Source organism: Pararge aegeria, chromosome 26 (assembly GCF_905163445.1).
Source record: "Pararge aegeria chromosome 26, ilParAegt1.1, whole genome shotgun sequence".
NCBI classification, from domain to species: domain Eukaryota; kingdom Metazoa; phylum Arthropoda; class Insecta; order Lepidoptera; family Nymphalidae; genus Pararge; species Pararge aegeria.
Window position 1 is genome coordinate 7,418,658 of NC_053205.1, and position 112,129 is coordinate 7,530,786.

General features: G+C 38.1%; 2 protein-coding genes across 2 annotated transcripts; one reads left to right on the forward strand and one right to left on the reverse strand.

Annotated features, from left to right (window-relative positions):
• Window positions 1-2,445: 2,445 nt before the first annotated feature.
• LOC120635303 (Kv channel-interacting protein 1) lies at window positions 2,446-35,610 on the reverse strand. Its single transcript, XM_039906273.1, has 6 exons — window positions 35,200-35,610; window positions 18,357-18,426; window positions 17,281-17,351; window positions 7,860-8,069; window positions 6,019-6,170; window positions 2,446-2,641 (listed from the first exon to the last, which is right to left on the reverse strand). Exons 1-5 carry the CDS (start codon window positions 35,353-35,355, stop codon window positions 6,042-6,044), a joined length of 636 nt encoding a protein of 211 aa, XP_039762207.1. The 5' UTR covers window positions 35,356-35,610; the 3' UTR covers window positions 2,446-2,641; window positions 6,019-6,041.
• A 14,496-nt stretch (window positions 35,611-50,106) lies between these two features.
• Window positions 50,107-68,164, forward strand: LOC120635165 (myrosinase 1-like). Its single transcript, XM_039906100.1, has 8 exons — window positions 50,107-50,126; window positions 50,380-50,507; window positions 52,195-52,342; window positions 55,121-55,643; window positions 57,735-57,934; window positions 64,628-64,733; window positions 66,238-66,476; window positions 68,002-68,164. Exons 1-8 carry the CDS (start codon window positions 50,107-50,109, stop codon window positions 68,162-68,164), a joined length of 1,527 nt encoding a protein of 508 aa, XP_039762034.1.
• The last annotated feature ends 43,965 nt before the right edge of the window (window positions 68,165-112,129 follow it).

Sequence of the window (112,129 nt, forward strand, 5' to 3'; positions counted from 1 at the left end):
AAGATGTGCTTACATTAACAACAGTTTGTATTATTGCCCATTTTTTCTAACCTGTCTTAAAATTTAAACTACCTTGTCAGTTGGTAATCTTTTAAAAATGTTCGAAAATTTAAAAAAAGAATTGTCAACAGAACTTACATAAAAAATTGACAAATACATACTTCCATAAAAAAATCTGTTAAAAAAAAAACTCTATTTTTAAAACATTGTCAACAAAAAGTATCGAAATGTGTACTGACATACAGGTGAGAAGAAATGAATCAATAAACATTATTTAAATCTAATTAATGAATAAGTTGTTGACACTGTACTGGTGATCAATCATTATTTGCTAAATAAAATTAACTTTTATAAGTTAAGCTGTATATTTTGGCCGTTGGTAGCGCAGCTGTTTAGTCTCCAAACATAAGCGGAGGCGGGCGCGGTCGCGTTTGCGGGGAACTATACATAGATTCAAAAATGCACGATCAAGCCTACTGGCGGGCGTTCGCGACCTCAAATCATTCGCTCGAATTAAGATCTTTTCTTCGCTTCGCGGGTCTGTAGACTCGACACTATTATACCACCGTTTCAACGCCGGTTCCACTGCAATTTACGATTCACTGCCAACGAGTCTACTAGACGGTTGATCTTCGATTTAGCACTCACTCATTACGCAAATTATGACACCAACTATCCTGTCCGTGCACCACTCCCGTTTTTAAGTTCAACTACTTTAAAGCACACTACATGGAATGGGTCTCCACGCTGAACAAGTGAAGATTGGTAGACGTGCGAACGTTTTTAGTAACAATATCCCAGCCAGATTTCCTTACAATGTTCTTCATTCCATTGAGGTAGATGATATTTAATTATTGTAAACGCACATAGCTCTGAAGAATTTGAGCTGAATACGCGTATCAACCTCGCTTTGCCTGAAATAGAGCACTAAGCACACTAGACTAGATAAAAACAGGGCATAAAAAATTTAAAAAACCATATCCCCCCCACCGTTAGTGAGAACGAACACACTGGACTAGATAAACACAGGGCAAAAAAAAACGTATTCCTCACGCTACCGCCGTTAGTGTGAACGCATACATCCGAGCTTGCAGACCACCACTGCGGCCGCTACCGCTTCTGTTTGGCAAACGCTTTATATTGAACATTATGAGCTATGAACCTGATTATTATTTCGCCGATTTTGCTATTAGCGTCTCAACGGATTCGCATCGCAATTATTATAATTATTATACTTTCGAAACGCCTAAAAATGACACGTCAAATATAGAGTGCAGGAAGACGTAATAACCATTAAGTATGTTTTTAAGGCGAAACTTTAGGTGCATTAAAAAAAAGGAAGCGAGCGGGTCCTTTACGCTCAAAATTGTATAAAACTAATCCAAAATATCCAGATAGCAGATTGAATTTAGCCGTGCTATCCTCTTTGTGATAGCACTAGAAACAAAGAAATAAATAATTTATTTCACACAAATATCAAACGATACATAAAATAAAGAATAAGCAAAAGAACAAGAATTGTAGGCATGCAAAGGCGACTTTATTGCTGCAAGCAATCTCTTACAGGCAACCTCTGGTAGAGGGAAAAGCTACAAGAGAGCGGGATAGTGCAATTATATATACATATATATTCGAAAATAAATATACATATATATATATATATATATACACTTTTGCACACTAGGTGCAAAATTCATTCTGGTATCTGTAGATTTTGTATAAGATTAATGAACTGCGGGTGTTAGCGAGAGACAGAGAGAACCAATCCAGTATTCTCGCAGAAAAACATAACAAAAGGAAACGATTTTTTTTATCAATCGCAGGACAATTGAGTAAGTTGGCTGTACATTTTTTGTATGCCGTCACCGTGGCTAGTTACCACGCTACCGACAAAGACGAGCGGGTAAGCGATTTAGTTTTCCGCGTGCTATGTCGCGCAGAAACCGAATAGGGGTTTGGCTACAATACACCGTAACAGCATAACCCGCTACTACGAGTATCTCAAACTGCAACTTACCCGGTGAGATTTCAGTCAAAAGCTAACGTGTAGTGGAATGAAAAAAAACATACTTAAAGTTCATTACAAAATTTAACTTCTGCACTCGTATTTATCTAGAACTTCCCTAAAATGGCCTCAAAAATTAACTAGCCGTATTGGAAATATATAAATCGTCAAATAGAATTCCAGCATAATTGTTATGTCATTAAAAACAATTCAAGTGCCATTTAAAAAATAGTGCTTTCAATCATGCAAAAATAAAAATCAATTCTAAAATGCAATAAATAATAATAAAAAAAAATAATGCGACGACCTTCAAATGAAGCAAAAAGAAAATTGAATTAAGAATAAATCAATCAGTACTAAAAAGGTTTGCTAAACAAAAAAAAAACGTCAACAAAACCAAATAAAAAATATTTATTTAACATTTCCAATCAGGCTTTAAGTACAACACGCTAACAATAAAAAGTTTAGAAATGGAAAAACAGTACGCTCCTTATCCTCGGTTTCAGAACGCGCCGGTAGAAGTTGTCTATGGTCGCCGCGTAACGCACGCAGTTCGCGCGGGAAAACCACGCAGCCGCCATATTGTAAAGGCCGTGGCAGTGGCACGCGTGGTGGTATGTACGCTTTACTACGACCCTGGAAATATACAGTTTTACTTATAAAAGTCTATAAGCTCCATCTAGGCAGATATAAGAGATACAACTAACTACTAGCTTTATTACACACATGTTTGGGTTACTTATTTTAATAAATATAAAGTATCATAACGGGTTCCGATTTGTGCGTTTTTACGAACATTTCGTCTTATATTCTAGGGTAAGCGGGTTTAAATTGCTGTAATGCGCGACAATCAGTAATGGTTCAGCATCAGAGTAGTATCCGTCTAGTGCTTCAACGGAACAGCAACTTACAGAAGTGGGATCAAAATGGCGGCCTTATCGCTTAGTAGCGATCTCCGCCAAGCAACCATGACGAAAATTTTTACCGTTAAGCTTATTCCGGTTGTCGTACATTATAGCAAATAAGCATAAAGTTCATTTTTTATCACGAACTTTCGCCAAGTACCGCCAGCTTCTATATAATTATTTAAGAACAGAATTAAGATCATGCAGAGGCCTCATTCAGCTATTTTTGCATGCAGTGCATAATGCATTGTGTACAAAAACGGTGAAAACGACCCGCGGAATGTTGCTAGCTAACAAACTTTTCCCATTTCCCCAATTTATGGCAAACGTAATACGTCTGTATGTTCTTAATTCTGTAGCTGTATGTAGCTAACAGCTGTAGTTGTAGTTAACGTAATATTATACAATTATGTAATAGGTTTACTTTATTGCACTTTTCAAGTCTATTTTTTGCGACTACCGGTTTTCAATGCTGATTATACTGAGAAGAAGATACTCAATATTGGACAGCATACAGCATTCAATATTGGACGGTAGAATAATGCGTCATCATAGACATATTATTTGCTTATCGAAACCGTAAAATCACTATAAGAAGTGGGATAATCTTAAAGAGGAAATTATACCAACAAGGAAACTTTTTTTGGGGTTTAGGTACAGCAAAAATAAAAATCTAAAGAAATATCTATAATTTTATAATTAACTTAAAAAGCTTTGAAACGTCGACTGAAACTGTAATATTTACTACTAGATGGCGCTAGCAGTCGCTAATGGCTGATAAAAAAAGAACAATAATTACAGCATCGGTAACACGAGAACCGTGGCCTGGATTAATTTCCCATAGTTTAGACTTTATGCCACATTTATTAGCATAGCCCTAAATGGTATATCCTGATCTAGGTTGAATTCTTTTCGTTTAACAACGACCAATAGTCGGTCGGGTAACACTCAGGTCACGATTGCAAGAGAGTAGCGGATTCATATGCCGCACGTTCTTAAAATGTATATGCAGATATATATGGTTCTTTTTTATTAACCTTTCCCGCCTTGTCCAGATATGAATCAATTGCCAGATCCAGTATCTAGTGAAACGAAACGTCCAGAAACATCTGTTACCCTTTCAATACATCATATGCAAAAAATTACACACAATTCAATAGTGATTGAATTACGTGTTACCTTTATTTTGTTTTGGGTAGTATATATCCGTATTATGATCTGAAGTGTGGGTGATGCTGATGATACGCTGTCATGATACGCATTCTCAATACGCCGCGCGGTTCTGTCAGTCGTCGTATTGAGAATGAGTCGGATTTGTCCTATAATCAAAGGACAGCTGCCACAAAACTGGATAATATGATGATAAGGAGTAAACTGAAGGGAATGTAACGTATTCGGCGGTAATACGCTGATGCTGATACATATCTGGATAGGTTACGTCCTTGTCGCTAATGTGATAAACTGATTCAGCAAATAGGAAGCCAAACCCGGTTAGTTTGAGCTGTCACAGTGCTGGACAGTTTGATGATAAGGACTAAACTAAAAGGCATGTTACGTGTAACACAGCTGCCAAAACACGCTCACACATTTCTGGATAGACTACTTGTCGTATTGTGATCAACCGATGCAGAAAAACGCAGGCCAACTCCGGTCAAGTTTGGGCTTTCACAGGACTGGACAATTTGATGATTACGAGTTAATTGAAGAGCAAATTACTTATTCGAATACGCTGCTAGAATACGCTGATACATTTCTGGATAGACTTTTTTTCGCTACGATTATATACCGATTCAGCAAAGCGGAGAAATAATCAGGTCAAGTTTAAACTGTCACAGAACTGGACAACATGATGATAAGGAAGGAGTAAACTGATAGGCATGTAATGTAAATCACAGCTGCGCTATACGCTGTCACATTTCTGGATAGACTACTTGTTTCTATTGTGAACAACCGATTCAGCAAAGCGGAGGTGAAATACGGTCAACTTTGCATCCTTTTTGCGACCAATCTTAAAGACGTAGCTTTAGCAAAAGCCTTCTGATTGAGTACATGTTTCACACAGATTTTCCTTCATACAAAGCGCATAATTAGATATTAAAGGTGTATTTTATGTCGTAGGACAGCAAGGAAAAATAAGCTTGCAAAGTAGCTAAGATATTTGGAAACTAAGCCAGCATTTCGCAATGCAGCAAAATCTAACTAAACGGTTTATATTTATGCTCTAACTTAACCTATAGATTTTAAGTTAAGACAAGAGAAAGGAAGTATAAATTTTTGTAAAGGGAACGATGGGGCTGACATTCTTATTGTTAAGAAAAGTCCCGAATAAATAAAGAATTAAAAAAAAAACTTAACCTATCTATATCTTTTAAAAACAATAAAAAATAAGTTTCATTAGCTACAAACCGTGAACTCCCTGTTATGCTTCGCCCTCAGAACGGTACGTGCAAGAGCACATATTGAAAGATCAGTTTGTTGTCAGAGTATATAGAGTGAAGTTATTATAAATTGTATTGTACATTTTCCCCAGAATTAAAAACATAGATTCATTCTGCAAATTATTGTATGCAGTGCATTGTATTCAAAAAACAGAGAAGGTGCCCCACACCCGTGGAATGTTGCTAGCTTACAAACTTTTCCCATTTTCCCCATTTCTTGGTAAACGTGTAGGAACATCGGAAGTAAAATAATTACTGTCAACTGCTTAATGATTGAAGTGACTGTTCGAGAAACACTACTAGTAGTAGGTGGAGTGGTTTTGGAAGCTTCATTTATAGTCCTGTACACGGATTCTGTATGTTCTCAAATTCTGTGAGATTTCTTCCTGTTTTCGCAGATTTCATCAAATTTATTTGTTTTTAGGAATTCCGCAAAGTAACGTCTGCTTCTGTCCAATAACCTTACTTTTGATTTTGATTATTAACGTACAAACTTATGAAATAATGCTTCATCTTCAGGCGTTGCAAAAATCTTAGGTTTTTATCGGAATTTGTCAAACTACCCTACCACATATTTGTTAACTTTATATGGAGATGACACTGTAGCCACTGGCAGAAACTGTCAGATAAGCTAGTGGTAGTTTAAGTCCAGGTTCCGGTCAATGTATACCTGGAGTCCACGTCGATCTGCCGTCATAGCACTGTGTCAAACATCTGCAGCGAGCGCGTAATCACGTCGTCTTTTAGGCACGACTCTAGGAACTCCTCGATCGTTATCACACCGTCTTGATTCAGGTCCAGCTTCCTGAATACGCGGTCCACCTGTAACATGGATTGTACCTGCATTAGCATTGAAATGAGAAACTCATATAGTGACAGTGATAGTTGACGTTATAGAAAAAAATTTCTGATAATATAAAAGGATTAACTGTAACTAAATTTAAGAAAAAACTGTTTGACTACCTATTAGACCAATGTTATTACAATGTCAATGAATTTTTAGAAAAAAGTAAGATCTGACTTTCGAATTCATTATTTTAGTTCTATTTTTTTTTATAAAATAGTACACAATTTTAATGAAATAATTAGTAATAAATAATATCCAGTAATTTTAATTAATAATTATAAATTTCAATAAATCCCTACTAATATTATAAATGTGAATGTAAGTTTGTTTGTTACGCTTTCACGCAAAAACTACTTAACCGATCCTCATGAAACTTTGTACACATATTCTTGGAAGTGTTAGAATTAATAAAGGATACTTTTTATCCCAACATTAAGCTCGGTTCCTTTGGGAGAGGGGATGAGTGTTTCACGATTTTACACCATAACTCCGACAAATTATAACCGATTTAAATAATTATTTTTTACTATAGAGGTTATAACGTGTTTAATTTTGCCCAAACTGTGGTTGGAGATAGAGAACAGAACTCCTCAGCGAACAGCAGCAAACCCCTCATTTAAGGCTTAGCGATACTGAATACTTTAATTTTTTTTAGATCTACAACTAAATTTAATGCCACACCAAAAAAACAAAATCAAACGCAGACGAAGTCGCGGGCAACAGCTAGTATTATTATAATTTTTTTTTTTTTTTTTTTTTATTTTTTTTATTTAATAATATTCACATCACATTGCTCTGATATGACATTGAGGATGTGGAGGGCAACAATTATACTAATAATGATTCCAAGTAAGTAATGTCACTTTTGAAACGTAAAGTATGTCTAAGTAATGAACGCATCGTAATGATGTCGTGATTACGATTACGTTATCATATTGATAATCACAACGGGAATCAGAATCGACATCGTAATTGTAATCAGGATTTTAATCGGGATCACAATAAATTAAAATCACAATCGAAATCACAATCGAAATCTAAATCGAAATAGAAATCAAAATTGTTATCGGGATCACTTTCAGGAGCAAATTGGAAATGATAATTTAAATCATTATCGTAATAGGGATCATAATTTTCATCACAATCGTTAACGAAATCACAATCAAAATCACAATCGTAATTGGGATCATAATCGGCATTAATTCTTGATTATAATCAAAATATACATCGTAATCGTTATCATAAACAGGATCATAATCGTAATCAAAAATTAAGTCGAAATCGAAATGGTAATCGCTAACGTTATCGTAATCAATATCTCAATCGAAATTGTAATCGTTATCAGCACCATAATCGGTATCACTATCAAGATCACAATCGAAATCGTCATCGTAATTATAATCAGGACCATAATCATAATCGAATTTGAAATCGATATTGAGGTGTAAATCGAAATTGTTATCGAAATCGTTATCGTTATTGTCATCAGGATCACAGTCGATATCGTAATTAAAATCGAATTCTAAATAGAAATCGTAATTAAAATCGAATTCTAAATAGAAATCGTAATTAAAATCGAATTCTAAATAGTAATCGTAATTGTTATCGTTATCGTAATCAGAACTAAAATCAGAGGAAAAATCCCTGGGATGTAATGTTCTCACCTGCTCGTTAGCCTTAGCGTCGTCTACCCTGGAGGCGGGTGAACCAGGCGGTGCTCGCCTTCCCAGCAGCTCGTGTACCGCCACCACCACTTCGGCCAGCTCTTGCCTCGTGATGGCGCCGTCACCATCCACGTCGTAAAGCCGGAACGCCCAGCGCAGGCGCTCGTAGACCGACCCGCGCAGCAACGTAGACAGCGTTACCAACAACTCCTGGAAATATTAATTTAATGACAGCCGAGTGGCGCAGTGGGCAGTGACCCTGCTTCCCGCGTCCAAGGCCGTGGGTTCGATTCCCACAACTGGAAAGATGTTTGTGTGATGTTTTTCAGTATCCGGGTGTTTATATGTATATTATAAGTATTTATGTGTATTATATTCATAAAAATATTAATCAGCAATCCTAGTACCCATAACACAAGTTACGCTTACTTTGGGGCTAGATAGCGATGTGCGTCTTGTCGTAGTATATTTATTTATTATTTATTTATAATTTAATTTAATGAAAAATATACATTTTTATGTTAACAAATTAAAACGCGTAACAAAAACCCAATCGGGTTTATCCGTACAACCGGTATTCATTGGTCAGCGCTCGGAATTATAAGTAAGTATATTTAAAGCTACATACAAAATAAGATGAGTAGTTTAAAAAAATGATACGTTATCAGCTGTGTGTGCGACTCGTGTCGCAATATGCGATTAAATTAAGAAGCTTTCAGTTTCAGTGCAGTGTTTATTACTATAAAATAGCTACAGTATAATTTTTTAATTTTTATCATAATGTTTTTACCTACACTTGATAAAATTTTATATTGATGGCGTTAATATTGATAAAGAGGGCATAAATATTAATTTTGGCATTGAGAGTAGTTTAGTCGTAAGCGCTCAGGCCGCGATAGCCAGAGATTTGCAGATTTTGAACCTGCAACTCTGACCTTTTGCTAAACTTTTATATGCATTTTTATTTATTTTTTAATTAGCTATAGTACAATATTAATAGAAGTCCTTATATTCTATACAATAGCTGGCTAATTTTTTTTAATCTTCTTCTTATAAAGTAAAAAGTATTATCCGTAGTTCTTTCGTCCTGAGTTCAGAGTGAGTAGGTAGAAAATCTTACGCTAGGCACTCTGGATAAAATCTGCATTGCATGCAACAAATGATTTAGATTAAAAAAATGATTGCGTTTCAACTATTCTAAAACCAGTTCTAAATATCGCACTTTATCGTTCGAGTAAACTTTACACAGGATGTTCCAGCTATTTATTAGTATATTATTTGGTTTTTAGTTATACATAGTTACCCACGCAACTTCGTCTGTACGAAATCGGTTTGAACCGTTTTTAATATCTTAAAAAAGCCTTATGAAAATTAAGCTTAATTTGCTATACTCCGCGAAAAGCAGGAGAATCTGTGTGGTGTAATTTATAATTTCTTCAATCCATCTATCCAATCAATTTATATACTCCACGCCAAACAGATCTTCGGCAGTGCACCCGTATGAATAATTGTTAAGTAAGTACTCAACTTAAATTATTCATTGTAAAGTCAACATAAATAAATAAATATACTACGACAATACACACATCGCCATCTAGCCCCAAAGTAAGCGTAGCTTGTGTTATGGGTACTAAGATGACTGATGAACATTTTTATGAATTATATATACATAAATACTTAGAAAATACATATAAACACCCAGACACTGAAAAACACTTAATGCTCATCACACAAACATTTTCCAGTTGTGGGAATCGAACCCACGGCCTTGGACGCAGAAAGCAGGGTCGCTGCCCACTGCGCCAGTCGGCCGTCAACATCCCCTGAGGATGCTCCGGTTTCGGAGCGAAACGTGCGTAGAGGGTACATTGCCGAGGATCTGTTTGGTGTGGAGTATAAGGATTGAAGAAATAATAAATTACAATATACAGATTCTCCTGCGGATTATAGCAAATTAAGTTTCTTATGCTTTATATGGGCCTAGCTATCGAAAATAATAATAATGTAGTTTTGAGACATGAAGCTGAACTATAACAGAGTAAAAAAAATGTCAAAGTCAAAAATATCTTTATTCAAGAATAGGTGGCACATTTGATGCGTACATGAGAATTACACGGTAGTGAGATGATGGCGAAAACCGTATTCGTAAACTTAAAACTAAAGCTACGATGGTTCCAAACGCGGGTCCTAAGAAGAAGCCCACAACAAACTTATCGGGGTGTTTTTTTCGTTATCACCATCTCACACTGTCATTTAAAATTATTATTATTATAGGTACGCCTTAAGCTATTATCCGTAAGACTTAGTCAGTGACCAAGTTCACTTAGTCTCCTATCAGACAATATTAGTCCATTGGAAGTTGGCCAAGCATTTAGTGAATTTCCTGCTTTCAGCTGTCAGCTTGTTTTGTATACGTTAAATGAGTTGCCAAGTCCGTTTTAGAGATTCGTAAGGAGATAATTTCCAGACAACGATGTACTAGGCAATGCTTAAATAAGTAACGCTTTATCTAAGGATATTCCTAGGCATTCATTTGACCAATAGTTTTCAAAAATTCAAAAAAAACCTTTTTTTCAAGTAGGCCTAATATAAGCACTTTGGAAACGTCTAGTATGTCTGTTTGTAGTAGACCTACCACTGGTTCGGAAGGCTGATTCTACGGAGAAGAAGTCGGCAAGAAACTCAGCAGTTGCTCTTTTCCAACATCAACAATTTCGATTTAACATTATAACATTCATTTTTCTATCTTGTGAGAGATGAAAGCGGAGCTGGATGCTTCCAAGCAACCTTGTCATTAAGAAATTCGTCAATTGTATAATAACCTCGCTGTAATAAATGTTTTTTAACATATTCTTATAACTTATGCATTGGTAAAGCGTACACTCATTCCCACAAAAGACTTATGTACCTTTCGCAAACGATATGCAGATGCCACTAATTTATGACCATTTCTTGTGAGTCGACTGTCGACGATCCACTTTTTGTTTATATAGTTATCACCTAACAGTTGGTGAAACTTTTTTTTCTGTAGGCATCCGATTTAGGCGATGTGTAGGTTTAGTAGAAATGGGCTTAAATATTATTAAAATATTAGTTGTTTCTGCCCGCGACTTCGCTCCTATAGAAAAGTTCTATTATAGTATAAAGAACTACGTAAACGATAAAAAAGCTTGGGTGTAAAATATTGCTCTAACCAGGTTGCTCTTCTAATAATTTAAAATGACATTGTGAGATAACAAAAAAAAAACACCCGGCTAAGTTTGTTGTGGGCTTCTTCTTAGACCAGGACGCGTTTGGAACCCTCGTAGCTTTAGTTTTAAGTTTACGAATGTGGTTATCGCCATCATCTCACTACCGTGTGGTTCTTATGTACGCATCAAAAGTGCCACCTGTGGGCCGGGCCTACTTGAATAAAGATATTTTTGACTTTGACTTTGACTTTGACTTGTGTGGACTTCAGAATTTCTAAGGCTTCGCTTGTTAACAACTTTCAATCTTACCACGGGAACTATTTGAGGAGCGTTATGGAAAGTAAATGTTCTTTTCAGAGCATAGGTGACATGCATACCAAATTTCATAGCTGTCTGCCCGCGGATTAACTCGTAAACTATTTTCAACTTTTCCCCAGGAACTACTTAAGGAATCGAGATAAATAAATATACTACGACAATACACACATCGCCATCTAACCCCAAAGTAAGCTTAGCTTGTGTTATGGGTACTAAGATAGCTGTTGAATATTTTAAAGAATATAATACACATAAATACTTATAATATAGCGATAAACACCCAGACACTGAAAAACAATCATGTTTATCACACAACCTTTTTTCAGTTGTGGGAATCGAAACCACGGCAGCGACCCTGCTTTCTGAGTTCTACTCAGAAAACAGGGTCGCTGCCCACTGCCGTCAAAATAAAAAAATAAAATAGATAAAAGTAAGTTATGTTCATTTCCATGTCAGAGGCTACATGCATGTCAAATTTCATCCAAATCCGTTCAGCCGTTTTTGCGTGATCGAGTAACAAACATCCGCACTTTCACATCTATACTTATAAAAAAACTGTAACTGGAAAATTTCGTTACATTTAATATATTTTGAAAGTTTTGACCGGGGGATGCTTTGTAATCGTTACTGAGTGCAAAACCGTTTTTTTTAATTTTTGTCTGTCTGTATATCTGTTTGTCCGGGCATCACGCGAAAACTACTGAACGGATTTTAATAAAATTTGGTATGCTGATTAGTAGCTGATATTCTGGGTCAACATAAAGGATTCCTTTAATCCCGATAAACAATAATTTACCTCCGGGAAAATTGGAAGCGATTTTAATAATTATTTTTTCTTTTAAAGTGTATACTATAAAACATTTAGTGTCTAATTTGAATGGAGATCTGATAAATATTGTCGGAGATAAAGGACATAACTCTTCACAAATACATGCGTACCATCCTACTAATATTATAAATGCGAATTTTTGTGAGGGTGGATATTATGTGGTATGTATGTATGTATGTGTGTATCAACTAAAATAAATACAAGTTACTAACTCAGTATACCACGTAAAATAATAGTAGGTACAAAGCTAGCCACACGATGATTTTGAGTTTAGCATCACATCCATTCTAGCTTCTCGATTGACTCATACGCGGACGAAGTCGCGAGGGTCCGCTAACTAAGCGGTCAAGTTGTACACTGGTAACAAATGCTATTTTATAATAATAGTTTTAGAAAACTAAAAGACAAGCTATTATAGAAAATCCAACGATAGCAAATAAATTTGGATTAAGAAAATCTAATAAATATGAATGAATAAAAGTGTAAATAAGAAAAATGTTTTATTTAAAAAAAAGCGTGGGTCAAAATCGCGCCCTAAGGAGTCGGTTACAAACATACGAGTGGAGTATAAAGCGTGTAAAAATCACGGGTTTCTTTTACCAGCAATATTCCAGGATAAATATTACCAAGGGAATCGAATCGAGTGTTTGGTCTTTCAGTTATTACTTTAAAAAAATACTACGCATGTGTAAGATTTTAAGCATCCCACAGAATATACAAGACGGTTTTTATGATGCAAAATTAGATTCGATAACCCTTTTACTATCGCTCGCGGTGTCATAAAATGCTGTTACTATTTCTTTATTGTGCCGTGGGTGGTACTGTTGTTTGTACATCTTATATCTTTAAACGAGCAATTCTTGTATACATATAATTGCAATCTCGGAATCGGCTCCAACGATTTTCATGAAATTTAGTATACAGGGGATTTCGCTTCGCAGCTAGGATTAATTGGTAGAAAATGTCATTTTATTCGTGTTTTCCCGGTCAGCTAGTTTGGTTAAAGATAAAAAGGTATCTTTGTTCAGATTGTCAAAATTATGTTTAATCTGTGGTCGGTATAAGTTGGAGTAGGAATTCAAAATGACAGGTAGGTACTCAGGATCAAAAAGAAAGGTCATATAAAATGGCGGGAAAACTAGGGGTACAGTACGGACGGAAGTGTTAAAGGTAGATTGAAAAAGTTATCTATAAACAATTGCCATTGTAAATTTCATTGTTAAGTCAACATGGCGGAGGAGGCTCCGGTGTCTGCGGAAGATCTGGTTGGTGTGGAGTATAGAGATAGAATTAATTACAAATGCACTGTTCAGATTCTCCTGTTTTTCGTGTAGTATACTGAGTTAGTAAGGTGTCATTATTTTCGTTGATACATACATACATCCATACATCCTTTTATTTGTCGGCCGAGTGGCGTAGTGGGCAGCGACCCTGCTTTCTGAGTCCAAGGTCGTGGGTTGGATTCCCACAACTGGAAAATGTTTGTGTGATAAGCATGAATGTTTTTAAGTGTCTGGGTGCTTATCTGTATATAATAAGTATTTATGTGTATTATATTCATAAAAAAATATTCATCAGCTATCTCAGTACCCATAACACAAGCTACGCTTACTTTGGGGCTAGATGGCGATGTTTGTATTGTCGTAGTATATTTATTTATATAAAAAAAAAATCCTCACAAACTTTCGCATTTACAATATTAGTAGGATAGTACGCATGCATTCGATCGTTGTCCCATATGCCCTGTTATTTGTGAAGAGTTATGACCTTTGGGGTGTAAGTGGGAGACTAGTCCCAGTTAGCCTGATAATCGTATAATTATCAGACCTTTTAATATAAGTTTAGATAGATTGATGTTTGAGTTTATAATGGCAAACTGTGAGCCCCAAACTTTTAGCTCATAAGACCATTATACATATGTACAAATTTAAAATTCAAATTCAAAATTCAAAATTCAAATTTAAAATTCAAATTCAAATTCAAAATTCAAATTAAAAATTCAAATTCAAAAAAAAATTCAAAATTCAAAAAAAAAAATTCAAAATTCAAATAAAAAAAAAATGTCTTTGTAGGGAGTTCTAAATTCCACGTTTCTGTGCCGATTGGATCCAGCGGCTAACTGCGACACGCTTAATATCGTATGTCCACGTCGTTGGGGGTCGACCAACGCTGCGCTTACCAGTGCGGGGCTGCCATTCCAGCACCTTGGGACCCCAACGTCCATCCTTTCTCCGAACTATGTGCCCCACACATTGCCATTTCAGCTTCGCGACTCTTTGAACTATGTCGGTAACTCTGGTTCTTCTACGAATCTCCACATTTCTGATTTGATCGCGTAGAGATACTGCGAGCGTAGCTCTGTAGCTATGTTGAAATTAGATACTAATGCGATTAAACATTGTAAGATGTGTTGTAACATATGAATATGGGATGTATACCATCAAAATAGGAAGCTCAATTAAACCTGTTTCGTTTGATACACCGAAGTCTGGATCACCTAAAACGGCGCCATGCGTTAGACCTTTCTAGCTGATACTAAAATTCAGCAAAACGGAATCATACATTCCCTACAAACTTGTTTGTTGTTCTCGTGACCTCTTTCTATCCCCCTCTCCCCCTTTCTGGAGTCACGAGGTTATGTAACGTAAATAATATTTGTTCAGCTGCGCCAGTGATGTTACGAAAGGACGATTATTCAAGGAAATGTGACTAAAGTGTATAAAATCCAGACAGAAGATTTTTGGTATATAGCTAGTTGAAAAGACGGAGATCAATCTAGGATAGAAAAAATAAGGTGAGGGATTTAAAAAAAAAACCGTACTATACCGTTTAATGCCGTGCTCTTATAATATTACTAGCTTCTGCCCGCGACTTCGTCTGCGTGGACTTCAGATTGAGTCTAAAGCTTTGCTCGTTAACAGTTTTTAATCTTACCACGATAATTATTCAAAACTGTCTGCTCTCGTCTTAGCTCGTAGATTTTTAATTTTCACTCGTGAAGTACTTAAGGAATCGGGATGAAAGGTAGCCTATGTTCTTTTTCATGTCACAAATATATAATACTTAAAATTACACAAACATTGTATACCCAAATTGTATACGTTGTTTTGTTATACTTTTCTTTTTTTTATGGTGGCAATAAAAGTGCCTATTATTCATTAATTCATTCATTCATTTTCCAGTTGTGGGAATAGATTCCAGTGTCTTGGACTCGGGGTCGCTTCCCACTGCGCCAATCGGCCGTCAGTAGTAAATTTTAAGTGGATTACTATTTTTACGTGATTTTTTTTCATTTCTAAGGCTGGCGCAATTTGTTTTGTATATGCATGATTGAATGAATGAATACAATTTTACTGAACACCAAAGAAAAAAAGAAATACTCACAGAGCTGATTCTCGTGAGAGCAAAATAAAGTAAGATAGTGGTTACAATGTGTTGAAACTTGCCACAGAAAAATTACCAAAAAAAATCTTCGGAAAAGGCGGGAGGCTTCGTGCATGGTGAACTCGGTTTTCTCAGATTTTTCCTTATATTTATTGTGAACTCGTTTTGGGAAGGATCGGTGCTGTTTGCGTTCTCATAGCGGTTGGCTGTTTGTATGCGTTTGTTCTTTTAGAATATTATAGAAGTTTAAAATTTACAATATAATCTTTTGAAGAACTCGCCTATATGGGCGGCTAGATTCTGTGGGAATGACGCTGGCATTGCTGCTGGTATGTACGGTATAGGCAGCACAAGTTCGGGGCGAGTATGCGGTAGATTTGGGGGGGCCGCGTCCGACATGTGCGAATCTTCTACGCCTATTGGACTAGCATAGACGCCCAGCCTTTCATTGCGGGAGGGGACCCGTGCCTTTTAGTAGGCCGATAATGGGTTGATAAAATTCAACATTCTAAATATAATATATTTTATTAATACATAACTATAACCTAAAATAAACTATTTAAAAACTAAATAAAATCTAAAACGTCCTCGACACCACCGCAGCGAAACACAGTTCCTAAGATGCTGGCAGCATTGCCCCTCTGGATGGCCAAACTAATTCGTTGGCCAAGGTAACTGCCCGCTCTAGGATCACCGGTAGACTCTATAACCCTTTTCGATAATTCTTTGAAAAGGGCTCTTGCCTCCGGACCCCACGGTCCCAAAGTCTCTACTCCAAAAGGCACAAAAATGAAGCTGCTATCCAGGTTTTCATATTTACGCCTCTTGGCCTGCTCGGCACTGGAAGCAGCCGCACCTACCATTGACGAAGTGGCCTGGATGTGTGATGCAGCTAGGGTATCAACACAAGTTGCATCCCACAGAAGTGACCTTCCAAGCCTCCAAGGTATGAGCGTCATAAATTCATTTATTTCAATTAGGCCCAGTTTATAAGCACTTTTGAAACGTGAAGTCAGTCGGTTTGTAGTGACTCTACCAGTGGTCCGGAAGGCAGCCTCCACCGAGAAGAACCGGCAAGAAACTTAGCAGATTGCTCTTTTTCAACATCATTTTACAGTTTACAATAAAAAAATATACATATAATAAACAAGCTGACCCGCGCAACTTCGTCTGCATCAAATCGGTTTTTATAGGTTTTAGTATCTTAAAAAAACAAGAACCTAATTGCAGCGCCACCTACCGGGTCCAGTTTTATTTCCAAACTATACCCAGCCAGGCGGCGCTCGGCATTGCTTTTAGCATTTCTATACCAGTCGTAACTTCTAAACGATAGGTCTTATTTTAATAATTTATGATGATGTTTTTTACATGTATATATTATTCTTTTTTTTTTACTTCCCAAAAATAATTTTTGGTCACAACTTCACACGTTTTTCTCGCACGTCCGAAGGTTGGCTGATAGTAAATGCTTTAGCATTAAGTTCGCCTTTTTTAAACCATTTTTTGGTTGTCTGATAAAGTGAATGAGTAAATAAATAAAATAAAATTATTCAGTTTCCACGGTAATGTATTTTTTCACATCCTCACTTGTGTTATTTATCTTGACGCATCTTCGTTTCACCGAGTTCACAATGATTTAAAAGAAAATAACTATATCGTTTTTGTGGCGATTTTTCTGCAAAAGCATCAGCAAACTCACCCTAAAACTGATGGCTCCACTGCAGTTCACGTCGAAGGCTTTGAACACATAGTGTGCGTACAACGCTGAGTCTGCAAAAACATACAAAATACTTCAGTGTTCATTATAATAATCTTTCCATCACACTTGCTCGTAACTAGGTCATTATCACGTACTATATAAGGGCCGTAATCCAAGATATTAGACACGCGTGTTTTATTTAAAACTAGCTTTTGCCCGCGGCTTCGTTCACGTTAATTAAAATTTTTTATTTGGTAAATTTTAACTACAAAGGTTTAAAAAAAAGTCTTGCTGCTATAGAAAAATATGAACGTAAATTACTTAAAAAATAAAAAACTTTAATATCAATTTTCATCCCCTATTTAATGCCCCTAGTTGGACTTTTTATAATTTAAGAAACACGTTTTCTTTGTTTTTAATCGAATACCTAAAATCAAAGTTTCGTGGATGTAACTTGAAAAATAAATTGATAAATGAGGAATTTTCTTTCTACTTGCTGTGTTTAACGCCTTTGGTTGCCTGGAAGAGATCGCTATGTCGGCCGCCAAATTGTATACTTGTTGGTTAATTTTTATTTATAATTTTACTATATTTTTATGTGTTGTACAATAAAAGTGTATTCATTCATTCATTCAATTTTATACAAACTTTAATCCCCCATTTAACCCCAATTTAAAGGTTGGAATCTTTAGAAATCCTTTCTGAGCGGATTGCTTCTTTTTAATAACTATCTGTGTGCAAAATTTCAGCCCGATCCGTCAAGTGGTTAGAGCTGTGCGTTGATAAATCAGTCAGTCAGTCAGTCAGTCAGTCAGACACCTTTGCCTTTTATATATATTGATTTCCGTACTAGTGTTTACGACGTCCCGTTGGAGTTAAATTTGCATTTCACTGAAAGTTAAACGTATGAAAGTGTACCATTTTCAATTTAACCGTGTAGGTAATACAGGCAGACAAATGTAGCCGACTTAAACCGAACTGAAAAGTCTCAAATAAATAAACAGAAAAGAACCTCTGTAAAAGTTCTCTTGGGTTATCTTATTGAATAGTTTAAAAAACTTGGCAGCAGCACTTACTTCCATGTGGAAAAAACTTGGCGTAAATGTCCTTGAAGGAGTCTTCGTGAACCACCCCTTCCGGGCATTCCTGTGAAAAAGAAAATCGCACTGAATTTTAATTATCATATTTTATTTCAATCCTAGCTAATATTAAAAAGCAAAAGTGTAAAAAGGTATAAAATTAAAAATTATTCATTGTAAAGCCAACATCCCAGAATGCTCCGGTGTCGGAGCGAAACCCTACGTAGAGAGTTCATTGCCAAAGATTTGTTTGGATTGAAGAAATTATAAACACCGTACAGGTTTCTCCTGCTTTACGTGGAGTATATATACCAAATGAAGCTTAATTCTAACAGTGCGTATTAAGTGCGTTTTACTGTTTGTTTGTCCTTCATTCACGCCTTAATAAAACAAACTATCGACTTAATTTTTAGTTGTTGAAAGTACGAAGAGTAACATAAGGTAAGTACTTTTTGTCCAATGAAAAAATGTGAAAGTATGTTAGTTTGTTTGTCTTTACTTCACCTGACCGTGAACAAATTAACTTGATATTTGGGACAGAGCTAGTTAAAAGAACGGAGAGATTCCTCAAGATGGTTTCCTTTACCTTTATGCAAGTGATATTAAATTTTTTTTTAATTTTTTTTTAATATTAAACCGCTTAAAACGCAGATAAGTGCTGAAAAGTTCCAGAGAGTATATATATGATAAGTGCTGAAGAGATTACGGGCGTCGAACTCTGCCATCTCGACAGGGGGCCAGAGATCTAATCTAATGCTGTTTTTATTAAATAATCCTTAAGATGAGGGGATGAAATTCATAGGAATAAAATAGCGTATTAAAAATTGTAGGGATGGAGTAGCAAACACACACTTCCTTCTATACTTCTACAACGTGTAAACGAAGACAGAAATAATACTTCTAAGACCGAAAATCTAATAGTTTTTGAGTAAACCACTGCCATAATTATTACTGAAAGACATCTGATACAGCCCTAACATCTCGTCCGAAATTAAAACATGCGAATCCTTTCACTTTATGAGGTACGCGTTGTGTAGCGTGTGTAATATGCGTGTGTCGGTCTTTTATCTTCAACAGGGTTGTCAAAAATAAATATTTAGAATGTTTGTAATTTGTTTGTATGGAAACATAAATATGATTCTATTGATTTAATATTTTTACAGGGTGATTCCTTATAAAAAATATGTATGGATCCTTCAACATTATTTCGTAATTCGGTAACACGTTGTATACTAATGTTATAAAGAGGTTTTTTTTTTGTACCTTATATATAGGCTCTGAAGCTATTGGACCGATTTTCACGTGGAAGAAGAGATTGGTAAAAGTAAAATAAATTATCAAGCTATAATTTATTTCATCAAAAATTGCAATAATATAACCCAAAGTGCCAAAAATTTAAATATATGATTCACCATTTAGCGTGCGTTTGGTAAACTTTTACGATGATAGGTACATTAAAATTATGTACCACACCATTAAAGTTAAGCTACAATAGCAATTTAAAAAGAGTGAGATGGTGATAACAAAAAAAAATACCCGGCTAAGTTTGTTGTGGGCTCTTAGACCAGGGCGCGTTTGGAACCCTCGTTGCTTTACGTTTACAATTAAACATATATGTATGAACGCTTCGTAAGTGCCTGTGATGAACAAAGAAATTTTGAATTTTGGATTGGCCAATATGATATTACGTACGTTACGACCTAAACTTCACTTTGTTAAAATTATTAAGTTATACACGTGTATTTTGTTTGGTCGGTAATTCCGGCGTTCCTTATGCCCGCAAAAGTATTTCACCTAACCGAAGCGTATTTCCTTTACTACCCCCCCCCCCCCCCCCATTTTACGCCCTTGGCTTTAATTCCCATGATTAGCATACTACACCGCAAGGCTTGTACTATTCCACGTTCAAAATATACACGCAACATAACAAAAGTGTCTGTTGCCAAAAAAACTTCGACGCCAATAACAAAGTAATGTAAATAAGTGGGCGCGATCTAGAAATCGCGTTTTTGTGTATTTCGGCGGCAGTCACGCGATGGCGTGGTAGCAGCGATAATAACTTCTGATGGTTATAAGCTATGGTGATCTCATTGGCGCAGTGGTGGGCTTAAAGTACCTAAGTAAGTTTGTAAATGCAAGTTTGGGAAAGGACTTGGTGCTGCTTAGTTACGCCTATCTATACTTATAATAAAACTGTAACTGGAAGATTTCTGTACATTTAATATATTTTGAAAAAGCTGTAGTATTCAACTCGAAATCAGACATTGATGGAAAAAATAGCAAATTCCAGGCGTCAGTGCAATCAGCATCCAATTAACAGTAATTGAATCGTCGCATCGCTTCCTACGGAACGCGTTGAAACGTACGAAAGTGTTTTAACGCGATTCCATTTTTAAAATACCTAGTGCGGTGCAATTGCTTTTTTCCAAAGTCTTTATTGATTTCTTTTCCATGGGGAAAACAAGGTGATATACCTTGTTTATACGGTGATATACCGTACAGCCAAATCTTTATTGTTCCGGATAGGTGTTACTTTTTTTTTACCACTATATGGTGGCTTCAGTCGTGCTCATCTGTTTGGGGTAGGTATGGGACCCCAATAGGTTTGTACAGGGCATCGCAACGAAACTCTAAATAGGTTTGCGGTGGTTACTAGCCGCGGCTCAAGCCTTCAACCAGACAAGATCAATGAAACTTTAAATTTGCAAATAGCCGCCTCGCTGGGGATCTAACGCGGTATAGGATTCATTATGACTTACTCTATATCGGAATAATGACGAATGACTTGTGTTGTTTAAAGAGACTGCAGCACAATATATAACAAATGGCCGGAAATGTCAAGTTGCCCAAGGCTGGAAACAGCAATCCCCTCTCGGACTGTAGACCAGAGACAAAAAAAGCATTAAGTATCTATGACGTAGAGAAAATAGGTAGCAACATTATTTAATATCGGCGTCACCACGCTAAAGTGCTCTTCCTGTATCGTGCGATTAACTTGAGGACTTACAGGAAAAAGCTCGTAAAACAGATGAAAAAGGAAAAAAACATAGATTATAGACAAACGTGTCATTTATCTACTATTATTTTTTATAACTTATTAGTACCTTCTTTTAAATACTTTTTCTTATTTGTACAATATAGACACTCTATTTTTTTTTTTTAATTTTCTTACTTTGTTGTTTTGTTTCTCTATATTATTTTTTATTCTTTTGATTGTGGTTCTATTATTATCGTGATTTACCTCATACTTATATTTGTGATATTTTGCCCTTCATAGGGAATTTAGTTTTGTGTTATCGTTATTTTTTTTTTTATATTTATTTAATGGACAATCAACAGGTTACAAGAACTCTTATAAAACTAAACAAAAAAATTTAAAAACATATAAATGTAATATTGTAGACCCAATGTTAATGTGCAACTTTCGTTTGTTTTGAAATATGTTTTTACATTCCATCAACAATTTTTGTGATATATAATCCTTTTTAATGATTGTTTTGTTATTGCTTAGTCGCGGCTTAAAACAAGTATTGCGCCTTTTAGTGTGCAGCTATAGGTACTGAGCCAGCTCCTTTGTCAACTCCTTTTTATTTGTTTTAAAACTAATTAATAATACAAATGTAACATTTTACACGAATATGTGACAATAAAGACGATTTTACTTTCTTTCTTTATTTCTTTCTTTCAAATTCTTATATCCATAAAATATGTCTCAGTACAACATACATTTCTCATAGACAGACTTGTATTGTAAAGCCTAAAAGCATTATCTGGGAATGCTAGCTATTTATTCGCTGCGGCCTTATCTAAAAGGTCAGTAGGTAATGTCAACGACCGTTCGCGCCAAAAATAACCGCCATCAATTTGACAGGTGTCTGGAAGCCATTTTGTACGTCAGCGGTGTACGTTCGGAAATAGTGACAAGGGTTATGTAAGAGCATTTGTGGTAGTGTTTATTTTTGTAACAGATATGATGTTAATGCAGAAATTGTGTAGCGTTTGGACGTAGAATTATTTACTTTACGGCAGTTAATATTGCTACTAGGATATAGTACATTGACATTAGTCATGTTGTTTATTTGTTGGGTGAATATATTATGTATACACATTTGTGTGTTATAAATGATCTGCCAGTTTATTTATCGAAATCCCGTGATCATTTACTGGCTGGATTAAATACTGCTTATTTCTCTGATTAAACACTTTTAGTGTTTTAGTTTTAACAGCTGTAGATAAAACATGTATCCATTCTCTTCCCGCGGGTGTCGTACGAGGCGTCTAAGAGGATACAAAGAAGAACGGCAGCAGCGTCCTCTGTGCTTCTACTCTATAAGTCTATTGCGATCGCCAAGCTGTCTGCCAAGCTTGGTCATTATGGCCATACCCTTCCGTTGCGAGAGGCCCTTTGTCCAGCACTGGACTATGTATCATCATGCAACCCATTGCCGGGCACGGGGTCTCCTTTCAGAATGAAGATGGTTTAAGTCGTAGTCCACCATGCTGGCCAAGTGCGGATTGGTGGAGTTCACACACCTTTGAAAGCATTAAGGAGAACTCCCAGGCATGTTTCGTCACTATATTTTTCTTCACCGATAGATTTTAAATTTCCTAAAATTAAAACGCACATAACTCCGAAAAGTTAGAGGTGTGTGTCGGGGATCGAATTGGGTTACCCTGGAAGGGAGGCCGAAGCTCTAACCACAAGGCTCGAGATGTCTCTTAAAAAGTCCAAAGTTTGTATTAAACGTAAGCTAATAGAAAAGTCCTGTTATAGTTTAGACTACGTAATCGATAAAAAGGAATCGGACTTCTTCTTAGACCAGGACGCGTTTGGAACCCTCGTAGCTTTAGTTTTAAGTTTACGAATGTGGTTATCGCTTATCGCCATCATCTCACTACCGTGTAATTCTTATGTAAGCATCAAAAGAGCCACCATATTTTTGACTTTGACTTTGCCTTTGGCTATCACCGCTAAGTGGACTGTTATAGGCTGTGAAATATATCATACTTGTATAATTGAAGTTGTAAATACTCTGCTAAATATTAAAAAAATGCGTTATATTCCCTTTGACTTAAAGAATGTGTTATACAAAAAAAAAGGGTCGGAATAGTAAAAATTATACCTAATCTGTGATCTATAACAAAACTCGACTGTGACTTCTAAAGGCCTTTTTTAATATTTTTTCTTTACTGATCACTCTATTTCGTGCCTTCTCCGCTACTTGACACTATCAAAGTAAATTATTCTTGTTTTGTTTTGGCACTTCGAAAAACCATAAATCAATAAAACAGGAATCCACAAAAAAACAGGAATCCACAGATTGGTAATTGGTAAAAAAAAATTAAGAAGAAATATTGGTATACATTTTTTTAATCAATTTTTTTTTACTTTATGCACCATCCACTTTCCATCTTTATATCGGCTTGGCACGTTTGGGTTGCCTTTAAAAGATCACTATTAGTGATAAGGCGCAGTTTGCAGCGACCCTGCTTTCTGAGTCCAAGGCCGTGGGTTCGATTCCCACAACTGTAAAATGTTTGTGTGATGAGCATGAATGTTTTTCAGTGTCTGGGTGTTTATATGTATATTATAAGTATTTATGTATTATATTCATAAAAATATTCAACAGCTATCTTAGTACCCATAACACAAACAACGCTTACATTGGGGCTAGGTGACGATGTGTGTATTGTCGTAGTATATTTATTTCTTTATTATTTATTATTGTTTTCTTTGCGTTTTTCTATCGATGTTCCACTGCCGATTGGCGCAGTGGGCAGCGACCCTGCTATCGGAGTCCAAGGCCGTGGGGTCGATTCCCACGATTAAAATGTTTGTGTGATGAACATGAATGTGAACTGGGTGTTAATGTGAATATTATAAGTATTTATGTATAAAATATTCATCAGTCATCTTAGTGCCCATAACACAAGCTACGCTTACTTTGGGGCTAGATGGCGATGTTTGTATTGTCGTAGTATATTATTTTTTTAAATATTTTGTTGCAATAAACTTTTTTCTATTTCTATTCTAATATGAACAGAAAATATTAAAAATATCAACCTTAAAAACGAATGCTAAGCTGCACAGACTATAAGCAGCTTTTTTATTCCAGCCGGCTTAACTCAAGAGCGTTTCGTGCGAGCGGCAGATAAATACTGAATTACCTTTAAGATTTCACTTTGAGCTTGCGGGTAGAGTCATATTACCCATTATAAATAAATAAATAAATGAATATACTACGACAATATACACATCGCCATCTAGCCCCAAAGTAAGCGTAGCTACTGTTATGGGTACTAAGATAGCTGTTGAATATTTTTATGAATATAATACACATAAATACTAATAATATACAGATAAACGCCAGACACTGAAAAACAATCATGTTCATTACACAAACATTTTCCAGGCCTTGGACTTCAAAGAAATGATTTATTATGATTTTTTTTTTTTAATAAAAAATTTTTTTGAATTATAACACTCACCAAAGACCACACTACATTACGAACGCCTTATTTTGGGATACTAAGATTTATAAAAAGTATAGTGCTCTGTGCTATAGTTATAAAATGTTTACGCTTTGACAATCACCTTTGTGGACCTTCCAAGTGTACGTGACATTGGCGAAATACAGCGTGCCGATTTGGCACACCTAAATGCCAAAAAAGCAAAAGAAGAATAAGAAGAGTCATATTAATAAAAAATAATGATAAAAATATTTATTAACCACAATAAATAAATGAATAATAATACATACAACAAGAGGACAGAGAAAAAGAAAAAAAAAAGTATAATAATTTAGGCGTATGTTGCTTCGTTGTGGTCAACGGGTCACCTATCAGCTCTGTGCCGCAACACCATGGCAGTAAATGCCAAGGAATACTACAACGCTGATTTTCAGTAGGGACCAAAGGTCACGGGTTTTCGCGGACCGGCAGCGACATGGCTGACGCAGTGTTTGCATACTCTATGGGTATAAATAACAGATATAATACAAACACTACGTCCTTATAAATTAACAATAATTACAAACATAAATTTAGGTCTACAAAATAATAAAAAAAAAAAAAATATTACGATGCAATAAGACAATCAAAAATAATAACTAATACTACAGATTAAACTACTAACCGTAGGGCATAGAGCACAGACTATACTAAGTAAAAACTAATTTATATATTAAAATGAAAAGTATATACTTCCTTATAAAATTCCTCGTCCCTTAAATGTCGAGTGCGTGTTAATGTCAGTGTATAGTCGGTATGTTAAATATCTATGTAAATTTATTAAAATTAACAAATTAAAACTATGATTTTTATATTTTGGATATAAATTTTGAATTTTATTTTATCTTCAAATGATTGTTAAATTCATGCGTACTTAGTTAATTTCACTAACAACTACTATTGCAGGACGAAGTTATGAATTTGACATTTATTTTTCTTTACTGACCACTCTAGTTCTGGCCGTTTCCAAGCTACTTGACACTGGCAAAGTACATTGTGCTGTTTTAGCACTACGAAAAGCCATAAATCAAAAGAAGAAGAAGAAAATGATAAATGTACAGCCTACCTTACGTTAATGTATAGATAATATAGACGACTGAGGCTATATAACCAACCCGTCTGCCCAGCAATTATGAGCAAATTCTCTCTTGGGAGAGACAAGCCCAAGCCCAGCCCTGGGCTGTCATATATTAATTTGGATGTAGCAGTAATGGTTAAAATACTTTATTCATTTCAGTATTTCTAGTAGGCATTACATAAGCACTGTTCAGACCTTAGATTGGACACCCCACATGGACCGATATACACACTTTTCTTATTGCAGGTTCTAGTGAATAGAAAACGTGACCTCAGCGAAGGTTGTTCAATTCAAATTCAAAATTTCTTTATTCATGTACGCCTATCACAGGCACTTATGAAGCGTTCATACATATATGTTTACATAATTGTAAGGGGATGGTGATAACTTCGTTCGCTAACTTAAACCTAAAGCTACGAGGGTTCCAAACGCGCCCTGGTCTAAGAAGAGCCCACAAAAAACTTAGCCGGGTAATTTTTTTTTTTATATCACCATCTCACAGTTTATTTATATTAAGCTATGAATCTATAGCAATTTACACCCAAGCTTTTTTATTGTTTAAGTAATCCTTAATATTATAATAGGACTTTTCTGTAAGCTTCTTCTTCTTTGTCGTAACACTCTTGCCAGAGTGGTCGTGGTCATCACGGTGGGACATTGTCTGTGGCAGTTGTTACTCGCCTCACGATCATTCGCCACTTCTCCCTGTTTGCAGATAGTCTGGTACACTCATGCAAGGGACCTCCCACTGAACATTTGATTTGATCGGGCCATCGCATGGATGACATACCGCGTGCTTTAGTGCCTTCTACCTTGCCCTGCACAACAAGGCGTTCTATGGAGTTGCTGTCTCTCCGGGAGACGTGACCGAAGAATTTTAATATGCGGCTATGCACTAATTTTGAGAGACGTTGCTTGATGTACAGTTCTCGGATAATGGAAATATTAGTGCGAAATTCATTCCATGACACTCCAAGCATACGTCTCCAACACCACATCTCTAAAGCATCAATTTTCCTCTTCTCGACCTCTCGCAAAGTCCACGTCTCCGCGGCGTATAAAAATATGGGGAAAACAAGTGTTTGTACAAGCCGGATCTTAGTGGCCTTAGTAATGTTACGGTTCCTCCATATTTTTTTCAGCTTTTCCATAGTAGTTCTCGTTATTGCCATACGTCGCTTTACCTCTTCTACGCAACCACCACTGTTAGTTATTAAAGCGCCAAGGTATAAGTAGGATTGGACAACCTCGCAGTTCGCGATTTGAATAATTTCCGGCGAATTATTTTTGGCTCTGTCTATAACCATCATTTTGGTCTTACTGCGGTTAATCATTAATCTTGGCTGACGCACTCCATTTTGCGAAGTAACTGCTCCATATGACAGGCAGTGGTTGCGAACAATGTGGTGTCTGCATAGCGTAAATTGGAAATCTTGTACCCGCCAAAAGTAACGCCGTCCGTCCAATTGCATATAGTATGGAAAATATTGACACCTATATCACCTAAAGCTCGTATTGTTTCTATTGGTATTGAATCTCTCCCCGTGGCTTTTCCATTCTTGAGGTGCATAATGGCGGCCTTGACTTCTGATTTAAGAATTTCTGGTTCTTGGTTCTCAGATCCAGGTTCAGTATCAGGAAACTTGTCTGACTTGTCGAATGTCTTGAAACAAAGACTGGCAGTAACTTTTCCAAACCTTACTTACAAGGTCTAGTTCAGTAACTACTCTACCATTACTGTCTTCAACAGCCCAGGTTCTGGAGGAGAGTGTTTTGGTAATGGACCGAATTTTATGGTAGAGATCTTTAGACTTATGTCGGTTTGCATGAGTATCGATTTCTCTGCATATTTTGCAAAGATACGCATTATGATCAGTGGCGTGCATTGGGTTTCTTACCAGAGTATGCATACACCAGGAAAATTGCATAAAACGGCACAAATTCTCCCCCGATTCGAGTAACATATCAATGTTAGGGTATGCAGTGCTTTTGTGCATGTATGAAGTGCACGCCACTGATTATGATCTCGCCGGCATCCTGCTTGAACTTGCGCCGAAAGCCTGTTTCACTCACTTACCTCCGCCCCTGTCGCCTTCAATGCGTGTCTCCGTTCGACTAATGTGTTACCACCACTGGTAATCCAGAAATCGAAACCGATTCCCGAATCAATTTTTTTTTTTTTTTTGTAAGCTTACGTTTTATATAAACTTTGAACTTATTGAGAGACATCTCAAAGATTTCATTTTGTAATTTGTTATAAAATAATATACAATTGCGCTTGAATGTATTTGCAATTTTGTGTAGCCTAGTAAACTGCACAACGAGTTTATTTTTGCTTCTAATATTAATATTGCTACAGTCCATTTTCTTTTTAAATTTTGTTATATTTTTATGGACATAACTTAAATTTTCATATATGTACTGACTATGCACCGTCATTATTTTAACTTCTTTAAATTTATCCCTTAATGACTGACTCTCTTGGGCCCATTTTATATATCGCCCGAACAGCCCTTTTCTGCAGGACGAAAATAGAATCTATATCAGCAGCAGTTGTATTTGAAGAAGCAAATGATTTACATTCTTCATTTAGATTACTCGCAAGTTAATTCCGGAGATTCCCTGAAAGTTTCATTGAAATCGGTCCAGCTGTTTCGGAGCCTATACGGAACATACCTACACACTTTCTCTTTTATATATATATAGTATGTAAAGTAAATGTAGTGTATATCAATTATTTATTTTTAAATTGAATGTTGCACTATCCCGTTTTCTGTACTAAACATGCTTCATCAACCAAAGGTTGCCTGGAGATCGCTTCAAGCGATAAGGCCGCCTTTGCTCATATATATTTACCTTTTGTTTTGTTTAATTTGTTTTTTCTGTATGTGCAATAAAGACTTTATATCTATCTATGTATCTTTATATCTTTTTATCTTTATATCTTTTTCTGTTCAATATTACTATACTAAAAACGTCTCAAGTACCCACCCAAATTGCCCAGCGAAAACGCTCTTGATAATACACAAACTATAAAAATCTAATAAAACATTTTTCATGCCAAGGTTACCACAAAACGGCTTTCGCACTTGGCACCGTCCAAGGTCTGGGGTTCGATTCCCCTGGTGTAGACATAATGTATTTATTTACGGCCGATAAATTAGAAGCAATGACGTATGTTAATCCAATGTGAGATTGCTTTTATGGGCTTTTATTGTATTTGTTTGATGGGATTTTCTCATTGCGAAAGAACAAATTATATGAATAGGAAAAGTCTTTAGTTTTGAATAATTGAGAAGTGTACTTATTGTAATGAATTTATAGTTATTCATAATATGACCAAGAAACATGAACTAAGGATTTTAATTATTATACTTTTTGTTACTTAAATATAAAAGTTATACATATGCTTGTATTTTAAAATGTATTTATTTAATATAATTGTTTTATAAATATAACCTAAAATAAACTATTTAAAACTAAATAAAATCTAAAACGTCCTCGAAACTACCGCAGCGAGGCACAGTTTCTAAGATGCTGGCAGCATTGCCCCATTGGATGGCCAAACTAATTCGTTGGCCAAGTTAACTGCCCGCTCTAGGATCACCGGAAGACTCGATAACCCTTTTCGAGAATTCTTTGAAAAGGGCTCTTGCCTCCGGACCCCACGGTCCCAAAGTCTCTACTCCAAAAGGCACAAAAATGAAGCTGCTATCCAGGTTTTCATATTTACGCCTCTTGGCCTGCTCGGCACTGGTAGCAGCCGCACGTACCATTGACGAGGTGGCCTGGATGTGTGATGCAGCTGGGGTATCAACACAAGTTGCATCCCACAGAAGTGACCTTCCAAGCCTCCAAGGTATGCGCGTCATACCATCAGGTCTCTTGCCATATGCTTTGTTTATATGCTTCCTTTATCTATATTTGTTTATTTCTTGTTACGGAAGAGCGGTGTCTTCTGACACAGGAGTAGTAATGCTACCCTTAAAAGAAGGCTCCAGCCATTAGTGTTTACAGTAATTTTATTTACCCAAATATTTTTTTTTTTATATTTTTTTATATAAGTTATCGCGGACTTTGTTGTAGGCATTATCAAGCTCTACAACTTTTCAATGGAACTCAATAATAAATCTCTCATCGTTAAGGCAGCGTTCGTAAGAAACGTTTTCATCCAACCGTTTTTTCTGCGACTTACTTTGCAAATCCGACTACCACGAAAAGTTCTTTACGGGTTAATTATGTAGCCTATGGCACTCACAAAAATGTAAATAATAATTTAAAAAACGTGTGTGTACTTATGTACACGCGTTAGAAGTCATATTTCTCTGGCGTAACAGGATAGAAATGTTTACAAAAATTGTATCTTACGCCTTATTCTACGTTTTTAGAGAAAACGACACTAACAATAGAAAATAAGGTACCTAATGTTTAAATTATTGAAAGTCAACTGTCAAACCTTTTTTAGAAAAACTAAAATGTTGACTATAACTAACTTCATGGTGTCGGTTTTTTGTGACGGTGTGCGTGCGCATCGTAAAAATGTATTCTCACCATTTTCCCTAACGCGCCAAAGAAGTATAATTTCATTCATTTCCTGGACAACGCAACGCGTACCTATAAAAGTGACAGGAGTCTCTCGATTTTAATTTTGCATGTGATGTTAGGGCTGTATCCGATTTTTTTCCAGTAAAAACTATGGCAATGGTTTACACAAAAACTATTAGGGTTGCGTTTTCACAGATAAGTCACAGATACAGTAAATAATGTACCTCTAAAGCATCTGAAGTTTGTTATGAAAATTAAGCTTCATTTGCTATACTCCGCGAAAAGCAGGAAAATCTGTATGGTGTTATTTATAATTTCCTCAATCCTTATACTCCACACCATGCCGAAGGTAAAGATCTGTAATCCCTCTTAGCACGTTTCGCTCCAAAACCGGAGCATCCTCAGAGTTGATGTTGACTTTACAATGAATAATTGTTAAGTAGAGATCTGTTTGGTGTGGAGAATAAAGATTGAAGAAATTTTAAATTAAACCTTACAGATTCTCCTGCTTTTCGCAAATTAAACTTAATTTTCATAATATATCATGGATTTCCGCAAAGTAACGCCTGCTTCTATCCAATATCCGAAGTATTGTTGTCATGATGATTAATTTATTAATTCCAGAGCTTAAATAATCCGGCTGAAACTGGGACGAAAAGTATGCTGTACTAGGGCTGCAGAGAATTTGAGAGCGTCAAATTCGACACGAAATGTAAATAGCCCGCTACTAGCGGCTTTTACCGACCGCAAATTCCCACGCTACAATACGTACAGTATGAAATGTTGCGGTTCGTGATAGTTGGTGTCTAACTGATGTCGCGTAAAGCACATTTTCATCGAAACACCGTGTTAACATTCTGGTTTAAATGGACAAGAACAATTTTGACCACGATAGAAGCAGGACTATGAAAATTAAGCTTTAAGCAAGAGAATCTGTAATACCTTCAAAACAGATATTCGGCAATTTACTTTCTACGCACGTTTCGCTCTGACACCGGAGCATCCTCGGGAGATATTGACTTAACAATTATACATTTTAAAGTCAACATCTGCTTTGGATGAGCCGGTGTGTAGAGAGCACATTGCTGAAGAAACGTTTGGTGTGAAGTTTGGTTCAAGAAATTATATCTCCATTAAAAAAAAGACTTGAGGGCACCAGAGCACGTGGAATATCTCATTTGAGATGACCCAACAAATTCACAGAATTAAAAACATACAAAAACCGCGTACACGACTACTATTGAAGTATCAACAACAGATAGCTGTTTCGCTATCGTATTTTTTTACCATAACAGCCAAGAACTTGGCTAAACCAGCTGCTTTTATTGAGCAGTGTAATAGTTTTGACATGAAAACCTTGGAAATTATTCCAAGTCATTTTAGTTTAAACTAGTTAAGGAGACAACAGAGGCTTTCTCTTGCTTAGAAAAGCAGACAACTGAGTCTCCCTCAGGCATATATGAAAAAAATTATAGTAAGGGGTCGCACAATGTACTATTAAACCAAAAATATAATAAAAAATCTAATTCTAATTATATCAACTTGGTTCACCAAAATATTCAATGTATTAGAGGAAAAGACTTAGAGATTGAATTATTTTTAAATGATTTTAACATTAGCATTTTATGTATAACTGAGCACTGGTTGAAAACCCATGAATATTTGTTTAATTTTGGTAACCACCAGGTTGGTAGTTCGTTCACCAGGGTTACAGCGATTCATGGAGGCTCTTTAATTTTATTAAATAAAAATTTAAAATTTAAAAACAGAAACGATATTGTTAGCCTTTCTGTTGAACGGACAATAGAGCTAGCCTCGGTTGAACTAGAGCAATTTATAATTGTTACTGTTTATAGGCCACCCTTGTCAAACTTTGAACTTTTTGAAAAGGTAATGGATGAAGTGTTATTTAAAATATCAAAGTGTAATAAAAAGTTAATAATATGCGGAGATTTTAATGTAAACATTTTAGAAAATAACTCTTTAAGTATCAAGTTATTGAATTTATTTAAAACTTACAATCTATCAAATATGTTCATGGAGCCCACAAGAATAACTGCTACTAGCGCCACCTGTTTGGATAACATCTTTACAAATATAATTCCTATAAGCAAAAATATTATTAGTAAATTAGACTCTGATCATTGTGGTCAAATTATTCAATTTGAAAATGTGAAGAAAAATGTTTCTAAACGTAAAATAACATTTGTTCCTGTAACATCCAACCGCATAGAGAAAATGAGATATAGCCTAGTAAATGACCTCCCATTCCTACCCTCAGGGGCGACTCCAAATGCAATGTACAGCTCCTTTTTCAATACCTTTAATAGACTATTTCATTCTATATTTACTAGTAAGTCGGTTGTGATTACTGATACATTAAATTTTAGTGAGTGGGCGACAGTTGAACTTCATAAAAATAGGCAAAAGCTGTACGAATTGTATGCTGAACGTCAATTTAACACTGGTGATAAGTTTGGGGATTATGTTAAATTGTTTTCCAAGAATTTTAAACGCGCTTGCCACTTAGAAAAGACGCGATACATCAAAAATAAAATTAAAAATAGCAGCAATGCAATCAAAACTACTTGGAACATAATTAATGAGGAGACGGGAAGAGTAACACCACGAAATATTAATTTTAAACTTAATGTAGATAATAAAGCCTTAACAACAGATTTCGAGGTGGCTACTGCTTTTGAAACCTTCTTTACCAACATTCCCGTCTCCACAACAGAATCATTAAACTCTTCACCAGATATGGCTCTCTCTCTATTAAAGGAAAATGTGCCTGAGTGTAACCATTCTTTTAAATTCACGCATGTTAGTGGCTCTGACGTTATTAAAGCCTTTAAATTATTAATTAATAAAAAAACAAATGATCTGTGGGGCATTTCCGTAAACGTTGTCAAATCATTAATTGATATTGTTGCACCCGATTTAGCCTTAATATTTAATAATTGTATAGATTGTGGTGTGTTTCCTGACTTAATGAAACTTAGTAAAATAGTTCCATTGTTTAAATCGGGTAGTACTTCTGACCCCACTAACTTTAGACCAGTATCCGTACTACCCACTTTCAGTAAAATCTTTGAAAAACTCATTTTAAATCAATTACTTTACCATTTTCATAAGTATAATTTACTTCATATTAAGCAATTTGGTTTCACACGGGGTCGCTCAACAATCGACGCAGGTGTTGAGCTAATACAAAACATATTTGAAGCCTGGGAGGAGTCACGTGATGCACTTGGTGTGTTCTGTGACTTATCTAAGGCGTTTGATTGTGTTCAACACGAAACGTTAGTTAGGAAACTACACCACTATGGAATTCAGGGTGTAGCTCTAGACTTAATGAGTAACTATCTACGCGATAGAATTCAGAAAGTCGACGTGAATGGAAAACGGTCTAATGGATCAGTTATGAAAATAGGTGTCCCACAGGGGTCTATATTAGGACCATTTCTGTTCCTTATTTACATTAATGACCTTCCTTACCTTGCCAAGGATAAACACGGGATAGTTCTGTTTGCCGATGATACATCACTGACTTTTAAAATAAATCGACGTGAACTAGCTTTTGACGACGTAAACAACTCTCTCGCTAAAGTGGTACAGTGGTTTGAAGCTAATAATTTGGTTCTTAACGGAAAAAAAACCAAGTGTATAAAATTCACTTTACCTAATGTTAAACACGTGAAAACCACTGTACTACTTAATAATGAGGAACTGAAACTGGAGGATACGACAGTTTTTCTAGGAATAACGTTAGATTCTAAACTTCAATGGGGCCCTCATGTAAATAATTTATCGAACAGGCTTAGTTCTGCTGCCTATGCGGTAAAGAAGATACGCCATATGACCGACGTAGAAACTGCTAGACTGGTATATTTTAGTTACTTTCACAGCATTATGTCATATGGAATTTTACTTTGGGGTAATGCTGCTGATATTAGCACTATTTTCGTGCTGCAGAAGAGGGCTGTTCGTTCTATCTACAAAATGGGTCCGAGAGAGTCATTGAGAGATAAATTTAAAGATTTTAAAATAATGACAGTGTATAGTCAGTACATATTTGAAAATTTAATGTACGTCCATAAAAACATTTCTAAATTTAAGAAAAAATGTGACTGCAATAATTTAAACATTAGAAGTAAGAATAAACTTACAGTGCAATATACTAGGTTACATAAAATTCATAATTCGTTTAAAGGAAATTGCATACAATTCTACAATAAACTACCAATTGACATCTTGGAGATGTCTCTTAAAAAGTTCAAAGTTTGTATTAAACGTAAGCTTATAGAAAAGTCCTATTATAGTATAAAGGACTACGTAAACGATAAAAAAGCTTGGGTGTAAATTATTGCTCTAACCAGGTTGCTCTTCTAATAATTTAAAATTACATTGTGAGATGGCGATAACAAAAAAAAAAAAAAAAAACACCCGGCTAAGTTTGTTGTGGGCTTCTTCTTAGACCGGGACGCGTTTGGAACCCTCGTAGCTTTAGTTTTAAGTTTACGAATGTGGTTATCGCCATCATCTCACTACCGTGTAATTCTTATGTACGCATCAAAAGTGCCACCTGTGGGCCTACTTGAATAAAGATATTTTTGACTTTGACTTTGACTTTATCAAAAACGAGGTCTTTGCCAAGCAGGATGATGATGATACTGAATAAAGAATTGATATTTTAAAAAAACTCACCGTTTTGAATCCCCGATACATGACCCTAATCTCCTGTTTTGTAAATTTCGTCTGTCTACATAGCTCCTCCAATGCAACCGGTATCGGTTTCGGCGTTCTAGACGGCTCCAATTCATAGGCATGTTCCTCTACAGGCGAGTCCGGTGGAGTGGCCATTATAAAACCTTTACGCAATCACTAACACATCTGTCAGTTTTAATTTAATCTGTGGCTAGCACATCGTTCTTCACTTGACTTAATAATTCAGACTTTTTTTTATCTGTGATTCACTTCGTTACTTCTGATGTTTGTCTTTGGCTAGGTTATTTTCTTTGTTTAACTTGTCTATGATTCACTAGTTTTCTATTGGACTAAAGTATTCTATGTTTTTATTTATTTGTCTCAGATTCTTTTTTTATTAAGCTTCTATAATTTTATTATTTGTCCTTAATCTATCAGGTGCTATTTTTAAATTAATGTTTCCTTTATTTTTTTATTTTTGGTCTATATCTCACTATTCTCTTCTTTTATTTTTAGATCACTTTAGTTTCTTGTAAAAGCAATGACTTCTTGAAGAACTGGATGGTACAAGGGCAGGATATCTGTAACAAATGAAAGATATTAATATTACAATATTTTCAATAATATACATCGTGTAACAGTATTACGAAATAATATTCACGGATGCATAAGTATATTTCATAAGGAATCAAACTGAAAATAATATTAAATCAAAGAAAGCATATTTATTTTCCCACACAAACGAATTGAAAACATTTTAAGTGTTTACTTTTGACAATTGACAACCCTATTGAAATAAAAGACCGACACACGCATAGTAGCTACGCTGGTACCTACCTAGGTGTCACATGATTTTAATTTAAAATGTTGTAATGTGGTGTTAGGGCTGCATGAGCTTTCTTTCAGTAAAAACTTTGGCAGTGGTTTACTCAAAAACTATAAAGTTTTCAGTTTCACATGTATGTCTCAGAGACAGTACATAATGTACCTCTAAAGCCCGTGAAGAATTATGTCGGTTTTCATTTTCACATTGTATAATGGGGTAAAGTACAATATCTTAAATGCACCTCAAAACATACCATATAAAGTTTATTGTGGATTACTAACGCCCCTTTGTGAGCCGAATTAAATGCAATACAATATAATAAGACCATAGCTTAAAATTGCGCCAGAGGTCGTCAAAAATAAAGTAGGTAAGTGAGATAATTTCAAAAAAGTTTTTTTTTACCCAAGGCGAATCCTGACCGTACAAAACAAAACTTTATTAGAATAAGTTATTTACGGCCGAGCGTAGATGTAGGTAATAAAAATAAATTTGAACAAAAATCTTCCCGCGCGGCGCCACAATAAATTTTGCCATACAGAAAAATTCAATTGATTGCGTCGAAACCAGAGTGGTTTTGGCGAAATGCCATGACGCGTCGACTGAAACTAAGTTGTCAAATAATACTGACATGGGTTTGCCCTGCTTAAAGTTTATTTATTATGCGATTAAGTTAATTATTTTAAATTTATATTCCGTCTAGTTTCACCTGAACAAATAGGTTACACCAAATTGTACTCTCTCGCTCTATGTTTATATCTCTGTAACTTTTTGACGTGACAACGTCTTATAATTCGATGGAGCCGGCTGCACGCACGAAAAAACATAACGTATGCGGCGTTACCTCGCTCTGAGGCGTTCCATCCAAGGCTCGAAGTGCAAGCGAGAGTGCGGAACGAACGACAAAGAGGCACAGTCGGCCTCCGCGTTCGACATCTGTCTCTCTCCTACTTGAGTGAGCGATGCGTCCGCGTGGACAGATTCTATACAATATCCAGGCCACTTCGTCAATGGTAGGTGCGGCTGCTTCCAGTGCCGAGCAGGCCAAGAGACGTAAATATGAAAACCTGGATAGCAGCTTCATTTTTGTGCCTTTTGGTGTAGAGACTTTGGGACCGTGGGGTCCGGAGGCAAGAGCCCTTTTCAAAGAATTATCGAAAAGGGTTATCGAGTCTACCGGTGATCCTAGAGCGGGCAGTTACCTTGGCCAACGAATTAGTTTGGCCATCCAGAGGGGCAATGCTGCCAGCATCTTAGGAACTGTGCCTCGCTGCGGTGGTTTCGAGGATGTTTTAGATTTTATTTAGTTTTTAAATAGTTTATTTTAGGTTATAGTTATGTATTAATAAAAATTATATTTTAGAGATAATCAAATTTAATATTAGCTACATCTAGTTTTACCGTAAATAAATTGGATACACCAAAGTTAAGGCTACACCTAGTTTTATTGTCACTGGATACAGCTATAAGTTCCGACTAAACCTAATTTTATCGAGAGTAAGTAGGATAAAACTTATTTAAGGCATACCTTGTATCACTGTTAATAAATAGGATACACCTAAGTTCCAACTACATGCTTAACAAACTGCTGTAAAGCCACATTTAGTTGCAGTCTGAAAAAAATATGTAGCTACTAAAATATTAATGTAAAATGTCGCGTTACATTATGTTAGTCTGTGAAATGTGACGGTGGCGAGTACATTACGTGTATTGTGAATTATAATCGGATTACCGCAAGTGACCGCAGTCAGGCGAGGTCGCGGGCATGCCGCTTTGCGCGATAACCAACTGATAATATAAGTGATAACATCTGTAGCCCTAGTACTTACGAGGTTTCTTCGCTCGCAAACGAGGAGTCGTTTTCGAGTACGGAACTACATGAACATCGGAGCATAATTGATCTTAGCTACATTGTATTAAAGCTCAAATTCTTAAGCTCGTTTGTAAAACAAAAATAACGGAATTTGCAACTCTAAAACGAGACACATTAGGTCCATTTTACATTGACGATAAATAGTTTAATGTTCGAAAACGACCCCACGATTGCGAGCGCGCAACTCTTGGGCTAAAGCTATGGAGCTTTGTTTTGTCTGGTTCGTGCCAAGGTTAATGAGCGGGCACCAGTTTTCTACGAAATGTGGTAAAATAACATAATTTTTTTGACGTGACAACGTCTTATAATTCGATGGAGCCGGCTGCACGCACGAAAAAACATGACGTATGCGGCGTTACCTCGCTCTGAGGCGTTCCATCCAAGGCTCGAAGTGCAAGCGAGAGCGCGGAACGAACGACAAAGAGGCACAGTCGGCCTCCGCGTTCGACATCTGTCTCTCTCCTACTTGAGTGAGCGATGCGTCTGCGTGGACAGCTTCTATACAATAATACATTTACATGTTTTCGGCAAGAATGAAGTGCAGTGAAAGTGAATGTGGTGTCAATTGTTTATAGCAACGATAATATCTATGAAACAAATTAAATTAAAATTTTCTTTTGAAAAATGCAACCATTCCATCAGTATTTTCTTACGACATTGTCACGTTCAACTATCGTCAGTAAGCCGACTTTACAGACAACCAATTTTTTTTCATTAAATAGGTGTCGTCCGCGTCTATTGCGGTTTATTACAAATTCCGTGGGAAGCGTTTGTTCTCTAGGGATGAAAAGGAGATAGATATGAAAACTTTATTAAAACAGCGGCTCCCAGCGACTCGCCTGATGTCATCTGTTCACCTCGTTGCGGACCTACGCTGCGTTAACCGGTGCGAGGTCGCCATTTCAGCACCTGAAGACCCCAACGTCCATCGGTTCTCCGAGCTATATGCCCTGCCCATTGCCACTCCAGTTTCGCGACTCGCTGAGCTATGTCGGTAACTTAAGTTCTACGGGTCTCCTCATTTCTGATTTGATGAAGAGATACTCCTAGCATAGCTCTCTCCATCGCCCGCTGAATGACTCTAAGCCTTCTTATAAGGCCGTAAGTCATCACTAAACACAATAATGTCTGTTAATTACAAAATTAATATTAATTTTTATTATTAAATACGAAAAACAAAATCGCATAGAGTGGCGCGGAAGACACGGCCGTGCCGTGCGTGTATCGCCACGCTAACAATCAGGTTTAGCAATCCGTCTATAGATGTTTCACATCAAAATACTGGCTCTTCAATTTATCTTACGAGGTCGCATGGCCTGTCAAGATTTTATTCGATATCAAAAGGCCGCTAGCGCCATACGCCAATCAGCTTATCGAGTTTCCCGGTCGTTTTCGCGCCAACGCAATTTGAGCGGCAACATCCGTCAAAGCGACAGCTAGGTGACAGCCATTTTGTTTACTAGGTTCTTTATCATACCCTGGAGTTGAATCGGTTTTAAGTCATAACAAAACAATTTCATGTCTCCGTTAAAACGATGTTGACGATAAATTTAAAAGTAGAGTATTATGTGGCAGATCTCGTTCGGGAAATTAATACCACAATGCTTATTTCTGCAACAGAGCAGCTGTGTTGCAATGCTGTGTTCCAGTCTGAAAGGCGTAGTTGCCGGTGTAATTACAGTCACAGGGTTAAAACCTACGCCTCAGGACACAGGGTAGCAATTTGGTGGATGTGTTTCTTGCATGCTCTGTGAAGTTCTGCTGTGTTTATTAGGCTACGGTTTATATCTTACGATCAGCCATCTGCTAGGTCCGTTAATTCATCAACATCATCATATCAATCGATTATCGGCCGACTATGGGGCTCGGGTCTCCAACCACAATGAGAAGGTGTTAAGGCCGTAGTCCACCACGCTGGCTCAGTGCGGTTTGGTGGACATTTTTTTTTACTACAACAATACACACATCGCCATCTAGTCCCAAAGTAACCGTAGCTTGTGTTATGGGTACTAAGATAACTGATCTGATGAATATTATACATAAATACTTATAATATATAGATAAACACCCGGACACTTAAAAACATTCATGTTCATCACACAAATATTGTCCAGTTGTGGTCATCGAACGCACGGCCTTGGACTCAGAAGGCAGGGTAGCCGCCACTGCGCTAATCGGCCGTCAAACATTTGAGAACATTATTGAGAATTCTCATGCATTTAGGTTTCCTCACGATGTTTCCTTCACCGTTGAAGCTAGTGATATTTTAATTACTCAAGAAACGCATATCTCTAGTAATCTCTATATATATAGCTTTGAAAAGTTAGATGTGCTGGGATTAGAAGTCGAGTCTTTTCCAGTGGCTAACACCGCTTCTTAAAATAAATAAAAAATAACAAATTATTACTCCCTTACTTCCCACCTTTTAGTACTTTTATATAATTTTATATAATTTTTCCTTTATTTCACATTAAAGACACTCACATTACATTTAATTTTTGATTTTAGATTTTTAGTCTTTTCTTTTTTTAGTTTTTCATGTTAATTAATTTCATATTTTTTGATTTTGTTTATTATTTACCTCTTTGATGATTTTGTATTTCTCGATGTAAATAAGCTTGTTTTAATGAAAAATATCTTTTGTTTGTTTATATATTATATTATATATTATATTCTATGCTATTGTTCTTTTTTATGATTATTTTGTTATTTTTTAGTCGCGAGGATTCAGTGACGACGAAGATAATGGGGCTAGCTGAAAACCAGTGCTGCGCGTTTTAGTTTGCAGCTATACTGAGCCAGCTCCTTTGTCACACATTTTATTTAATTTTTATACTTTAACAATTATTTTCTTTCACAAATGTAACATTTTACACAAATGTGTGACAATAAATACGATTTTTCTTTCTTTCTTTCTTTCTTAATCACTGCTGTAAAAAAAAAAGTTTGTCCTCGCGAAGTTTAGGAAATGTAGGACCAAGAATGGCTGGATAAATATAGATAAACTGCCTTCTGACCGCCTCTTGGTTTGCGTCATTTTGATTTTCTAAAAATCATGATTAATAACGAATTTATTTGATTAAACAATAATATCATTAAAAAAAAAGAGTGTGTGTACTTACTTATGTACACGCGTTAGAAGTTATACTTCTTTGGCGTATGAAAAAAAATAAAACCTAAATGCTTTAGTGATTAAAGATAAATATTAAAAATAATCAAAAAGATTTTATTTAAATAAAAAAGGTTTAACTAACGTAATAATATTTATTTATTCACACTGTTTGTACTGTAACGAAACACGTGTTCTAAATATAAAAATTCTAGAATATACAACTTGAATATATTTATCGATTTTCATGCCAACTAAAACTAACTTTACGATGTATAATTCAGGTGTCGGTGTGCGCGCGCAACGTAAAAGTTCACTGTTATCATTTTTCTCCATCGCGCCAAAAGAAGTATAACTTCAAAAAATCAGTAGTAACATATTAAGTTAATGCTAAAAACACTTTCGCAAATAATTCATTATTTTAAAACAAATATGATTTCCATACATACGTTTAAAAATAGTATATATTTAGTGTATCGATGTTACTTAAATGCTAAACACATTTCTGTTAAATATCACATGTCAGTTTTCAATTACTGTTTTTCTATCGCTCGCCACTTGAGGTTTGCTTTTACGTTAATATCTCTGGAAGCTGTGATGGCTTAGTGGTTAAGACTTCAGCTTCACTTTCGGGTGGCCGAGTTCGAATCTCGGCATCTCTAACTTTACCAAATTAAGTTAATTTTAAGCAACTCAGTATCACTTCCTTAAACGGTGAAGTAAAATGGGTCCGAGAGAGTCATTGAGAGATAAATTTAAAGATGTTAAGATAATTACAGTTTTTAGCCAATACTTATTTGAAAATTTGATGTATGTTCACAAAAGTATATCTAAATTTAAGAGAAAATGTGACTGCAATAATTTGAACGTTAGAAGCAAAAATAAACTTGCAGTGCAATATACTAGACGACATAAAATAAGTAATTCATTTTATTGTATACAATTTTACAATAAATTATCAGTTGATATCTTGGAGATGTCTCTGAAAAATTTCAAAGTTTGTATTAAACGTAAGCTTATAGAAAAGTCCTATTATAGTATTAAGGACTACGACAACGATAAAAATGCTTGGGTGTAAATTATTGCTAACCAGGTTGCTTCTTTAATAGTTTTAAACGACAATGTGAGATGGTGTTAACAAAAAAAAATAACAACCGGCTAAGTTTGTTGTGGGCTTCTACTTAGACCAGGGCGCGTTTGGAACCCTCGTAGCTTTAGTTTTAAATTGACGAATTTATTTATCGCCATCAACTCACTCCTATGTCATATTTTACATGTAATGTACGCATCAAAAGTGCCATCTATGTGCCTATTTGAATAAAGAAACATTAGACTTTGACTTTGAAGGTGAAACTCGTGAGGGCCTGGGAGTTCTCCATAATAATCTCGTGTGTGAAGTCCACCAATCCGCACTTGGCGAGCGTGGTGGACTACTCTCTAAACCCTTTTCATTCTTGGGGGAGACCCTTTCCTGAAAGGGGCCGGTGATCGGTTGGTATGATGATGATGACGATTTTGAAATTCAGGGCTTTCAGATTTTTAATTACAACTCAAAGGTTAGCTTACTTAAGCCATGTCTTTTTAGTTTTTTTTATAACAAAAATAATTCAGTAATGTTTTATTAGGTAGGCATATCTTAAATCATCTGTGAAAAAAAATACCTAATTGATGGAGAAAACAGCATCAAAATCCAGAGGAGGAGTAATTGGATAAACAAACAAATTATTAGACGAAGTATTATATTTCATAGCTAAATATTTATTGGACTGTGAGATGGCGATAACAAAAAGAAGAAGTTTATTGTGGGCTCCTACATATTGATATTTTGTTTTATACCTACAACTTATCTCAAAAGAGATTTCTTCCAGAAGCCCACAAAAAAGTATGTAAAGATTTCAAAAGCGCTTGTTTGGAAACAATTTCCCATAACAGCTGTTCATTATCATAAAACTGAAAAATATACAATTAAACTTTGCAAACAATAAAACAAAAGTAATAAACTAAAACTACGTCGAATACGTAAGTCGAATAATAAAAACTGCGATCTAATTTATTTTTGTTATTGTGTATACAAACCGTACCGAAGTCAATTTCGCATCAAAGAGAACTGACTATCATAAAAAACTCAAAAACAAACCGTGTCTATGACGCGTCTGTGTTTATGGTACAAGTGTGGTGTGACCACAAAGTAACAGAATTAAGGATTATCATTCCATATGTAGCAGTGGTTTTTCTGTCAGTTTAGTGGCAGTATTATATTTTTGTGACAAAGTTCGTCCGGGGAATTCCTACCGCCATACCTATTTCTGCTGGCAAGTCATGAGGCGTAATATCAACGGCTCAGGTTTATGGACAGAGGGAAGCAGTTTGTAGGACATGTTGCATGCCCTGCGAAATGTTGCTCTGTTTATGACGACGGAGTTCTATTAACTTCGTAAATTTCTACCATAAACAATAGGCAGTTAAGGTAACAAGGTATTTATTAATAAGATCCACCTGAGAAGAAGGCTCATTAGAAGGCTCAGAGCAGTGGCGTGCACAGGGTTTTTTACCAGGGTATGCATGAAGCCGGTACATGGCATAAAATGGAAATATTCCCCTCCAATACGACTTATATAAAATAAGTTGGGTATGCAGTGCTTTTGTGCATGTATGAAATGCACGCCACTGGCTCAGAGTCACTCAGCGGGCGATGGAGAGAGCTATGCTAGGAGTATCTCTAGGTGATCAAATGAGGAGATCCGTAGAAGAACTAAAGTTGCCGACATAGTTCAGCGAGTCGCGAAGCTGATGTGGCAATGGGCAGGGCACATAGCTCGGAGAACCGATGGACGTTGGGGTCTTAAGGTGCTGGAATGGTGACCCCGCACCGGTTAACGCAGCGTAGGTCGGCCCCCAACGAGGTGGATAGATGACATCGGGCGAGACGCTGGGAGCCGCTGGAGGCAAGCGGCCCAGGACCGTGTAACTCCTCACAAAAGACCTATGTCCAGCAGTGGACGTCGATTAGTTGACATGATGATGCTGATGATGATGACCTGAGAACTTGTTGCTGCGTAAAAAATACTTAGTCCCGTGGAAAGACGGGTCTCGCTGTTCTACCACAGAACAGCGAGACACCGTGAGCGGTGGCATCCTTATGTGGTTGATATTCCATCAACACGCACGAAACGTTTTTTATCCACGTTTCTGATACGTGCCGCTAAGATGTGGAACGCCCTCCCGGCAACTGTGTTTCCTGCCACGTATAATTTGAGTACCTTCAAGGCTAAAGTGAATAGGCTTTTTCCAGGCAAGCGTGTTCCAACCTAGACCTCATCATTGCTTTCTAACGGGCATGATTGTCGTCAAACGCTGGCTTATCGTTAATAAAATAAAAAAATAAAAATTAATTTTACTCGAACAAAGTCTCGGGATACCGCTCGCTTATATTTTACGGAATACTTTATTTCTTTAGTAGGCAGCGAGTGAGTAAGAAGTAATGGTGGAACTTTGTGGTTATAAAACGGATATTTTGTAACTTTGCTTGCAGTTAGTTTAATTATAGAAACGGATGTTGCTCTACGTAACATAGCTATGCCCGTTTTCACTTAAGTTAGGCATCGCTTAAATCGACTGCCTATAGACAGTGGCGTGCATAGAGGGTATGCACAGGGCATGTAGACGATATAAAATGAAGAAAATCTCCAGTACGAGTTGTTAAAACGTAATGGTAGGCTTTTTATAACTCCTACAAAGCCTATCCTTAAGTTTTTTATAAATCGTCTGGAGATTTTGTTCCATTTTTTATTATCTACCCGCTTAGTGCATAGTGCATACCCTGTGCATACCCTGTGCATACCCTGTGCATACCCTATATGCACGCCACTGCCTATAATATATTAAAGTGATGTCTATAGGAAAAAAAGTTTAGGTTTACCAACTCATAGGTGATAACTATTGGTTAAACGGTTTATGTACACCTAGGAATCTCCTTAGGACGTTAGTGAAAACGGGCTTAGTCTATTGAGAATTATATGAGAATTACTTTATTAGAGATGAAAAGTTTAGGGTTGTTTAACAACGTTATGTTTTAGAATGTCGCTATAAAAACTGTAAGAATAAAACAAACATTCGGTACATCTTATTGAGTTTCGTTTTATATATGGCTTATTAGTTACATCAAGGTATTTCAACATATTTACGTCCGTCTCAGTGGCGTGCATAGAGGGTATGCACAGGGTATGCAGTTGATATAAATTAAAGAAAATCTCCAAAACGAGCTATAAATACTTAAGGGTAGGCTTTTTATAACACCAACAATGCCTATCCATGGGTTTTTAAACCTCGTACTGGAGAATATGTACCCTCTATGTACGCCACTGGTCCGTCTGTCTTTATCTCTGTCCGTGGCTTACCTTAGTAACGAAATGCCAACAAACCCTTGTTGATTACGAATGGAATTTATCCTATTGAGAATTATAAAGAACTGCTGTCATGAAAGTTAAGGTTTATTACACAAAGTTCTGTTTTAGAATATATAAATCGTTATAACAAAAAAAAACGACTTTGACATTTTTAAGTCAGTGCATTGTAGAAAATTGCGAGGAATAGATCAACTTCGTATTCCCTTTTATAAAGCAGCTAGGATGGCCGAAGGTAGGCTAGATCTCCTCCCACAATGCTATAGGGTTAAGGCTATAGTCCACCACGCTGGTCCAGTGCGGATTGGTGGACTCCACCCACCTTTGACAACATTAGTAGAACTCAAACTCATACAGGTTTCCTCACGATGTTTTCCTTCATCGTTGAAGTGAGTGATATTTAAATTACTTAAAACGCACATAACTCAGAAAAGAGGTGAGTGCTGGGATTCCAACTCGGCCTCCCGAAAGTGAAGTCGAGCTCCTAACTAATGCGCTATCACCGCTTCTTTACTTAGTCATGTCTTTCTGTCCGTCTGAGGTTTATTCCCGTTTTCAGTAACGACAAATAAGGAAATGTAAATTCCTAGGCATTAACCTTTCACCAATGGTTATTACCTAAGAGTTTTTGAAACTTTTTTTTCTATAGACATCGTCTATATCATGAGTCATTCGATTTATTCATTATTTTAGTAATTCAATGAATCTATTGGAATGATAATGATTCACGACGAAACACTAGACGCTTGTGCAATAAGACCACCGCAAACGCAAGTTTAAACGGTATTCACTCAATGAAATTAAACCACATTTTACAAAAGAAGTAAAACCTCAGTACATCTAAACTTTGTGGTCACTCTACATATGAAACGCTCGATTTAAAATTCGTATTTCGAATGTCTATGAAGTTGTAAAGGCAGCTTGGTTTTTTAACGCTAACCGACTACGAAAGATTGGATAGAAGCAGGCGTTACTTTGCGTTCTTACTATTCTGTAAATGATTATCTCAAATATATTAGGCGTAAAGAATTAAATGATTTATTATTAGGACTATAACAAACATAACTTAGGAAAGTGCTTGCTGGAATTCGAACTCGGACCCCCGAAAGTGAGGTCGAAGGTCCTACCGACTGAGCTATCACCGCGTTTTGGATTTCCATGGGGACTTGAGTAGGTAAATAATTGTTTAATGTTTTCTATCTCACTCTGTCCCAGTGGCGTGCACAGGGTTTTTGAGCAGGGTATGCATAAAGCAGGTACATGGCATAAAATGGAATAAATCCCCTCCAATACGAGTAATATAAAATAATTTGTGTATGCAGTGCTTTTGTGCATGTACGAAGTGTATGCCACTGCTCTGTCCTATGCATTTATTTGTTATTGTTTGGACTTATTTTTTTGGTTTCGTCGAGTTTGAAATCACAACGATTCTAAAGAGGTTTCACTTCAAAAATAGTTTTACTTTTACCGTGATTTCATAAATCGTAAATACATTTTTATAGGCATTTTTTTTCTAATACAATACAATGTTGTGAGATTCTTATAGGCCCATGCGCCTATAGGAATCCCACAACATCGTTATGTAAGTATTGTTATGAGAACAAACAATTCTTGATAAAGATCATGAATATCTGAAGATAATTTCAAGTGTTATAAAAATATCATAACAGATAAATCCTTGGTTCACGATTAAATTGTGATGATATAATACCGCATAAATGCGACAGGTGACAATCATTATATCATTATTGTACAATACAATCTGTAACAGCTAGAGAAATTTCACATCGCCATCTAGCCCTAAAGAAAATGTAGCTTGTATTCTTTGACGGCCGATTGGCGCAGTGGACAGCGACCCTGCTTTCTGAGTCCTAGGCCGTGGGTTCGATTCCCACAACTGGAAAATGTTTGTGTGATGAGCATTAAGTGTTTTTCAGTGTCTGGGTGTTTATATGTATTTTCTAAGTATTTATGTATATATAATTCATAAAAATATTTATCAGTCATCTTAGTACCCATAACACAAGCTACGCTTACTTTGGGGCTAGGTGGCGATGTGTGTATTGTCGTAGTATATTTATTTATTTATTTATTCTGTGTAGGTACTAAGATAACGCTGTGAATTTTAAAATCCATATAATATACAGATAAAACAAACAATTTGTTTAAATTAAGATTTGCATGTCATATATTATGACTAAACATTTATACCTACAATGTTTTATGCAAATAAAGGAATTTGAATTTGATAAACATCCATAAACTGAAAAACATTCATGTTTTTCCCACAAACATTACCCAGTTGTGGGAATCGAACCCACAGCCTTGGACTTAGAGAACAGGGTCACTGCCCACTGTGCCAATCGGCCGTCAAATTTGTATGGTGGAGTATGCCTTAGTAGGAGACCCGTGGTCTGTAGTGAACGGGTCTCCTCCCACAATGAGAAGGGGTTAAGGCCGTAGTCCACCACGCTGGCCCAATGCGGAGTGGTGGACTCCACATACCTTTGAGAACATTATGTAGAACTCTCAAGCATGCAGGTTTCCTCACGATGTTTTCCTTCACCGTCGAAGCAAGTGATATTTTTTATTACTTAAAACCAGTGGCGTGCACATGGTTTTTGACCAGGGTATGCATAAAGGAGGAAAATGGCATAAAATGGAAAAATCCTTCCCCTTTATGAGTAATACAAAATTTTTAGGGCATGCAGTGCTTTTGTGCATGTATGAAGTGCACGCCACTGCTTAAAACGCACATAACTTAGAAAAGTTAGAGGCTGGGATTCGAACTCGTCGCCCCTAAAGTGAACTCGAGCTCCTACACACTGCGCTGTCACGTCATTTCCTACCACTTCCATTCTACAGATTAAGAACTTAATAAAATTTTAATCAGTCAATTTGAAGCACATATGTTAGGATTTTTAGTTAAAAATATTGTTAAAGAGGAGTCCTAGAAGATAAGGTCTTCAATTAAGATGTAAAACATCGAGGTTACTATACTATTGATGAATTTCTTAATACGATACACAAAATAGAACAATGATTGTTAAATTGTTAAACGATGTTGGAAAAGAGCAACTGCTGAGTTTCTCGCCGGCTTCTTCTCGGTAGAATCTGCCTTCCGAACCGGTGGTAGAGACACTACAAACAGACATACTTGACGTTTCAAAAGTGCTTATAATTAGGTCTACGTGAAATAATTAATAAGATGTCGGAGGAAACGAGACTCTTCAGAAAGAAATGGAGATTCGGAAAAAAAACAAAACTATCAAGCTAAATTGACGGCCGAGTGGTGCAGTGGGCAGCGACCCTGCTTTCTGAGTCCAAGGCCGTGGGTTCGATTCCCACAACTGGAAAATGTTTGTGTGATGAACATGAATGTTTTTCAGTGTCTGGGTGTTTATCTATATATTAAAAGTATTTATGTGTATTATATTCATAAAAAAATATTCATCAGCAATCTTAGTACCCATAACACAAGCTACGCTTGCTTTGGGGCTAGATCGCGATGTGTGTATTGTCGTAGTATATTTATTTATTTATTCATTTAAATCGCGTGGCGGAACGCCTTTGTCGGCAAATTAGTTAGTTTTGTTAGCAGACCATAGAAAATTCAGAAATTACAAATTCCCAATTTGCGCCTGCCTGGAATAAAACCCGGGACCTCCTACTCAAAAGACCACGTCATAAGATAAAACATTTTAGAATCAGTAGAGGTTTTTGTGACAGTTCGAGCGGTCTTTTGCTTATTATATTCCGGACCGGAATGCTTCTTCTTCTTTGTCGTTACACTCTTGGCAGAGTGGTCGTGGTCATCATGAAGCGTCTTTGAGGGCAGATGTCACACGCCCCACGAGCATCCGCCACTTCTCTCGGCTGGCCGAAAGCCTGGCTCACTCGTGCAAAGGGCCACCCACAGCAGACATAATCTGATCGGTCCATCGCATGGGTGACCTTCCTCGACCTCTAGTGCCCTCCACCTTGCCCTGCACGACAAGACGCTCTATGGAGTCACTCTCACGCCGGGAGACGTGCCCGAAGAGTTTTAAGATGCGACTCTGTACTAACGCCGAAAGACGTTTTTTAATGCCGATTTCTTGGAGTATAGAGAGGTTGGTACGAAATTCGGTCCATGATAATGCTTATTTCTGCTTTAAGCAGCATTGTTGCAGAGGCAGAAAAATGATTGTAAATGTTGCTGTTGGAAAAGAGCAACTACTGAGTTTCTTGCCGGCTCTTCTCGGTAGAATCTGCTTTCCGAACCGGTGGTAGAGTCACTACGAACATACATAATTGACGATTCAAAAGTGCTTATAAAGTAGGCCTACTGGAAATAAATGAATTCGAATTTGAATTTGAATTCGCTGTGTTCCGGTGTGAAGGGCGTGTTACCGGTGTAATTACCTACGCCTCAGGTTCATGGACACAGGTCGGCATGTTGCGGGACGTGCGCCTTGCATGTTCTGTGAAGTGTTGTCATAATAGAGTACAATATGTTGTATAATATGGGTACGTCAATTTTAGCTCCAAAAAAAAAACGTTAGAGATACTTATTCAAGGGGGGGTTTACAATGGATATGAACTCAAGGATCTTATCTCAATCATCTCAAATTGTTGATAATGATACAATATCTACAGATAAAACACATAAATAACTATAAGTATCCTTTTCGTTTTGTTTTTCTGTCATATGGCAGCCATGGTTTTACGTTGGATTGTGTAAGTATGATTATTTTTTATTACAAGTTTCGGTGGAAGTCGTCGCGTAAGGAAAAAGCGTTATGCCCCCTCCATGCGAGTCGTCCGCTGTTGTATTTTTTACATTCCCCGAACACACGATTTGTGTGAGGTCCAATCATTTATAGTCAATTTTGGTGGACACTTCGTAAGCGCGATGCAGGATCTTTGTGGCGCCATCTAGTTTGGTAATATGGAGATCACGAAACCTAAAAGAAGTTTTGGCTTGTTACAGTTTGTTTGTGTGTGTGTGCGCGGCGGTACGGGGCATACCGCGCCACTCGGTACGGAAGTTTCCCGAAGGTTTCCTGTTTGGAACTGCCACCGCGTCTTACCAGATCGAAGGAGCTTGGAATGCTGATGGTAAGTTTCATTTTATTTACCCCCGACGCATAAACGACGGATGAGTCGAAGGATGTCATGAGTTTGAAATTTCTGTGTGTGTATGTTTTTTGTCTGTGGAATCATATTTCCCGAACGGATGAACCGATTTAATTTTTTTTTGAATGAATGAAACTTAAGCTTAACTTACCAAGTATACTCTATATATCATTGAATTAATTTAACAATTATTCATTGTCCAGTAATTTTAATTAATAATTATAAATTGTAATAAATATGACTATAAAATATTTGCACGAAATATTCCTATGGCAAAATGTGAGCATTTTAATACGAACGAACACCAAAACTGTACCACATTTGGCAAATCAAGATTTTTTTATTTGATTTGATGAAGTCAAAATCTCCTGAGGATGCTCCGGTTATGGAGCGAAAGCGTGCGTAGAGGGTACATAGCTGAACATTTGTTTGGTGTGGAGTATAAAGAATGAAGAAATTATAAATTACACCATACAGATTCTCCTGCTTTTCGCGGAGTATAGCAAATTAAGCTTAATTTTCATAATATATCATGGAATTCCGCAAAATAATGCCTGCTAATAAATAAATAATCCAATGTTTTTTTTCGCTTGAAAGGTGAATTAGTCGGGAGTGTTGGTACTCGTAGTTATGTTTGATTAAAATCGGTCCAAGATGGCCGCCATCACCAAATAGTAATTCATATATTTTGAGTATTAGAATAAAATAGACTAGAATAAAAGTCGGGCGTTTCAAAATTTTAATTATTAAATCATTAATCATTTAACTTGTTTTTATGACACGAAAGAATTTTTTGAATTAACATTTAATATTGATGTATAATATTGGTAATAATGACATCAAAATTAAATTAATTATATTATGCATAATATGTATATTCCTATACGATAACATGTAATAAGTTTGACAAAAAATATTGTTTACTATGGTAGAATTTAATGTAAACCATTGCATGCCATTGTGTGGCTGATTGTAAATTGCACGATTTAAATTGACTATACTACACCGTGTATACCTACTTACAATCTGGCAATAAAGATATAATTATTGTTATATATATATTGTTTCGTCAATCGACTTACGACTATACTTCTCTACATAGTATAAAAGGTGCGCTGTTTATACGTTTAGATCCTTCAAACTACGCAACTGACTTGAATAAAGTTCTCAGCAATAGATACAGCCATTCACGAGGAAGGTTTATATGTAGTAAACACGCATATAACAGTAGAGAAATACAAATGATTTCGAAGATTTGTAGTGTGATGTCGTATTAAAGTTAAATATGTAAGCATACAATGCAAAAGCTGGCTAGACGATCGTCGATCTGAGGGAGTTGTGAAAATAAATGAAATCCACCATTTTGAGATGGCGGCCATCTTTGACCGATTTTCATCAAACATAGCTAAGAACACTCCGAATAATTCACCATTCAGACAGAAAAATAAAATCATTATCGGTTCATCCGTTTAGGAAATACGATGCCACAGACAGAAACACACACACCAACGCACACACACACACACACACACACACACACACACACACACACACACACACACACACGCATACATAAACAGATACGTCAAACTTATAACATCTCGTTGGTTTTGCGTCGGGGATTAAAGAAACAAATGGGAGAAAAATAAAAAAAAATCCTTGGCTCCAGGTAAAAGTGAAAACATATGGGACCGCATGACGCACACCAGACCGGACCACATAAAGGATTCATCGAATGGAGATATTGCTGACAACTCTTACTACTTGTACAAGCGGGATGTTCAAATGATGAGAGAGCTTGGTCTGGACTTTTACAGGTAATTTCTCTCTCTATCTCTCTCACTCAGTCACTCTCTCTCTTTCTCTCCCTCTCCCTCTCCCCCCCCCCTTCTCTCTTTCTCTTTTTTTATTTTAATAAATCGAATCCAAAATGAAGTGAATTGGTGAAGTATCGGATGGAGCAAGCGGAAACTCGTAGGCTTGGTATTGCTCGAAATAAACCGCGTAAAATTCAAAAAAATCAAAATTCATTTATTTCAAGTAGGCCGAAGCACTTTTGAAACGTCAAGTCTGTCTGTGTGTAATGGAGGCCCGTTGGTGTCGTCGTGCAGCTTGCGACTGAGCGACTCCCCTTCCCCTATACAGTGTTGCCAATCTTTATTTTTTATATTTAAAATTACTAGTTACCAACTTATTATTTATTAGACGGCCGATCGGCGCAGTGGGCAGCGACCCTGCTTTCAGTCCAAGGCCGTGGGTTCGATTCCCACAACTGGAAAATGTTTGTGTGATGAACATGAATGTTTTTCAGTGTCTATATGTTATAAGTATTTATGTGTATTATATTCATAAGGCAGATGTGAAACATCTTAATTGTTTTCTGTAAGTTATTGCAGATAAAGAAAGCATTACAAATTTGTTCCACAAATAAAAAAAAAAATGGATAACCCCTCCTTTTTGTAAGTCGGTTAATATAAATAAATAATAAATAAATAAACTACGACAATACACACATCGCCATCTAGCTTGTGTGGGTACTAAGATGACTGATGAATAATTATATGAATAATATACATACTTAAATACCCAGACACTGAAAAACATAATGTTCATCACACAAACATTTTCCAGTTGTGGGAATCGAAACCACGGCCTTGGCTCAGAGAGCAGGGTCGCTGCCCACTGCGCACTCGGCCGTCATAATTTAATAACAACGGTGAAGGAAACATTGTGTTTTCCTTCACCATAGTGTATTGTATCGCAAGTGATATATTCATTGCTGAAAACGCACGTAACATAGAAAAGTTTGAGCTGCGAGCTGGGATTCGAACTCGGATCTAATCTCGGACTCGAAGAGATTCCGATGTAGGTAACCGCTGGGCTGCCACCGTTTTTGGAACTTTTATCATATAATTCCGCACAGTAACACCTGTCAACGTCCAATATTAATATTTTTAGTCAATAATAGTATATTGTGCAACTAGTGCGACAAGTTGTCGATTGCCCACGAAAGCGAAGTTGAGCGCACGAGAGAAGCGAGTGCGGTCACTCGCTTGAGTGGGTAATCGATGTCTCACTTGTTGCACATACTATTTTGTATTACAAATGCGGGGATAGTATCTTGACGCTCGCTGTTGCGGTTGAAAAAGAACCGTTTGCCCATTTTAAATTATTCTTGTCGCACTCAAATTATTCTTGTCGCACTCAAATTATGCTTGTCGCACTCAAATTATTCTTGTCGCACTCAAATTATTCTTGTCGCACTCAAATTATTCTTGTCGCACTCAAATTATTCTTGTCGCACTCAAATTTTAAAATGGGCAAACGGTTCTTTTTCAACCGCAACAGCGAGCGTCAAGATACTACTTTCCCCGCATGAGTGACACAAAATCAGTTGTACTGCCTGTGTATTACGTTGTACTAACCTGACGTAACGGTAAGCGCCGTGAATTTAAGTAGAAGGACCCGGGTTCGATCCGGGAAGCGGTAGTTTTTGAATATCAGAATTTTTTTTTTTTTTTTTTTTAATGGCTTGCGTTTGTACCAATTGGGTACGATTTACTTCGCCAATGTCACGTGGTATGGAGGAGACACGCTTTTGAGAATGATCGGTGAAATATGAGGAAGACCAAATATTAATCTTGACGCATTTAAATAAGTAGCAGATTTTTTGCTTCTCCTTTATGAGTTAATTTCCAACAGAAAAACAGATAATCAGAATGTTAGTTTGTTGATGATAGGAAGGTTCTTACATATATATTTACAACTTAATATTATTACACTTAACATATTTACATAGGAATCTACAGAATGGGCTAAACACAGACATTAACAGACACTCAACATTTAGAGGACGAGGAACTTGGACTGGGAGAACATCATAGAGGGGATGAAGGAGTTTAGGGCAAGAGAAGAGGATATGGGAGACATATCAGAATTTTGCTCTCGTCTGGTCTGGTAGAAGGCTTTCGCCGTGGCTCGTTACCAACCTACCGACACAGACATGCCGCTAAGCGATTTAGCGTCGCGTAGAAACCGATTAGGGGTACTTCCTAACAGGTTAGCCCGCTACCATCTCAGACTCAGTGGCGTGCACAGGGGTTTTGACCAGGGTATGCATAAAGAAGGAAGATGGCATAAAATTAAGAAATCCTTCCCCTTTATGAGTTATACAAAAACGTTAGGGTATGCATTGCTTTTGTGCATGTATGAAGTGCACGCCACTGCTCAGACTGCATCATAACTTACCACAACTTGAGATTGCAGTCAAGGGCTGACAAGTAGTGGAATAAAAAAAACAAGTGTATTTAAAACGTATAATGAGTTTTTAAAGGACAATTTGAGATGGTGATAACAAAAAAAATACCGGCGAAGTTTGTTGTGGGCTTCTTTTTAGACCAGGGCGCGTTTGGAACCCTCTTAGCTTTAGTTTTGAGTTGACGAATTTATTTATCGCCATCAACTCACTCCTGTGTCATATTTTACATGTAATGTACGCATCAAAAGTGCCATCTATGTGCCTTTTAGAATAAAGAAATATTTGACTTTGACTTTGACTTTGTATATCTGACTTAAGAACCCATTTATTTCATCAGGTTCTCGGTATCATGGACAAGGATCTTGCCCTCAAGTTTCCCGGACAGAATCAACGAGGCTGGCGTGAATTACTACAACAATTTGATCGACGAACTCCTGAAGTACAATATTCAGCCAATGCTAACTCTATACCATTGGGATTTGCCCCAAAAGCTTCAAGATATGGGCGGTTGGACCAACCCGGAAATTGTTACGTGGTTCGCAGACTATGCGAGGGTCATTTACACGCTTTTCGGGGACAGAGTGAAATACTTCATCACCATAAACGAACCGTACCAAATCTGCAACAGTGGGTATGGCATTGACAGTCTCGCTCCAGCGTTAAACAGCAAGGGGATCGGAGAGTATATGTGCGCGAAGAATTTGTTGCTAGCTCACGCGAAGGCATATCGAATATATGATGAGGAGTTCAGATCGACTCAGAAGGGAAATATCTTCATATCGTTCAGCGCGCAATGGTATGAGCCAGCGAGCGACAGCGTCGCGGATCTGGAAGCCGCACACGATGCTAACCAATTCAATGTAAGTATTTCTTTTTATTACAAAGAAAACTATTGATGGCACGTAAAAAATATGTCCTACATGATTTAAGTACTCAATATTAATTACATTGGGGTAATGCTGCTGATATTAGCACTATTTTCGTGCTGCAGAAGAGGGCTGTTCGTTCGATCTACAAAATGGGTCCGAGGGAGTCATTGAGAGATAAATTTTAAGATTTTTAAATAATCACAGTGTGTGTCAGTACATATTTGAAAATTTAATGTACTTTCATAAAAACATTTCTAAATTTAAGAAATAATGTGACTGCAATAATTTACACATTAGAAGTAAGAATAAACTTACAGTGCAATATACTAGGTTACATAAAATTCACAATTCGTTTAAAGGAAATTGCAAACAATTCTACAATAAACTACCCATTGACATCTTGGAGATGTCTCCTGAAAAGTTCAAAGTTTGTATTAAACGTAAGCTTATAGAAAAGTTCTAGTATAGTATAAAGGACTACGAAATCGATAAAAAAGCTTGGGTGTGAATTATAGCTCTAACCAGGTTGCTCTTCTAATAAATTTTAAATGACATTGTGAGATGGTGATAACAAAAAAAACCATAAGTTTGTTGTGGGCTTCTTCTTAGACCAGGACGCGTTTGAAACCCTCGTAGCTTTAGTTTTAAGTTTACGAATGTGGTTAAGTTTACGAAATCGATAAAAAAGCTTGGGTGTGAATTATAGCTCTAACCAGGTTGCTCTTCTAATAAATTTTAAATGACATTATGAGATGATGATAACAAAAAAAAACACCCGGCTAAGTTTGTTGTGGGCTTCTTCTTAGACCAGGACGCGTTTGGAACCCTCTTAGCTTTAGTTTTGAGTTCTTCACAATGCTTTCAAAGGTAGGTAGTGGAGTCCACCAATCCGCACTGGGCCAGCGTGATGGATTACGGCCTTTAACACACCTCTTCTCAAAAAGTATGCGAGGGAATCTTCCATCATAGTTAAAAAATATGAATTAATGAATGAATTAATGAATGAATACACTTTTATTGTACAATGAAAATATCACTTGTGTTAGCGGCGAAGGAAAACATCGTGAGGAAACCTGTATACCTGAGAGTTCTCCATAACGTTCTCAAATTTGTGTGAAGTCCACCAATCTTCACTGGGCCAGCGTGATGGATTACGGCCTTTAACACACCTCTTCTCAAAAAGTATGCGAGGGAATCTTCCATCATAGTTAAAAAATATGAATTAATGAATTAATGAATGAATTAATGAATGAATACACTTTTATTGTACACCAAAGAAAAAATGTAGTTACAGAGATATAAATACATATCAAGAGAGTACAATTTATATATGCTTTAAAAACACAAACAAAAGCGGACGAAGTCGCAAGCAACAACTAGTTAGTAGTTCTATATATCGGGGTACACCCATGTCAACGTAGTTGCATAATTTATCTGGTAGTTGTATCACATAGTAGTAGACGGCGATATGTTAATTGTCGTAGAATTTATTTGAAATTGCGACAACTCAGAAGTATAGTACATAATATATGCCATCAATATATAATATATTGTCGTAGTATATTTTTATTTCATATTTATTACAGCTTGATTTTTACAAAAATTTTTGGTACAACATTTATTTCAGAAGTCGGTTATTTTAAAACCTTACCTATTGAGAGTATGATAGTTAAAACTCAGTTAGTTGGAGCGGTGATAGCCCGGTGAGTCGGACTTCGACCTCACTTTCGGGGTGATGCGAGTTCGAATCGAAAGTTATGTGCGTTTTAGGCAATTAAAATATCACTTGTGTTAACGGTGAAGGAAAACATCGTGAGGAAACCTGTATACCTGAGAGTTCTCCATAATGTTCTCAAATTTGTGTGGAGTCCACCAATCCGCACAGGGCCTGCGAGGTGGACTACGGCCTTAACCCCTTCTCATTGTAGGAGGAGGCCGGTGTTGGGTTGATATGATGAGTTAAAACTCATACCCTTTATCGGATTCTACGTATCGTACCTGAACGACCGACTAAAATATAACTGGAAATTCCGGGTTAAAACATATGAACTCTACTTAAAATTAATTTATTTTTAATTGCAGTGGGCTCAATACACTTGGCCAATTTATTCAGAAACCGGAGACTTCCCACCAGAAATGAGGAAGAGGATCGCGGCAAAGAGCGCAGAGCAAGGTTTCCCGAGGTCCAGACTGCCCGAATTCACTCATGAAGAGATAGAATTCCTCAGAGGAACCTCTGACTTCTTCGGGCTGAACCATTATTCTTCATATTACATACATAGGTAGATATGCTGTTTAACTGTTTTTTTTTTTTTTTTTTGACGTGACAACGTCTTATAAATTGGTTTGCCGGGTGACACTTCAAGAAACTGCGTTACGCTCCGCTCACGTTATGCGCTCACAATGAGAGCGAGTGAGAGGCACGCGTCCCTTCCACTCGGGCATGGTTAGCCCGCCTAAGAGCGAGAGAGACAGACATAAAAAGTGAAAGGCACGCGTCCCTTTGTAGTAAACGCTGTTTCATTGTACGCAAATGTATTGCAAGTTATTGTATGTATATTTGTATATAAATACGTATGTATGTGTAAAGGTAAAAATCATTCCGACTCGCGCATCCGTCCCGTACGGATGTCTGTCTCGCAACCGATTGCTCGAGGTGAAAGTGTCAGTGGAAATCAGTGTCCGTTTCTGCGTTGTGGTAGTGCAGTGTAGTTCTAGGGTCTAGGATTCCTGTAAGTACACGTGTTATTATTAGCGTAGTTTAACACCCTCGTCACCTAAAGGCGAGGCCCCATAGGGCCACACCCTTTTTTTTAGGCACACACCTCCCTGCATGGCAGGGAGGTCAACCGCTACCCCGGGGGCCGCCATGGCCCTCGCCGACTCCGACCTTAATCTGGAGGCCCTCTTAAAGGACCTCCAGGAGAATAACGCGGGTTACCTAAACCGCTTTAGGACTGTTAGGCCTAGAGTGTTCACGGACAGCCCGCAATCCCCGGCTCCCGCAGAGCCGATTACCGACGACCCGGTCGCTATCCCTGCGATAGCGATCGAAGAATCTACCTCCCCGGCATCATCCGAGACCGACGACGGCTTCACCGTCGTCGGTGCTAAAAAGCGGAAGCTTAAGGCTTCCAAATCCAAGGCGAACCCGCCAAAGAAAGTGGTAACGGACCGCCCAACTAAGACCCAGTCCCAAGCGCCCCGCGCAGCGCCTCGCGCAGCGTCCCAGGCTTCCCCTGCGGACGAAGACGAGCCCGAAGACTCCCCTATGGAGGAGCAACCCCAACCCAGGGATAGAATCCCACCTCTCTTCATCCGCGACAAGCTCGCATGGATGAAAATCATCCCGCTTCTTGAAGCGAACGGCATCGGCTTCACCGGTGCCCGATCCACCGCTATAGGCATAAGAGTACAGTGCCTATCCTCCGACGACCACCGTCGGCTAACTTCAATGCTCAGAGAGCATAATATAGGTTTTCATACCTACGCCCTAAGAGACGAACGCATTCTCCGCGTCGTCATTAAAGGATTACCGAAGGAGATTAGCTCCGAGGTAATAAAAGCCGACCTTTTGTCGCAAAATCTACCTGTCCTGGAGGTACATAGGATGTACAATACCAGGACGAAATATGTCTACGAGATGGTTCTCGTTTTATTAGAACTTTCCCCCGAAGGTAAAGAGATTTACAATCTCGAAAAAGTGTGCCACCTTTCAGGACTCACTATCGAGAAGCCCCATAACAGAGGCAAGGTCGGCCAGTGCCACCGATGCCAACTGTACGGCCATTCCGCAAGGAATTGTTTCGCCCGCCCTAGGTGCGTCAAGTGCCTGGGCGACCACGGCACCGCCGATTGCTCCCGACGGGACCCGACCGTCGACGAACCACCGAGCTGTGTACTCTGCTACACCCAAGGGCACCCCGCGAATTATCGCGGATGCCCAAAGGCGCCGCAGTTTACACGGCGCAGGGGTCCGCCGCCGGCTCGGAGACCCGCAGCACAGCCCGCCCAACGCTTCGTCCCAGCGCCGGTACCCGCTACCAGCGCATGGGCCAAGCCCCTTAACGGAGCGCCTAGCGCCTCCGCCCCCGCCCCCGCACCGGTGCCGGTAGCCCCTCAGGCCACCGCACCGGCAGCGGCCCACCCGGCCTCAGCGCCCTCGCCCATGCACCTATCTCCGGATATGGACCCCCTGGACTTCATCCAGTACCTCGTGTCTGCGGTTGACATGAACGAGGTAAAAGTATTCTTTGCAAAGGCAAAGGTCTCCCTCAACCAGGCTATGCGTGAGCACTCTAGCCTCCTAACAACCATCGGGACTATCCAAAAAGCAATCCGTTAATGGGTAGTACATATAAAGGTAGGGTAAAACCACACTCCCTGGCAGTCAGCTTCTTTAATGCAAACGGCATTATCGATCAAATGCATCAAATCCGTGAATTTATATGTGCACAACAAATCGATATCTTCCTAGTGCAAGAGACCTTCTTAAAACCTAGTAGAAGCGATCCCAAAGTTGGAAATTATAACTTAATTAGAAATGATCGGACCACCAACCGGTTGGGTGGTACCGCGATCTATTACAGAAGGGCTCTTCACTGCACTCCTCTCGATCCTCCACAGCTTACCAACATGGAAGCCTCCGTATGTCAGGTGGGTATGACCGGCCATCCGTCGATCATACTAGCATCCGTTTATCTCTCACCGAACAAAACTTTTTAGAGAGTGACTTACTCGCTCTCCTCTCCTTAGGTGACTCTGTCATTTTGGCTGGCGACTTCAACGCTAAGCACACCGACTGGTCCCGCTCCACTAACGCGCACGGACGACAACTTAACATACTTGTCAGACGACCCGACCTCAACTTTATCGTAGTTGCCCCAGACTCGCCGACTCGCTTCCCGATGTCGGATAGTTCGATCGACCGACCGGACATACTCGACATAGCGCTCCTCAAGAATATCACCCTTCAGGTGAACTCTGTGGAAGTGCTATCCGAGCTATATTCGGATCACAGACCTGTCAAACTACAGCTAGGCCCCGTAGGCCCCGCGATCCTCCCGACCCGTAAAGTCATCGACTTCAAGAAGCTCTCCGGGCTACTCGAAGCGAAGGACTCTGTGCACCTCTCTAAAATTCCTGACGTCGTAGAGACATTAGAGCAAGCCCAGGCAGCCTCACTGCACCTGACCAACCACGTTTGTGACGCTACGAGCGAATGCTCCCGCGAGATGCCGTGCGGATTTTACCGCATGGTACTCACGGAGGACGCGCGAGAGCTAATCACAAACAAGAATAGGGCCCATAGGGAGCATGACAAATATCCGACACGACAGAATCGGTTAGAACTCTGGAGAGCCCAGAGGAAGGTAGTGTCTATCATTACCGCACTCCGACACGGACAATGGGACAGGTTCTTGGGGGAGCTCTCGCCATCGCGTAGTGCGTTCTACAAACTGGCGAAGGCTCTCAAAATGACCCGCGCTCCCGCCCTCCCCCCGTTAGCACGGCCCGACCTTCCGCCCGCCTTTGAAGATATCGATAAGGCTGAATGCATGGCTGACTGCCTCGAATCCCAATGCTCTCCGAGCACCGTATCCATTGATAGGCCCCACGTCTTGCGAGTCGAAAGCGAACTCGCAACAATCCTCTCGACCCCTCCCGATGGTGAACCTCTCGCCCCGACGACCTGCGATGAAGTTCATACTATTATCAAGGGTTTCCACTCTAAGAAAGCCCCAGGCCCCGACGGCATTACCAATAAAACCCTAAAGTTACTCCCAGGACAAATTATCAACCTACTTGTGGTAATTTTTAATGTATTCTTGGCAAACTGCTACTTCCCCAACCAGTGGAAGGAAGCAACAGTCATAGGTATCCACAAGTCGGGCAAACCCCGCGACCTTCCCTCCAGTTATCGCCCTATAAGCCTCCTCAACACCTTAGCAAAGGTGTATGAGAGGGTAATATTACACAGACTGAAGGCAGTCGTAGAGGAGAAAAACCTCCTTAACGACGAGCAATTCGGCTTTCGAGCCAAGCACTCTTGCGTCCACCAAGCGCACCGCCTCACGGAGCACATACTGGCAGGATTCAATCGATACAGACACATGAGCCCCACTGGGGCCGTGTTCTTAGACATTGCCAAGGCCTTCGACAGGGTCTGGCACGCCGGCTTGTTGTACAAGCTGCACCATCTGGGCGTGCCAGCTAGTCTCGTTCGTTTGCTGCGAGCGTATCTCACCGATCGCACATTTCGCTATCGTCTAGACGGTACGCTCTCTTCCCCTAGACCCATACGAGCGGGAGTCCCTCAGGGCTCCGCGCTCTCCCCACTTCTATACGCGCTCTTCACGAGCGACATTCCCCGCGACCTACCGGCGACGGTCAAACTGGCCCAATTCGCCGACGATACCGCTCTCTTTGCGACCGATCCCAAAAAGAGCAACATTGCAAGTCGACTCCAAAAGGCGCTCCACCTGCTGGGCAAGTGGTTCCGCCTCTGGAGGATCGAGGTTAACCCCGAGAAGAGCGCAGCGGTGCTCTTCACGGGCAAACCGAGAGGCCGCTTCACGGTAAACCCCGCAGAGGTCACCCTCTACGGGCGTCCCATACCCTGGCAAGACAAGGCCAAATACCTGGGAGTAACGTTCGATCATAGAATGAGCTTCACCGCACACATTCGCAAGGCCCGCAACAAGGCTGCGTATGTGATGGGTCGTCTCTATCCGATGATTTGCCGCAAAAGCAAATTATCCCTCCGTCACAAGGTAACCTTGTATAAAACGTGCATACGTCCCATTATGACATACGCCAGCGTCGTATTCGCCCATCGCCCTCACAGCTCCTACAGGAGCTTTCAAGTCCTGCAGAACAAATTTATGCGTATGACCACGGACAGTCCGTGGTACATGCGCAACGTAGATCTCCACCGAGACCTCGATCTTCCCACCATAGCCCAGTACATGAAAACATTATCAAAGACCTACTTTGAAAATGCAGTCCGACACCCCAACCCCCTAGTGGTCGAGGCGTCCACTTATACCCCCGTCCCCGACGTCGAACCAAAGCGGCGACGTCCGAAGCATGTCCTTGACGACCCTGACGACAAAATAACTACCGACAACGTGTCCCAACAACACACACACACGCAACATTCACAGCGTCTTCGCCGGCGAAGACGAGGGCCCCGATTTCTGACGTCATCCGGACGTGGATCCTTACTACGGTCACGGGGGCGTTCGGACTAAACAATGATTAGTCCAAAAGTCCACCAACAGTCAGATTAACGTCGAACCGAGCCGAGGTCCGAGTCCTCGCAGGAGGCACCCTCGGGTCGACGTCTCCCATACTCCCCCCGATGTCGTCGAGCCCTGGGGCTCTTCTCATGGCGAGCTTTCGCGCTCGCCCCACTCCCCCGGTGACGCCGTAGCAACCCCTTAGGTGGTTATCGGCAAGTGTCCTTCCGAAAAAGCAAAGCGAAAAAGCAAAGGTAAAAATAAAATTTTGTTAATATGAAATTCAGTGCGAGATTCTTTGTATAAATTAATGTTTTAAATATAATTCTTTGTATAAATAAATGTTTTAAATTGTTACTATTATTTCATCCTTCTTCCTAATATACGAATGAATATTCACATTAAAATTATTTTACCACTCAAAGTCGTTGTCACGTAAAACTTTCGCCCGTATACAGGCAACCAATTTTTTTTATAATATTCCTCATAAGCGAAGCGTTGAGGTGATGCACTACTCCCAATATAAGAAAGTGAAGGACTTTTCGAAACTCAAAATGACTGTATTTTCCTAACATTGCACTTATAGGATAATATTATAATTTATATATCAAGAAAAACCATCGTTTAAACGAATTTTTATTTGATATTTTTAAAAAACAATATTTATGTTTAAAGTAACAAAAAAATACAAAAATATTCGAGGACGTCCGGATGTCTGCCCGTATGGATCTGGCACTCTCACGACCGTAAAAATTAATGTATCGTAGCTTTTTTTTAAAAGCTTCATAATCGCAGCGCGCAGTTTGCCATTGAAAATCTCTGGGTAATTCGTTGTCGTTTAATTACAATTAATAAAAAACTAAAACAATTACTCTTTATTGCGTCTCTTATAAACTAATTGTTTTTTTTTTGACGACTTCGTCTGCGTTGATTTTGTTTTTTGATTTGGCATTCAATTTAGTTGTAGTTCTAAAAACATTTAAAGTATTCAGTATCGCTAAGCCTTAAGTGAGGGGTTTGCTGCTGTCCGTAGAGGAGTTCTGTCCTCTGTCTCCAACCACATAAATCAGATCAACACAAAGTTTGGGCAAAATTAAACACATACAATATAACCTCTATAGTCTAAAAATAATTATATTATATTCTATATTACTTCTAACACTTCCAAGAATATGTGTACAAAGTTTCATGAGGATCGGTTAAGTAGTTTTTGCGTGAAAGCGGAACAAACAAACTTAAATTGACGTAGTAGTAGACATAGTAGGGATTCCTAAAGTAATTTTGGACTTACGAAATAAGCTTAAAGAATGTGTTAAAACACATTTATTAAAGCGAGGTTACTATACAATTGATGAATTTCTTAAAGGCAAGGTTGCTTGGAAGCATCCGGCTCCGCTTTCATCTCTCACAAGATTGAGAAATGAATTTTAAAATGTTAAATGTAAAATGTTGATATTGGAAACGAGCAACTGCCGAGTTTCTTGCCGGCTTCTTCTCGGTAGAATCTGCTTTCCGAACCGGTGGTAGAGTCACTACACACGGGCAGACTAGACGTTTCAAAAGTGGTTATATTAGGCCTACTTGAAATAAATGAATTTTGAATTTGGAAGTATGAAGTCTACCAATCCACATTCGGCCAGTGTGGTGCCAGTACGGTCTGAAGCCTTCTCGTGCTGAGAGGAGGCCCTAACCTTTAGTGGACTGGTAATAGACTGATGATAATGGCTTTTCCAGGAATGGGAGTATTCCAGTGCACGAGGTACCATCTTATGCTGATGATCTAGGTGTTGGCAGCTACTCGTTGCCAGAATGGCAGCTGGGTGCATCAAATATAACCAAAGTATGTCATTAGGGTCTAACACTCATATTTTTTTAATGAAATTAATTTGCTATACTCCGCGAAAAGCAGTAGAATCTGTGTGGTGTAATTAATAATTTCTTTAATCCTTATACTCCACACCAAACAGATCTTCGGCAATGTACCCTCTACGCACGTTTCGCTCCGAAACCGGAGCATCCTCAGATACAGATTCTCCTGCTTTTCACGGAGTATAGCAAATTAAGCTTCACTTTCATAATATATCATGGATGTCCGCACAGTGACGCCTGCTTCTATCCATTTTTTTTTTTTGTTTTTGTTTGGTAATGACATTATTTAATGTTTATTGTGTATGCAATTTGTAGGTCTACATCAAAGATGTAGACCTACAAATTATATATATTTTATAAAATTATATATAATTATATATATAATTCTTGTGTGCGTGTGTATGTCACTGAACTCCTCCTAACCGGCTGGACCGATTTAAATGAATTTTTTGGTATGCCTTTGGGTGGCACCCTGGATGGTTTAGATTCACAAATCAGCCCGACAGGTGGCGCTGGGGTCCGCTTGTGATTCTGTAATAATACTATGTTGTTAACTTTTATACTGTGTCTATTAACAATGCTGACAATGGTGCTCAAAAAGATATTTTTTTAACAAAAAAAAACCGACTAATACGTAATTTTTTTTTTCCTTAAAATCAAGTTTGTATACTCTTTGATCCAAGTAGCTTCTACTTCTAGTAAATATATATATTTATAGCTTTTTATGGTATTAATTGATGGACTATGGACTAAGTTAGTGGAAAATTATGGCCTATAAACCGAGCAACGCTTCGCAGGGCATGCTAAGAATACGTCCTACAAACAGAAAACGTGTCCATCAATGTTGGGTGTAAATATTCAAAGTTCAAAAAAACGTGTGTGTACTTGTACATAAGTTGTACGCAATAGAAGTTATACTTCTTTGGCGTAACAGGATAAAAATCTTTTCAAAAATGCAATTCATACGCCAATAACCCTAGTACCGCCAGTAGTAGTAGTAGTAACGCCACCATTTATGGGTATTTATATAATCTGACAGATTGTCATTTTCTGATTGTGTAATTCAATGCAGCTGTCGCCTAAGTCCATACCGTGTCCGATCACCGAAGTTAAGCAAAATCGGGCGCTGGGAACACCGCGTGATGGTGTTGGCTTATTGCTTTGTTTTGAAAAGAATCTAAAATAAATAAGGAAGTGAATGTTATGGCTTTATTACCTTGTTTTGAATTAAATTAAAATAGAAAAGAAATATGTCATAAAGAAGTTTCACTTCTGACATCACGAGTGTACAAGTACTATTTACATACATATTTTTAGAAGTTAAACTTCTTAAGCGGCGTTGAGAAAAAATTATCGTCACATTTTTGGGTTACGCGTCACATTTTTCAGTTACGCGCCGACTCGTTCTTGTCCCTACCACGGTTGATTCGAGTTTTTTTTTAATATTTAGTTTAACGAAATATTGTCTTTCCCAGTACGTGCCATGGGGTTTCAGAAAGCTATTGAACCGCATCAAGGACGATTACAAGAACCCGCCTGTGTTCATCACTGAAAACGGTGTCGCCACCCACGGGGGCATAATGGACGATGACAGAGTGCAGTACTACAGGGAGTATTTGGGAGCACTTTTGGACGCTTTGGATGACGGCTGTGACGTCAGAGGCTACACTGCTTGGAGTTTGATGGACAACTTTGAGTGGACGAGTGGATATACGTGAGGATTTTTTTTTTTGTACGTGGGTAGTGTTGCTTCTGTCAGAGGCGTGCACTTCATACATGCACCACAACATTGGCTACTCTTTTTTTGTGTTGATGGAAAAGCTTTATTAGTACCTCCGACCCTTGTGCAGGACGGAGGTTATATGGGACTCCCCCCTCTAAAGGGGGTATGCCCGAACTAAAAATCACCACGGCATGTCCCTCTTGTTGGCTTTGTTGCCCGGGGAACACCGTTATTTTGAAAGCCGATTGGCGCAGTGGCCGGCGACCCTGCTTTCTGCGTCCAAGGCGGTGGGTTCGATTCCCACAACTAGAAAAATGTTTGTGTGATGAATATGAATGTTTTTCAGTGTCTGCGTCTTTTTCATATAACTCGTATAGGAGCAGGATTTTTGCCTTTTTATGCAATTCTCCTGCTGTAATGTCTCCTGCCAGGGTATGCTACCCTGGTAATAAACCCAGTTCACGCCACGGGGTATGGTTATGCTTTAACTAGCAGCTAGGCGTAAGCACGTTACATAACTTTGAGAACGTTATGTCCTACTATTTTTAATTCTGATCTCATAAATTATTGTTCTCGTGGGGAAAGCATAAATAATTGCTGCACCAATAATTTGTTAAAAATGTTAAGTTTAACAATTGTTCATTGTAAAGTCAACATCTCCTGATGCTCCGGTTTCGGAGCGAAACTTGAGTAGAGGGTACATTTCCGAAGATCAGTTTGGTGTGGATATGGAGGGTAGAGGTAAGGAGAGTCATCTGTGTATATGAAAAAGTGTCGTCAAAATGTATTAAATTAGGATGGCGCCACATTTGCATCAGGGTAACTCTTAAAAGAAGCGCCAAATATAAATATTGTTAGAGTAGGCTTGAAAAATAAACAAGGAAGTATGGAGATACAAGGAAGTAAGGTTATATTTACCACAATATTTTGTACAACGTAAGTTGTTGAAATTCTCAATAATTAACTACTTTAGTCGATAATGACATTAAATTTTTTAACTCGGCATACTTCAATTCATCTACGATTGCTACATTCATACCATACCCTGTGCATCCACCAGCGCCATTGTGGAGGATTTTTGAACTGTTATTTAGCGCAACAACTGGACACTTTTTCAACTTTTCTCCCCTAAGCGTAGCTTGTGTTATGAGTACTAAGATGACAGCTGAATATTTTTATGAATAATATACATAAATACTTATAATATACAGATATACACCCAGACACTGAAAACATTTATGTTTATCACACAAACATTTTCCAGTTGTGGGAATCGAACACACGGCCTTGGACTCAGAAAGCAGGGTCGCTGCCCACTGCGCCAGTCGGCCGTCAAATTTACTTGACTTCTAGCATAGATTTCAGTTGAAAGGACATAAAGTAACAGGGTACTTTTTACACATGGGAAACAAACTGTTCCCACGGCATTGTTGAAACACTGTAATAAACCTGGACTTAGAACGCGGACAAGATGCAATGCTTTCATAACGATGATTCAAACTGGTTTGTTTCCCAGGGAATCGTTTGGGCTGTACGAGGTGAACTTTGACAGCATATACAGAACCCGTTCGCCGCGTAAGAGCGCGTACGTTTACAAGGAGGTACTGCGTTCGCGTCAACTCGATCACCACTACGAGCCGGATCTGACCCGACCAATCACCATCGATCCGGGACATTGATGATTCATATAGTAAAGAGGTTTTTCACGGCCTAGTATCCGGAAGTCGGAAAAAAATATTTTTTTTTTGACTCCCTTATTCTATTGGCTTTCTAAGTTACAATAGGTGTTTCTTTATTTTGGCCGAATAAATGATATTTTATTTTTTATTTATTTTTATTTCAAAAAGTTCATTTTTTTATAATATTTATTAGTCTTTTTATATGACACTTGGAGGAATTATCGATATTATAAATTTAAAATGCATTTAAAAAAAATTAGACGGGACAGGATTAGAACCTGCGACTCTCTGGCTATCGCGGTCTGAGCGCTTTAACCACAGCTATGGCTATACTACCCCAAATGCCGAAATTAGTATATGCCTTTTATATCAGTCTTTTTAGCGCCATCTAGTAGGAAACATTGTGAAAAAGCAATGTAGCTCTTGTTGAAAACGTATCTCATTGTAATATGGACCTTTGAAAAGGTAGATCAAAACTCCAATGTGGCCAGACTTGAGGTTTCGGCCGTGGCTAGTATCTACAAAGACGTGCCGCCGGTACTATGTCAGTCGATAATAAATGCCACACTGTTGCCCTAGTTTAACGCGTTTTCAGATATACGTGGTTAAATAACGCCAATATTAAAATTGGGGTATTAAGTTACAATTATAAATAGTAATAAATAAATATACTACATGGCGATGTGTGTATAGTCGTAGTAGACAATACACACATCGCGATCTTGTCCCCAAAGTAAGCGTAACGTGTTATGGTACTAAGATAACTGATGAATAATTTTATGAATAATATACATAAATACTTATATTAAAATATAAACACCCAGACATTAAAAAAAAAAATGTTCATCACACAAACATTTTTCAGTTGTGGTAATCGAACCCGATGCCTTGGACTCAGACAGCAGGGTCGCTGCCCACTGCGCCAATCGGCCGTCAATAGTACGTTAATACTTAATAAACAACAGTTTGGTCCGACCCGGGAGTCGAATCCACGACATTGTGACAGCGTGACCACGCTAACCACTCGGCTCAAAAAGGCAATGCGCGATGTTCTGAGAAATAAATAAAATGTCACGAGAAATTATCTCAAAATGCCCTCGCGAAAATGACCGCATTTCTTTATTAACCTATTTTTTATTTCCGCTGTAAGTTTCTTTTAAAAAATGGCAATATTAAAAATGCTTTTAATGCTGAAGTTTTCTTTTAGTATAGCAAAGAGCACCTGGGCTATCTCTCGCGATTTTTGAGCCGTATGATTTATATATTCTGTCGTTTAAGGTAATTTAAACTAAATTTGCATTTTGAAAAACAGGTTAAGTGCGAGTTGTTTTTTTTTTCGACTGTGTGTTGCATGTCGCGTGACGGTCGGCCGCGGAGTAGGGATAAATTTGACAGGCGCTTATCAGAGCAGCCGAAGCCAATATGGCGGCGCCTAAAGTTCGCATCAGCTGGCCGTGTAGTGTATAGACTATCACTCATTTGTGCCAGTGCTCCATAAAATATTGGTTACATTTATGAACTGGGAAACTCATGATGAAGATGGAATTGATAATATAATTATTGAAAATGATTGAATAACAGATAGACTTAACGATTATAAAATAATGTTTTCAGTTTTTGAAGTTATAAGTACTTCTTTTGGCGCGTTAGGGAAGAATTATGAGAGTAAACTTTTACGATGCGCGCGCACACCGTCACGAAAAATTTAATTGATTCAATTGTCAAACTAAAATCTCAAATTTTAGGTTTTCCGATAATGAGATAGATAATACAAATGAACGTTAATACGTTATAACAAATTTTTCAATGCATAAAATACCTCTTTTCTATTGTTAGAATAGTTTTTTCTACAAACGCAGAATAAGGCGAAAGGTAAAATTTTCTAAAAGATTTTTATCCTGTTACGCCAAAGAAGTATAACGTATATCGCGTGTACATAAGTACACACGCGTTTTTTTTTTATTATGTGTTTATCATAATTGTTAAGTATTATGTATGTCGTACTATAAAACACAGTTTTTAATAAAAATATTAGTGATCACTCCCATTTTCCAAGTATAGAATTAATATTTATGATGCGATTTTTATACCCTTAATGGAATATTATTCCGATTTTTTTTTTTTAATGTCTATAACGTGAAAAAAAAATTCACATTTACCGTGGTTTCATAAATCCACACAATTCTTTTGACACCGACCTTTTTCCCATCGAAATTGCGATTGAAGACTGCTCTAGGTCGGTACTCAGATACGCTTCATTATGTTTGCTTTTTTTTGCAGCGTCTAGGTACATTGTGCAGAATCTACGACCGTGACATAACAATAACACCTCAGATTCGAATTTCGATTTGTCAACGAAAGAAGCTTTTAATTTTTTTTTTGCTTTGTTTTGTCTATTTTGTCGGATCTTGTTGTTACTTTGATATAATAAGAGTTTTTTTTACCATCTTTTGCTAAACTTTGTTGTAATTCTTTCACTCAGAAGTAGTTTTTTTTATTGTTCTAATTAAATTGTAACAAACATTTTACAATAACATCAGCCATCCTCTTAGAAACTTTGCGTTAATGGTGAAGATAGCGAGTTCGCAAGTTATATCTATATTATCGTATGAGTCTTTAACAACTCTATATGACATTCTTTATATGGGCATAGTTGTAATGCTGTGTTCCGGAAATATTTTGAAAACCACTCGAAGCAAGTACAGGCTCTACGCTAAGGTCTACGCATCGCCGCGTAGCCAAGCGTAGAGCAATCGTAGCACGGCTGTAAATGAACGTAGTCTTTGGGGCTTTATTTTTTAACCCCCGAAGCAAAAACGATAGAATAGAATAGAAAAACTTTATTGCAACACAACACAAAAGGAAAAAGCCGATTTTGATTTGGTATTTCTTTATTTGAAAGTTGAATTACTCGGGAGTGTTCTTAGCTATGTTTGTTCAAAATCGATCCAAGATGGCCGCCGCTACGAATTGGCGAATTATCCATATTGCTAAAGAGGTAATGAAGATAGATATTAATATAAGCATAAAAGCCAGGTTTTACCATGTCGCAACTCGCCCATGTTATTTGGCATTTAACTGAAGATACATTTTCTGAATAAAACTGATACAAGCACTGAATTTATTTAATCTAAAGTAATCTGAATTCTAAAATTTAATGACGCTAACTTACAATTAGTTTGTTTCGACGGGGAGCCTCAGAAGAGGGTCCGGATATCAAGCGGTGGCTTAAGGTGGACTTTGATATTAAAAGGAGATTATATACTAATCCCTTTGTGCCGAAATCCGGGGGTTATTCCGCCAACGAAAACATTCTCAAGTTGACGTCTACACTGCAATCCTACCTCCTGCAGGGCTGGCACAGGTAGGAGACAAAAATTATATCCCCCGATTATATCCGCTGACAAGGGATATTCCTAATTAACGTGTGCACCTGCTAAAGCCCTTGAAAAGGGAATAGTATATAGTAATTCTCTATAGAGAAGCTTATGATAAAGGACACCAGGAGGCATCTTTGCATCGGTCGAGTCTATGTAGGACTGAAGTGTATCTTTTTGCTTTTTCGGAAGGACACTTGCCGCTAACCACCTGAGGGGTTGCTACGGCGTCACCGGGGGAGTGGGGCGAGCGCGAAAGCTCGCCATGAGAAGAGCCCCAGGGCTCGACGACATCGGGGGGAGTATGGGAGACGTCGACCCGAGGGTGCCTCCTGCGAGGACTCGGACCTCGGCTCGGTTCGACGTTAATCTGACTGTTGGTGGTCTTTTGGACTAATCATTGTTTAGTCCGAACGCCCCCGTGACCGTGGTAAGGATCCACGTCCGGATGACGTCAGAAATCGGGGCCCTCGTCTTCGCCGGCGAAGACGCTGTGAATGTTGCGTGTGTGTGTGTTGTTGGGACACGTTGTCGGTAGTTATTTTGTCGTCAGGGTCGTCAAGGACATGCTTCGGACGTCGCCGCTTTGGTTCGACGTCGGGGACGGGGGTATAAGTGGACGCCTCGACCACTAGGGGGTTGGGGTGTCGGACTGCATTTTCAAAGTAGGTCTTTGATAATGTTTTCATGTACTGGGCTATGGTGGGAAGATCGAGGTCTCGGTGGAGATCTACGTTGCGCATGTACCACGGACTGTCCGTGGTCATACGCATAAATTTGTTCTGCAGGACTTGAAAGCTCCTGTAGGAGCTGTGAGGGCGATGGGCGAATACGACGCTGGCGTATGTCATAATGGGACGTATGCACGTTTTATACAAGGTTACCTTGTGACGGAGGGATTATTTGCTTTTGCGGCAAATCATCGGAGAGACGACCCATCACATACGCAGCCTTGTTGCGGGCCTTGCGAATGTGTGCGGTGAAGCTCATTCTATGATCGAACGTTACTCCCAGGTATTTGGCCTTGTCTTGCCAGGGTATGGGACGCCCGTAGAGGGTGACCTCTGCGGGGTTTACCGTGAAGCGGCCTCTCGGTTTGCCCGTGAAGAGCACCGCTGCGCTCTTCTCGGGGTTAACCTCGATCCTCCAGAGGCGGAACCACTTGCCCAGCAGGTGGAGCGCCTTTTGGAGTCGACTTGCAATGTTGCTCTTTTTGGGATCGGTCGCAAAGAGAGCGGTATCGTCGGCGAATTGGGCCAGTTTGACCGTCGCCGGTAGGTCGCGGGGAATGTCGCTCGTGAAGAGCGCGTATAGAAGTGGGGAGAGCGCGGAGCCCTGAGGGACTCCCGCTCGTATAGGTCTAGGGGAAGAGAGCGTACCGTCTAGACGATAGCGAAATGTGCGATCGGTGAGATACGCTCGCAGCAAACGAACGAGACTAGCTGGCACGCCCAGATGGTGCAGCTTGTACAACAAGCCGGCGTGCCAGACCCTGTCGAAGGCCTTGGCAATGTCTAAGAACACGGCCCCAGTGGGGCCCATGTGTCTGTATCGATTGAATCCTGCCAGTATGTGCTCCGTGAGGCGGTGCGCTTGGTAGACGCAAGAGTGCTTGGCTCGAAAGCCGAATTGCTCGTCGTTAAGGAGGTTTTTCTCCTCTACGACTGCCTTCAGTCTGTGTAATATTACCCTCTCATACACCTTTGCTAAGGTGTTGAGGAGGCTTATAGGGCGATAACTGGAGGGAAGGTCGCGGGGTTTGCCCGACTTGTGGATACCTATGACTGTTGCTTCCTTCCACTGGTTGGGGAAGTAGCAGTTTGCCAAGAATACATTAAAAATTACCACTAGTAGGTTGATAATTTGTCCTGGGAGTAACTTTAGGGTTTTATTGGTAATGCCGTCGGGGCCTGGGGCTTTCTTAGAGTGGAAACCCTTGATAATAGTATGAACTTCATCGCAGGTCGTCGGGGCGAGAGGTTCACCATCGGGAGGGGTCGAGAGGATTGTTGCGAGTTCGCTTTCGACTCGCAAGACGTGGGGCCTATCAATGGATACGGTGCTCGGAGAGCATTGGGATTCGAGGCAGTCAGCCATGCATTCAGCCTTATCGATATCTTCAAAGGCGGGCGGAAGGTCGGGCCGTGCTAACGGGGGGAGGGCGGGAGCGCGGGTCATTTTGAGAGCCTTCGCCAGTTTGTAGAACGCACTACGCGATGGCGAGAGCTCCCCAAAGAACCTGTCCCATTGTCCGTGTCGGAGTGCGGTAATGATAGACACTACCTTCCTCTGGGCTCTCCAGAGTTCTAACCGATTCTGTCGTGTCGGATATTTGTCATGCTCCCTATGGGCCCTATTCTTGTTTGTGATTAGCTCTCGCGCGTCCTCCGTGAGTACCATGCGGTAAAATCCGCACGGCATCTCGCGGGAGCATTCGCTCGTAGCGTCACAAACGTGGTTGGTCAGGTGCAGTGAGGCTGCCTGGGCTTGCTCTAATGTCTCTACGACGTCAGGAATTTTAGAGAGGTGCACAGAGTCCTTCGCTTCGAGTAGCCCGGAGAGCTTCTTGAAGTCGATGACTTTACGGGTCGGGAGGATCGCGGGGCCTACGGGGCCTAGCTGTAGTTTGACAGGTCTGTGATCCGAATATAGCTCGGATAGCACTTCCACAGAGTTCACCTGAAGGGTGATATTCTTGAGGAGCGCTATGTCGAGTATGTCCGGTCGGTCGATCGAACTATCCGACATCGGGAAGCGAGTCGGCGAGTCTGGGGCAACTACGATAAAGTTGAGGTCGGGTCGTCTGACAAGTATGTTAAGTTGTCGTCCGTGCGCGTTAGTGGAGCGGGACCAGTCGGTGTGTGCTTAGCGTTGAAGTCGCCAGCCAAAATGACAGAGTCACCTAAGGAGAGGAGAGCGAGTAAGTCACTCTCTAAAAAGGTTTTGTTCGGTGAGAGATAAACGGATGCTAGTATGATCGACGGATGGCCGGTCATACCCACCTGACATACGGAGGCTTCCATGTTGGTAAGCTGTGGAGGATCGAGAGGAGTGCAGTGAAGAGCCCTTCTGTAATAGATCGCGGTACCACCCAACCGGTTGGTGGTCCGATCATTTCTAATTAAGTTATAATTTCCAACTTTGGGATCGCTTCTACTAGGTTTTAAGAAGGTCTCTTGCACTAGGAAGATATCGATTTGTTGTGCACATATAAATTCACGGATTTGATGCATTTGATCGATAATGCCGTTTGCATTAAAGAAGCTGACTGCCAGGGAGTGTGGTTTTACCCTACCTTTATATGTACTACCCATTAACGGATTGCCTTTTGGATAGACCCGATGGTTGTTAGGAGGCTAGAGTGCTCACGCATAGCCTGGTTGAGGGAGACCTTTGCCTTTGCAAAGAATACTTTTACCTCGTTCATGTCTACCGCAGATACGAGGTACTGGATGAAGTCCAGGGGGACCATATCCGGAGATAGGTGCATGGGCGAGGGCGCTGCGGCCGGGTGGGCCGCTGCCGGTGCGGTGGCCTGAGGGGCTACCGGCACCGGTGCGGGGGCGGGGGCGGAGGCGCTAGGCGCTCCGTTAAGGGGCTTGGCCCATGCGCTGGTAGCGGGTACCGGCGCTGGGACGAAGCGTTGGGCGGGCTGTGCTGCGGGTCTCCGAGCCGGCGGCGGACCCCTGCGCCGTGTAAACTGCGGCGCCTTTGGGCATCCGCGATAATTCGCGGGGTGCCCTTGGGTGACTGAAGTGTATCGAAAGTTCAGCCATATTTATATTAAAATACCCACCAATCAGTGGCGATACTACCATACAAGCCGAAAAGCCGGGCTTGCGTTACAATAAATATCTCTTTTAAATATTTGTCGACTATTCCGAAATTAAATTACCAAAATAATTTAAACTTGATAGCAATGAGGATATAAATACAATGTTTTAACTTTTGCTTAATAATGTATATACTCTTTATCTACTTTACTGCAAGCTTTACGTTACTCTGGCAGGTAGACTCTGTGGTAGCAACCAGCCGAAAGGCGCGGCGCCGCGCCGAACTATCACTATCGTGCTCTTCGCGTGTCTTCGTACGCGATCGGAGGCCCCGCTTTGTCTCGCTTACACTCATTTGCTTATATGGGGCTTTTATTTTACTGCTCTCTCTCATAGAAATTACAATGTATTTAGCAGAGACAATCTAGATTATTTAATAATTTAGTATGGAGATCAAATGCCAGATTGCGAGTTGAAGTTACTGACGAGCGAATTGAAACAACTTCACGCGTGTTATTGTTTGCGTTACAACTAGTTGACACATGACAGATTCATTATTATTGATTAGTAACTAGTTAGGAGTTTATTATTGTTTTTTTGAGTTGAGTAGTGCTTTTTACTGGTTTGTTTTTTTTTACAAATTATAGTAAATATTGTTAAATATGAGCTCAATTTGTGTGCAAATTGTTTCTGTGGCGAAATCAAAAAATAATTGGAATAATTGAAAAAAATAATTGGTCAATTTTTGCATATTTTGTTTCTAATGAAAAGAATGGTTGGAACGCGGCTGGTTACGACATAAATTACCAGGCATCATAAGAATTAAAGAGAGCAGAACTCAAAGAAACACTTGGGATTACTATGATTACTTTTTAATTTTGGCAAACATTGCATAGAAACTTCTTTATCATAATTCGCGTGATTTGTTGATATTTAGCACACAAGAATGGTGACTTAGAGATCATGATGAGTTAAATTTGTCCTTTAGGTTACTGGGCTTGCTCAAATTCAAAACCCTAGGAACGCCACTGCCACCAATGTCACGAACATTGGTTATTAATCCCTACTAATATTATAAATGTCAATGTAAGTTTGTTTGTTACGCTTTCAAGCAAAAACTAACGAAACCGATCCTCATGAAACTTTGTACACATATTCTTGGAAGTGTTAGAAGTAATACAGGATACTTTTTATCCCGACATTAAGCTCTCCTTTCGGAGAGGGGATAAAAGTGTTTGACTGTTTTACACCATAACTCCGATAAATTATAACCGATTTAAATAACTATTTTTGAACTATAGAGGTTATAATGTGAATTTTATTTTGCCCAAACTTTGTGTAGATCTAATGAATGTGGTTAAAGATAGAGGACAGAACTCCTCAGCGGACAGCAGCAAACCCCTCATTAAAGGCTTAACGATACTGAATGCTTGAAATATTTTTAGAACTACAACTAAATTGAATGCCACATCAAAAAACAAAATCAAACGCAGACGAAGTCGCGGGCAACAGCTTGTCAAATATAATTTTGTCTGTTTTTGAAAACTATTTATTAACTAATCAATCATTATTAGGGTACTTTTAAAATCCTAATCAATTTTATAAAATATCTGGCAAATATGAATTTATAGTTATCAAAACACTTATTTAAGCGTTTTGCAGTTTTAGCCATCTTAGCTGCGGCTTCCAGTCTTGATCTAGCTGGAATACAAAGGCGCGAAAAGTTTAAATCACATTTACATCACCGTGGTGCCGACACAAGTTTTGAAAAAAAAAAAAACATTTTCCGTCATTTCGCGCTAAAAATATAGTTGACTTTTTAATGTTTGCCAGCGTGGAAAGGTCTCTATATAAAAGCTCAGCTCGAATGAGATGCATTGAATGCAGCGCTTTACAATTTGTTTCTACCACGTGATTTCTTTGCAGCGTGTTTAAATATATATTTTTTTTTTAATTTAAAAACCACAGACTGTGGTATTTTTTTGCAGTCTGTGGCATTTGCAATGTATACCTGCGATATTTAAAAAATAACCTTTGGAATTTATGCACGGCTTATTAGCTTAGCCAATCTTGAAGACAGTTTGCATATAAAAAATAGTTTGTGCGTTTTGAAAGCGGCCGGCGGGGCAGGTCGAAATCGGGCGTCGGCTACTTCAAAGACCTGACACGTACTATTCACTTTTACATTGCTTCGTATACATAATTCTTAGAGTTGATACTTGAGATACATTAACTTCAAGAAAACGAAAATATATTTTTAAGTTTACCCATCCTCAATCTGTAAGCCCACTGCTGGGTTTTTTATACAATCGTCTTGCATGTAGAATCCTGCGTGCAGAGAGGGGTTTTGATAAATTGTATATTAATTAATTAATCTTATACCTTTAAACGAGCAATTCTTGTATATATATATAATTGGAATCTCGGAATCGGCTCCAACAATTTTCATGAAATTTAGTATACAGGGGGTTTCGGGGCGATAAATCGATCTAACTAGGATTCATTTTTAGAAAATGTCATTTTATTCGTGTTTTCCGGTAATAACCGATTTGGTGCAGACAAAGTTGCACGGGTCAGCTAGTATATTATGATAGTATAATAGACCGACACGCACATAATACGCGTCGCGTAGCGTAGGTACTATGCGCGCCGGTCTTATCTTCAATAGGGTTGCATAACTAAATACTTAGAATGTTTTGGATTCGTATGTATGGAAAAATAAAAATCCTTCTTATGATGTAAAATTTCTACAGGTGATTCCTTATGAAATATACTTATGCGGCCTTCAAATGTATTTCGTAATCCTGTTACACGTTGTATATGTAAATACTTATCTAAGTGTTTACATATACAAAGTGTAACCGTTTAACCGATGGACACGGTTGAATTTTCATTAAACAAAAGGGCCGCCTCTGAGGCATTAGCACTCAACAGAAAAAACCTATGCATACTAGTGCGAGCGCTTACGGGGCACTGTGGGCTTAGTAGACACATGTTCAACCAAAAGCTGCAGGACACAGATCTATGTAGACTCTGTAAGGAGGCTGCGGAGACGCAGCTGCATTTGATCTGTTCCTGACCTGCGCTGATGCATAAACGCAGCACTCTTTTGGGGAAACACATAATGCAACCAGAGGATGCTAAATTTCTTCCAGCAAGGAAAGTGCTGCTTTTCCTGAAGGCGACCAACGCTTGCTGGGAGATCTAGACAGCGGCGTCACAATAGATCGTAGCCGGTCGACGTGACACCAGGGACCAGACGAACCTGAGCCGCAAGCAGAAGAAGAAGAACCGATGGACATAATTGTTTTTCAGTATCTACTGAAAAACAATTATGTCCATCAAACAAAACATTTGCCAGTCGTGGGAATCGAACTCACAACCATGAACTCAGAAAGCAGGATCGCTACACACTGCGCCAACCGGCTGCAAATATTTACAATACACAGATCATCCAGTGGCGTGCATAGAGGGTATGCACAGGGTATGCAGATGATATAAAATGAAAAAAAATCTCCAGTACGAGTTATAAAAAACTTAGGGATATGCTTTGTAAGAGATATAAAAAGCCTACCCTTATGTATTCATTACTCGCAATCGAGATTCTCTTCATTTTATATCATATGCATACCCTGTGCATACCCTCTATGCACGCCACTGAGATCATCAGAAATAAGTAGATCCGCAGAAGAACCGGAGTTACCGACATAGCTCAGCGAGTCGCTAAGCTGAAGTTGAAATGGGCGGGGCACATAGCTCGGAGAACCAATGGACTTTGGGGTTTCAAGGTACTTGAATGGCGACCCCGCACAGGTAAAAGCAGCGTTGGTCGGCCCTCAACGAGATGGACAGACGACATCAAACGAGTCGCTGGGAGCCGCTAGAAGAGGCCCGGACCGTGGATTGACTGCGTGGACCCAGAAAGCAAATTCACTGCCCTCTGCGATTATCGACCGTCTGGACCAACCAATGAACTAATTAAAAATAAGAAATTGATACAGTCGTTTTGGTCAAAAGCTCGGCAAATTGCCGCGTGACTTATTTCGCGAGAATGATATTTACAGTCCATTGTTGGCTCGCAATATAACAAATCCGGACAACAGATTGTTATTTATTTACGTTACGTTACGTTAAAGCGTTCCCCAAACGAAGGCGGGGGCGGATGCTGTCTCAGTGGTGATATTTCACAGTAAAAATTCCTTTTCTAGTAGGTAGGGGCGTGCACAAAGTTTTTGACCAGGGTATGCATAAAGAAGGCAGATGCCATATAATGGAACAATCCTTCGCATTAATGAGTTATACAGAAATTTTAGGGTATGCAGAGCTTTTGTGCATGTATGAAGTACACGACACTGCTAGTGGCTAGTACTTTTTCATCGATAGCCTATAACTGTCCACTGCTGGATTAAAGGCCACTCCCAACGTGATAATCGCATATAACTATGTAGCATACACAACTAAGTAGTGCTAATGACAACGGACAAATTGTGTGGTGAGCGCTCAGGAACTTCACAATCTTGTTTCTCCTTCCCCGTTCTCCCACAGAACAGCGAGACACCGTGAGCGGTGGCATCCTTATGTGGTTGATATTCCATCAACACGCACGAAAAGTTTTTATTCACGTTTCTGATACGCACCGCTAAGATTTGGCAACGCCCGGCAACTATGTTTCCTGCCACGTATAATTTGGGTACCTTCAAGGCTAGAGTGAATATGCTTCTTCTAGGCAAGCGTGCTCAAACCTAGACCTCATCATTGCTTTCTAACGGGCATGATAGACGTCAAGCGCTGGCCTATCGTTAAACAAAAAAAAAAAAATACGGTAAGAAAAACATAAACTTTGAAGGAGCATTAATTTATTATAAATTACCTAACGACATAAAACGACACGAAAAACTTAAAACCTTTGCAATTGACAAAACCTGAGTGCGGCAGTATGAAAACTTAAACAGTATGATTAAAAGGAAGCGTGCGCGTCTTTCCCGCGCGTATTCAAAATCTGTCTGAGAACGCTATCGCCTGTGTTCGGGAAACGCCTTATGTGGAGTCCTGTATCGGTTTAGCGTGTCATCGAAATAGTTGGCTGAACGCCATTTTGTGTAGCGCCGGCTAAATGAATCCGCCATTTTTGTGGCGCGAAACTCCATTATGGCTTTAAAAATATGATACAGGTAACAAAAAAAAGGTTGTCAACAATGTCCTCTGTTTTATACGCTGGACAGGATTTTGTCAATCTGTTATAACACTAAATCATTATAAACCATTCAATATCAAACTTACCCGACGCAAAAACGACGGGGTCATATAAGTTTCACGTGTGTGTTTGTGTGTGTGTGTGTCAGTGAAATTGTAACCCCCGATCGGATTAACTGATTTTGATTACGTTTTTTGTGTTTGAAAGGTGCCTGAGAGTTCTCAAGAGCGTGTGAAGTTATTTAAAGGAAATTGTATACCATTTTACAATAAACTACCATTTGATATCTTGGAGATGTCCCTGAAAAAGTTCAAAGTTTGTGTTAAACGTAAGCTTAGAGAAAAGTCCTATTTTAGTATTAAGGACTACGTCAACGATAAAAATGCTTGGGTGTAAATTATTGCTCTAACCAGACTGCTTCTTTAATAGTTTAAAGTGACAATGTGAGATGGTGATAACAAAGAAAAAAACAACCGACTAAGTTTGTTATGGGCTTCTTCTTAGACCAGGGCGCGTTTGGAACCCTAGTAGCTTTAGTTTTAAATTGACGAATTTAGCCACGCCATCAACTCACTTCTATGTTATATTTTACATGTAATGTACTCATCAAAAGTGCCATATATGTGCCTATTTGACTAAAACTTCAAAAATCCGAACTTGGCCAGTGTGGCAGTGTGGTATACTATGGCCTAAACTCTTCTCAATCTGAGAGGAGACTCTTGCCCTGTAGTGAGAACTCTTACGCCACATTAGGCCCTTCAAATCCCAAAAAGGCGAATGTGTTGAGTCACCAGGGGATTAAAAAAACTGCATTAGGTACTATGCATGACTTCCCAACTTAACTGATTTTGACGAAAACATTTCATCTTGGAGATGGAAATGGATTTTTTTAACCAGCTCTAACCATTCCCGAGTATATTTAAAACCGGGAATAGCAGGGACAAAGTTGCGGGCAACAGCCAGTAAAACATAAAGTGGGATACAGCCGCCATCTTGTATATTGTAAAGTGCATTGTTAGATAAATAACAATGCATTTAGAACCGCTCTCCGTTTATCGTGAATGCGTTCAAATAGCAGGTACAGGCGGCTTCGCAAAAACCTTTCAAAGTCAAAGTCAAAGTCAAAATCTCTTTTATTAAGTTATACAAAAACTACAACCGAACCGTCTTTATAAAGTTAAGTACATATTTAGCAGACGTCCTGGAGATTGACGTGGTATATTTCTTATCCCGGAAAAACAAGAAAAAAGTTCACGGGGGATTTCAAAATATACCCTATTTACCTTATTACCCTTCACAACTAAACCAATCTTAATGAAAATTATGCATATGGATAGCTTGTATCTTAGAGATAGACATAGATTTTTTTTATTCGGCAAACTAACGGTTCCTGTGAGATTTTTAAAACCGGTTAAAATACGGGTTCATTCGCAGGCAACAGTCGGTAGCTTGCAGAACCGGCATCTTGTATATTGTAAAGTGCATTGTTAGATAAATAACAATGCATTTAGAACTGCACTTTGTTTATCGTTTATATGCGTTCAAATGGCATGTACAGGTGGCTTCGGAAAACCATTCAAAGTCAAAGTCAAAGTCAAATTATTCAACTGTATAGAAATTACGACCGATATACCGATCTAAATAAAAAATGGATAAATATATAGCTAATAGTTCATACTGGAAATGGACGTGAGATACTTTTTTGCTTCGGAAAAATAAGGAAAAGGTTCACGGGGGATTTAAAAATATAACCTATCCAAGAAACTTTTGCTCATAGATAGCTTGTATCTTTGTGATAGATATAGGTTTTTTATTCGGCAGACTAACGGTTCCCGCGAGATTCAACAGTCGGTAGGTTGCAGAACCGCCATTTTGTATATTGTAAAGTGCATTGTTAGATAAATAATAATGCATTTAGACCCGCTCTCCATTTATCGTTTATATGTGAATGCAATCAAATGGCAGGAACAGGAGGCATCGGAAAACCATTCAAAGTCAAAGTCGAAGTCAAATTATTCAATTGTAAAGAAATTACGACCGATACACCGATCTTAATAAAAAGTGGGTGCATATATAGCTTATTGTCCATACTGGAGATGGATGTGCGATATTTATTTGCTCCGGAAAAATAAGAAAAAGGTTCACGAGAAATTCGAATAGTGCGTTAGTGAAGGGCTTTTGAGGAAATAAGTTTTTTTTTTCATTATTTGCTACATACTTTATGCACCATCAACTTTCCACCTTTTTATCGGCCTCGCACGCTCAGGTTGACTTTAAAAGATCACTTTGAATGCTAAGGCCGCCTTCGCAAACTAGCACTAAGTACTATTAATTATTAAAAAAAATCTATTCTATTCTTTATTAGGAATCTTAATTCATAAATATATAACTAAAGCCTCAAAAGTACAATTTCAAGTAACAAAATTGTTTTATTTCTATTAGGCTACTATAGTTTTTCCACCACCGGTTTAGAAGGCAGATTCTACAGAGAAGGCGGCAAGAATCAAAATCATCAAAATCAAATATTATTGATCTGCTTAGTCAGTCAATTATAACTAGAAACAGCCGGCCAAGTCCGAGTCGGACTCGTGCACGAGACGAGATAATGGTATACTTATACCATTATCTATAAAAAAGGCAAAAAAATAACGTACCACATACGTTATTTTTTACGAGCCCCCTTAAATATTTATTTTATTCTGTGTAACCCTGACGCAAAAAGATAGGAGGTTATATATTTGACGTGTCTGTGGCATCGCCAGATGAAACAATTTTCAGATTTTGTTTTTTTTTTTTGCTCGAAAGGATATTTTTGATGAATATTGGTCCAAGATGGCTGCCGCTACAAAATTGCAGCTTACTTTTTTTTTCACAACTCCCTCAATATGGGTATCAAACGAAAGGGCATGACTAGCAAAATAATGTCCACAATATTGAAAGTCCGGGTTTTTTTTTAATTTTAATTTATATAATTCGCGGTTCGCAGACGCGGCCTAGTGACAGACGGTCAGACGTACGTACGGTCAGCGGGTTATAAGTAATGGCGTCCCGATTTACCCATAAAAACGTGTTTTTGAATAAAAATACGATTAAACTGGCGGCGGACTGTACCCGTGTAGCCAGATACATTATTTTATGATATACGTGGAGGCAACGAGTTGTGAATTTAATTTCAAGTTACAGTTTATATAACGTTCTAAATATACAATACCTTTCTATTCTCATTGTTTGTTTAACCGACTGCGAAAGTGTTGTGATTTCAGAAAATATATTCGGGTAGGTGGGATTTGATAGTCTGTAGGGTAACATTAAGAATCGGTAATAGCCCAGTGGGTAGACCAACCTTCGCGGAGTCGAGTTCGAATCCCAATACGCACCTCGCACTTTTCTAAGTTATGTGCGTTTTAAGTAATCATACAACCGTTGCACGTTGAGAACATTATTGATGACACTCAGGCATGCAGGTTTGCTCACGCTGTTTTCCTCCACCGTTGTAGCAAGTGATATTTCAATTACTAAAATACCCCCAATCGACGGATAAATTAACCCGGAACTTTTTAACCCGGAAAAACCATGGTTATCGCGCCATTCGTAAAAAACTCGAACAACCATAGTATGCTATAGAATACTCCCTCGATTAGACTTACGAGTACAAGCGGCGCCCTGCGGTGTTCCCCACGATGAACAAGTCTTAAATGCAATAAAAGAAATTACGTGAACACACTTTTAAAACTATCTATCCATCCTTTACGGCCGCTTGGCGCAGTGGGCAGACCCTTCTTTCTGAGTCCAACGCCGTGGGTTCGACTCCCACAACTGGAAAATATTTGTGTGATGAACGTGAATGTTTTTCAGTGTCTGGGTGATTATATTATAAGTATTTATGTATATTATTCATAAAACATATTCATCAAAATTCATTTATTTCAAGTAGGCCTAATATAAGCAATTTTGAAACGTCAAGTCTGTCTGTGTGTAGTAACTCTACCACCGGTTCGGAAGGCAGATTCTACCGAGAAGAAGCCGGCAAGAAACTAAGCAGTTGCTCTTTTCCAATATAAAAAATTTACATTTTACATTTTAAAATTCATTTTTCTATCTTGTGAGAGATAAAAGCGGAGCGGGATGCTTCCAAGCAACCTTGTCATTAAGAAATTCATCAATTGTATAATAACCTCGCTGTAATAAATGTGTTTTAACACATTCTTTAAACTTATGCATTGGTAGGTCCAAAATTACCTTAGGAATCATATTATAAAAGCCTATACTCAATCCCACAAATGACTTCTGCACCTTTCGCAGACGATATGCAGATGTCACTAATTTATGACCATTTCTTGTAAGTCGACTGTTTATATCCGATTTTTGTTTATAAAGACTAATATGTTGTCTTAAAACTACTATATTGTTATAAATATATTGTGAGGCTACCGTAAGGATACTTATTTCTTCAGTCATCTGACTCCCAAAACACAAGCTCCGCTTACTTTGGGGCTAGATGGCAATGTGTGTATTGTCGTTGTATATTTATTTATTGAAGTCAAACTTCTTTAAGCACGACTAGGGAGTAACTTAGTTTTTTTTCTGACGGAAGTAACGTCTACGTCAGACGTCTGTGTAGTTTCCGCTATTTAAAAATAACAATTTGGATTGGTCGTAAGTATATGTCATATACTCCACGCTTCTTGACTTACACGCCAGCTAGTGGCAAATATCATAATCAATTTGTATTATTTATTTCCAATATTTTCAAATGGACCAATTGTGAATAGCTAAGTGAATAAAAAGTCTACAATAAAAAAAAAAAAAATTTTTTATTGTAGAGTCCGAGGAACATTTTGCTCTTTCATCATTGAATAAGAATAAAAGTTTTACTTCAATCGCGCGTGAAGGTTACACGCACACACTTTTTTTAATTTATTATCTGGCATGTGTATACAATTGTGCCTTGTAAGCGTGTAGTAAGCGTTACTTACGAACGCTTTTAAAAAGTGCTTTCAAGGAATTTTGCATTTTAATTCGCGCAGGGAAAGTGCACCGGCCGTCACTCCGCCTCACTTTGAACGCTCGAACGTTTTATATACACTTTTCCATACATCACTTGGCCGCGATAATGTCCGAAAGATAGCTACACTGTTTTACTACCTCTGTATTTATTACCACGCTGCGCTAATGCCAAATTGAACTTTATTTACAATTCAGTTAGATTCATATTACTAAATAGAATTAATACGGGATTTATGACAGGGTTGCCTCGACGAAAAATTGGTTTCCCAAGGTATGTCATGTGGATCACCTTAATAACCAAGCTATACTCACTACCTCTGTATTTATTACCACGATGCGCTTAATCCAAAATGAACTTTATTCAAAATAGAGTTAGATTCATATTACTAAATCGAATTAGTACGGGATTCATGACAGGGTTGCCTCAACGAAAAATTGTCGTTCAGAGATATGTCATGTGGTTCAACTAAATAATCTATTCCGGTTTTTGAACGAGTGTCCGAGAAATACTGGGTAGGAGGCAGCGGTGATAGCCCAGTGGGTAGGGACAGTGGTGATAGCCCAGTAGGTAGGAGGCAGCGGTGATAGCCCAGTGGGTAGGGACAGTAGTGATAGCCCAGTAGGTAGGAGGCAGCGGTGATAGCCCAGTGGATAGGGACAGCGGTGATAGCCCAGTGGGTAGGTACAGCGGTGATAGCCCAGTGGGTAGGGACAGCGGTGATAGCCCAGTGGGTAGGGACAGCGGTGATAGCCCAGTGGGTAGGGACAGCGGTGATAGCCCAGTGGGTAGGGACAGCGGTGATAGCCCAGTGTATAGGACTTCGTCTTCACTCTCGGGGGGCCGTGTTCGAATCCCAGCACGCATCTCTCACTTTTCAAAATTATGTGCGTTTGATGAAATTATAATATCACTTGCTTCAACGGCGAAGGAAAACATCGTGAGGTAACCTGCATGCCTGAGAGTTGTCCACAATGTTCTCAAAGGTGTGTGTAGTCCACCAATCCACAAATCCGCACTGGGCCAGCGTGGTGGACTACGGCCTTAACCCCTTCTCATTGTGGGAGGAGACCCGTGCCCTGTAGTTGGCCGATAATGGGTTGATATGATGATGATGATCATAATCAAGATTATAAATGGCTGACAGGTTTAGAAGCTTAAACACCTGAAACGTTGAACAAAAATTTCGACTGTGAGATGGTGATAAAAAAAAAACCTCGCTGAGTTTGTCAAAGTCAAATAAAGTCAAATATTTCTTTATTCAAATAGGCACATAGATGGCACTTTTGATGCGTTATTATACACAAAATGTGTACATAGCAGTGAGTAGTGATGGCGATAACTACAATCGTAAACTTAAAACTAAAGCTACGAGGGTTCCAATCGCGCCCTGGTCTAAGAAGAAGCTTGTTCTGCGTTTGAAGCTTTGTTGTGGGCTCTTCTTAGACCAGGGCGCGTTTGGAACCCTCGTAGCTTTAGTTACAAGTTAACGAATGCAGTTATCACCATCACTAACATTAGTGTAACATTTTAAATGTATGAACGCTTGATAATTGCTAACTATAAGTATATCATATAACACTATTAAAGAAAAAAAAGTGTGTGCGTGTGACCTTTACGCGCGATTGAAGTAAAACTTTTATTATTATTTATTGATGAAAGAGTAAACATTTCCTGGGACTCCGCCATTTCATTTAATATTCACTATTTCATTTCATATTCTATTTAAAATTCATTAATATCACTTTCACGTTTTAAAAATATTTTCATTTGTTAAATTGAATAATTGAGAGTAGAAAATTGAAAGTTAGATCAGCACATGTCAATATAACCTTGTCATTGAATGTTATAGAATGTCGCAAACGTCAGACAATTTATTAATATTTAGAGATTTTCAAAAAACTTTGCAATTTAAAATATATTTTATAAAACTATTGAATTTTTATTCACTCTGCTATTCACAATTGATCCGTTTAAAAATATTGGAAATAAATAATTCTAATTGATTATGATATTTGCCACTAGCTGGCGTATAAGTCAAAAAGCGTGGAGTGTAAGACATGACATGTATGCAGTATACTAGGCTACACAAAATTGCAAATTCATTCAAGGGCAGTTGTATATTACTTTTTAACAAATTACCAAATGAAATTTTTGAGATGTCTCTCAATAATTTCAAAGTTTACTGTGAGATGGTGATGACAAAAAAAAATTACCCGGCTAAGTTTGTTATGGGCTCTTCTTAGACCAGGGCGTGTTTGGAACCCTCGTAACTTTAGGCTTAAGTTGGCAAACGAAGTTTACAACCATCCCCTTACAATTATGTAAACATATATGTATAAACGCTACATAAGTGCCTGTGATAGGCCTACATGAATAAAGAAAATTTGAATTTGAATTTATACTTACGACCAATCCGAATTATTATTTTTAAATAGAAACTACACAGACGTCTGACTTAAGCGTTACTTCCGTCAGAAAAAAGTCTGAGTTACTCCCTGGACGCTCCTAAAGAAGTTTTACTTCAAAAAACATCCGAATTTATAACCTTATCTCTTTATTGATCCCAGTTAAAACACAACTATGCGTTCTTGTCAATAGCTGTAAAAACAAAACAAAACTGTCTCTGTCACGTTTATATGCTTGGGCCTTGTGCGAGAGAGGCAGATAAACTTTTCATGACGCCTATGCAGTGCAATGTGTTTGCGCATATACATGTAAATGAAAACCGAAATATTATTTCAAGGGCTTTAGAGGTACATTATTTACCGTCTCTGAGACTTATCTGTGAAACCGGAAGTCACGTATATTTCCTTAGTCGCCTCGTACGACACCCGCGGGAAGAGAAGGGGTGGTGGAAACTGTATTCTGATCTGCCGTCACCATACAATACATATTGCCTTATGCAACGTTTAAATGAAAACTTATTAACTTATTCTTCTTAGGAACTGTGCCTCGCTGCGGTGGTTTCGAAGACGTTTTAGATTTTATTAAATTTTAAATAGTTTATTTTAAGATATATTTAAAAAAAAAAAAAAAAATTATTCAATTATGTTAAATGTACTACGACAATACCCCCAAAGTAAGCGTAGCTTGTGTAATTAAAACCGTTATATTACTTCACATGCTTTAGACGAACATAATCGCGCTCGTAGGTACAATTTGTTTAATTTGTTTATTGTTATTAGGTACACAAAACAGGTAATAACTAAAAGTAGATCTAAATATAAGTAATAACAAGTTTTGTTCTAAGCTACAACCCAAAGTATGTGTACACAACTTGGAATTAAATTAAACAGAAAGTAAAGATAAAATTAAAGTTGAAACAAAAAAGAAACACTTAAATAATAATATATATATTATTTCCCTAAAGATTATGTGGAATAGTGCTTAATAATTTGATTTTTAAAAATATTTATCCTTTTGTTAAAAATGTCAATATTATGATTACTTGATACTAAATCATTATAAAGGCGGCACATGCGAACGATGGGATTGTAAAAGGAAGTATTGTTCTTGTAGACACTTAGGGAAAATGGTTTAAAATATTTTAATCTGGGATTAACGCGAGTATTTATAGTAATGAGCGAGAGCAAGACGGAAGAATCAATTTGGGAGTTAATGAGCTTAAATAAGAAGATCAAATGAAAGTATTTTCGACGAAATTGCAAGCTTTGCATCCCAAAGTGTACAAGCCTGTCTTGGTAAGTTGTACGTTTATGGCCGAAGTGATGTCGATATGACAATATTCCCACTATAAGTTGTCCACAATGTTCTCAAAGGTGTGTGTAGTCCACCAATCCACAAATCCGCACTGGGCCAGCCTGGTGGACTACGGCCTTAACCCCTTCTCATTGTGGGAGGAGACCCGTGCCCTGTAGTTGGCCGATAATGGGTTGATATGATGATGATGATCATAATCAAGATTATAAATGGCTGACAGGTTTAGAAGCTTAAACACCTGAAACGTTGAACAAAAATTTCGACTGTGAGATGGTGATAAAAAAAAAACCTCGCTGAGTTTGTCAAAGTCAAATAAAGTCAAATATTTCTTTATTCAAATAGGCACATAGATGGCACTTTTGATGCGTTATTATACACAAAATGTGTACATAGCAGTGAGTAGTGATGGCGATAACTACAATCGTAAACTTAAAACTAAAGCTACGAGGGTTCCAATCGCGCCCTGGTCTAAGAAGAAGCTTGTTCTGCGTTTGAAGCTTTGTTGTGGGCTCTTCTTAGACCAGGGCGCGTTTGGAACCCTCGTAGCTTTAGTTACAAGTTAACGAATGCAGTTATCACCATCACTAACATTAGTGTAACATTTTAAATGTATGAACGCTTGATAATTGCTAACTATAAGTATATCATATAACACTATTAAAGAAAAAAAAAGTGTGTGCGTGTGACCTTTACGCGCGATTGAAGTAAAACTTTTATTATTATTTATTGATGAAAGAGTAAAATGTTCCTGGGACTCCGCCATTTCATTTAACATTCACTATTTCATTTCATATTCTATTTAAAATTCATTAATATCACTTTCACGTTTTAAAAATATTTTCATTTGTTAAATTGAATAATTGAGAGTAGAAAATTGAAAGTTAGATCAGCACATGTCAATATAACCTTGTCATTGAATGTTATAGAATGTCGCAAACGTCAGAAAATTTATTAATATTTAGAGATTTTCAAAAAACTTTGCAATTTAAAATATATTTTATAAAACTATTGAATTTTTATTCACTCTGCTATTCACAATTGATCCGTTTAAAAATATTGGAAATAAATAATTCTAATTGATTATGATATTTGCCACTAGCTGGCGTATAAGTCAAAAAACGTGGAGTGTAAGACATGACATGTATGCAGTATACTAGGCTACACAAAATTGCAAATTCATTCAAGGGCAGTTGTATATTACTTTTTAACAAATTACCAAATGAAATTTTTGAGATGTCTCTCAATAATTTCAAAGTTTACTGTGAGATGGTGATGACAAGAAAAAATTACCCGGCTAAGTTTGTTATGGGCTCTTCTTAGACCAGGGCGTGTTTGGAACCCTCGTAACTTTAGGTTTAAGTTGGCAAACGAAGTTTACAACCATCCCCTTACAATTATGTAAACATATATGTATAAACGCTTCATAAGTGCTTGTGATAGGCCTACATGAATAAAGAAAATTTGAATTTGAATTTATACTTACGACCAATCCGAATTATTATTTTTAAATAGATACTACACAGACGTCTGACTTAAGCGTTACTTCCGTCAGAAAAAAGTCTGAGTTACTCCGTGGACGCTCCTAAAGAAGTTTTACTTCAAAAAACATCCGAATTTATAACCTTATCTCTTTATTGATCCCAGTTAAAACACAACTATGCGTTCTTGTCAATAGCTGTAAAAACAAAACAAAACTGTCTCTGTCACGTTTATATGCTTGGGCCTTGTGCGAGAGAGGCAGATAAACTTTTCATGACGCCTATGCAGTGCAATGTGTTTGCGCATATACATGTAAATGAAAACCGAAATATTATTTCAAGGGCTTTAGAGGTACATTATTTACCGTCTCTGAGACTTATCTGTGAAACCGGAAGTCACGTATATTTCCTTAGTCGCCTCGTACGACACCCGCGGGAAGAGAAGGGGTGGTGGAAACTGTATTCTGATCTGCCGTCACCATACAATACATATTGCCTTATGCAACGTTTAAATGAAAACTTATTAACTTATTCTTCTTAGGAACTGTGCCTCGCTGCGGTGGTTTCGAAGACGTTTTAGATTTTATTAAATTTTAAATAGTTTATTTTAAGATATATTTAAAAAAAAAAAAAAAAAATATTCAATTATGTTAAATGTACTACGACAATACCCCCAAAGTAAGCGTAGCTTGTGTAATTAAAACCGTTATATTACTTCACATGCTTTAGACGAACATAATCGCGCTCGTAGGTACAATTTGTTTAATTTGTTTATTGTTATTAGGTACACAAAACAGGTATAACTAAAAGTAGATCTAAATATAAGTAATAACAAGTTTTGTTCTAAGCTACAACCCAAAGTATGTGTACACAACTTGGAATTAAATTAAACAGAAAGTAAAGATAAAATTAAAGTTGAAACAAAAAAGAAACACTTAAATAATAATATATATATTATTTCCCTAAAGATTATGTGGAATAGTGCTTAATAATTTGATTTTTAAAAATATTTATCCTTTTGTTAAAAATGTCAATATTATGATTACTTGATACTAAATCATTATAAAGGCGGCACATGCGAACGATGGGATTGTAAAAGGAAGTATTGTTCTTGTAGACACTTAGGGAAAATGGTTTAAAATATTTTAATCTGGGATTAACGCGAGTATTTATAGTAATGAGCGAGAGCAAGACGGAAGAATCAATTTGGGAGTTAATGAACTTAAATAAGAAGATCAAATGAAAGTATTTTCGACGAAATTGCAAGCTTTGCATCCCAAAGTGTACAAGCCTGTCATGGTAAGTTGTACGTTTATGGCCGAAGTGATGTCGATATGACAATATTCCCACTATAAGTTGTCCACAATGTTCTCAAAGGTGTGTGTAGTCCACCAATCCACAAATCCGCACTGGGCCAGCCTGGTGGACTACGGCCTTAACCCCTTCTCATTGTGGGAGGAGACCCGTGCCCTGTAGTTGGCCGATAATGGGTTGATATGATGATGATGATCATAATCAAGATTATAAATGGCTGACAGGTTTAGAAGCTTAAACACCTGAAACGTTGAACAAAAATTTCGACTGTGAGATGGTGATAAAAAAAAAACCTCGCTGAGTTTGTCAAAGTCAAATAAAGTCAAATATTTCTTTATTCAAATAGGCACATAGATGGCACTTTTGATGCGTTATTATACACAAAATGTGTACATAGCAGTGAGTAGTGATGGCGATAACTACAATCGTAAACTTAAAACTAAAGCTACGAGGGTTCCAATCGCGCCCTGGTCTAAGAAGAAGCTTGTTCTGCGTTTGAAGCTTTGTTGTGGGCTCTTCTTAGACCAGGGCGCGTTTGGAACCCTCGTAGCTTTAGTTACAAGTTAACGAATGCAGTTATCACCATCACTAACATTAGTGTAACATTTTAAATGTATGAACGCTTGATAATTGCTAACTATAAGTATATCATATAACACTATTAAAGAAAAAAAAAGTGTGTGCGTGTGACCTTTACGCGCGATTGAAGTAAAACTTTTATTATTATTTATTGATGAAAGAGTAAAATGTTCCTGGGACTCCGCCATTTCATTTAACATTCACTATTTCATTTCATATTCTATTTAAAATTCATTAATATCACTTTCACGTTTTAAAAATATTTTCATTTGTTAAATTGAATAATTGAGAGTAGAAAATTGAAAGTTAGATCAGCACATGTCAATATAACCTTGTCATTGAATGTTATAGAATGTCGCAAACGTCAGAAAATTTATTAATATTTAGAGATTTTCAAAAAACTTTGCAATTTAAAATATATTTTATAAAACTATTGAATTTTTATTCACTCTGCTATTCACAATTGATCCGTTTAAAAATATTGGAAATAAATAATTCTAATTGATTATGATATTTGCCACTAGCTGGCGTATAAGTCAAAAAACGTGGAGTGTAAGACATGACATGTATGCAGTATACTAGGCTACACAAAATTGCAAATTCATTCAAGGGCAGTTGTATATTACTTTTTAACAAATTACCAAATGAAATTTTTGAGATGTCTCTCAATAATTTCAAATACTTTCAAATACATTATACTACGGACCATAGTTTGATAAAGTTGTATTGGGCTTGATAGTTTTGTAAAATCTCTCGTTGACCTTAAAATAAATCCCACTAGTTTGTTGCATTTAGCAATGATATACTTGTAATGGTCTCTAAAAGATAATTTATCATCAAAAATACAATGTGCGTGTAGGTCTTTTGTCTTCAATAGGGTTGTCATAAGTGTGAATGGTGAACACTTAGAATGTTTTGAATACGTTTGTATGGAAAAATAAATATGTTTCTTTTGATTTAATATTATTACAGGGTGATTCCTTATGAATTATACATATGCACCCTTCAACATTATTACCTAATTACGTTACACGTTGTATACACCACACAAGTGCAATGTATGTTTGAATTGTAATTACCAGCTCATGCTAAAAGAATATTGAATCGATGATAGTACATTATGATATCGATATACTTTTTTTTAAATCACATGATATGGTGGCTACGACCACGTCAGACGGAATCGAACGAGTCGCATAGAGGGCGCATAACGCTTTTTGCTTACGTGACGATTAAAAAGTTATCGCCTTCTGCAAACCTCGTTAAGGAGAGCTACGTTCAAAGAAAAAGTGTTGATACAAATGTATCGATTTTGGTTATAATTTATTTAAGTGGCATGCGGTAACTAATAAAATATTTCCCACAGACAGAGATAATAAATTATTGCGTCTGTGGAACTTCTCACGGTATACTTGTCTTTGGTTGGCCTACAAAGTTGGTTAATTACGACTTAAAGTTACCGACAAAACACATTTTTCAGTGGAATATTTATACGTTGGAATTTTTTTTTTTTTACAGTATTTAAATATTTTTACATGGAAATGTGCTTTTAAATATATACTTACACAATAGACATAAATAAAGAAAATATATTTTTTATTTTAGGTACTTATTTTTATTCATTTCCTAATAAAAGTTAAAATTAACATTCATTTTTAATTTGTGTAAATAAAATATTTACCCCTCCTGATAATTTAGCTTTCATTAAGTTAAAAGGGGTCAAAATCGTCCTTTCGGAGCCTATTCGAATTCAAATTCAAATTTAAAATTTCTTTATTCATGTAGGCCTATCACAGGCACTTATGAAGCGTTCATACATATATGTTTACTTAATTGTAAGGTGATAACTTCGTTCGCCAACTTAAACCTAAAGCTACGAGGGTTCCAAACGCGCCCTGGTCTAAGAAGAGCCTACCACAAACGTAGCCGGGTGAAATAAACATACAATATTCGGTACAGACAAACAAAGAAAAATATTTCCTCTTTATAATATTAATTATACACCAGTATAGACTAGTATATATTTAAACTTGAAACTAAAACTTAAAACAATTAGATTTATTTTTTTATTTTTTCTAATTTTAATATTACTTTTGTTTAACTTTTTGTATTTTTATTATAGTTTGTAGTGTTAATATCAGTGATTTTGAAGTAAATGCTGTGCACACCTTTAACTGGCTAGTCACACAGATCAGAAACAAAATATTTGTAATTTTCCTTTAATATGTATTGCGAACGAGCTGTCGGTGTTCCATTCTTAAATGAAGTTTATTAAACTTCATTTGCTAGTTTTTTTTTCAGGATATGTTCAAAAATAAATTATACAGGTAGCGTTTAAAAGCAAAACATTCGACTAGAGTTTATTATATTATTTATATAGTTTATTATCTAGTTAAACATACCTTATTTGAAGTTCGGGGCCGTCAGCAATAGACACAAAATGGTCCCCAGCCGACCGACCTGTTATGTTTAGCACGACCCCATGTTATGACTTTATTATGACCTACTTATGTGCCTCTGGAGATCTGACATGAATTATTATGAAGATGTTAGAAAGTCTGCAAAATATTTGTTGTGCTATTTTTTCGATTCCGCGCGAGACGAAGATTAAATAAGACTGTATAATTTATTAAATCTATCCCTAAATATGGATATATTATCCAGATCTAGTAGTATTTCTATTTCCAAATATGTATTTTTTTTTCAAAAAAAATCTTGCCATTTTAAATCCTATTGACGTGACAACATGCGGCGTTACCTCGCTCTGAGGTGTTCCATTTAAGACTTGAAGTGCAATCGAGAGCGCGGAACGAGCGACAAAGACTCACAATCGGCCTCCGCGCTCGGCAGAGTTCGACATCTGTCTCTCTCTTACTTGAGTGAGCGATGCGTCCGCGTGGACAGCTGCTATACAATAATACATTTACATGTTTTCCTCAAGTATGAAGTACAGTGAAAAGTGAATGTGGTGTCAATTGTTTATAGCAACGATGATGATAGAAACTATGTACATTGTAAAAAAAATTGGCATAATTGTATTCATGTGTACAAATAAATGTAACTTTATCAATTCAATTGTGATTTCAACCTATCTACTTTCTGTATCCATACAAAATATCTATCAAACAAATAAAATTTAAATTTTCTTTTGAAAAATGCAACCATTCCATCAGTGATATTCTCTTATGACGTTGTCACGTTTAACTATCGTCAGTAAACCGAATTTACAGACAATCGATTTTTTTTCTGTACTTTTTTTGGATAAAATCAGGAGTTACTTTGCGGAATTCCATGAGATATTATGAAAATTAAGCTTAGTTTGCTATACTCCGAGGAAAAGAAGGAAAATCTGTATGGTGTAATATATAATTTCTTCAATCTTTATACCAAACAGATCTTCGACAATGTAAGGTACATTGTCGAAGATCTGTTTGGTTGGAAATGTTGATTTGGCATAGAATAATTGTTAAGCGAATTAACAGTGGATGTTGACTTTGCAATGAATAATTGTTAAATGACGTAACAATTATTCATAGTAAAGAAAAAAAAACTATAATTAATTATTAATAAATTGTTATCTTAGGAACTGTGCGTCGCTGCGATGGTTTCGAAGACGTTTTAGATTTTATTTAGTTTTACATACTTTATTTTAGGTTATATTTATAAAACAAATGTGAAAGTGATATTATTGGATGATTAATAAAAATTACACCACACAGATTGATTGGGCCGAATTGATTAGTGTAAATATCCTATAGTGTATTGATTAGTGTAAATATATTTTCCTATAGCGGAACACACACAATTCTCACTCAGTGCTCACGCCAGCAAGCAATCTAGGAGACTAAGGAAGCGGTACGGGGTACCAGATAAAATAAATGAAGATTTAGTGCCCAACGGGGTTTCCTTACGCCTTTCTCGGCTAAGCCAGCTATAGTTAAGCATACTGATTTATAGTTATATTAGCAGTTTTCCGCGGCTTCAAGTTGCTTCCACGTTTATTTCGGTTATTAGATCGGGGAAAAAGTTTCTTCGCATTTTTTAAGAAAATTCAAAACATTTTTTTAATATAGTTTATTATCATTTAACTAGAGTATGTAGGTACCATTTCGTTCGACAACTTTTTGCCATCTTGTAGGTAGGTACAGATTCCCATGCCTATAGAAATTTTGGGGATTCTGATCAAAAAACCGCGACCTAACCTGACACTGCCTAAAGAATTCTGAAGAGACCCAAACAGGTGGAAATCTGAAGGTGAGACCCAAACAGGTGAATCTGATTGCAAGGTCAGGACTCGTTTTTCCGGTAAAATTAAATATCCTTCGATCGCTGCTAGGATATAAGTAAGCTACATTAAAACCAAAGACTAATTAAATTCCTTGTAGGTAAAAACTTCTTATGTGTTCGCGTCACCTACCTAGACGTGTTTGAATTATTGAATGTGTAAAATCTGTCACGACATTCTGTCATAACATTAAGTGAAGTTAATATTCACCACTTGAGAAGTTTAGTTTTTTTGTACTGCGCGTTGTTTTTTTTTCCTTATTTAACTGACTTTGTCGTACAATATTTGTAATAAACCCACTTTATTAGACAATAAAGTAAAAAAGCACCCACCCTACATTTATTTAATTTATTTTTATTAATTAAGTGTAAAATAAAGTGCAGTGCCAAAGTGAGTACCTTCTTAAAATACCTACTTATACGTTTATGTATAAAAATAAATGACAAAACAAAGTGTTTTACAGTCGGCACATAGTTTTTCCATTGTTTTGAGTTTTCACATGTGACGGCAGTTCGGTCCGGTGGTATTTTTACGTGAAAACTGAATTTTTTTTTTGGAATTTACAAAATATTTTTCTAGTGGTAGAGCTTTATTTATTTTTTATTCCACTACAAGATAGCCCGTGACTGCAACCTCACCTGGGGCTAACCTGTTAGGGAGTATGGTAGACATACCCCTAATCGGTTTCTACGCTACATCGCACCGGAACACTTAATCACTCGCACGTCTTTGTCGCGTGGTCAATCCATACCAACGAACAATTAAAAATATGAGAATACAAACACAAAATACGAAAACTAGTGCTCATCATAGACAAGTTAGGTTATATAAGTTGCCTAGAAAAAATGATTGGTGAAAGGTAAACGTAGGCCTAGAAATCTTTTTAGATTAGGTGTTACTTACTTAAGCATTGCCTTGTTCGTTGTTTAAAAGGGGCATTAAGCGTGTTTTCACTTAACCTAGGAAACGCTTTATTCGGATGCCTAATGATTTGGATGATGCGTAAATATGATAATAATATTTACACATACATTATATTATGATATCAAATAATACTTACATATTTGTTTTTACTTTTAGATATCCCTAAACAAATACCACACCTTATGGCAAAAATCATAGAAAAGTTAAATTATATGAGTTGCCTAATGAAAATCTATTGGTGAAAGGTAATGTATGCCTAGGAATCTTCTTTGATTAGGCGTTACTTACTTACATCGCCTTGTTGCTAGCGAAAACGCGAAGGCGCGGAAACTAAAAAGCAAACTCCGATAAACCAGTTCCATTTTATAAAGTTGTTTGCAGTTAGAAAAGGAAATTGAAGTTGCAACCGTCGGAGCGAAAGACTTCCTGCCTCAATGTACTGAATGTTTTGTATAGGTAACTCAAAATATATGAGCTTGTTTACTTCCTGTCTGGAAATACTAGACCGTGTAATACAAACTTTATTTTTACATAGTAACGAGTGTGAGAGCCTCGCTCAACTTTTCAAACTTGCCGATGACTCATGTCTTTTTAAAATGAAACTTTTTATTAATTATTTGGCTGTACGGTGAAGAATAAAGAAAATATAATAATATCTATAATAAATTTATGGAGGGTAGAGGTAAGGAGAGTCATCTTATATGGGAGAAAAGTTGAAAAAGTGTCCAGTTGTTGCGCTAAATAACAGTTCAAAAATCCTCCACAATGGCGCTGGTGGATGCACAGGGTATGGTATGAATGTAGCAATCGTAGATGAATTGAAGTATGCAGAGTTAAAAAATTTAATGTCATTATCGACTAAAGTAGTTAATTATTGAGAATTTCAACAACTTACGTTGTACAAAATATTGTGATAAATATAACCTTACTTCCTTGTATCTCCATACTTCCTTGTTTATTTTTCAAGCCTACTCTAACAATATTTATATTTGGCGCTTCTTTTAAGAGTTACCCTGATGCAAATGTGGCGCCATCCTAATTTAATACATTTTGACGACACTTTTTCATATACACAGATGACTCTCCTTACCTCTACCCTCCATAAATAAATTATAATTTTATTACATTGACAAAAAAAAATAAAGATTGGCATAAAACGTTACATTACATTCAGCTCATGTTCATCACAGAAAAAAACTTCAGTTGTGGAAATCGAACACGGCTTTGAACTGGATTGCTGCACACTGCGCCAACCTGCGCCTGCCTGTAGCCTGCGGCTACCAAATTATAAATGAATAATACAGGACTTTATAATTGGTATTGTCTTTGCGATTCGCTGAGCCATGTCGGTAACTCCGGTTCTTCTGCGGATCTCATTCATCTCATCTCATTTCATTATTTCTGATTTGATGTATGTATAATAAAATTTTGAAAAACTCGAACAACCATAGTATGCTATTATAGAATACTTCCTCGATTAGACTTATACAAGCGGCGCCCTGCGGTTTTCCCCACGATGAACAAGTCTTAAATGCAATAAAATAAGTTACGTGAGCACACTTTAAAAACTATCTATCCATCCTTTACGGCCGATTGGTGCAGGCGGCAGCGTCCCTGCTTTCTGAGTCCAAGGCCGTGGGTTCGATTCCCACAACTGGAAAATGTTTGTGTGATGAACATGAATGTTTTTCAGTGTCTGGGTGTTTATTATAAGTATTTATGTATATTATTCATAAAAATATTCATCAGTCATCTTAGTACCCATAACATAAGCTACGCTCACTTTGGGGCTAGATGGCGATGTGTGTATTGTCGTAGTATATTTATTTATTTATTATTTGGATATTTGGATATATCCACACATTACCGACCCTCTACAGGGCACGGGTCTCCTCCCACAATGAAGAGGGGTTAAGGCCGTACTTCACCTCAGCCCTATGTGGTTTGGTGGACTCCACACACCTTTGAGAATAGTATGCAGAACTCACAGGCATGGAGGTTACCTCACGATGTTTTACGTCACCGTTAAAGCAGGTGATATTTTAATTGCTTAAAACACACTTCACTTTGGAAAGTTAGAGGTGCGTTCTGGGATTCCTCGGCCCCACGAAAGTGCCGTAATCATTTTACCTCAACACAAATTACGATACCTATTTCCAAAACTATTATTATTTCTAAGATTCCAAAAATGTATTCTCACTCACTCAATCTAACGGTTAATAGAATTGCAAGAGTTTATACATATTTAATCTTTTTATCACTCACTCAATATTCACTCTCGTCCGATTAACGCGCCAAAAGAAGACGTTTAACATCAAAAAAATAATCATTGGCGCTTTTAATTAAACCGCCCGGTTTAATGTCAAAGGTGTAGCGAAACGTTCGAGCGCTGAAAGCGATTTGTTCGAGGAGGCCCGACGCTTCTGAATAGTCAAGTGGGAGGAGTGGGGTAGGTCGGATGAGAGGCGGTCAATGTAACTTTTTCAGTGTGCTAACCCATGATGAAAATTTTAAATGCTATTTTTATCGTTAAGGTATTAACTCTCTCTACTCTAAGAATTCTAATAACTCTATTAACTCCTATTAACTGTCCCGAGGAGTGAATTAGTCGAATAGTTTTTTTATTGAAATTGTTTTATTATAAATTGAACGCAATTTTTTTGATCGATCAAATGTTTTGTTGTTCCTTTTTTTTTTGTTTTTTTTTTTTTTTTAATTAGTGTAATAGGCTTCTGGGCGTTCTAATAAATAATTATAAATTTATTTATCAACACTTATAATGAAGCGATTGGGTAGGAGCTCGACTTCACTCTCGGGGGGCCGATTTCGTATCCCGGGATGCACCTCTGCTTCAACTTTAAAGGAAAACATCGTGAGGAAACCTGCATGCGTGAGAGTTCTACATAATGTTCTCGAAGGTGTGTGGAGTCCACTAACCCTCACTGGGCCAGCGTGGTGGACCGTGGACTACGGCCTTAACCCCTTCTCTTTGTGGGAGGAGACCCGTGCCCTGCAGTGTGCCGTTAATGGGTTAATATGAAGATGATGATGATGAAAGAAAGAATCGAAATCGAATTGTAAATTGATTTAACTCTAATTACTTGTCGAAACAGGAGTAATTTGTTTCATCATGATTCTAATGAAAACGCTTAAAGATATTAAAAAAACCTACTTCGATCAAGTTAATAAATACTAGAAATACTTTTATGATGGGCCATACTAACAAGTTTATAAATCTACTCGCTGTTGCCCGCGACTTCGTCTGAGTTTGTTTTTGTTTTTTGAGACACATGGAAATTTTGGTGTAGCTGTACTGAAATTTTTAAGTTGTGTAATCTTATAAAAAAAAATATAGTCATACATAACATTTTTTATATTTTATATAGTCCTTGTGTAAAATCGTGAAACTTTTTCATCTCCCAACGGAACTAAGCTTAATTTCGGAATAAAAAGTATCCTCCAAAAATATGTGTACAAAGTATCAAGTAGTTTTTGCGTGAAAGCGTAACAAACAAACTTACATTCACATTTATAATATTAGTAGGGAAATAGCGATTCTTTAATGACACAGATTATAAATCAAAATTTCAGTTTAGGAAGTGCTACATTCCATAGAGCATTTGATTATTCAAAAGCCGTGAGCCTACTCGCGGAAATCACTTTTTGTCGCTCAACACGAATATTTTGTTAAAACAGACGTTACTTTTTTTATTCGAACAGAAATATTGTCGAATAAAATTCAAATTCACGATCCCAACTGGTGCAAGACTTAAATTCATATTCAATATTCATTTATAATATATAAATAACTAGCGGACCCCAGCGCCATCTGTCGGGTTGATTTGTGAATCGTTTAGTGAAGGTTTGTGAAGGTTTAGATTCACGCATACCAAAAAAAATATTCGAATCGGTCCAGACGTTTAGGAGGAGTTCAGTGACACTCACACTCAAGAAATATGTAAGTATATAAAGATAAGTTTGCAAAATATAAGCACTTTTGAAACGTCCGTCTGTTTTTAGTTACCTGCCAGCTTACTACCTGCCTCGCGTAGATTCTACCGAGAAGAAGCTGGCAAGAGATTCAGCGTTTTTTTTAAAGTGAAGACTTCTTTTAGCGCGCTACGCATATTTTTAGATGAGATAAAATCTCTGGACTCGTGACACCGTTATGAGACGCAGCAGCTATTTGAATTTTGGAATAGAGAATGGTATTTTACTATGTCCAATCAACGCAATATTAACACAACGAGATATAAGTACAATTGATGTGGTATCAAATCAAATACACTTTATTATACATCAAATTAAAAAAAACAAGCATTACAAAAAAAAAAGACAATTAAAATAAAGGAGATATTATGGTATTCACGAGATATTTAAATAACTACGAATCAAAATTGATTATTTTCTTCAAAAGTACTTATTGTTTATTAAGCCTACTATCAAGAAAATAGAATAATACAGTAGCAATAACAGTTATATAGAAGTAAAAGAAAAACAGTCAATAAAGCAAGTGATACGAACGTTTAGCTTGGCACCAATCCAAGTAGAGCTGTGAAACAGCGATAGGCCCTCGACGTCAATCGATGACCTTTTCCCATTGGAGATATCACCAATTAGCACTACTTTACGGGCCAGTAGCATTTTATGATGCCTGTATGCCAATTTTTAAATAACTAGTAATAGCTTGGTAATAGCTAATTGTATTAACATTTTTCAATTAAAATTTTTGACAAGTGGGCAAAAAAAGAACCTTCGCAATTAAAAAAGTGAGCGCGCCTGCTATGGGTGTACGGTGTTATACCTTTGCCTGTTCATTACGGGAAAGAATAATGAATATTTAATTATCTGTGCGCCGGTCCTTTCTAACATAAACCTACCTAACCTACCTTTTGATAACGACGAGACACCAGGAGGTATCTTAGCGTCGTCTGAGTCTCTCACAAGACTGAAGTTAAACGCTCTGTACGCTAATGCATCCGTATTTTTTTAACAAAATACCCACCGACACCATTACATGAGCATTCGCTATGAATCAAATATATATTTAACTTTAATTATTCCTTGAAAACTATTCAATAAATTAAGAGATAATAGCACATTCATAAATATGCTTTTCAATTTATTATACTGTATTATATTTATTTGATTATAAAGTATAACTTTACTGTTATACTTTATAATCGAAACCTCGGCATCAATATAAACAGCTCCAAAGAGGATACCAAAATGATGTCTAGGTATCTGATAAAAAATGAAGTATTTGTTTTATTTTTGATAGCGTAATAGTTTTGTTTACACGATTTTGTTAATACTATCACCAGTAACATTAAATAATACAGTAGCAGTGCCAGTTATATAGAAGTGAAAGAAAAACAGTCAATAAAACTAGTCATTTGAGCGTTTAGTTTGGCACCGCTCCAAAAAGATTTGTAAAGCGTTTACCAAACAAAGGCGGAGGCGGAGGCGGAGGCGGAGGCGGTTTGTCCGCGCGGGCATTACTCTAGTTCTCACTAGCTAGCAGCAGTCCCGGTCTACTTTTTTTAATAATAATAATTGATATATGAACCATATGGCCCACATTATTTTTTACTTTGTAGCTCGTGTTCCTTGCATACCCTACGAAGTGTTGTTCTGTTTATAGGCGATTTTTGCCCACTACCATCAGATTGGTCCGACAATTATTACGGTCCAAATCCAAGTCAAATATTTCTTTATGTAAATAGAGGGAACTTTTGACGCGTACATAAACATGTGTGGTACATGATAGTAATGGCGTTAAATACAATCGTTCATATTAAAACTAAAGTTACGAGGGTGCTAAACGGGGGGTTTAAGAAGCCCATAACCAACTTAGCGAGTTGTGTTTTGTGTTATCACGGTATCACCATCTTACATTGATTATTATAAAACAATATAACTATAAAACAATTAAAAAGTCCGCTTCCGCCTGTTTGGAGAACGCCTAAACAAAGATGGGCCCTCAATGCAAATCTACGACCTTTTCCCATGAGAGATGTCACCAATTAGCACCAGTTAATTTTTATGACGCCTGTTTTTGCATTCACGTTTTTGCAGGGAACGGGTCTTCTCTCAGGATGAGAAGCCACGTAAAAAAAACAATACCGCACTTGGCCAGTGCGGTATTGTTTTTTTTTATACGTGCAAATTGCAAAACAGAACTGAGGCACTCACTGATCTGACCTGACCCATTGGCAACGACGCACTTTTTAATTTAATTTTTATATCGCTCATTTTTTTTATTTATTTGTTTCTTGTTAGAATTAATTGTTGTCCATAAAGCTAATAATTATTATGGAGCTAAATTAAAACTGTGCCCTAAGATTTATAAAAAGTATATTTATACAATGTGTTTTTTTTATTTTTATACTACGACAATACACACATCGCCATCTATCCCCAAAGTAATCGTAGCTTGTGTTATGGGTGCTAAGATGACTGATGAATATTTTCAATAATATATTTAAATACTTATAATATACATAAACACCCAGACACTGAAAAACATTCATGCCCATCACACAAACATTTTCCAGTCGTGGGAACCGAACCCACGGCCTTTGACTCAGAAAGCAGGGTCGCTGCCCACTGCGCCAATCGGCCGTTTACTTTTTGACAATCACCTTTGTGGATCTTCCAAGTATATGTGACATTGGCGAAATACAACGTGCCGACTTGGCACACCTAAAAGCAAAAAAAAGCAAAAGAAGCAGAAGAAAACTGTGCCATAAGTGTTAGGGATATATTTTTAAAATTTTTAAACCACCAATATTGAAGGGTTAAATGACTACCTCAATAAGTGATTACGTTTCTTCACAACAGGCTTGCGTTAGGCGTAAATCTTGCAATCTTTGCTGTCAAACGACACTTTCGTATTTTGTTTTTTTCTATGCAAAAGTGACGTTTGACAGCAACGATCGCGAGATATACGCCTGTCGCAAGCCTATCGTGAGATATGTAATCACTCTGCTTTTAGGTTTAGTAATGTCATATTTGATAAATATAAGAGAGTCTTTGAGAGTTACAAGATGAGAATGGAATGACATACATGTTTGGTTTATCTCCTTGGTCGAATTAATAATTATAAAAAAAAAACAATAAAATGCAATGGCGCTTATTTAGCTCAACGCCTAAGTCTAGCTATTCAAAGGGGCAATGGCGCCAGCATTTTGGGTACCATGCCCATAAGTGAACATTTAGACTGCTTTAATTTATTGTAAATATTAATTTTAGTTTGTAATTATTATTTCCCTACAAAAATATATTGGTTTATTAATAGAGAACACCTCATAAAATGCATTCCTACACAGTTTCAAAAACCAAAAGAATCAAACATCCGAAACGAAATGTCTTTCGATACGTGTAGAGGTATCTTTGTATCGTTCGAGTCTATACAGGACTGCCATATATCGATAATGCAGTCGTATTTATATCTGAATATCCACCAACTCAATATCATGAACATTGGTTGTTAATCAAATACAATTATTTTAATTGTTCGATGAAAACTATTTAATAATTAAATAATTATTATTATTAGCGTATTTGTAAAATCCGTAATCAATTTAATAAAATATCTGGCGAATATGAATTTTTAGTTATCCAAAAATATTTAATTATTTACTCACTTTATAAAATTACTGTAACGTGTTCCAAAACACAAGAGACGTAAGACAATAATACACAAAGTGTAACTCTCATAGTTCGCTCATTCATAATATTTTTTTATTCAGTAACCAATGGATCGATTTACACTTACCATTTCGTGACCGATGTTGCTAGCGTAAAGTAAATGAAATCTATGGATCGAATTTTATTTCGGTACCGATATTACCAGCATACAATAATAATAATCCCGAATTCATTATTTTTATTGCGCAGAACAATATGGCGTTAAAAGTTTAATCATTTCAAATTCAAATTCAAATTCATTTATTGCATATTACAGGTCAGGTTGGATAGAATTATAAGTATGAAGTCCCAATGTATATTGCCTCTTTGGGCGTGCAACAATTACAGTGTAGGTATTATATTTTACAGACTAAAGTTAATTATTTAGAACTAGTACATTAAATGTCATATTTAAACTAATTATAAAATTCATTAATATTATAAAATGTATTGTTAACTAAAAATTTAAAACACTCTTTTTTTAAATTAATTAAATTATTTTCCCTTACGATCTTTGGTAACTTATTATATATTTGTATCACACAGACACTTTTGTTAAGCCATTTAACCCGAAGTTAAAACACCCGGTGTTAAGTAATTTTCACCCAGCTATTGGTGCAAGCGGGCCTAAGTCGTTGGGTCAAATATAAGTCAAAACTCATATTTAGTGTCCCTAGACATAAAATTATACATGAACACTAAAACACTAAATAGAACGTCAAAGAAGGTTTTGCAAAAACCATTCAGTACATTGAAAAAAAAAGCGCTTAAAGCAAAAAGACCGCTTTCATGCGTTTTCAACTATGAACGGGGAATTTTTGATGATGTTTGTTGCAGGCGTCCGATAGAAATAACGCCGAGTTTCAAACAATGTTATATTCCGGGTTAAATTGAAAGAAAAGCGCACAAACTAATTGATTATACACTTTTGCAGTGCCGGATTAACCATTCTTATTATTATAACTCTTTATTTGTATACCACATTAAGAACTATACAAGAATAAAAGAAACATAAAAATAGAAGCAGAACACAAAAGGCGGCGTTATCGCTTAGTAGCGATCTCTGCCAGGCAACCTTAGAATTGGGAAAAAAAGAGGAGAAGAAACTGACCATGCAGCATGAGTAGCAATTGCTTCGGGCCCCGCATATTTAATACCGCTCATCTCTGCTTGACTGACAGACACGCACACAGACATCGCCTATAGTATTTTACTGCACTATTAATTACCCACAATATTGTAACCTACAGCTATAACCACTTTATACTTAAGAACCCGTAGCAGATCAAGGGCTCTCTTAAAGAATTTGCTACGGGGTCCGCGCTTGCATCAGGAGTGCCTGATGCAAGCGCGTATTCGCTATTCCTATCCCTATCCCTACTAATATTATAAATGTCAATGTAAGTTTGTTTGTTACGCTTTCACGCAATAACTACTTAACCGATCCTCATGAAACTTTGAACACATATTCTTGGAAGTGTTAGAAGTAATATAGGATACTTTTTATCCCGACATTAATCTCGGTTCCTTTGGGAGAGGGGACCAGTGTTTGACGATCTTACACCATAACTCCGACAAATTATAACCGATTTAAATAATTATTTTTGTACTATAGAGGTTATAACATGTGTTTAATTTTGCCCAAACTGTGATTGGAGATAGAGGACAGAACTCCTCAGCGGACAGCAGCAAACCCCTCATTTAACCCCAATACTGAATACTTAAATTTTTTTTAGATCATCAACTAAATTCAATGCCACATCAAAAAACAAAATCACACGCAGACGAAGTCGCGGGCAACAGCTAGTAGTTTGTCGGATAAGCGATGGCTTCCCGCCTACAAGAAGCTAGTTCAGCAACAATGGCGGACTGGCTTGCAACATTAAATAAACATACTGTGAAACTCGGCGTAGTTGAAAATAGTTTATACTCGTAGTTATACTCTTTGGACGTTGTTTATCGACCTCACTGGCGCAATGGCGAGACCTTTGGTCTTATAAATTCATGACAATATCTATCAGATTTTAAAATTAGACAATACATGCTTGATAGTATACATTTTCAAATAAAAAAAGAATTATTAAAATCGGTTTAAATTTAACGGAGCTGTGAAGTAAAATTGATACAAATTTACATCCCATTTCCCATAGGAAACTTATTATTTATCGGGATAAAAAGTATCCTATATGTTTATCACCTGGTATCTGATATACCCGGAATATCAGCTACCACTAAACCAACTTTTATTGAAATCCGTTCTGAAGCTTTCACGTGATGAACGGACAAACAGACGGACAGACAAAAATTAAATAAAAAGCTGTTTTGGACTCAGTATCTATTATAAAGCATCCCCCGGTCAACATTTCCAAAATATATTAAATGTATATATACAGTGGCGTGCACAGGGTTTTTGACCAGGGTATGCATAAAGCAGGTACATGGCATAAAAGGAAAAATCCCCCCCCCCCCCCCCCCAATACGGGTTTTATAAAATAAATTGGGTATGCAGTGCTTTTGTGCATGTATGAAGTGCACGCCACTGTATATATATATAGATATGCACTTATGAAGCGTTCAAACATTGCTAGGTAAAGTTGATCTTTTTAAACGACCCAGAGTCCCAGAAACACACTTCGTAAAAGGTAAAAAATAACGATGCAGTTTAAATAGAGGGCTTTTGTTTTAGTCTTTGAAATGCAAAATGCCGCCCGCTGTCCATATGGCAATTTGAGCCTGTACTTACAGCGGCAACCACGCCCTTCAGACCGGAACCCAGCCTTGCAACAATGCTGCTTAGCGGCAGAATTAAGCATGGCGATGTTACTTCCCTAGACGAGCTATGTCACAAAAAGACTACCTTAAATCCATACGAATAATAAACAGTTTGAAAATCCAAAAGTGCACGCCTCATAATCACATTCATCTTCGAGCTGTATTAGAACCTATTGGTTTGGCGCGGAGCGATGGCAAGAGACCTGATGGTATGACGCTCATACCTTGGAGGCTTGGAAGGTCACTTCTGTGGGATGCAACTTGTGTTGATACCCTAGCTGCATCACACATCCAGGCCACTTCGTCAATGGTAGGTGCGGCTGCTTCCAGTGCCGAGCAGGCCAAGAGGCGTAAATATGAAAACCTGGATAGCAGCTTCATTTTTGTGCCTTTTGGAGTAGAGACTTTGGGACCGTGGGGTCCGGAGGCAAGAGCCCTTTTCAAAGAATTATCGAAAAGGGTTATCGAGTCTACCGCTGATCCTAGAGCGGGCAGTTACCTTGGCCAACGAATTAGTTTGGCCATCCAAAGGGGCAATGCTGCCAGCATCTTGGGAACTGTGCCTCGCTGCGGTGGTTGCGAGGACGTTTTAGATTTTATTTAGTTTTTAAATAGTTTATTTTAGGTTATAGTTATGTATTAATAAAAATTATATTTTATTTATTACAATAAAATTGAGATTATTTGTAAATAATAATTAAACTACATCTTATATTATACTGTGAAAAGTAATAGGCTTCTATTCCTCAAAATACTGAAGCCTATAAAAAAAAACCAACTCGATAAGTGAAGTATTTCGCTCGTTATCGTGACCACAAGATACGGGATCCGCACATACAGACACACGGACGTCCAAGACAGAACTTTTTAAAACCATTTTTTAGTTAGTTTAAATAATTAAAAAGAGATTTAAAAAACATCATGAACATTTGTCTATTTATATTCACTTATGAGAGCAATAAAGAATAAAAAAAAGTGACATTTTAAGTTGGAGAATCACTCGGTGTGCGAAAACTGACAGTAATACCCACCTCAACGCTTCGCTTACGAGGCGTGCAAAACACAAGTTTTGTATTTAGAGCTGTTGATTTTCCAATTAAAGAGAAAAAAAAATAACCATAGACAAGTTAGGTTATATGAGAAGCCTAGTGAAAATCGATTGGTGGTAAAAGTTAAAAAATAACGATACAACTTAAATCGAGTGTTTTCGTTTTTAGTCTATAAAATAAATAAACATGAATATGAAAAATCGTACGGTTACCGGACGACTTGAAATTAAAAAGCTTTAAAAATAGTAGTGCTTTTGCGCGGGATATTAAAAATAATCTGCATTGAACGTTCAACTTTTTGTTGAAATGTCAAAACAACATATGAGCGTTCAAAGAGCTGAAACTGAGAAGAGGCGAAAGTTGTCTTTTTGTTTCCTTTGTTGCACACATCAACTGCTTTGTTGCACTTTTGCTGTTCCCGAAATAAATTCTACACATACAGTTATTCATGACTTCGTCCGAGTACGATTTGTTTCCTTCGGTCACAGAAGAGAGTCAAAACTATATTTATAACTTTTTTTGCTTTTTCGGAAGGACACTTGCCGATAACCTCCTAAGGGGTTGCTACGGCGTCACCGGGGGAGTGGGGCGAGCGCGAAAGCTCGCCATGAGAAGAGCCCCAGGGCTCGACGACATCGGGGGGAGTATGGGAGACGTCGACCCGAGGGTGCCTCCTGCGAGGACTCGGACCTCGGCTCGGTTCGACGTTAATCTGACTGTTGGTGGACTTTTGGACTAATCATTGTTTAGTCCGAACGCCCCCGTGACCGTGGTAAGGATCCACGTCCGGATGACGTCAGAAATCGGGGCCCTCGTCTTCGCCGGCGAAGACGCTGTGAATGTTGCGTGTGTGTGTGTGGTTGGGACACGTTGTCGGTAGTTATTTTGTCGTCAGGGTCGTCAAGGACATGCTTCGGACGTCGCCGCTTTGGTTCGACGTCGGGGACGGGGGTATAAGTGGACGCCTCGACCACTAGGGGGTTGGGGTGTCGGACTGCATTTTCAAAGTAGGTCTTTGATAATGTTTTCATGTACTGGGCTATGGTGGGAAGATCGAGGTCTCGGTGGAGATCTACGTTGCGCATGTACCACGGACTGTCCGTGGTCATACGCATAAATTTGTTCTGCAGGACTTGAAAGCTCCTGTAGGAGCTGTGAGGGCGATGGGCGAATACGACGCTGGCGTATGTCATAATGGGACGTATGCACGTTTTATACAAGGTTACCTTGTGACGGAGGGATAATTTGCTTTTGCGGCAAATCATCGGATAGAGACGACCCATCACATACGCAGCCTTGTTGCGGGCCTTGCGAATGTGTGCGGTGAAGCTCATTCTATGATCGAACGTTACTCCCAGGTATTTGGCCTTGTCTTGCCAGGGTATGGGACGCCCGTAGAGGGTGACCTCTGCGGGGTTTACCGTGAAGCGGCCTCTCGGTTTGCCCGTGAAGAGCACCGCTGCGCTCTTCTCGGGGTTAACCTCGATCCTCCAGAGGCGGAACCACTTGCCCAGCAGGTGGAGCGCCTTTTGGAGTCGACTTGCAATGTTGCTCTTTTTGGGATCGGTCGCAAAGAGAGCGGTATCGTCGGCGAATTGGGCCAGTTTGACCGTCGCCGGTAGGTCGCGGGGAATGTCGCTCGTGAAGAGCGCGTATAGTAGTGGGGAGAGCGCGGAGCCCTGAGGGACTCCCGCTCGTATGGGTCTAGGGGAAGAGAGCGTACCGTCTAGACGATAGCGAAATGTGCGATCGGTGAGATACGCTCGCAGCAAACGAACGAGACTAGCTGGCACGCCCAGATGGTGCAGCTTGTACAACAAGCCGGCGTGCCAGACCCTGTCGAAGGCCTTGGCAATGTCTAAGAACACGGCCCCAGTGGGGCTCATGTGTCTGTATCGATTGAATCCTGCCAGTATGTGCTCCGTGAGGCGGTGCGCTTGGTGGACGCAAGAGTGCTTGGCTCGAAAGCCGAATTGCTCGTCGTTAAGGAGGTTTTTCTCCTCTACGACTGCCTTCAGTCTGTGTAATATTACCCTCTCATACACCTTTGCTAAGGTGTTGAGGAGGCTTATAGGGCGATAACTGGAGGGAAGGTCGCGGGGTTTGCCCGACTTGTGGATACCTATGACTGTTGCTTCCTTCCACTGGTTGGGGAAGTAGCAGTTTGCCAAGAATACATTAAAAATTACCACAAGTAGGTTGATAATTTGTCCTGGGAGTAACTTTAGGGTTTTATTGGTAATGCCGTCGGGGCCTGGGGCTTTCTTAGAGTGGAAACCCTTGATAATAGTATGAACTTCATCGCAGGTCGTCGGGGCGAGAGGTTCACCATCGGGAGGGGTCGAGAGGATTGTTGCGAGTTCGCTTTCGACTCGCAAGACGTGGGGCCTATCAATGGATACGGTGCTCGGAGAGCATTGGGATTCGAGGCAGTCAGCCATGCATTCAGCCTTATCGATATCTTCAAAGGCGGGCGGAAGGTCGGGCCGTGCTAACGGGGGGAGGGCGGGAGCGCGGGTCATTTTGAGAGCCTTCGCCAGTTTGTAGAACGCACTACGCGATGGCGAGAGCTCCCCCAAGAACCTGTCCCATTGTCCGTGTCGGAGTGCGGTAATGATAGACACTACCTTCCTCTGGGCTCTCCAGAGTTCTAACCGATTCTGTCGTGTCGGATATTTGTCATGCTCCCTATGGGCCCTATTCTTGTTTGTGATTAGCTCGCGCGCGTCCTCCGTGAGTACCATGCGGTAAAATCCGCACGGCATCTCGCGGGAGCATTCGCTCGTAGCGTCACAAACGT

What these genes read in the sequence shown, in the direction of transcription:
- LOC120635303 (XM_039906273.1), bottom strand. Translation starts at nt 35,355, where the DNA reads ATGGCCACTCCACCGGACTCGCCTGTAGAGGAACATGCCTATGAATTG. An exon ending in GTGGAGCCATCAGTTTTAGG is followed by an intron (nt 8,070 to 17,280) that starts GTGAGTTTGCTG and finishes TAATATTTCCAG; the next exon opens with GAGTTGTTGGTAACGCTGTC. An exon ending in ACGCTAAGGCTAACGAGCAG is followed by an intron (nt 6,171 to 7,859) that starts GTGAGAACATTA and finishes TCCATGTTACAG; the next exon opens with GTGGACCGCGTATTCAGGAA.
- LOC120635165 (XM_039906100.1), top strand. Translation starts at nt 50,107, where the DNA reads ATGGTTTTACGTTGGATTGT. An exon ending in CTTGGTCTGGACTTTTACAG is followed by an intron (nt 52,343 to 55,120) that starts GTAATTTCTCTC and finishes TTATTTCATCAG; the next exon opens with GTTCTCGGTATCATGGACAA. An exon ending in GTGCATCAAATATAACCAAA is followed by an intron (nt 64,734 to 66,237) that starts GTATGTCATTAG and finishes TGTCTTTCCCAG; the next exon opens with TACGTGCCATGGGGTTTCAG.